A 144,179-nucleotide genomic window follows, 5' to 3' on the forward strand; every position below is an offset into this window, starting at 1 on the left:
AGCAAAACTGCAGAATAAATCCATCAGTTATTTATACACACAGACATACAACTTCATTTCAAGAACTCCACTTGTAAAAACAACATATGGGTCTCAGAGCCATATTTGTTTGGGTTCTAAGTACCAATTTTAAGACTGATAACATATTAGGGAGCAAGAAAATCCTTATTCGGAACAGCAAATGTTTTTACCTTAGCACTTGGCAAAAAAATGCAATAGTTGTGGTTGCTCAAAGTCCTTTGAATATTTACCTTTGATGTTACCATGTTTGAATACATTCAGTTAAATGGGATGTGAAAATGCATGTTATCTAATTCAGTACATAAACAATGATGAGCAACTGTGTACCAGGAACCTTGAACTCTTTCTTTCTCTCCCTCTTTCTGCTTGGAAACCTATTCATAATGGCAGAGGTGATGGCAGAGATCAGCCCTCAAGTTTTGTGGAAAAATATGCATCTTTGGTCTGACTGACCACACCAAGATTGTCCCAGACCTGCACAGCACAGCCAGTAATTAGGGTTCTCAGTACTACATCAATTAATTGAAATTACTGTGACTTCAGCGTTATTTAGAAGTAAAGACACATTTCAGTAAAGCATATCATTCACACTTGGCTTGTACTGAGTAGAGAACATGAGGCTGAAGGCTGGTGTACGCTATGATAAGCTTTTACCATAGGTTAAAGACTGGCAGTCATCAGATGTTACTCATATACTAGTAAGCTCTTGGTCTTTGACAGAGCCTTAGGAAACGTCAGTATTCACCCACCCCCATTTGGCTCAGAAAAGTCGCCTCTTCCATTTTCTACAAGTGGTACTCATTTTTATCTTGTCCTGTTAAAAAATATGCTGCTACTAATAAAAGCAGCAACAAACCTTGTACTTGTGAGTGCAGTGTTTAGTTCCAAATGACAATTGTCATGCAGTTCTGCTAATCTGATCGGCGAGCCTTCTCAGGTTTTAAGGCCACTTTCAATGAGCACTTCAGGTCAAAGACTTAATCCAGGGAGACCTTCTTTTTATGTCTCAGATAAAAGAATTCAAACCCATGCTTTTGGCATGAATGCATATTTTACCTTCTCGCTTGGCCACCACCAGGAACATAACACATGTTTGAAAAGTGCGGCATCTCCTCGCAGTGTTTTTGTCTGCTTCAGAAGTGCAAGCCCATTTCCCAGAGAAGTCAAACAAACTCACTCTGGGCGTAATGAACGTAATTAGCAAATGAAGAAACTATGCTGGGAAGGGTTACTTTACTGAAAGCAGTGCATACTGGCTTTTGGACCAGCAGACTACTCTCAAAGCAGTCTGTCTGACAATTTCCCCCAGTTTGTGTACCAACTTAATTAGTAGCTACCTGGTACAATTACTGTCAGTTGCGTCCCTGTCTTGTAACATGATGCTCTGTGTCCACACAGGGACCTGCTGTGGCTGGAAGTCAGTGTAGGGGCAGGGGTTCCCCAAAGCAGATCTCATTTCAGGATTTGGGCTTTAAACTATGAGTCCCTCTAGAGAGTACAAGGACCGTGTGAATTGACAGCATTTGGTAAATAATAGGTGTAGACTAATTCAGATTGTTTCTTTGGCTTAGACTATATTTGTCTATTTGGGAAAGAGAGGTTGTTTGGCTTCTTTTTCCACCAATAGTAATCTATATTCTTCTTAACCACAAGCTAATTGCTTACAGTGAAATAAAGTGGACAATTTAACTGCGTATTTCCACTCTCGTTCCCGTTTTCCAGTTTCACTGTGCAAGCATTCCTGCAGGTCCAAGCTAAAATGAACAGATAAAGTCTTGGCATATGCAAAGAAAATATTTGATAAGATTCTGGATGCCAAAGTATACATGAAGTTCTTGCCCTAGTGCGGAAAGTTAGGAAAGGCCGGAGTACTCCTGAGTTATTAACATTTTCTTTTATGTCCTCTTCCATTTCATAATGTTTGCTATTACTTAAAAGGTCTCCTGGCATTCCAGCGATGTTAGAAGAAGGCTAGAGGAACATGAATGTTTTTTTTCTTGCCTATTATACACTTCTTTCCCCCTGGTACTTCTTGATGCTGGTTTTCACTCAAACACATCTGCTTAGAAGGTGCAGCAGAGTAAGATGCACAGTTTTGCCCAGTAAACAAACTCAGAGCAATTTCACTTCCTCTTCTGGGAGGCAAGTAACAATGATCGTGTTAAAAACACATGGGGCTGTGGCATATCAGCAAAGCCACCTACTGAGGCCATAGAAACTGGAGGAAAATCCTGTGAAAACCCCTTTCTCTGCTGGCCTTCTGTCTTACATAGACTTTTTATGGCGACATGGGTACAAAATAAAACCACACCAAAGAAGATGGCTTTTTCCATCTGCTTTTACCTTGGTTTCACTGATTTCAGCGGCTACACAAAGTGCAAGCCAGTTCCACGGGGAAATGTCAGCCTGCTCTCCAGAGCGTGTGGCTACCCCGCAGAGCCTGGGAGGATGCAGCTGGGCTTCATTACCAGCCCCACCACTGGGGCCAAGTGACCCTGCTTCCTTTAACAAGCCTTTTAACATGAACTATAAAAGATGCCTGTCCTGCCTTAGGAGGAGGGAAGATAAGAGTAAGTTGTTAGGGGTAGATGAGTTAGTCTGGGTTTTTTGGGTTTTTGTTTTGTTTTGTTTTGTTTTGTTTTGTTTTGTGTTTTTTTTGTTTTTTTTTTAAAGTTTGTTTTTAGGTGAGAGGAGAATTTTCAGATCTGTAGGGCTTTGGGTTTGTTTTTTAGCTCTGCCAGGGAGCATTGTTTTTTCTTACAGTAATACTGGAATTTCAGCCAGTTGTTTGACTGATTTGTAAATGTGGCCCTATTAGAGAAAACATTTCCCTCTTCTTTCCTCCTTCTAAGATGTATATGTACTTCTTACTTGTATTAGGTCTCCTGAGCCAGCTAACCTCATGTATAAGAGGTTTAACATAAACTATGATGTCTTTTTACTTCAGAAAACAAACAAACAAAGGGATTCTAGAAGTCTTTGTCTGCTCTCTGAGTAGGTAATGAATAAGTACTTCATATCATAAATCTGTGTTCATAATATAATGGCAAAACTGTTAAAAGGCTGATACAGAGAAAATAATTAATTGCTGGTTTGGGGGAGGGGGTTTAATGCCATGTGCATACACATGCTGATTCTCACTACCTGTGGTGTCTGCCCCTGCTATGCCTGTATTTTGATGCTGGGTTCAGATGGTAGTTTAGACTTTTCTTAGGTGGTAGTAAGGGTAGGCCCTATGCTTAAGGCTACAGGTATTCAGAGGCTTAATTTGTTTTGATCTGAGTAGGAACTCAACATATCTGTGTACATGTATTTGTATTGCTCTGTTATTTAATTACAATGCCACCTATGTACTTAGTGCTTGAAACAAGATAGAAAAAAGTGAAGTAAATTTTCTTAAAAATAAAAAAATTTGTCTTGGCTTTTGCTGTATCAGGCACAGGTGTGAGCATTTTATCTGATGTTGTTACAGCCTGTAAGTATTACTGGGAACCAATCTCTTGCTCCAGACAGCTGAAGTGAAATCTTCAGCCTTTTGAAGTCAATGGATTTCTTTCTTGACTACATCAGTCTTGTACTTCTATAAATGGTTTCAGTGTAGGCAATCTAAAAAGGCCACATCCTAGATTCAGCAGATGCTAATGCATCTTTCTGCTACAGCAATCACATTTGGTATGTGTGGACTAGTTTTATGTGAGGCCTTTCCAGAAGGCATTAGTTCTTATCAAACTTACTCCCACTAATTTTGATGATAGGAGGGTCCAGCCATCACTGAACATTTTTGAAAAACCTGCCCTAGGTACTCTGGATGCCAAGTAAGTGATGGCAAATACAGAATTTGACAGAGTGGTTTTGACAGGAGAGGTTACACACTATTTGTGTCATGTTGTAAGTAAAACCTCTCAGTTACTAGTACTATGTAGTATAACACCTGCTAGAAGTAAGCAGGCATGTGCTTAGTTGTTTCACTCTATTAAAATAGAGAAATGTGCGTTTGTAGCAGCAGGCAGCTGAAATAACTGTAAATTTCTGCTCCAATGGCTTATCTTAAATAAATGTTGACAGGATTATTAACTATTAATCTTATAATGCATACCTTCCTAAAGGACCTGAATTCTCATTTTAACGGTGTCAAAATTCTTTCTCTAAGTCTAGCAAGTCTGGTAGCGAAGAGTCTGATTGTGTGAAATCTGGTTGTATGATGGGAGTAGGACTGCTTCTTCATTACATCCCAAATGGGAAACACTACTTTAGCTTGCTTTTCTTCTAGAGTGAGAGGTAAGAAATGATCCTGCTTATTCTTAAAGTATGGGTTTTTTGGATGGGGGGGGAAAAGATCAGAGAGTCTGGATTAGAAAATGATCTGATGTCTGGTACTCAGTGGTTTAACTTAATTCCTCATTCATACCTATTTTGTTACCGATGCTGTTCTACACCTGGGACTGCATACTATTTCAGATGAAACAGAGGAATATAGAACCAAAACCAAGGTTTAAATATTTTGTCAAGTAACAGATTTTAGTTTTCTTTTTTTTTTCTTCCCTGATTTCTTTAAGTGTTAATGTTTACAGCACATTCATTTCTACTTGACTTCCCCACCCCCCTGCCTTTCCAAGCTGCTGTTTTATGAATGTTGCATTTTCCTGTTGAGCTGCAGCAGCTGTTTCTAGCTGTGTAATTTAAACCTGTATGTAGAGGAGAAGCTGGGCTTTTCACATCATTTCCATGTTAAACCTTTTCCTCAGTAGCTCCGTATTACTGAGGAGAGCCTTTCATTTGTTGTCTTCAGGTAGTCTATAGATTTTAGAGTCTGTTTAGAGTTTCAGTGAATCTGTGAAAGGCCAAGATAGCAACTGATACAATTTAGCAACGGGTTTAGTCTTCTAAGTAAGTGCTTAGACTGGTTTATAAACTTGTGGTATCAATCCTATTGGAGATGCAAGTTCTTACTTAATTTCACCTGTTCAATGGTTCCAAAGCCTACTTTGGAAGAACACTTGTTGTTATTGCTTCTCTGAAGTCCACATAACTGGTTAAAATAATCAGAATACTCAGCTTGCCTGGACAACCACTGCTGATACCAAGGTTTGGGGGACATACTCCCCCCTCCCTTTTTTTAAGCCATTTTCTTTTAAATAGAAATGTTTATTAATGCAAGTTTAAGTGACCCAATAACACTGATAGGTTTTTGAATGCAGCTAGTTATTACTTTCCAGCACAACTTTCTCTTTAATGGTAGGTATCTGCCTGTTTAACAAAATAGGGCCTTATTTATCTCATAATAGGCATGAGAGAATAATGAATGGAGAGTTGGCATTCTGATCTTGCAGCCATTGTGTATTTTGGAAAGTCCACTGATTTACAGTTTGATTTCTGCCCATTGAAAAGCATAGTTGAGGTACCTTTTGATGAACGGTTAGACAGATGTTCATCATTTCCTTCAAAAAGATATCTTCTCCTCCTCTGAAGACTTGCCTTACTGATCCCATGTACTGTGAGGAAAACTGAAAAAGAACAGGTGGAAATGTTATTACTTGAATATTTGCTGTTTATAGACACAAAATAGCATGCCTATTAAAAAAGATGTTACATCTCAAAGCCAGATAACTTATCCTCAGGGAGGGATGATGATGGTGGGAGGGTGTTTTCTTTCAGGCAGTTAAGCATGGTTCTTATTTTGTTCCTTGGTGGAATCAGGACTTACTCATCCTCTGTGTCCTGGGAAATTAATTAATTCTTTGAGGACACAAGGATGAAGACCCTGCTGAGTGCAGGCTGGGCTTGCACATAGGCTGTGGGCACTCTTGGTATTTTTCCTCCCACACACCCACGCTTATGCCAGCTGCAATCTGGTCCCATTACTATTACTGTGTTTATTCTCCTCAATTTCCCATCACACAACTGGGAAGTTGAATGCAAAATAAAACCAAATACATTTACTTCTAGCTGTTTTGCATAGCGTTATAATTAGAAGCTGGAGACAACTCTCTCCCTTTGTCGTTCAATATCAAGGCATTGTTCCTCCTCTTGGTTTTTCTTTTCCCAAGTACTGTCTCTTCATAGCCATTCTTTCACAGATGAAAAGGTTTGGATTTGTTTTAATGTTTGACATGTTTAAAACTAGTGGGCAGGTACACTAAGCTAACGCATATATCGTGCTGTTCTAGAGAACTGGTTTAGTCTGTCTTGAGAGCAGGAGCAGCTGCAGGCCGCCTGCAGATGTTGACTGGACAGACAGTTGCTCATGAGTGATTCCATTATGTTTCCTCAGATCCCTTTTTGAGTCATGTTGGGCAACTGCTCCTAACCTCTAATGGCTTCCTTATGTTCTTTCACCCTCTCTTGTTCAAACTGTGCAGCTGGCTGCCAGGGAGGACAGCACAGTGACAACGGCTGGTGCAACATGGTTCGCAGGCAGATGACGCGTGACAGGGTATAGACAATACAGTGGTTCTGTTTCTTCTCTAATTGGTGACTGCTGAGTGCCAGGTAATTCGTCTCATGCCCTCTCCAGGGATGGTGGAGCAGACCTAAAGGACATGGCGAAAAGGCAGTGCCTGCTGCTTTGGTTTGAGCAGTAGGTTGAAGCAAGTTACAACTATTTCTGGATCCTGTTTAGTCATAGGTTCCCTGTTGGTATTGACCAAGCCCCTTTTCTCATTGTGTTCTGGAGATGTTTGATTGCTTTCCTCCAGCCTTGCTTAAGTGGCATTACAGCTGATTGTATAATAACTCAGTCTAGCATTCATAGCATGCTTTGCAGGAGGCTCTGCCCTGAGGTTTTGATCAACAGCTCCTAGTTTGGATGAAGTATGGGAGAAGTGGAGAAAGACTGGAAAGTTATGAAATCCTTTTTACCAGAGCCTCATGCTGACTTTATATCCAAGTGTGAAGGAATTGCTTCTGAGATCATTGCTGTTTCCGAGCTCAAATTGCGTCCTTGTGCTTAGCTTGTGATGCTGTCACTCACCCTTCTGTAAGACATATGGCTTGACAAAGCCACTACTTACATGCTGCACGTAGTAGCTAAGTATTTGTCATCATAATTATATGAAACACCAAAATACCTCTGTCACTAAAAAAAATAGAAACACATCTCTGACCAGAGCTTTGAGGTAGGTCTGTCCAGACCTCTTCCCTCAGAGCTTTTAAACTCAAACCTCAGGTTTTCTTTGAACAAAAGCCTACATCAGACAGACATCTTACAACAGAGATGAGAGAGAGAGAAAAGACAGACTAGACATAGGGAAGGGTTTATAAACAAATCTCCTGCTGCTCACTTTGTCCTTGCTTCCAGTCTTGGTTTCAGTCAGCTCTGTGGCTTTTGGGGCTGAAGCAGACTGTGAGTTCACTCTGGTCCCTAGAGAGTTTTCTCCCCATTGTCACTGGGGCTTGTTTCTAGCTTCCTGCTGCTCTTGGCTATCTCCTGAGCCTGAACTGCATGCTCATATCTCTTTGCTGTTTGCTTCTCCCCCCCTTAAGCGTACCCAGTAGCTCTCTAATGAAGATGCTGCATCCTTTCCCCTGCAGAGGGGCCCACTTGACTCCATCGCTCTCTTTAAAGGAAGATAATATACCAAGAGAAACAAATAAATTGGATACTGTCTGTCCTAGCCACTAACAGAGACATTTTTCTGGAATAAGAAGGGTATGTTTTGATAAATATGAAAAGTGCAATATAAATATTTAGCTACTGTTAACTCTGCTGTTAATGTTTTCTGGCTATCTTTTCAAAGTTGTTTGTGTGCTTCTTTGTATGATTTTTCTAATATTCTTTTCCATCTCAAAATACAAAAAGACAGGTTTTTACGAGTTCTCATATAATGGAGAAAATGTATAGTTATCCACACCTCCTCTTTGTGCAGAGGTTAACAGGGAGATCTCCTTAACTGCTTTCTACCTCAGCTGGAATTTGTGCTTTTGAGTCCTTAATTGCTGTTTGGTTTGGGGGTTTTTTTGTGTATGCTGCTTATTTCTGCTAGTTCAGCAGACATGCTCATAATGAAGAGTGGAGGTTCAGTATTCAGTGTATTTTCTGCATGGGGTGAATAATTTTGCTCACATCTGGTACTGTTGTAGTAGACCTCTGTGTGAATGCAAGTGTAGGTGTCTGCTCAGTGTAGGTGCTCAGATCAGATTAAGAGGAAAAATCTGATGGGTAGCAATCTGATGAGGAGTTCCTGAGAAGTATAACAAGTCTTCGTCTGCTAAAGTAATGCAGCTCCTACACTGCTCTGCACAATGAATATGGTTGCTTTTATCCTACTCCAGTCTAAAACTTCCTAATGACTTCAGAGGAGTTGTTACAGCAGAAACATACCCATCTGTAAATTAACCACTAGTGTAATGAAAAGTTATACAAATCTATAACATCTAACCAGTTCCATGACAACTAGAGGAACAGCAAGATACTTCACAATATGATGACAAACAATGATATTGAGGAGGAGGAATGTACATGAAAGAAACAATCAAACAACAATAACAAGAGTAGAGGCACATTTTCATTAAATGAAAACATCTTAAACAATGACCTTTCAGACAAACCACAGAAATAGCAAACATGCAGCCTTTTTAATAACAGTTTCATAATGGAGTTTTGCACACATACCCCCTGGAAGCTTAATGTAGTCCAAATGTCTATCCCTCGGACAAGGCCTGTGGGTATATGCTCTGACGGCTGAATGAACAAGTGAAAGCTTGCAGGTTACTCAAACCTGCAGGGAATCCATGTTCACAACTATCCTTCTCTCTATTTGAATGTGAATTTTTCTCATTTGATTTTTCTTTTCATCATTGTTGTTGTTTTTATGGGAGGGAAGTAAGGAGGAGAGGGAGAATGAAATTGTTAGTAAATGATCTGTCATAAAAGGTATGCTGAGAGTCTACTAAAAATGACTTGTCTTTGAATTTAGTCCAAGCCAGCTCTAGTTCCTAGTGATGTTGGGCTGCTGTAGCACTCATCAATGTCATATTGCATTTGAAATGGATAAATGTCTTGATTTATATGATGATGGGGTTTTTGGTTGCTTTGTCCTGTTAGGCAGATACTGTAAGCTGGAGGGGGGGCACACAAAATATCATGTGGGATGATACCAAAATCAGTAGCTGTTCCTTCCTAGACTTCTCAAAGCAGTAGATTTCTTATGAAGAAAGTATTTCAGATTTATTTTTTAGTGTATTGAAACCTTTTTAATTCTCACGTCTTGCTAATAGCTTTCATTGATGCTATCTATCAGGTCAAATAACCACCTGATTCTTAAATCAGGGGGTTATGTGACTTTAATCTGTCATAACAATATCTATTAATAACAAATTTTCAAAAGCCAACTCAAGACCATTAGAGATTAATTGCGTTTGACTAAGTATAGACTATTAAGAGTTAAAATCCCTGCAATGGACAAATGCTTCACCTATGTGTGTTTAATGTTTTGCTGCCAACCTTTTGGATTGTTCTATTTTTTCCATGTCTTTTATCATAGTTCAATGTTAGTTATTATAAACATTCTCCAACCTTCAAAATTTCATTAGAAACAATGGTTATGCCTACAGCCTGCAAGTCTGTAAAGATGCAGAACACATGAGATGAAAATAAACTACTGCCATTCTTATTGGATGGTGTTTGATCAGAATTAAAATGTATGGTATATAACCCAGTGACTCTTATTGCAGTTTGTAAACTAAATGGAAGTAATGCAGTGTCAAGAACTATTGCAGAAATGATAAAATTTAGCAACTCCAAATAGAAAAAAGATGGTTTCTTTCTAAGACAGCATGAGAAGGGAAATGGAGACTCTGCTTCTGTTGTCCTTTGCTGGAGACTCCATGTGTATAGATGTGTGCCTGTGCCAATGTGAGGAGCAGGTTGGTTGGGTTCAAAAATCCACTGGCTAGACAGGCAGGACTGTAGCAGCAGCTGCATATTGAGTGCTTTGCATCCACTGTGCTTCCTTCTCTCCCACTTCTCTCTTATTCTTACAGCATGAAGTGAGCCTAACCTCGCTTAGGCACAGATCAGGCAAAACCATGTTAGTTGTGTTGTATCCTGTGACTCTGTGCAGGTTAATGCTTTTCATCCATGTTAGCAGAACAATGAAGCATGTTCAGCATGCAGGTTGGCCACAGCCGTGTTGCTCAACAAGGGCTAACTACGGCTACTTCTCGAGTGTAGACAGGGCTTCATTCAGCCTTTCTGTGATGAATTATTATAGTTTGGGCAGACTTTCATATAGTTTCAGAAAGGGCATGTTAATGTCTTGTACCTCTTGAAAGACACACTTTTAAATAAGATGCAGCTGCATTGTATTTTCAGTCCACTCCCTTGCTGCTTTATGAGAAAAGATGACTAACTCATTTACGGCAATACTGAGCAGTAATAACTTTAAATTTATGGGGCACCCAGTGTCTAGATGCCTTAGGGCGCCTGACAGGCTATAACTTAAAATGTAACTTTAAAAAAAGCAGTGTGATTTAACACAATAGAACCGATGGAGAAACAGAAACCCTATTGTGTGATAAATAGAACAGCGTCCCACAAACAATATCAAACCCAAACTCTCTGCAGCCTGACCCAGAGGGGTGCCATTGTTTTCTCTGAAATGTCAGAGAGGAGTACACACTTGAGCTAAGAGAAAGCAATTATATAGGCAGGCTTTGCACATGGTAAAACAGAACCAGCTACAGCTTTAGACTGAGCGGTAGGATTTGTTGGTCTTGTTAACCAAGGATGAATACTTCAGAAAGGAAGCAACATAGTAGCAGACATCTTCCAAATGTCTCTCTAGAGCCATTACTTTTCTTTGAAAAGCATGCTTTTCAAAGTACACTTGTCCTCTTATTAATCATAAGATTAATCTGTCCATATATACACATGCATTTTTCCATTGGTCCTTCTTCTCTACTAATTTCAGATAGTTACAGAACTCCTTGCTGACGTTAATCTGCTCTCAAAATCAACTTCTGCCCCAAAGTGTACGTTTGACAGGCTTGTATCAAGCTTTTGTATCAGCTTCTGTTCTTTGTGAATAGTGAAAGTAGTTCCTGAGAGGGTGCCATGTGAGATCCTTTCCCCCAATTATTTCAGAGTCTCCAGACATCTCTGCTTTGTGAAGCTAAGCAGACTTGTAAAGTTTAAATAGAAGGCTTTGTCTGGAAGAGTGAACTTGTTTGAATCATTCTACCATTGCTTGTAAGGAAGAACATATTTCTTATTTCTGTCTCAATTTTGAAAACATAAAAATAATGAAGGGAATGAAAAGAAAAATTATATTCTTGTCTTTAATCCTTCTAGTGCTTTCAAAACTGAGTAACCTCATGAAGTGATGTTAAGCTGCACAAAATATTTTGAATTACACAACTTAATCTTTGAAATAGCTATTGGTTTTCTTCATTTTTCTTTTATTGTTTGCATGTTTTTCTAATGTACATAAGTCATTTTACAGTCGATCCTTATAGACCTTGGCAACAATACTGAAAACCATTTGAGCCAGAGTTGTATACTTGATGATTGCTGCTTCTTACATTTATTTTAGTCTAGTCTGGTATCTTGTATAATACAGACTTGGAAATAAGACTCCTACAGTTAAATGAATTATCCTACTAAGTAGTGTGAAAGACTATCATGTGTAACTTTTCTTTCTAGAAACAACAGAAGTACTATGTTTGTAGTTTTCTTATTTGATACTGTGACTGTATCCAGGGGGTGGGGGAGTGGAATTAGGAAGTCTCTAGAGTTTGGCATACAATTTCCAACACTATGCATTTCACAATCTTGTATCTACCTCATGGCACCCCGGTTAAATAATGTTAACAAGAAATACAGTGCCTCAAGAAGCACAGTAGCCAGAAACTTGCACATTATGGCCTCAAAAAATACTTCTATTTAGCTAGTAAAATTTTAGATAGTTGCAATCTAAAAAAAAGTGTTATTTACAAAGATTAATAGAGGATATGAGAGGGTACAACTTAATTTTACAGAAATTAATGCTATTAAGTGGGTGGTCATAAATCAGAACAATTGTTAGTGAAATCAGTTCTTCAGAATGTTATGAAATTTGCTTTTTAAAAATTGCTAATACACAATATCATGTCTTTAAGATGACTCTTCTTTCTTTATTTGAAGTTCTGCAAACTATAGGCTACATGGCTAGATGTGTTGCTTTAAAAACAAAGCAAACCCCAGAAGCATATACAGCATGTACCAACAGGTAATTTGCAGCTCTGTCTCTGATTCTACATTTTCAGCTGACTTTAAATTCTGAACATTTGGGACAGAGTTGCTGAGTACCCATGGTGTCAGATGGAATATAACAAGGATTAGAGTTTTCAAATGGAAGCATTCAACAGAAAAGCCATTTTCAAATAGTCATCCTGCATGGTTTAATGAAAACCTAATTCCTCACAAACGTTGGTGGTTTGTTTTTTTTGGTTGGTTTGTTTGGGTTTTGTTAGGCTGAGTTAATTCTAAACATAGATGCATATGGTACCCCTAATTATGCAGGTCCTTAAGTTATATAAAGCAGCTCATGACCATGTGTGTTGGTAAAGCTGGTTCTGCTGAGGCCTGTAAGTGAAAACTCTCAGATTCGTTTTAAATTTTTACATGCAGGACTGGCTTCTGGCTTCTCTTTCACAATAAAACATGTATTTGGATGGAGTGAAGCAAAGATCCACAGACGAATTCAAGCCTCTGTCCTCTAGGCCTGTGTTGAAGCAGTAAGAATTTCCCGTTTTTCCAGAGGAATTTGTTACACCACTGAAAAGTATTTCCTGGGTAAATATGTTGTCAATTGAGAAAGTGACTTTAGTGGAGGACAGGCAAGTAGGAGACTGAAAACCAAGGAAAGCACTAAGGTGCCTTTAGGATAGTTCTTGCCCATGCTTAAGTTAGTAGCTCTCATTTTGGTGCATGCTCTAAGGAAACGTTCTTTGAAGAGTTCACATAACACTTCCAAAAGGTTTAGAACAATATTTAATTTTTATATTTGGATTTAAAAAAAAAACCACATAGTTTGTTTGTCAAGAAAAAAAAAAAAATCTGTATTCTTAAAATTGACTGGAAGATAGATTCTTTGCCATGTTGATGCAACTTTCTGGAATCACTTATTGTAACCTTGCAAATTCTAGATGGCACAGAACTACCAGAAATCTAACATAATTTAAAATAAAACAAATATTACAGAATAACTAAGGAAAGGTATAGGAATGCATTTCAGCTTAGATTCAAAGCAGAGCTCAATACAAAATAATTCCACTTCACAGAAGTAGTCACAGGAAACAATCCTCCTTGCAACATTGTACTGCGCATAGGACTCAAAACCCCAAAGAAACAACATTCTGTTTATGGGGCTGAATGTTGTATTGCCTCTTCTGAGATAAACCTCAAATTACACGATGCACTGATTTCAGCTGTTTTAAAAATAACTAAAGCCCAGAAAAAAAAATCCAACACCCTTCTAAATAATACTCCCAGATACTGGACCCCTGAAGTCAATGAGAATTCTCCTTGCATTTCAAATCTAGTGCCTCCACCCCTAGTGGTTTGACCACCTGGGTTTTTGTCTAATATCTCAGGTCAAATACCATTGATAGCTGTGAATTCAACACCTGATAAAAGGGGGGTGGGGTGGGGAAACCAGGGTCTGTAAATACTGGAGGCATGTGCTGGTCCTTGAAACATGTGATCTCTTCTGAATTCAAAGTCTACAAGATAGACTGAAGTGGTGCTGATGGTGAGACCAGTGGTGCATTGAGGAGGATTCATGGAAAGAGTCTGAAAGTCCTTGAAGGGTGGTGGGGGAAGTATTTAGTGGCTAAAAATTGAGGGTGTTTTTCCAGCAAAAAGGAATACTTTAAGTGCCAAAATGAAGCAGTAATGAAGACAAGATGTGAGTAAAGAGGCTGGAAAGGGGTCAGAAGGGAAAGTAGTAGGTATGCAGGCTGCAATGGAAGAGGGTAATACATGAACATGGGATCTGGTCTAAGATGTTTAAAGCTATATAAGTATTGCCTCTTAGGTGGACCCAGGAATTAGGCTTAGTTCCCCAACTAAGTGATGTAGATCCATTTGTGTTCCCATTTCCTGGAGGCCTTAAAGCAAACTTTTCTCCTCTGTGGCCAGGTTTCCTGACCAGGGGAATTAAATAGCTCCAGCTCACAGTTCAGGAAGAAACTAACAAGTTTGTAGTGTGGATAATCAGGGGGTTTAAGCCCTCCACTGGTGGTTCAGACACAGCTAAACAGAATGCTGAAAGGTAGAAGGTAGTGGACATTCATGCGGTTGAAAAGAGGGTAAGTCAAGTGCTGTTTCTCTGAGAATGGGAGGAAGACAGTGAGGCTACAGAGCATAATAATTATGTGAAATATGACCTGAGACAAGTCTCTGAGCAAAGGACAGGACAGATTTTGAAAATGTTCTTGGAGTGCCAAAATGAATTTTCCATAGCTGGCAGTTCTGAGAAATATCTTCTGCATGTATGTAGCCATTCTCCAAGGATTTAAAAACATTCTGTGTAGCAGCTTTATGATGCCCTATGTAGTGGAGTGCTAAAGATTCATGGAGAAGTGAAAATATGAATACCCAACGCCATGTGGTAGACATGAAAGGTAGAGGCTGGTAATGAGTCGTCATCCATCTGCTATAATAATATTAACAAACCACTGTAAGTTCATAGTACAGTAGTTAGCTGTCTTCCTGCTACAGGAAAACCCAACACGGTGTTCCAGCTTCCATGTCCTGTTCAGGAATGGTGGAAAAATACTTCACAGCATTAAAGCTCTTTGAAGGTTTTATAAAGCATTTATTGTGTGCTTGGACTGTCAAATATGATGAGTTAAATGATAGGCACAGAGCAGGTACTGAAGAGGAGTCTAATTTCTATGTTTTTTCAACAAATAAAAAGAGTTGCCCAGAGTAGGAATCAGCTTGGTGACAAAGCTTGTGTTACGTGAAGATCCCTCTCAAGGTTAGGTTGCAAGTAGGAGAGGAAGTTGGTACGTTTAAGACTTACTGCTCCCAGAAGGAGCATATGATCAGCTCAATGCAAGGCCTAATGGGAAATGGGGCCTGAGAAGGTATGACCTTTATGCAATGGGGCATGTATGTGAACGGTTAGGATTGAAGGAAATAGCTCACCAGGGAGAAGCTGGATCTGGAAAGTCACTTTCCATTAATGAAGGAAAATAGGAGTTAGCTGATCCTGAAGAAAATAATGGAGATGGCTTACACTAGATGTTTTAAAATAAGTATTTTGGAGGTTTGTGCTCTAATTTCTGAACTTCCAATATTCCCTATGTTCATGTTTTTCTGGGTTCTTTTATACCAGAGCATAACATGTGAGTATACCAGAGGTCACTCCATGGCAGTGTCCAATAGCAGGTGTCTAGGAGAAATTATGCACAGTGTTGCCCCTGGGTACTTGTCTACCCTCTAAGTATCTCCGAGGCATGGACACTTTCTTAGCTAGACACAGCTTCTATGAGTGTAATAACCCTCAACAGGACTTTCTTACATCAGCCTGTTGAGAGTGGCCCTTTGAACCTAAGCAAACCGACAAAGTTATGAAGGCTGGAGAGTTTTGGGTTTTTTCTCCAGTTAAAGCTGACCGGCTGACACCAACAACAGGGGAGGGGTTAGAAAAAGCAACAATGTCAAATCGGAGAAGGTAGAAAGCTGGGGCCTGAGGTCCTCGTTGGATATCAGAAAGCTACCTAAATTTTTTTCTCTGTGCATGGATACTTTATGTATCAGTCTGCCATCACTTTTCATGCATCTCACTTCAAACTCAAACAATCACAGAAAAGGGACTAGAAAAGATCTCAGGAAATCATCTGGTGTAGGGCTATGCCAAGCATCAGCTGTGCCTCTGTCACTTCATATGCTTGCCTGGCCTATTCTCCAGCACCCCTGTTGATGAAAGCCCGGTGACCTCACTAGGCAGTCTGTGCAAGTACTTTACTCATTTAGAAAGTATTTTCAATGTCCAAATTCTGACTTGCTTCAATTTGTTTATTCATTCTTCTCATGTCCATAGTGGTCACGAAAAGAAAAAAAGTTTTTTCTAGTTTTCTTTAAAGTAGTTTTAATGTATTTGAAGGCTATTATTACGTATCCAGAAGTTTTCTGTTCTCTGGACTAAACACCTGAATGTCTTCAATTTTTCTTCTGAGGCCATATCTACTATACTTTTGATCAATATCTATGGTTATCATCTGGATTTTACTTCTCCTTAGTCTATAAAGCCTGTAACTGCTATAGAAAGATATACTTGACATGATTTTTCTTAACAAAAACATGCTAGAACTTTGTCTGCTGTTCTACTTTTTTCTAGAAATGTGGTGCCTCAGAATGAATCCAGTTCTCCAGCTGAGGCTGAACCAATACTGAAGATAAAATTATCTTGCAGTTTTTCATGCTGGGGTGTATAACTACGAGAATATATTATATTTTCACACCAGTGTAATAACTTTGACTCAAGTTCAGCTTAAGACCCACTATTGCTTCCAGTACTACTTCTGAAGAGTTGCTACCTATGCAATTGTATTCTCTATCCCTTTTGCTTATGTTTTGTAGCTATGAGATCTTTTCATTATTGAACTGCAACCTGTTTTATCAGATCACTCCTTCAATTTGTCAAGATAAAAGTGTAAATATTACAGGGCTCAGGGCAGAGCCTGCTATTCTAAAAGTGAGTTACTGCTACTCAGTATTTTTAACCATTTTCTACTAGCTCTTTAGACTTCTTTCCTGTATTGCTTACGTGAAGTTGTCATGTGAGATAGCAGTAAAAATCTACTACAGCCAAATTATGTTGTGCTTCTTTCAGATCTGTATGCTGTGGATTAATTAAGTGGTCATTATTTATAAATTGCTATGAAACCTGAATTACTAGCTTAATCTGGTACTTGTTCTTAAAATTTAGTCTTAAGAATTTTTTTTAAACCCTAGTTTAGAAACTTCTGAAACAATAGGAGTGAACACTTAATATGCAATTATCTTGGAATGGAAATGCAAACGTGTATGTATTGTAATATTTTCAAAGGGGGAGGAGAAAATTCTTAATTCTGTAATCCTGTAGCTAATTTCCAGGACTTCAAATATCTGACAAAAGAATCTTTGACAGTAACTACTCTGTATGTGTAAGCAAAGAAAGAGACATATGTTAAAAACTAATCTTACCATTGACTGTTTTGCATGACCTTGAGTATTGAATCACAAGAAGTCTGTATTGGTTTACAGAAAAACCAAAAAAGCCATCTGTGCATTGATTAGAAGAGATTTGGTGGGGAAATAATTTTTTAGGTTGGAATGTTTACTGAATTCAAAAAGATCTGAAAGAATCAGTGTAGAAAAAACAAGCAGCCACAAAAAAAGAAAGCAGTCCTTAAAAATAGCTCTGAAAGGAATTTTCTTCAGCAAATCAAAGTGGGAAAGAATAACTTAAGTTTTTCAGATCACCAGAAAATACAGACAAAACAAACACTGTTAGAACTGGAAAAAACCCCTGAGACACTGAGTAGATGGGGCTTATTGTCATATTTACAAAAGGCATGTTTAATTGTTTAGGAAAGTAGATTGTCTTAGATATAAGAGATTGAGGTTTTTAGTTGGTAGTATAACATACGGTTTAAGCTGACTCCATGTCAACACAATTTGTTCCACGTACTTACAGCCACTGTGCCTGGTGATTACTAGTAGCAAGGGTGCCGTTGTCCCCAAAGCAGAGCAGACTTTAAAGGCATACACAGCTCTTACTAATCTCTGCTAGTTAATTTGCTGCTTCTGTTTCTAAATCTCTCATTTGAGAGTATTACACTTCTTGGATTTGTTTTCAGAAACAATAGGAGAGTCATTGTGTCTGCATGTGCTGGCATGTTGCGTGGACTAAAGTAATATGGTTTCATATTCAGCTTGTCAGCATTGTATACCATAGTTGCCACTATTGGCTTTAAAGAAGGGGAGGATTGTCCCCATATATATTAGTTGGTTTCTTTGGGGAATGAGTAGGCAAGAAAAAAAAATTTTTTTTAGGCTGAACTCTGTACAACTGAGAAAAGAACAAAAAACTCCTAAGAGGTCTGTATGCTATTCCTCTTCCATCTTCCCTCTCAGATTCTGTCATTAGACAAATGGAAACCTTTGCTTTCTGAAAACTTCCATGCAAAATGAGAAAGTGCAAAGCCCCTTTTCCATCCTGGTCCAGTTACTGCAGTGTAGAAGGTCTGGGAAGTCATTTACAATGAAAAAAGAACAATGATCCCATACAAAGTTAATGACCTTGTACCTAGTCAGAGAAATGGGCTTGGCAAATTCCAGGGAAATATCTGACTGAAAGCTTTGCATACCTGGTCAAAGCTAAATGTTATTTGCACACTGGAAATGTGCAGATGTACATGAACAAAAAGGAAATAATCTGACAATATTGTAAGTGTCCTGCAAATGTGGTACAATCCAGGTAAGCCAAAGATTGTTTTTAAAGTGCTGCTCCTGATCTTACCAAGTTAAGAGGAAGTGGATGGGGTTGGAAAGGAGATACGTAGATCCAGGAAGGAAGTTTTCAAAACAGTAGCTGCAAACTTGATTAATCTGCAGTGCAGAAATGTTTGTACATCCACTGGTCCACAAAACTGGGAAAGAGGAGCCATTATCACGAACAACACCCTTTCTCGGATCTGTCAGCTGCCATAATCAAATTCTGGTATTGCTATGGATGCTGCAAAAGCTAATATCCTAATGCTTAAGGATGCAAGGAACTCTTAAAAGGATAAAAATACATTTGCCTCTCTGATTTCAGTCTAACTGCCTGAGGAGCGGGAGGAGGGAGGAAAGAAATGTGAAGTCCCTGACAACCTTTAGGGATGATACTACACCATCTGAACAAGGGATTAGCTATGAAAAGCCATACTTTCTTCTGGAGAACAGATTTTCCTTCTAAGCTGCTGGATACTTCAGTGGCTGGCATGTTTACTTCTAGAATCTTGAAGACCATTTTTGTCTTAAATCTTTCTGTTTCTTACAATGCGACATGTTAACTTATTAAGTATGACCCTTAATTAACTGTTCCTTGGGTGGAGGGAGTATCATACCATGCTTCTCGTATGATGTTGCAACAAGTATTGTAACTCCAGACACAAGCAATTCTTGTAATTATTCTGTTTGTCACCGCACGTGGATTCCTGCCATGGAATTTCATTTGGGGCACAGCAGCTTCCATGACTACATAAGAGCTTCCTTCTGAAAATACCTTTTTCTCTTTCCAAGGAAATTATGTAAATGGTTCCCGACACCATTAGGCTTCAAATTTGAAGGCTGCTAGATGCCCTTGTGTTTCTTATTGTTCCATGTAGTTCTAAACAAGCAACTATGGAGCAACATAGAAACAGTGGGTCAACATGTTCACTTTCTCTGTGCCAGACTGCAAATGAGTTATAGCTCAATGTTTGCTCTTCGAGGAGGGGTGAGATTTCTCAACTGCTTTAATTGTGCAGACTGTGGATATGCCCTAGGATAGGCCATAGAAAGCTTTATGTCTCCATATTAACCTGAGTATAACTAACTCAATGTATGACCAAGCAATTAAGAAAGTAAAAAGCAGAACTACAGGAAAGCAAGATGTATGAAGGGCATCCTCAGTTAACTCAGTTGGAAGTAGTTTGCAAGATAACATGTATATGACCTACCATAGAAATATTAAAGGTACCTTTATTCAAGAAGAAAGATAATGAAAGAAGGAATTAAGAATATCAAACTTAGAAGAATTAGCATTTCTCTGTTAGGTTTACAACAGTTCAAATTGTACGTTATGCCTCATTATTTTCTTTGTTACTTGTGCTTCACTATTATTTAGCTACTGTGTTATCTGGTTAAGGTTACCACCAAAATGTGGGTTTTATTTAATGCGTTACTTTAGAATAAATTATTTTACTTGAGGCATATTCCTCACATTTTTTTGATCCCCAACAATTCATCTGACTGGTTCAGTGTAAATGAATGCTAAAACTATCAAAGCATTTTTCTTAAAAGAATTAGAACAATAAAAAAGGAACCGAGCTGTCCCTATGTATTTCTTTCCATATTTTTTGCTATTTTGTAACTAGCAACTGAATTATGTGCAGCAAGTTAAGAATGCAAAACGGAAGTGAAGAGGCTACCTTAGTAACACTAGGAAACAAAACATTACAATTGTGTACATGAAATAATTAAAACTGTAGTGAAGTAGATAAAAGCAGAAACCCTGCAAATTAGAGTAGCAACTGGGAAAGAAAGATGAAACTTACCTCTAAGACTTTTCCAAAAGCCTCATGCTAGCATGGTACAACAACTTTTAGCTTAAAGGGGGAATCAAAAACCCAAACCAAACAGCCCTACCCCCTGAAAAAAAAAAAGAAAAAAGAAAACAACCTCTATGTTTAAGGCTTGTTCAGTGTCTGGTGTCAAGTGAGAAAAGCCCTTTATTCTACCTTTAAACCTCATAGCTGTGTTAATTGAAATGTGTTTTATGTATCTCAAATGATGAATATGCTCAGGTACGTGCTAGTGTGCTTTTATGATTAGAATCAAGTGCATTATATGCAGTAGAACTGAAAACATGAATATTGTCCACTTTCACATTTCTTTACAAAGTCAGTGTTCCCTCAGGAAGAGGACAGGACTCTCTGAGATTTCACACATCTGGGTTGGTTTAAGATTTCACAATGAAACACTAATATTTTTCACTCTTGCGATATAATTTTGTACTGTCATTTCAAGTGGGTTTTTTTTAATACTCTGGATTCATTCCAGTTTGCAACACAAGGTAAAACTCGTGTGTGTTTTCATATTCAGAATCTGTTCCACACTGGATCCTCTTTGCAGTCCATTTTCCAGGACTCTGGCTAAAGAGAAAATGGATATTTGAAATCTTGCAGCACCCTACTGAGTATGTCTATTCTTAATTATAGGAACTGATAACTTTATCTTGGGTACATATCAAAGCTACTTTCCTCCTATTTTTTGGAACAACATCTACTGCTGTTTAGCCTGGCTGTGGTAGATCAACTCCATTGAATAATGACAGTGTTGTCATTAATCTGAGCTAAGGACTCTCAGACAAGTAATTTGTGTTTTCTCTGGGTGACTGTGGTTTCTGCATGTGATCTTCTTTCGTCAGAGTTGAGCACACAACCTAGTTTCTCAGACATAGTTTTAGAGCATGAGTGCCACCCATCAGTTCAGTTAAGCCACCTAGACAGCATTTTGGCAATGAAGTTGGTTGTTTCTGTGAGCACAAACATTCCTGGATTATCACCTTCCCCTCAATTGCACCTGTTTTAGTGCAAGTGCCAAGAAAAGAATACCTGAAAACAGAGCAAATAAAGTTACCTGGGCAGGTGTTTCTGTTGCTTAGGAGTGGGGAACTTGAAGAAAGCAAGCCAGTAAGTGTGGGGAAGGGTGGTGATTTAATTGTACAGGATAGATACTACCTGCTGCAATATTTAGTGCAAAGATACCTTTTGTTTTGCAGTGACCTTCTGAGAAGAAATCAATGGGTCAATGTGGATCACGATATAGATACTAAAAACCTGTTGATAAAAGTGCTTTTGGAAGGTGTGCACCAAGGCATACTTCTCAGTCTCTGGGAAAATGGGCCGATAAAATTTTTTCCTGTACTTTGTTGAACAGAGCCTCTGTTAAGATAGTAGAAAGCTATTCACCTGTTCTATGCTATCTGGTGGCTGTTTGTGTGTGTGGAGGGAGCCGTGGAAGTGCTGCTTTGTGCATGGGTACTAGGGGTTCCTGAGTCTGAGACCTGGTCAGCACTGAGAAGTTCTCTCAGTGTAGCTGTGTCACACAGTTGATTACTGCATGCTCCCAAGCTGATGCCAGCTGTGCTAGCAAACCCTGGTGTATCTGCAGTGATTGTGACAGAAGTGTGTATTCATTGGTTCAGTTGGTCACTTCAGAGATGACTTGGCTATGTTAGCAAGAAAATTCCTTTCACTGGTGTATGCTGCATCCTCAGTTGAAGGCGATGCTGGCATAGGTGCGTTCTATCAATTTTGTTCATGACAAACAGAGGACTACAGGAGGCTATATGAACCTATGCTATCTATGTACCAAATACAAAACAGAGTTATGTTGAAACTTACAGGGCTCCACTCTTGCCATTGACTAGTGATCGACATACATCAGCATGATGTGGTGTCTTTTTTATCTTTGTTTGGTCTGGTTTGATTCATTGGACCTGTCAGACCTCACTCTCCTTGCAGCTGCAGCTAGGGCAAAATAGAACAGAGCTGTAACATACATGTCTGCTTGAGTGGCAGTTGTCAGCTTTATGTTCAACAAGGCTGACTTTATTCCCCCCTGTGGCCCTTGTATGAACCAGAAAGGACAAATACCAACACCAACAGCACATGAAACCCATTTATAAGACCTTATGGTCAATGGCTGATTAATTTAAATTAAAAAAACTAATAATAAATGCTGGTACAGATGGTTATGCACTTGTGAATATCTGATTAATATCACAACAGCCATTACACTACAAAAGGAGGGACTGGCACCTGTTTTGTCCAACGCTATAGCTTCTTTCCTATTTTGCTTAAACTGAATGAGATGCAGGTAACTGCATTTCATGTTGGAATAATAATGGATGAAGTTTGTAAATGAAAATAATTTATCTTGTGTACTTCAAGAGCTTAAAAACAAAACATGTAAATGCATTGCAAATTATGCTGTAGTACTTCTTCTATGTGATGTTAAATGTAATCTTTTAAGGTTCAAAATGAAGCACCCCCAAGTTTATTTTCTTGTTTTAAGAGAAAAATACTGAGGTCTTCATAAGGGGGAAAATGATTTTAAAATATTCATAGCCCTTGGAAAAGGTCAGAGACAGGGAAAATGATGCCAACATTTTAATCTGATACATATTAAGACAGACTGGCCTCCATTCAAGAAAGTATTCTAGTCTACAAAAATATTAAGTATGTTCAATTATGTATATAGAAGCTTTGGAGCTGGATTTTCATTAAAAGAATAGTTAAATTTTGCTCTTAATCTTAAAACTGAAGCAGTTGCCCCAGGCAACTTAATTCCTCTCGGTTCAATGCATTTGGTTTTGAGGTGTTAAAATTCTTACTTACATAGATTTAGATACTCCATTTTAATTCTTTTTATTTTTTACTAAATTAACAGTCAGTGTCCAGATTAATATCTAGGTGTAAAATCTGTGTCTCTGTTCTCATCCCAAAAGTCATTCTTCCAACTATGTTGTTGGATTCTCTCTTCCTTTTGTTTTTCATGTCAAAGTGAGGGCCTCATCTAACCTACCTGAGCAGCTGCTTATATATCAAAGGATATCATGCAGCACTATATACCTATTTGTGTATACACCTGTGTGTTGGTGAGAATATACATTACCTTTGTTAGGATTTTTTTTTTTAAAGTTTTATGATATCTACCATATGACTCTGTAGAAAGTAAACACAAAATGGCATCATTGTGCGCAATATATAACGGCACTAGAAAGTAGTCAAATGGAGTCTTGTGTTCAGCTAGCCCTGTTTTGTTTTTTTTTTTAATTTTATTTTTCGCTAGATGTCTACCTATGGACTGGCAGAAATCCAACTGATCCAAAACAATACATGCAATTTTATGATGATTTGTTGGCTGCCATGTTGTAACTAAAATAAAGTTTTTCTAATAATTTGGTGGGAACTAGAAGCTTTTAATACTTACTTAACTTCTACTATTTATACATCTGTTAATGTCTCTGGAAGAATACTAAGAAAAAGAGGTTGTTGCAGTTCAGTGGTCTAATTATTAATATTAGCAGCACAATTTAAAAATATGTCTATAAATATAGCATTTTCTCAGTTTTTTTTCCTTTTGCCTCTGCTTGCCTCACATGCCTTTGTACTTGCTTTTAACTGCATAATCAGATGTAACCAAATCCCATTTCCAAATAAAATACTACTTCAATTTAGAGAGCAACAATATGTATGATGTGGGCTGAATTCCCAACTGAAATTAATCAGCTTTCTAGAAAGAGTTCAATGTTGGATATTGCGGTTTTATGAGAGAGAGTACTGGTCTGATGTTAGCAACCTGCTAAAGTGTAACCTCTTTCTCCCTGTTCAAACTAGATTGTGTACGGTATTAGAATACAATGCCCCTGCTGGGTACGTTGTAAGAATATATAGGATGTTACTCTTTAGACAAAAACAGTGTTATGTTTGGGTTCCTTTAGGGTTGCTAAATTTCTGGCATTCCATCTGAGTTCCCTTGAAAACAATCCCCAAAAGTGAAGGATTATGTGGTTTCAAAAGTGAATCTGGATTCACCCATTCCTGCAGTACAAAAATAATGAGGATGAGTGATGTTTGAGAAAACATAGTGCTCATGGAATTGTTACGTAGCACTGAAGTGTGTTTGGGTGTTCTTGCTGGTGAGAACACCCCTGTTCTTTTAAGCAGTCATACCTGTAAGTACCAGGAGATAACGTATTTCAGCACGTAGGTGGGAAGTCCCAGTTCTTAAAAAAACAACTCTGGATTTTTGTGACAAGGTGAAGCCCATCTGCCTCTGTTGGTCTCCACAGTCAACTCCATCTCTCAAACTTGAGTCCCAGTGCTGCCTGCTCACTGCTCTCCTCTAACACCTGCCTTTAGGTTACATGGCTGCAGAAACCCGAGTGAAAAGCCAACCCGCTGACGATGGCCGATTGCCAGAATGGTGCCGGACCACAAAGCCATGAACTGGGTGATGGAAGAGCCGTTTGCTCTGGAAACGAAACCCAGCCTACGGGTGAGGACCGTGCTCCTGTGCCTCTTCTCAGAGCTCGCCGCTCGTGCCGTTACCCCACGGCAGCACTTCAGGAGGCCACCAGCCCCGCAGCGTGTCGCCGGGGCCAGGCCTCAGCAGCTGGGACTGTTGGAAACCCAAAGGCCTCGTTTTTCCTGTCACGACATTCAACGAACGGGCGCGATTCAACGAACCCGCGCGCGCCCGGCGGGCGGGCGGGCGGGCTCCCCTCGACGGCGCGAGGCCCCCGCGCGCGAGCCTCTGCCCGGCTCCTGCCCCCGCCGGGCGCGCGCGCCCCCTGCAGCCGCCCCGCCCCGTCCCGCCGCGGCCCCGCCGGCGGGCTGGCTCCTCCCCTCTTCCTCAGGAGCCGGGAAAGCCCCGCAACCAGCCCCTCTTCCTGCCCCCTCCCCCGGTCTCTCTCCGTCTCTCTCTCTTTCTCCCGGTGGGATGGAAGTCCCCGGTAATCCTCCTCCCCGGTAGCAAGCGGCGGCCCGAGTCGGTACAAAATGCTGGGCATGTACGTGCCGGATAGGTTTGCCCTGAAGTCGTCAAAAGTGCAGGACGGGATGGGGCTCTACACGGCCCGCAGAGTCAAAAAGGTGGGTGATGGCCGGGCGAGCGGGGTAACGGCCTGTCCCGGCCCGGCGGGGAGCGGCTGCCACGTATCACAGGAGAGCGGGGCGGCTCCTCCGCCCCTGAGCCGCCGCCACCGCCGCCGGCCGGGCTGCCGCGCTCCGACTTCACCTCAGCCCCGCTTTGTCGGCGCTGCCGCCACTTCCGTCCGCCCGGGCTCCCTCTCCTCAGGGGAGGCACCGCCCGCCTCCCCCCTCACCCTCCCCCGCCCGATAAAAGGGAGCCTCCCGGTGCCCGGGGCGCTGCCGCTTGGGGCGGGGAAGGGACGCGGGAGGCCGGCCGGGCCGCCGATCACCCTGCGGGGTCTGCTGGAGGGTTTTCTCTGTGGGTTTTTTTGTTTCCCCCGTTTCTCTTAAGTTGGTTTGCGTTTCTGGCGCTGTTCTGAGGGCAGAGCTCCTCTGGACGGGACTGTCTCCGTGGTTATCGCCTGGCTTCAGAGCGCGGTGCGCCTCTGAGGTAGAGGTACCCGCCCGTCCGTCGCAGGCTCCCGTCGCCTCCCTGCTCTTAGAGCTCGGTGGGATGGGTGATTAAACTCATCGTTTCGGGATGATAAAGCCGGGCCTGTGAAAGATGTGTTTCAGCTGAACTGCGGGTCTCTCAGAGCTCAACCAGGTCGTGTCCCTTGACACCTCGTAATGGAATTGAAAGGCTCCCGGTTATCTGAAATCCCAATTATAACTATCCAGGTGGCTTGTTAGAACAGATAAAGGCATACCTAAAGTTATGAACCCTGCATTAGTACACACTTCTATGTATTTTGTATGTTTTGCTTTCCATCTTTGTTCTGATTTTGGCTCTGAGTGGGTTGGGAGGGCTGCCTAATATTTCAGTGGTTTCATAAAGAAGGCTTAGACACCATAGGGTAAAGGTCTCTCATTTTTAAGGTGTCCCTGAGTGTTAATGGGAGGTAGAAGGGGAACAATTTTATATTACTTGGCTTAAATTTTTTCCACTGAGGTTCTGAACTTCCATTTGAAAACCCTGGGAGTTCACACAGCAAGGAAGGTTGTACACTACTAGCATGTATTAATCCCTGGATTCTGAAATAGAGCGAGCTCTAGAGTGAAACTTGTGGAAATCATCATCCGCATGTCAATTCTGAATGTCAGTTCAGAGTTCAGGGTCTGAGCCCCCTTCCTTTACACTGTTGTCAACTGAACCATTAGAGCTGTGTGCTAGGAAAAATAGAGCATTTTCTTGCCTGAATTACTCCACGTTGCTTTTGAACTCTCTTTATACAGGCAAAGTATGTGCTGTCAGAGCTCGGCCAATGTGAGCGCATCATACGGGACATACTTGCAAAACTGAAACGTTGCAAGTGTGACATGTATTGCATGTGGAATGCAGAAAGTAAAGGCAGAGGCAGTTGTAGTAAGATTTGTTTGTATTAGGAGTATCTGGTGACAGTGTTTGTTACAGGCTTGTCCTTTGTTTGGCAGTGAATTTTCTGTGCTGGTAGCGCAGACAGTTGTGGTATGCAAAGCCTTGATCAGAAGTATGTGTCTGACAGGCAGGCTTTGGTCTTTGATAGGCCGAGGAACCAGCTCTTGAGTTGCTCTGTGGGCAGTGGTTGAAACAGGTATTCCTTAAAAATGGCTGGAGACCTAAGCACTGTGTGTTGCCACGGCTGTTCAGAGAAGGGTGGATGTGTACATAACACAGATGATGCGCTGGATATAGCCAGACTGTGTGTTACTCTTTTCCATGGAAAGAAAAATGACACCTGAAGTGCTCTCAACATACTCTCCTGTCCAGTAATGAGGCAGCAGTATTACACTTCATGGCTATGATACAGAGTAGCTAATAGGTGTTAAATTAATTCCTTGGAGCTTTGGGGTTGGGAGGAGGTATTGAATGTGACACTTAATTGTGAAGTAAGATCTTAGGTTGCTAAGTAGGAAATGCTGCACCATTTTCTCTCTATTGCTGTCACACAACTGCAGTTGTCTTAACTGAAAGTAAAACACGTTTCAGATGATCTTATAATCAGAAATTGCAGTACCAACTCTCCAAGTGCTAAGCAATCATGCAGTAGGCCTCTGAAAATTCTATTAGCAAAGTTTTGGTAATGATACATTTTGAACTGCTGTTGTCTGCCATCTGCTATTGCAGCTTCAGGCATTATGCGGTGCTTTTGAGCTTTCACCTGTAATCGTAAAAGGTGGAAACTTTTTATTTTGTTTTGTTACCTTACCAAAAGCTGTGATTCTCTTGTAATTTCTTTTCTGCAACAGCGGGCCTTTGGTTACAGCAGCAGTGTCATAAGACCCTTGGTATAATCATCAGAGAGCTGCTACGTTTCTCAGTGTTTAGCTGTGACTGGAACAAGATTAGTCATTGCTGCTTTCTTGAAAGCAGCTGTTGAAAATAGCTTTTTTTGACAATTGAATGATGTGCCTTTCATCTCTTGAATCATTTCTGGAGTTGACTTTAGACTGTATTGTATGCCTCACTTTTATTGATCAGAGAGGAATTTGAAGTCTTAGCATGTTTTTGATCAATATAAATTGGCATACGACAGTATGTTTGTTAACTAGGACTAATATATATATGAAGAAAATGCTCTGGAAGACTAAATGAATAATTACTTTTACCTCATGGACCTTTGTGTTCCAAGACATCAGGTTTTGCTGTCTCTAATTTCTGCTTTCTCTCCGAATTTGAGAAGCTATAAAAAGTGTTTAGAAGTCTTAATCACCTATTGTTCATGTTACATTTACTTTACATTTAGAGGTGTCCATCTTGCCTTTTGCTTTTGCGGTTGTTTTGAGCTTCTGGAAGGTCTTAAACATATTGTAGTAGAGGTTTATTTGTCTGGAGTAGCTGAGAGAGGAATGATGTATGGTGTTTCTTGGGTTGAGTCAGTATGCAGCATTAAGCTGTTGCTGTGCTTCATCCCAAAGGTGATGTGTGCTTCAGTGATGGGTAAAATGACCACTGTAGGTGCTTTATAAGGTATCTAGGGATCCTTTGGATTGCAAGGATGAAAGTATTACTGTGGTGAGGGTTGTGGAAACCTCCAGAATACTTAAGGAAGAAATTAATCTCTATGCCATCTTAAGTGTTACTCTGCCGCTGAAGTGAGTGTGGGAGACTGGCTTTTTAGGTTCCTTATTCCTTACGTCTTCAAATAATTTCCATATTAAATGTATGGAGGTTTTTTTCCTTTTCCTTTCTATAGAACTAATACAGGTTATAGTCCAATAAGCTTTTTTTCATCTTGATATTTGCTATGAGTAATGAGAGATTCTGCAGATACAACTATGCCCTCTCTTAGAGCTCAGCAATTGTAGTGAGCTGCTTTCCTTGCTACTTGTTGCTTTCTAAGTGAATGGGGAAAGCCAGTTCAGCCTGGCAGGAAGTATCTGCTCCAGAAAAGGCCTACTTTATCTTTACTGAGCTAGATAGGACCGTACATTTCCAGAGCAGATTTCCTCTGCCACCGTCTTGACTCTTCCTCCTCCTTCATCTAAACAAACAACACAATCTAGAGCAAATTGCCTCCCATGTAATACATGCATGGCCTCTATTAGACAGTGGTATGTTTGCTGGGGTGGCACTCAGTGTGAGCTGAGAATGTTGATGGCTGGACACATATAACTGTATTGACTTTCCTGTATTTTCACCTTCATTGCTGATGAGGTACAAGAAGGAGGAAGTTTCAGTTTGAGTATTAAATCCCAGGATTTGTAAAGCTGGCAAGGGAGGAATTCTAACCTTATTTGATTAGCAAAACTGTGAAAGGTGGTATGGAGACCAGTGAGCAGTGAAGATGAAGCCCCATAGTGCCAGTTTTTGCTATCATTGCCCATGTTTGTGTCTCGATTACTGCTGTGGGCTCCAGTTGTTTTCTGCTGTTCCTGTCTTTTTACTTTCTGCTTTGCTGTTCTTAGTAATGAAATCTTCATTGCGCACATTTTAAAACACTGCTCCTAAATTCTGTTGCCTTGTTTATGCAATGCCAATTTTCTTTTCCTTTGTTTATTACCTCTTCAGGTTTAATTTTAAATACCAGGATTTTTTTATTTGATTGGTTGTTTCAAAGTGGAATGATCCTGGAAGTCTTACATTCCACTTCTTCCTCTGCACTCTACCTGTAGACAGTCTGTAAAAACTAAGCAAGAGGGAAAACATGTAGCAGGCTGTTTCTGAGATGATGGAATGTGCCTGGGGGAAGGGACATGTGGACAAGATTGATACTTTTATTAGCCAAAATACTGTTATTTTTAAAGAAACACCAGAGTTGCTTTTCATTATATAGTTACAATCTCTAATGCTTAAAAGTATATGGAGCTTTTTGATCCGAATACTGCCTAAAGGAACATAGCAGTCTGCATTCTGGTTTGTAGGGCTTGTCACTGCAAATAAGGACAAAAGGGGGCGGGGAAAAACAACCCACCTGTGTAAGAAGAAAGTCCTATTTAAATAATTTACCCTGCTGCTAGTATGATGTCTGTGAAGGAAAAAACCACCAATACCCAAAACTTTTAGAACATATCAATGGATGCTTTCACAGCACGTGTTATGACTAGCAGGTGGCATAACATTTTAATATTGTTTATGAAGGCTTGAATTAATTCATAGACACGTGCATACTCCCTACATTTTTAAATGGATCTCTCTGTATGATCAAAACCTCAGTTATTCAGTGTTTTGATTTGTGGTACTTCAAAAAGTAGTGTTGCAAATAATCTTGCAAATAAATCTAATGTAAACTTTGTGCTTGCCAGATACTTTACGTTTTAGTTGGATATCTATTGCAAGGTGCTTCCTGAAAATCTTACAAGAAATGTAAGAAATTTGACTTGTAAATTTCAGCCTTATTTAAAATAAAGAAAAATGGTGTTTCCCAAAGGGGAAATAAGCATGTAGAGGAAAGGTATGGTTTTAAGAGATTTTCCAAGCTATGAAAAGAATGGGAATGAGACTGCAGTTGAACCCTCAGGGATGTCCACCTTCTTGGCATATAGTAAGATGACAAAGGAAAACTGTCCCTTTCCATTTGAAGCTAAAAATAATACCTCTGCTGTACTTCAGTAATTCACTTGCCTTTTTTTTTTTTCACTGATTCTTTTTGTTTTATAATTATTCCTTAGGGTGAAAAATTTGGCCCCTTTGCAGGGGAGAAGAGAATGCCCCAGGAACTGGATGAGAACACAGACTGCAGGCTCATGTGGGAAGTGAGTAGTCTAGAGTGACATCATCACATCTAGCAAAAAGTGGTCTCAGAATTAAGCTTTTACCGTAACAAATCCCCCCCCCCCCCCAGCTTAAAGGTACTTAAAGATACTGTAGTGAGATTTTGTACTTACTGATGCTTTTAAAATATGCTTTTTGGGTGGAGGGGCATTGACTTCTTTACAATGATAAAGAAATACCAAATGATAGTTTCTAATCAATGAAGTGTGAAAAATATCAAGTCAAGCAAAACATAAAAATATAAAAAAATTGTGAAAAATTATTGAGAAATGTGAAAATAAAAAAAAGATGAAAGTAATTTCAATATGGGAAGATCATTGTAAGTTCCTGAGATACTGATTTATTCTGATGAACAGGTGTCAGCTCATAGTTTCCTCCAACTATAATATAAAACATTTCCTGCTGTGACACTTGTGCTGGTGTTTGGCAATTGTATGATAAGTGAAGTTTTAAAATTTTAGCAACTTTGTAATGCAATGTGTAGTTGTGAGATCTTTAGCAAAATAAAAACTTGGTGTCGTGAGATCTTTAGCAAAATAAAAACTTGGTGCTGTGGGCAGATGAAGGCATAACGAGTTTCAGGGCTCTTCTAAACTTTTTAGTATTATTAGGGAGCAACAATAGTTTATACACTAGACCTCGTAATTAGGTCCTTAACCCATCCTAGTTCCTGTCATAGCTGTGTATGTTTGTAGCAAGAATCTGTCTGAGCTTACCAGTTGAGGATATTACACTAGCTGAAAAATACTTGCAATAACAACACTTCCAACTTGTTATAAACACCTTCCTTTCGGTGCTTCTGTCCTGTCTTTGTAATCTTTTCTGCTGTAGTTGTTTGAGCAGAATTCCTTTCCTTTATTTTTTCCTTTTTTTTTTTTTCCCCCAGCCAAGCAGTTTCTATCGAATGCATATTTAGTCCTGTTTTACACTGAGAAAGGGAGTCATTTCCTACTTTTTCACCTTTCTGTGGTTAGAGGTGGAAGGATGACTGTTATTTTTTTGTTGTGTGGCACTGTACAAAAAAAAGCTTATGTTTGACATCTGGCTTAAAGCACTTTCTGTGTATTTATTACAAAATAAATGTTTATTTGAAAAAAAACCTCTAGCATTAACATTGCTGAGCAGCTTATAAAGAGAGCATAGTATTGATACAGTCTTAGCAGAGCTATAAATAGATTCTACAAACTGGAACAATGAGTGAGAGAATGCTAAAAGCCCATCTCATTAAACCCAAACTCAATATAAATATAGCGAGTGGCAAAATATTCTTAGATGAGTGCTAACTCAAGTCTGTGAATCCCTGTGCCTTTGTTTTCCCCCTTCCTCCTCCCCCCCCCCTTTTTTTTTTAGTCTAGGGGTGTGCCCAAAATACCCTTTCTCGGAGAGGAGGTGCGGACAATTCATTCCCCTCTCTCCTTTAGTTATGTACTCAGAGTAACTGATTTCATCTTGTTTGTTCTCAGCTGATAAAACCCCAATACAATGTGCTTTTATTACAAATGTTTGCTGAATACAGTACATGTTAATGTGCCCTGGCTCACTTGCCTTTTCATGATGTTTCTGCAGGTTATTTTAAATCAGTAAAATACTTGAGCTAGGACAAAGTTTTCAGAAGGGATGGTGAGTGGATTATAGCAGCAAGAAGGTATTTAAGTTTGTTGGAAAGCCATATGATTTTCCAGATTCCTCATTGGTGATGATTAAATGAGATTTATCTGTTTCTGTAAGACAGAAAATAAAACCCAAATACATGTATTTACTGATGACACTAATATGACCCCATTGACAGCAAACCAGAAAATGAGTTTTTTATGAGCCGTCCTAAAACCATTTCATAATATCTTATTGTAACGTAGTTTTGAGAGCCTTGAAAAGATTCCTGCATACCAAATTTTATGACTTCCTGAAGGTTTGAACCCAAGTCGTTCATGTTTACTGAAGTTGATCTGAACGTGAGCTTTATAATATAATTTAAATCATGCTGAGAGTAGTCTTAAGTTGAAAATCGAGACCAGGAATGCAGAAAGTAAAAAGTTGAACAGTCCAAGTAGATGGTTATTCCAGATACTGTGGGAGGCAGTCACAGCAACTAGCCAAGTCTGTGCATAGTCAGCTGTACCAAAGATATTAAAAATAATTAATCTGAAGACTGTTGGATGAAGGCACACTAAAGCCTGACCTCACAGTCTGATGGCAGTCAAAAAAATGCGTTTTCAGAGAGGACACCTTTAGAAAGCAGGCTAAGTATAGAGGCTTTTTGTAAGTCAAGTAAAAATGAACATTAATGGAACATTTCTTTTCTTGGTATGTGATGCCTGGGATCTGAGCTTCAATTTTGTGGAATAGTTTTCTGTGAGGAAGTTTACCACATGCATTTCTAGTTGCGTAGAGTTGTGGTCTGTGATGTGGTCTGTTTTGATCAAGCTATTTCTTTTTCTCTGACACCAGGATTGTGAGCTGGCATCTTTAAGATGTCATGTTGAGACAGAATTGTACGCGTTATGTTTTCTTTTGGTCTTTGGGAAAACATGGAACCCCAAAAATTTATTGGGTCCAGTGATTTTGTTAAATAAAGTTCTGAGGATGTTAGAGTTTGTGTTTGAATTAAATACAGCAGAATGCTGTTAGTCTGCCTGTAACTTGCATAGTTTTGAAGAAATCAAAGGTTTATGCTTGCTCGTTCAACAGATTCCAGAGGATGTGGTGTGGGGGGAAGCATCCTTGATCTTGCTGTTATCTTTGTAAAGAGCTATATGCTGAAATGTTTTATTTACAAGTGATGTGAAAGTGAAAAAAAGCAAACCCGTGGTAACCATATAGTTAGCAGTAATAATAAAAAGCCAAGAAAGTGTCTAAATGGCTTTATGCTTTTTCTTTCTTTCTGTCAAAAAAACCCATCTCCTTGTTATCCCCCAGTGCCCATGTCATTATCTCTCACACTGAATTGCATGTTGTGCTAGTTTAAGTATGCAGCTAGTTGCTGGTGACAAATTGAGAGTTTTGTTCTTATTCTTAGCATCCCTCTAACACCTTGATAAAATACTGCTTCATTGGTCTGTATTGGTATACTTGGCATAGCAATTTCAAATTACGTGTATTTGCTGGAAGAGCAAGTGCTTTAAGGCAAGAACAAGATAATCCTTAGGTATTAAAGTTCACAAAAGTTTTTGCCTTTGGAGGCTCAGATGTCCCTCTGCAAAGGGAAGATATCTGTTCAGTTTATTTTTATTATTGTTCCTAACCAAGAAAGTGGCATTCATTTTGCTACTATTGGATTGTGGCAAGCACATACTTTTGGTGATGACTTTGGCAAATGTTAAAACAGGGAGGGCTGGAAAGACTTAGTCTTTCTTCAAATACTCTGACATACCGTGAAGAAATATTGGTCAGGATTGGATGGCACACAATACGCTGTGTAATGATGAATGTTACATATTTCAGGTTTGGTTTCTGACTATCTGCCAAGATTATGTTTTCTTCATTGTTATATTAAAACCGAGAAGAACAGAAACATGCTGGAAATCAGTCTTTCAATGGAAGATAATGTTCATATTTATTTATATGAGAAAATGAAATGAACTTATGTTTCTACTACTTAACTCTCATCACTTTTGCAGTGACAATTGTTTTCAATTAAATAAGCCTGCCTGAAAACTAGTGAAGGTAACAGAAAATCTGCTATTGGCTCCAACCAGCTTTAGATCAGAGCTTTAGATAGGTATGAGAAGTCAAGCACTTTAAGCTAATGGTGGTGTGGGGTTTTTTGTTGTTGTTTTTTTGGTGCCTTTTTTTTTTTTTTGATATCTTTCCTGTAAAATGTGGTTCTGGCATAGGAAGGCTTATACATACAAGGCATTAAGTTGAATTACGTTGTGAGTTTCATGATAAAATAAATCTTAATTTGAAGAATTCTGTGTTTGCTCTCAAGATGAATGTAATATTAGAAATCTAGTTCTTAGCAATATAGTCTTTATTTTTTTGTATGAAGACTACCTTCCAAATCATCACTCCTCAGACAGTATTTATGTTTAAAATTGTTTCCTTTTAATGTTTTTGTGTGAATCATTGTTTAATTTTCAGAAATGTTTTTTTCTCATTTCTTGGACAAATGCATCTGGATGCATTTTTATGCAAGTTGCATTTAAGATAACTTTTGCCACACATAACAGTCAGACATTGATGCCCTTTCTTAGTTGCAAGTTTGTGTCCTAAATTTCCAATTTTGTTAAATTAACCCCCACTGGGATAGATAGGTGTCCCAAGTAGTTATTAATATTCTTACCAGTTTGTTTATTTAGCTAAATTTCATTAATCAACTCTTTTAAAGCTTGATTTAGTCATCTTTATTCATGTTAAGTGTATGAATTTGTATTAATTTTAGTGACTTTTGGAACAGGCACCTTAATGATCTTCTGGTTTTGGTGATAAGAAGAATTTACTCCCAAAAGTGACTGAGAATGTTAGCCTCACATCTTCAGTTATGTGATTTATTTAAGATGTTAGAAAGTACATGTTGATATGTTGAGGTGCTAGTATTCTAATCTGAACTTGTTATGGAAGATCACACACAATTTGCTTAAGGAGATTTGGGTATCCATCCAGTGTACATGAAGTTCAACCTTTCTTGTGAAAGCTCCACAGAATGTTAGCAGAAGTCTAGGAACTTCTATAAGCTTTCTGAACCATGCTGTCTCTGATGAGGTCAAATAATGTCATGCACCAGAAGGAGCTTCGTTAACAAGAAGAACTGTTGCTGTATGTTTCGGCTGAAGAAAAAGGTCACGTATTGTCTATGTCCCAATACTTCTTAGTGAGTAAGCAAATCAACAGTTGCTGCCTCACGTTCCTTTTGCAAGCGTACTTTCTACAGCAGTGTTAAAATGTGAGTTTTTACTTTGCAGAGAGCTCTGTGATGGAGGTCTGAAACTGAGGATGCAGAAGTATTGCGTCTAGCTGTTTTATAATATTAACAATAAAAATCATGTTTTCAGCTAATCAAAAAAAATGCAATGCAGAAAACAATACTTTTCTTTACATTATTATTTGAATGAACATACATTTTTAGATTTATAAATGTTTAGAAAATGGTTTCCAGAAAGCAGGCAGTGTGTTTACTGCCTTCAGCAAAGATAACCATCTGCTTATTTTCAGTGAAGTTTTTTTTCTTCTTCTCTTGCCAGGTGCGCATGGTAGAGTGTTTGCAATTGCACTCATGAGCATTTTGAAGTAGCATGCATGACAACTTTGGATGTATTTTGAAAATCTGGAGATAATTTCATTGCAGCATTAAAGGCTAGCAGATGGAATAGTGCATGTTGTTGATGGGCATTACAAGCAGCTTAGACATTATTTAGGGCTGTGTAGGGTTTCATATGGTAGCTTATACAATGACTAGGGGCATATTTTTTTCTGAATACTTGTATAGTGACATGGTGTTTGTTAATGTGGCATAATTCAATGATGTCCTGATTGATCTTGAGGTAAAACCCCCGCATGTGGTAACAGTGAATGTCAGGTATTTCATCTTACTGTGAAGACATTTGACTAAATTAGTTCAGTGACGCCTTTTGTGTTCATTCTCAAGAAGATAATTCTTATGCACCTCAATTTGAGGTGCTCTCATGTCTGATGCATGCTTTGGATATGTGTATACATTTTAGGTGTTTGACTGTAGTGAGTGACCAAATATTGAGGGTGTTGTAGTAAAATAGAAAGCTATCTTGCCATGGGTTATCAGGCATGAATTTGAATCAGCCTTGTTCTAGGCTCGTGCCAAAGTCTGCCTGTACTTAAATACAAAACAAATTGCTACTTAATTATTTAGGCTAGGACATCAAAGGTGACTGCATGTCTGGTCACATCACTCACTGGTAATAGAAACTCCTAAGTCACCTCTATTGGTTACAGAAACTACAGGAACATCTTGGTCTCAGTGGTTGAAGGGGCCTCAGCAATAAATGGATCCTAGACCAAGATGGTCTACTGAACTACAGCAGGCAGCCTCAACTTTTGTGGATTTACCCCGTTATTTAGAGGAAACGGGGATAAGGTCCTGTTTCCTGTTTTTAAACAAAACATTATAGTATGATATCATCTACTGTTGACTATGCTTTTGATGTCTATTTCTAGCTCTTTCACCGATTCTCCGTGTTGTCCGTAGGCATAACATACAATCCTTCTAGGTCTCTGTTGATCCTATGAAGATGACTGAATCCTTTATTATTTAGCAGGGGTCTCATGACTTAAGAGCATTTTTAGTTTGGTGGCCTTAGAAAATCAATTAGAAATACTTTTGCACTTGAGTTCAGGTCCTGTTAAAATAGTTTTTAAAATCCTTTCTGGATTAACTACTGTAGCTTGGGGATCTTACGGAACACACCTCAAGCTAACTGGATGATTTTGCTTAGTTCAGGTAATACCAACTGTATAGAAACTGGGAAATAACATTCAAACATGGAATTATTCATGTAGACAGGTGACAGGTTCAAATGTCACAATTTTTAAATACAAATATGTTCACTAGCATTGTGAAATTGATACTACTTCATAAAATTATCAGGGAACCTCAGCCCTGTAAAAATCTTTTGCCTCTATTTTAAGTACCTTATAACTATGTAAGATTGTAACAGTTCACATGTGTATGGGAAATGCAGTAATTGGCTTGCAGATACGTTAAGAAAATCTTCCTTAAAGAATTTGCTACTTTGGTTTGTGACATAGAAGAGTACTTTTCATTTCCTCTCCCTGAAAGACATTCTCAGTTTTCCAACAATTTCCTGCCAGCATTAGTTGTGGTAGGCAGGCTGTCCTGAAGATTCTTGGAGTGGCTGCGTGATTGGAAGGGAGTCCCCTGGGGAGTGGACTGGAAGCTTTGTTGCAGAGAGAAGCCTGTTTAGGGTTCTTGGAGATAAAGCAAGGCAAGAAACCTTATTCAGTATGGGGAGGTTTTTTATTTTGTCGTGCTCCAGGAATATATCTGCTGAGTCCTAGTTCTGTGGTGTAGAGAGGTAAATTGCAGTATCTTTAAGTTTCGTGAGGAGCACATAAGCGGCTTGACACTGTCATCCCATTTTCTTCCCTTGCTGTTAGAGCTGGTGCAACTGTCAGGGTTGGGGGGAGATACTGAGGCTACACAGTACATTTCTCATGCCTTCCAGTGTCACTGATGGAGGGGTGCAGGAGGGAGAATTCCTTGTTGCTGTGGCTAGCAGAATTGCGTGGGCCTACGGTGTAATATCTGTGTTAGTGACAGCTATCTCTGATCCTGTCTCCTTGGATGTCAGAACAGATTTACAGGCAGACCCAGGTGTAAGCATTTTAGCTTGTATTTGTTGATATGTCTTCTAATTAAACTGATTTTCTTGTTTGGTGATCATGCCACAAAGCAAAAGGATGACTGAGGATTTTAGTGGAGGGAGCACCCTTTGGGACATATTCCAAACTTCATTTCAGTTCATTAATAATTCAACACAGATGATATTTAGGTGATTTTAAACTGAAAATGTAGAGTCTAGCTGTTTATTTAACTACCATGATTAGCTTGTACTGGCTTTGGGTTTGAGAAATATATTTGCAAAGCAAGAGCTGGTCTTTTTGTTTGTTTGTTTTAAATATTGATTAAGTTTGGGATTTACTGCCATGCTGCTCAAAGATTGGTTGTTCATTTAGGAAACTTGGCTATCCATGCAACCAGGGAGAAAAGGAGTGGTAAATGTCAGCAGTCTAGTCTGTGTTAAGTACACTGTTTTGACTGTTTTTCTTGACTTTTCTTCCTCACATCTGTGTATTTGATGCAGCATTATTTCTTTACGAGGTGAAAAAAGCAATAGACAATATAGCACGTCTTAAAGGGATTTATTGTATTCTTTTATCAATAGTTTCCTTATGTGTTAAGTCTTTCCTTTGTGTTTGATATCTCTTTATGGATTGGCAGAGACTGAGAAAGCACAACCAAGATGATCGTGTATCACTGAAGTGAATATAAATTATTCTTATATAATTCGAGGATCAAGCAAATGAAGAAGAATGGATGAAAAGGGAGATAGTGTAACATATGTTTTTTATAATAGGATCTTTATTGCTTCTCTTTCCAACTCAAGTCAAGACCTGATGGAAACCTTTATCGGACCTACATGGTGGGCTTCTATATGCCATACTTTGGTAGCTAAATCACAAAGCCATTATTTTGACTTCAATTACTCAAAGATGCTAATCTGCAGTGTTAACCATTTTCACTGAAAGTGAGGTTCTACTCTGTGGATTACATATTTAGAACTGGATGTTTATTACAGTATAATCACTGCAGTGCTGCTTCTTGGCAGGTGACTTTTCAGGAGGTGAATACACCATTAGCATGTATTTTTGTCTAAATTTGAAGCTTGCTTTTATGGTTTGATTGCACTCATTCTGCCCATGTTCCTAACAAAAACAGTGCTTCCAATAACAAGCAGGCATTACTTCCCAAGGTGATAGTCACATAATGACAAAATGGCTGAGGTTGGAAGGGACCTCTGGAGGTCATCTGGTCCAGCCCCCCCGCTCAGGTAGGGCCACCTAGTGCTAGCTGCCCAGGACAGCTTTTGAGTATCTATGTCTTTGAGGATGGAGACTACACAACGTCTCTGGGAAACCCATTGCAGTGCTTAGTGTTAGATAATGTTGTTTCCAGGTGCATTTGAATATGTAGGTTTGACACTTTTCACTGTGGTTAATCTGTGTGTTCGAAAGTAAAATAACTTTTAAAGTTTGAAATATTGGCACTTTTTCATGATGTGTCCTTCTTAAGATATGATGTCTTCCTTTGGAAGAACAGTAATAAATTTTGAAGACTTGTATTTGTTTGCAGAACTACAGTAGGTTTTTTTGACTTAATCTGAGAACAACGTGCTGTCACCAGCTATTATTGTAATGGAATACAGTTTTTTCTTTCTAATGATATCTTAAATGTTTAGGTAATTTAAGCAGTCATACTGAAGAAATGTGATATTGCATCTATTAGAAACAAATATAGCAAGAATGTGAGCAATTTAAATACAAAGCCATGAAGACAATCTAATTTTGATCTTACATAGCTGAAATGCCTAGCTCTTAGGAAATACCTGCGCTGGATACTTCTTGTTGACAGATTAGAAAGAAAATATGTTCGTTGTATAAATAAATCACATGGAATAATAGTATGGCTGTATGACCTTTTTGCATGGCTATCTTCTGTATCAGTGGAGATTCAAGTGATCTATTATTTAAAACAAAACAAGCCATTTTTTATATGGCAGTGGCAGCTGTATTTTTTTCAGCAGTACGTGTTTTGAGGGGGACGAATGACTTGGTTAATATTAGGTTTCTATTTCTATTATTGTCATTTTTTCAATGTAAGCTGGAATTTTGTCACAGTATAGAAACTTTATGGATCTGAATGTATTTGTTTCCTCTACTAAATAATTTACAGCCCTTCACCTATATAGCATACTAATTTGTTTACTGAAATAATTTCCTATTCTGATAAAATTTCAGCCAAGCATAGTTTAAGACTGACTGCTATTCATTGAGGCTACATAGTTAAATTTCCTTTAGAGAGGCATATATAAAAGATGTTCAAGTGAACTGTAAAATAGGATATATGGAATGAATAAATGCAATTATATTGGTCCTTGATCTGAAGATAGATCTCCATCCAAGAGCAAGATGGATTTTGCCCTTGCCAAAGGAAGAAAAAACCAAACCCCAAAACAAAACCAAAAAACCCAAACCCATAGAAAACTTGAAAGGGAAGTGAGGAATATGGTTTTCAATAAGTGTTCTATAAGTTTCTGGGATATTTAGGATTGGTCTGGGGCAGTAAGAGTTAACAGTAAGAGTTAGCCAAAAGCATATCTACTGGATTTGGAATTTATATGAAGAAGAGAAGTTATATTTGGTGATAAAGAAGGAAAAAGAGGATTTAGTGTTGGAGTAGTGGGATGGTAAAGGAGACAGAACTGATAATTCAGGTTGGAAGTTGGTTGAGCAACTGGTGAGATTACAGAAGAGGAAAGTGGCAAAGATAGTGGAAAAATTGAATTCAGATATGGACATACTCTGTTTGTAATGGTTGCCAGTGAAGGTTGACATGCTTCTAGAAATGTGAAAGGAGGCAGAAATAGATGGATTTAGGAACTGGCTGTAGAGGGTGAATAGGATCTGCTAGAACATAATGAGCACAGGACAACAAGTGAGTCTAGAAGAATATCAAGTATGAAAAAAGAAAGTGAAGGGTGAAGAACTATGAAGGCAAAGATCACTGAATGGACATGGGTAACTGCAGGAACACAGAAGCTTACGAACAAGAGACTGAACTCAGTGGTGTTGGAACCAAATCATGATTGGAATAGCACAAGATTAGCGAATGTCATATCCCTTTTGTCCAGAACAAAGTTAATGTTGGCCTTGTCTGTAGTGTCAGCAGAAAAGAAATGCTGCAAAATGAGTTGAGGAGTGAGTTAAAGGACATGTATGGGTTGCAGAAGAAAATGGTCCACTCTTGGACAGTATGTTGGAGAAGGAAGGTAGAACAATAATAATGACTTTTGAGGAAAGGAGAAGGAATTGGAGACAGGAAAGCTTACAACCTTAATTTGGAGAAAGTGATGAGAGACAGACCGAATGACAAAAGACAGGAAGGTATAAGAAGAATTAGGTAGACTGTAGGAGTTAAAATGCTGGCTTCAGAACACGTGAAGGAGGAGAACTCAAGAAAGGCAAACTGGAAAAGGGATGATAGGGTTGGAATGGGAAAGGACCTCTCAGGTTGTATCAGTTTCTGGCAAGATCATTAAAAAAAAAAAAAAAAAGAGGACTTGAAGGAACAGAGAGAGAGGCAAGAACATGAGCATCAGTGACCATGCTGTCAGATTAGGGAGACCCAGGAGTCAGTCATAATACTTGTTTACTAAAGGAAAGGCTAAGAAAAGAGAGGGGGAGCTCAATAAAGGAAACTGACACCAGTTGTGGGATTTGAGTTGCCCCCCTATTCTGAAGTGAATAAATATGCTTATAGAAGAAGGTGAATGTGCACCACAGCTGTGAGTATCTGTTGAATGCAAGATTCACTTGTTGAGCACAAGCATGCCTTAGTGTTTAACATGTTTGTGTGTGTTTGGTAAACAATTTTAATTTTGCTTTTTTTTTTTTTTTAATGTTTCAGGTTCGTGGGAGTAAAGGTGAGGTCCTTTATATCCTGGATGCAAGCAATCCACGCCATTCTAATTGGCTGCGTTTTGTCCATGAGGCTCCATCACAGGAACAGAAGAACCTGGCAGCCATCCAGGTAGATTTGGTGGATTCCTACCATTTGCTTCCTGTTATTGATTTACTAATTTATCCCCTCTTTGGTCTTTATGTCTTGCAGTAAAATTGCAAGATCTGAGAAAAGTAGCAAACTGCTTTCCTTTTCCTACCTGTCTTTCTAGAAGTGAACTATTGTGTTTAAATATAATACCATAAATAAGATTGATAGGATGAAAGACCAAAGAGGTCCTTAGAATCTGATATTCTTTGAAAGGTTTATATTAATCACTGTGATGGAATTGTGCTGAATCACTTACAGGAACTATTTCTCCTGGCTTAAAGGGAACAGTTTACATAAAAAAGAAAAAATTTCCAGAGTAGTTAACTCACTACTGTAACAACAGTTTAATTTTCTCACTACAGCCTTACTCAGTCAAGTTAAGCTTTTGCCTGAATATAGTTGTTTTCTTGTCAATGTGGAAATTAAAAAGATAACTAGGTAACTATGTACCTGGCTGAATCAGGACTAATGATTTAGAGGCCTAGTTGTGTTTCATGCCAAACTTAGGTATGGGCTTAGGTGCGTGGAAAGCAGGATCATGCATTTGCTTTATAGTTTAAAATTTAATATAAAAGTGTGACAGGTTTGAAAGCAAGCATGATGCTTAAAATATTCCAGTAGAAAAAAGAGAATTGAAGGATCTAATTATCTGATAGGATGATCAGGCAGTGCTTGAGGATAAGTTAATAAAAAAAGATAATTTTCTTTTTCTAGTCTTGGCCGTGGATCTGAATTTATCCAGCTTATTTTTACATTTTTATATTTGTCATTTGCAGCATTCTGTGGTAATGAGTTCCACTGTTTTAATTACATGTTATGTTGAAACATGCTTTTGTTTTTCTTCTAGAAACTTCTAAATTTCACTTGATTCCCTAGTCCTTGTATAACAGTGAATAGTTACTTTATGTTCATTTTTCTGTGCCATCCTTGGTTTTATAGAACCCTATTATCCTCTCCCTCTTACTTGACAGCTCTTTTCTCAAGCTGAAGAGTCTTAGTCTGTTTAATCTCTCATTTTTGGAAGCATTTGGTGACTTTGCAGAATGCAACAAAGACAGCGATGTTTTTCTAGTTACAGCTATTTTCCTTTTGGAGACTATGAAAGAATTGAACTATGTGCATATTTTTTTTCAACAGCTCAGTTTTACAGTAAAATAATTTCCAATCCCACATAAGTAAGAATTACATAGCTGTGTTAATTTTTTTTGCTTAAAATGTATACTTTCCAAAATGTTGTTCCAGGCTAACTCAAGCTATTTGCTGATGTAATCAAAATTTGCAAAAAGTTAGGAAAAGGAGGATTATTAGCATTTCTTAAGATTATTATTCTGCTTTTTCATCATGAGATGACTTTTTTCCTAGGATTTGCCTGTAGATCCTTGATGAAAGAATTTAATAACATAGTTTATTTTGAGGCCAAATGAAAAAAAATTATTTTTCCTTGCCAAGAAAACAAAGTTCATTTCTGATGAAATCAAACAGGAAAAAAAATTTATTTTAAAACTACTAAGTAGAAAAAGAATACTAGTAAAGCCCTAGCATGTAGTTCTGTAAAAGATGCATTACCGCTGTTCTCCCCCCTGCCCCTTCCCCTCTATTGGTACTCAGTGGCACTCAACACTAGTAATTTCAACTTCTGTGTTGATGACCTGTCCAGCTCCTTAAATCTCCTACTTGCCAGTGGGACTGTTAGCTTATCTGGATCTTAAGCAAGGACTGCATTGTGAGATTGCTGCTGCCAGTTCCCCTGCAGACCTGGTATCGGCCTCCCCCTTCCTGTCCCAGTGGTAAGGTTTTCTGTGATTTCCATTCCGTTGCATCTCTTACCACGCCTTTTCTGCATGGCTTTTCTTCCATGATCACAGTAGTTAAATGCTACTATTAGCAGTGTACTGCGCTGGGAAACCTAACCGGTTATCTGCCAGCCTTCACTTGATTTGCCTCTCCTACTTTGCAAAGCTCTAGTTTTACTGAATGTCAGTCTGTGACATTGCATCTCATACTGCTGGCTGAACATGACTGCGGTTTTGCTGCTGATGCTGTTTCCTTCGACCTTGTCGCTGTTCCTGTTTTACGTCACTGTGGTCAACTTCATCATCTGCTTTTTCTCTGGGACTGTACTCTAGGTTGTCATCTTTGGTTCAGACCTCTTTAGGTCTTAACATCCAGGCTACAGTTGAATTTTGAGTAACGGATAAGAAAGAGCGTTCACTATTCATCCATTCAGCAAAAACTCATGTCAGCACTGACTGAATGACTGCTTTGTTATGCTATTCCTGATGTCTATGACAAGTCAGTGGTTAACTTAGTATGACCACTGCCTATGCAATTATTTCTGTATGTTTTCCTTCTGTCTTGTCTCAGTCATACCGAATCTATCAAAAGATTTCTTGTCCTGCTTATAGTACCAAATATGAAAGGTCCTCATCCATGAGGAGTCCTAGGCATTAGTCAGTGATTAGCATGTCATCAGTGCATCGGCAGTGTGGTAGCAAATGACAGTCAATGTTAGCAAATGCAAAGTAAGGTTCACAAGAGGGAGCAGTGTGAACAATTAATGTTCATTATTATACTTTAAATAAAACAGTAAAATGACCTGAACTTCTGAATAGAAGTTTTAATGGAATATCCAGTGCGTATCAGTGGGGTTTTTGATAATGAAAATAATTATTTAAATAAAGAAACGGAAAGAAACTGTTAGGCTGTATTGTATAATGTTATACCTTGCTTAGAGTGTGCTTAGAGCTTTTTGCATGCCTTTTTAAAGGATCATACTGGAGTTAAAGGATTTTTTAAAGGTTTAAAAAGGTTTAAAAAGAAAAAAAGAGTAGCAAGAATGTTAGTCCTATAAAAGGTTCCACAGAAAAACATTTGGAAAAATTACAGGGAAAAATAGAATAAACACTATCAGCATGTACAAAATTATGAAAAGTATAGGGAAGGCAAACTTATGAAAACAAACAAAAATTTACTAAATGATCTCATAGGTTTTTTGAGTACCATCAATAATCAGCTGCCAAAGTAAGTTGTGTGTTCTATGTGAGTGACCTTGAAGCTGTGTAGATATGTATATATGTAGAAGTATTTAATAGCATATAACATGAGTAGGTGCTACTTGTGTTGAAAAAAGCTGAATATGCACATATTTGCAGGGTTTGATCTCACTTTAGTAGACGGACATGCAAATCCCAAAGCTCTGCTATTCCTTTAAGGAAAAAAAAAGAACCAAAAACCCAACCAACACAGCCCACAAATCCTTCAGTATTTTAATTCCACAATCTTTGCCTTTAATGATAAGCAGATTTAAGGCCGCTTAGTGCAGTAGCACTTCGTTTTATGGAGTCAGTGGGCAAAACATTGGTGGAATGTTTCCACTAGTGTTTCCCTTTAATTTGAATTGAGAGTTGCCTGCTTCCCACCAAGATGATAAAATGATGTTTTACAAAGAGGAAGAAGTTATGAATTACATCAGTAAAGTTGTTCTAGCTTCATTATCATTACTCAAGTTAACGTGGCTGTGGGAAAAAAAAACAGTTGCATTGCTGAACAAGTACCTAAAATAATTAAAAAAAAAAAAAAAAAAAAGAAGAATTCATGATACAGATTATGACATCAAACAAAAAAAATTCCTAATCTTAAACCAACTGAATGATTACATATTATATAATAAAGTAGAATACGTCTGCATAGTTATAGAAAGGGCTGATTTGCTAAGAGGAGAAAATAGAATAGAGATGGTTAGAGACTTTGTGTTCTAACTAGCACATTATAATTACCCTTGTGAAATGTAAATTTTCTCCAGACATATGTATGTTATGAAGATTTTTGTGGGGTTGGCTGAATTTTTAAACAAGTATTTGATTTTTCTCTCTCAGTTCTACTGCTTACTCTTTAAAGTGAATGTTTCCAGTGAATCTCACAAGCTAAAATTGATTCACTGAGAATATTTGACCAAGATAAATGATACTAGCCTATAAAATGTGAAAAGAAAGTAAACCACAGTGGTAGAACACTTACTTGTCCTAAGTCTGTTCTATGAACGCTTAAGAACTTAACACTGTTTGTGTGCTTCACAGCTGCCCAGCTGCAATTTTCTAGGAGACTTTGTATGAACTAGCAAAAATGTGAATGGAAAATAATGATTTCCTTGTTTATACCCACTAATGCTAATTTCTACTAATTATCTTTCCCACTAGTTTTCTTTCTAGTCTCCAAATACTCCAACAGGAGCTTTTTGGTCTACTCTGAGAACATTTCCAATGCTGATGGCATCATTTTAGTAGCAATAAATGTTATAATCTTATATCTGAAATAAAGGGATTGATAATCAGTTTACTGTTTGCTACCTGGTGCTCAGTATTCAGTTTAAAAGAAGATGAAGTGAATACATATTTCCCTGTATATGAATAAAGTAAACCACATCCTGGGTTGACTGCAACATATGATTAGTTCATCATAGCTTAATTGTACCCGATGATCATGTTTAGACTGTGCAAAATGCTTCCTGTGGTGAAAAAGCAACTTAGAGGGCATGGGATTTTTTTTTTTTTTTAAGTAAGATGGTGGTGGTTTTTGATTTTGTTGTTGTTGTTGGGGGTTTTTTTGGTTTTTTTTTTTTTTTTTTTTTTTTTTTTTTTTTTTTTTTTGTTTTTGTTTTGTGGGTTTTTTTTTTTTTTTTCTTCTTCCTGTAATGCTATGTATTTTGTAAAAGCCTGGTTCTGCTGGGAGCTCTTGGTGGTGTTGTGGGGAGTGTTCTGGGCACCGAGTTCTGCCTCCGCTCCCCAGGGGAGCTGTGGTGTTTGGGCCATCTTTGACTGGGAAGGCACAGAAAGTATGTTTAACAGCTCTGCCGTAATACCACTGTGTGGCTGCTAGAGAAGGATGGAAAGGTTAGAGGGTACCTGTGTATGTACCAATTGCTTTTCTGAGTGTTTTGCACAGCTGAATTGCTGGAGGCTTCTCCAACTTATTTCAAGTAGTAATGAAATGAGTTAATCCTCTACTATATTTAAAGTAGCTTTAGAATTACAACTTTTGCATTAACAGAAACTGTATGAATTGTAATCTCTCTTGCCCTGGGCTATTCCTAGCTATTTAGTTATAAATATGAGTTCTGATACGTAGCAAAAATGCATTGTAATTATCATAATCAAAAGGAAATGGCCCCCATCAAAAATACCAGTTTGCGTTTTTTTTTCAGCTTTTAGACTGGTAGAGTATTACATTTTCAATATTCCTTCATCCAGAATGGATAAGTTCATCTGTTTGTCAGCTGTAATTTTATTAAACACTCTCTGCTGGAGATTACTATGCAAAAGAGATCATGTTGTTAACATCGGAACTGTTTTATAAACAGAATTGCAGCCAGCTAGAGCTTTAAATTCAAGTGTATTTTCATTAGCAAGCAGACACTGAGACAGTCTGCTGTAGCTTAGAAAACAGTGAGTTAGAATAATGAATAGCAAAAACTAATGTGAAGGAGGATATTTACTGTGAGGTGGTAGAGTGGTTTAAAGTCATATTTCACAAATGTGTGTTTGTTAGCGTGGCATAATTCAGTGATGTCCTGGTTAATCTTGAGGTAAAAAACCCCTGTGCAGCAACAGTAAATGTCTTCAGAGGAGGGTTAGTATGTGAGAGAGAGCTCTATAAGAAGTATAGTAAAACTGGACTGTCTAAAAAGCAAGAGTGAGAGGAGAAGACACAAAGAAAGCAAGCACAAACTGTTAGGCTGCCTAATAAATTTACATATTTACAGGACAGTTTTCAGGACTGCCTGAAACTTACTGGTCGCTTGAGTGCTACAAAGGAAAGATTAATTTGTTATGCGATATAAGAAGGAACATGAACATAGTTGTTGGCTTCCTGCATGCTCAGAGGGGAGAACTAGAAATGTGCTCGATTCTTGCATTTTTTGTAGGAAAAAGGAGAATTTTTTTAATTCCAGGGTCATATGCATTTAGATGTTGTTGAATACATACTACTGCTGTTCAGGTATTCTGTTATTGAAGAATTCAAAATGAGCAGTTTCTGAAGAGTGAAATAAGTGGTTTTTTTCCATGAGATTCCTTAACCTATACCTGTTATGGTTTTGATTTTTGCAATAGGAACCTCAGTAATACTGAGCAACTATGAGTACGAGAATCATTTAGACCCTTTTCAGCACTGAGATTACAGAACCTTTTTTTTTAATTTAAATGTAACTCATTTCTGATTTTAGGCTCTCTTAATACTAAGTTGGTGCATAGAGTGGTGATATTAAGGTTCAAAAAGATCTACCATTTTTATCTCTCCGTGGATTTCTAAGGGCCTCTCTTCCCAAGTTTTGCGATCACTAAGTGCTTTTTCTTGCTGAGATACTGTGTTATGAAGTAAAAATTTGGAATATGACATTTGTTATTAGCACTACAATAAAAAATAAAGTGTTTTAGCATTATATGATAAATAGTGACTTTTAAAGTAAATGTTGTTGTCATCTAATTGTATTATTTTTAGATGGGGAGCAGGGTGGGAGAGAAGCACGTAAAGGGAGGAAGGAAATCCCTACAGGAATCAAATTCTTGTTACTTCAGAGCATTGAACTGCAGGTGTATCTGGGAATGTAGGCAATTGTAAGAAAGACAGAAGTAAGGAAGATGAACATGCTTGAGTATGTGCAGGAAGATGTGTGTGCTCATGTCATCTGCCAAGTCAAAAGGGTCTTTACTTTTTTTCCAAAGAAGCCAGGGCCTTTAAGAGGCTGAGTTATTGGTCATCCAAAGCATCCTGGTGATTAGATCCTCCTCATGCTTGCTAATTACTCTAGCCCTGCTACTTCCCCTTGTAGCTTCAAATATTCCTGTTCACTGTGGGGGGTGATCTCATTACATTTGATATCAATGGAAGTCTTTTCATTGCAGTTGGAAGGGTTTAAATCTAAGTTGCTCAGTCAAAAACATGCTAAAGAGCTCCTGGAGGTGTTGAGCAGCATGACGTGTGTGGACTTTGCAAGTTAACAGGGAGTGCTTGGCATCACTTACAGTGTATGGTGCCACACAGAATGGTTCATTGCTGTTGAAAGCTTGTTCAGTTGCTGAGTTCAGTGGTTACTTGTGGCAGTGGAAGTCACATATGTGAACTTCTGTATGTTTTACATGGTTCTAAGTTTTACTAAGCCAACATTTCATAAAACAGTGATATGCCACTTTAGTTAAAGTTAGATTTGGAGTGGACCACTAATCTGAACATCTGTAAACTTTGGGGAAAATTGGGATTTAGATCAAAAGTGGAAGCTAATGCCTATGGCTTTGGCTTCCTCCTCTTTTTGAGTTGAAAAAGGGAAAGAAATTAAAAATTGAACTTTCTCAAAAAGTGTAAAAAAATCAGGGTCACTCCTGTGATGCTTTGGAAATAAACAATGGAATGAGAATTGGTATTACTGCTAGAGTGGTTAACATCTTTTGCAACAAATTCATGCTGAAAGGAGTATTCTTTAACTAGATTTATACAAGGATGTCATGGAATAGTTGAAGAGAGCATATATCAAAAGAGAAATGTTCTGGATGATGGGGCAGGGTATATCCTCAGCAAATTTGCTGATAACACAAAACTGGGAGGAGTGGCTGATAAATCTGGCTGTGCTGCCATCCAGAGGGACCTCAACAAGAAATGGGGAGAAATGGTCTGACAGGAACCTCATGCAGCTCATCAAAGGGAAGTGCAAAGTCCTGCACCTGGGGAGGAGTAACCCCAAGCACCCTTACATGCTGTGGCCCAAGCAGCTGGAAAGCAGCTTTGCAGAAAGGCATCTGGGGTTTTTGGTGCCCAGTGCCAGTACAAGAGGCAATGGACACAAACTGAAACTCAGGAGTTTTCCTCTGAACATCAAGAAATACTGGATTTTTTTTACTGTGAGGGTGACTGAGAATAGGCACACATTCCTCATTGAAGCTGTGGAGTCTCCCTCCTTAGAAATATTCGAAAGCCATTTGGACATGGTCTTGGGCAGTCTTCTCTAGGTGAACCTGCTTGAGCAGGGGGCTTGGATGAGACAACCTCCAGAGGTGCCTTCATTCTGTGATTCTGAGAGAAGGTATAACTAAAGTTGGGAAACCTGTAGATTTCCTCTGTAAAAAGAAGGATGTAAACACATTGCTCAAATCTAAGCAAGAGTTATTTGTTTTTGTAATTGATGGTTTGTATTTTCCACAGAGCCTCTAAAGGAGACTTCCAAGAGTAAGATGCAGTGTCTCAGTTCAGGATCCTATAGGTTCATTAATATCTGCCAATATTGGAAGGGGTGCCATACTGGGCATGTACAGAGCACATGCCATTAAAATGCTGCTGACATCAACCTTCCTGGGGCAGGGGAAAAACACCAAAGTGTTATACTTTTCACAACAAAAGCTTTCCGTGAAGAGAATAATCAAAAGTTTCAGTGGTTCTCTATAGAGCCACCAGAATTGTGGTGTTGCTGTAATTAGTTTTTTGAACTCCTACTTTAGTTTTTTCTTGTCCCCACAGAGAAACAAGAATATTTTATTTTTAAGCTGGAGGATTGGAAAGTGTGTACTGAATTGAAATGTACAGTGAAGGGTGGGAGGAGTACCTTTGGGCAGGGGAAAAAAAAAAAATTCTTCCAGCTCTTATTTGTATTGCTATTGTACACATCATTCAAATTCCTGAGGAGTTTAACTGCAAGTTTTGGGTGTGTAGTATCATTACTGCAGTAAACCACATTCTTCTGCAGATGGGAAACTAAAAGCAATGGCTTCTAATTTAGTGCAAGATAATAACTGCAACCAAAGAATAAAGAAGAAAAAAAGTCTGTCATAATACAGAATATTCAGCTGGAAAAATATTCAAACCTTCACCAGGAGCTATCACTAAAAACTGCAGTATGGCGTAAGAACACAAGAGAAATGTGGGAATTGCCGTACTAGTTTAACCTCGTGCTCTGTTTAATCTCACGTTCACATCTCAAAGGCTGTCCTACCATAACACAAAGGTTGTCTACCTTACCATGCAATGCAGCACAATAGGAATAGATCAACAGATAGAGTCAAGGCTTCTGTATCTCCTTTGTGTGTGGTTCAGGTGCTATACTTCAGATTAGATATAGTCTGAGTTCCTGGGCAGAACATCTCCATTACACATGTGTGTTAAAGGTGTTTTGTTTTGGGTTTTTTTGAGGAGAGGTCTCTCTGGGATCCATCTGCTTCCTGGCTGATGAGAGCCACAAACATGCTGCATGCCCAGGAGCAGACTGAGTGGGACAGAGATAAGTGCCTTAAACAGGCAAGCATTTTCCTATTTATGAACTAGTGTGAAAATGAGAAAAGCTTCCCTCAGTCTCTTTGTGCCATCCATTTCCCCTTCCTTCCTTGAGAGGGGCAAGAGTCTCTTGGTCCCCAGCAGCACCTCTGGAAGGCTGTCTTGCTTCACCCCCTCTCCCCCAGGGGCACCTGATCTGCTCTCCCTCTTGGGAAGGCATCATTATTCTGATTATGTCTTTCCTGGCACTGCATGCTGTTTTTGACCTTTCCTGTGCCTGAGCTTGTGGCTTTGTCTTCTCCTGCCACATGTTTCCTGGATTAGGGTTTCTGCCCTCACAGACATTGCCAAGATTGGTTTTACTCTGGCAAACATGACACCCTGGAGCTGCAGGCAAAGATAGGAAAGGGAATGTGCTTGTTTGGAGGGGTAGTAAAGGAGAACTGGCAGAACAGGTAGGCTGAAGAGCTGGCTTGCTGTCAGGAAATTGGGTGTAGAGGGAAGCCAGGTAGCACTTTCAAGAAGAGTGTTGTGGGCACAGGGGGAAACTTGGTAAGGATTAGGAAGGCTGGGTTGGAGCCAGCTGATCAAGCTCTGGAGGATGGAGAATCCCTACTTTCCCTTAGGTAACACAAGACTATCTGCTTTCTGCTCCTCCTGTGTTTTCAGCTTTCAGGAGTGATGACGTATCTATCTTAAACTTTTGGATGAAAGCGTGATGGGCTGTCAATGCTTCTTGGCCCACGTTCCCTCTCAGCCTCCCCTCTTACAAAGTGCACGTGAAGGTGTGTAACTGTATGGAAAAGCCAAGAATCTGAATGGGAGAGGTGCCTGTAGTGGGGCAAAAATGGGATAGCAAGAGCTGTTGGAACAAGAAGACTGTATTTGCTGGGCAGGTCAGTGTGGCTTATAGCTTAAAAGATGACAGTCAAGGCAGGGGGATAAGAGAAGCAAAGTGGAATAATAAACCAGGAATAGTGTGAAAGGAGATTGTGATGCCACCATGACCAGCACTTGGAGTTTTGTCTCAAGGACCATTGTGGCTCGTTGCAAATGAATGTTTTTAGCAAAACAAGAAGCATGGCCTAAGCAGATGGCAGGTGGAACAACTGCAGGTGTGTTCTTAGTAAGAAATCTTTCAAATAATTTTAATAATCCTCCCATTTCTATGTTTACTGTGTCTGTGTCTGCACGCATGTAGATAAATGTGCTTCATGCAGGTGCTGCTGCTGGAGGGAGAGATTTAAATTCCTTTGTGGTTTCTGGAGAACTTCTACTGGTTTCACTGAAAATGCTGCCTTGAGGAGCTACTACAGTGTGGGTATATTTGGATTAATTACTGCTCCGAATACCTGAATATTAGCATGTTTGGCTGGAAAAGCCAAACAAATTAGCTTTGGAGGAGAAATGAGTTTGAGCTGCGTTTTAGTTTGGGCTGGCACCAAAGCTGATTTCTTTTCAATGCAAATGCAACCAAGGACACTCAAGCATTGAGAGTCCTTAGTACTTCTTCCATTAATCTTTTTACTAACCAAAAGTACACAAATGGGAAAGAACCAGGATGTTTTTAGACACAGAGCTGTAAAATAAGCCCCAGATGCACATAAGGGAAGTGCAGAGATGGTGAGGATGTAACAGTATTTCTAAGAGCTTGGTTGTTGGGATACATGCACTTGGTCTAGGTTAACCCGAATAATTAGTTCAGGTTGCTGTTCTTCCAGATTTACTGTGTGGTGTAAGATGTGTCATGTATGATCTAATTGAAAGGTGTGCTATTTGGTTCTTTAATGAGTAAGTCTGGGACTTGATTTTTGCCTGGGATACATGGCTTGTTCATTTTTTTTTTTTCTTTTTTTTTTTTTAATTTAAAATATTTTTTTTGGCAAGTCAGTAATAGGTAAGTGCTTCCATTTATAAGGTTGTCTTGCTTTTAGAATAAGGTTGTCCAAAACAGTGATGTATTAGAGGTTTACCCCAGTGGTTTTATCCTGTCTGAGTAGAGACTGAGCATAGAAAGACCTTTTACTTTTCCTCATGTCAGGAGTTTCAGTACATGATTTGAGTTTAGACTGTAGTAAATTAAAGGTCTCTGCAACTTGACAGAAGCATATGAAAAACAGCAACTTCCAGATGTATGCAAAAGTTAGGGTGGCATGCTGACAGATATCTGGACTGCAGAATATATCTTGAAAAAAATGCATAATTTGTTTTGTTTTCAAATGCTGCTGTTGAGATAAGGACAGAAAAGTGGTGTGTCCTTGAAAGCAGCAGCCGTATCAAGTCTATTGAGTTAAATAGGTTTCACTCTTATGTGACAATATCTTGTGTAATATATAACAGACCTTCTAAAACTTGAGGAATACTACATCTCTGTTGATAGTTTAAATTAATCTTAGTATATTACAAAAATTAAAAATCATTATCTTGTCCTTGTGCTAGGAAGCTTGTTACAAAATACATGGCTAGATGTAGTGTAAAGAAGCTTCAGTTAACTTTTCTGGATGTTAATCAGATAAGCTTTAAGATTTATGATAGCACCCGAAAGTCTTCATTGCATAAAAATGAGTCTCCTTTGCCGGTTTGGGTAGTATGTAAAGCAGTTGGTTCACATATGGCAAAAAAAAAAAAAAAAAGTGGCTCTGTATATCAGTTTAGGAGACAGGTGGTTTTGCTATAAATCCTCCCCTCACCCTGCCTGCTCCCCTTGCTCCAGTGCTAGCCTTGGTAACTTTAATTAAATATTGTCAAAGACCAAAGTTGTTAGCTTATGTATCTATTCAGAAGCTTGTTCATTCATTGTGGAGAAGGTTTTGGAGCTTATTGTTATGTAGTTTGTCCTCTCATGCAGAATCTCGGCTGGATCTTTGGCCTTCTCTGGATCTGTGGATCTACACTGATTTAAACCAGCAGAAGGTTTTGATCTAGTGGTTTAAAGTGCCTTTTACAGATGTGCCTGCTAACTTGATAGTGAAGGTAACTGGCCAGGGTTGAAAGCCTCTTCATGAAGAAGGCTGGGAATCTTGAGAGAGAAAATAATATTATGTAAACATGCTACTGAAAGCTGGGTTATAATTCATGCAGCAAACAGGAGACAGAGCTAAAGCTGTATTGGTTATTTAAATTTTGTTATTTTTCTAATACTCAAATGTTTCATTTTCAAACTCTGAAGTTCTTGTCAGGCAGAGTGTGGCAGGAGAGGAGGACTTCAACACAACCTTCACCTTGGTCTAGGCTACAGTGCATACTGGAAAAGCCTTACGGGTGAGGCAGGGGAATATTTCCAGAATGCAAGGGCACTTTATCCATGCAGCCACACTGGGAAAAAAGTCTTAGAAAGGCTGTTCTAGCATTGTGCTCCCTGAGGAATGGAGCCAGCCCTTCCATAATTGAGAGCCAATATTAGTTCAGGGTCCCATACTTGTCTCTAGATTTTACTTTTTCTGACAATTATTCATTGCTTCTGCTTACTGTTTGCAACAGGAAGGGGAAAATATTTTCTATCTGGCTGTGGAAGATATTGAAACAGACACAGAACTTCTGATTGGGTACTTGGACAGTGACATGGAAGAGGAGGAGGAGGAGGAGGAAGAAGTAGCTGTTATCCAAGAAGATGAAGACAGTGGCAACAATAAAGAAGTGCAACCAGCTGGTGAAAAAATTGCAGGTGAGCAATATGTAAAAAATAGGATAACTTGAGAGCTTAAAAGTAGTAACAAAGAAGAAAGAGAACACTAACTGTATAGGATGGGGGAACTGGAAGGCTCCCCAGGTTTAGTCTGAGCTCCTGTATGAGTTTTATCTCTTTATTTTGGTTTGAGTTGACGTTCTTTTCTTTGCCTAATAAGAAGCAGCCAGTCCTGTCAATTAGTGAGTGAATGAGTGAGCCTAGATTTCATGATAAGTTACAATTAATTTTTGAACTAAAAATGGAGTTCATTTCACCTGGCATATAGTCTTATGAAAGCTAAGTTTTTGCTCTAAGAGGGGTAGTTCCCCTCTTACTTAGATAGGAGAGAAATAAGCCTTTTCATAAAACTGTTCACCTGATCCTAAGGTAAGATGTCTAAGAAAAGGTAGGTGACCTGAGCTGTCTGGTGAATTCTCAGCATCTTTATCAGAGTAGAGACAACTTGGATGACTAATTTAGGCTAACAGCCTAAGTCATACCCAACTTAATACTTTGCATCCATTTTCAATCATGCTGATGGTAACCCACTCAAGATAGGCTGTCTATAATCCATTCAGAGACAATGTCTTTTGTGAATTTTGTGATGCCATGTTGCATAATCTGTTTCTGGCAGAGGGTCTCTCTTAACAAGTAACTAAAATATTCCCTGAAAACTATTCCTTTACTTTTTTGCCTCCAATCATGCAGATCCCCTCACCTGTAAAGAGGACCATGCATGCCCAAACTGTGAATCCAGTTTTGCCAGCCAGGAGATTCTAGCTGAACATCTTCAGACTTTGCATCAAAAACCCAGTGAGGAAAAGGAATTTAAGTGCCGAAACTGTGGAAAGAAATTCCCTGTTAAACAAGCTCTACAAAGACAGTGAGTAGAAACAAGAGTGTTTTTTCAGGGATCATTTAAATCAATTTCATTCAACCATTTATTTCTCTTGGCTTAATCACAATTTAAGGTTTAATTTTTATGCGTATGTATCTGTACCCTTACCCTTTACGTTAGTCTTTTAATACGTTAATTTCTTGTATTTGTGGGAGACTTCAATCTGAATTGCAAAAATATTGCTAATGTTTTATGTTTTAGTCATACACTGTAGACCAGATCAGAGCTGCTGTTTGGTGCAAAAATGTTGGTCTCCATCAGTGGCCTATTTAGTAGTTTAGGAGATGTAGTTTTTAAGCTGTGGATGTCATTACAGAACGAAAGTAAGATTTAGAAGAAAGTAAATGGTGATCTAGAAGAACAAAAAAAAAAGAAAAAAATGATGCTTTACGTTTGATTAATTAAATATTTGGATGATGGAAAAAAAACCCAGATAGAAACATGAAAGATGTGAGATTTAAGAGCACATCGTTACTGTCCTTGATAGTGTAAATATGCAGTTTTGTCACTAAAGTCATATACCTTGCAATTATACTTTTGTACAAAAACATAACTGGTTTTGTCTTTTGTCGTTTATGTATTTTTTGCTTGCAGTTAAACAGTTATATTAATTTTTATTATACATTTAATTACAGATAGTACATTAGATGCTTAAGTGATTATAGATAGTACATTTAATCTAATTGTCTTGTATTGGAAAGAAACAGGCTAATGTTGCATGGAATGCACTTAAGGCTACCCTTGTAATAAATTGATCTTTCTTACATCTGAATAATGTGAACATTCCTAGAACTGGCAGCTCTGTATGGGCTCTGTGTTCTTTCATGGAAATAAATAAAATTACATAGCAGAGGAGTATTTGGTGGAGGCAATTAAATACCTTCTCTTGAACTTAGACTTGTTCCTTCTAGTCTATAGTGGAAGTTGGATTTGTGCTGTATAGCTAGTTAAGTAAATTTTTACATCGTGCAAAGTAAAATTAATCTGTGTGAGGATACAGCAGTATGATCCTGACTCTTGCTGTTTATGTATTTGATTAATCCCACTAAATTCCAGGACACTTCACATATGAAATAGATTACTTGCCTACTTAAATATTTGTAGAGCTGTGTATATGCTTTTAGCTACTGCAAGTCTGTGTAAGCTGTAGAATGTTCCCCTTATTTTTTTTTTCTTTTTTTTATTATTTTATTTTTCTTTAGTGTACTTCAGTGCACAGAGAATATCAGCCCAGGAGACTCTTCAAGAAGTTTTCAGTGCTCTGTTTGCAATACTTCCTTCAGCTCAGAATCGAGGTTTTGTGTCTGAGTTACTGGACTGCTGTCATATCATTGCTGGCCTCCCTTTGCATGTTAGCTTTCAAGCTTGTTAGTTTATGTGAATCCTAACAGTGAAAGAAGTCAAATGCTTTCATTCCTATTTGCTGTAAGTAATGCATGATGTGGCCTTGGAACTCTGCAGAGCAGCATGCGTTAAGCTCAGAGTACTTGCTGTGTGTCTGGTTTCTGTAGATACTGCTTTATGTGTTGGTTTTTGTTTTTTTTTACTGGTTATCCCATATAGTTATGAGCAGCACAAGGAGGCATGCAGAGGGGATGCCAGATTCATATGCAAGGCAGATAGCTGCGGGAAGAGGTTCAAGAGTAAGGATGCCCTGAAAAAACATAAAGAAAATGTTCACAGTGGTAAGAAAGAGTTTAATATTTCTTTGGAAAAAAAAACGCTATAACATGTTCATGGCTTTAAATTTGCAACTCAGAGTAAACATTGCCTTTGGTTTCTTTTTTAATAGATTCATTTGTATCAAAAAGAAAATTGAGAGGTAACTAATTGCAAGAGTAACTATTCCTCCTCCCCCAGGGAGAAATTACTGTATACCAGATGAATCATTAGTCTACTGCAGAAAATGTAATAGGAATCTGGGGAAGTTTAAACTAGGCAAATAATAGATAAAGCAAAACATTTCAATAGTGAGGAAAATCAACCATTGGCGCAAACTGCTACAGGAAGTGGTGAGTTCTTGATGTTTTGGTATTTTCAGGACACAATGGGATGTCTTTCTGGAAGACATGCTTCACAAATGATTAGGCTTGATGAGGGTATTGCATAAAATTCTATAGCCTCTGTTGTGCAGGAAGCCAGACCAGACAATCCACTAGTCCCGTTAGGCCCTAGCGTTTTTATATCTGTGCACTGTGAATCAATAGTTTTCAATCAAACTTCACTCTGTTTTCATGAAAGGGCAAAATACTGCTCTCAGGTCCACAATGCAGATCTCAGTTCTGGCATTCTGCTCTCTCTGCATGTCCCCTCTCAATGTCAATGGAAGATCAGTATGTGTGGGGACAGCAGAATACCAAAGGGCAAAGAATAGAGTCTTTAGTTGATGATGACAGCACTGAGATGCTTTGTAAGATTTTCATTACATGAAACCTCTTTCTTCTGCCAAACTCTTGCAGCATACAGAAACCCTTCCGTAACTGTTCTTATAAAAGATTATCTCCTTTTTTTGAGTATTAGTAAGAATTTTTTTCATCCATGAGCATTGTTATGCTTTGGTCAGTTGTGTAGTGGTATACAAATTCCACAATTCTCTTGAATGATCACTTTAGATATGACTGAGAACAGATGCCTGGAAGATATTTTTGCTCTGCCTGCACAATGAGCAGAGCCTTTATTTTACCACTTGGGAGTCATAGAAATCACAACTGGTGTCAGTGCAGGAAGGAAAATAACCTACTACTGTTGAGGGACACTTCCAGAATTCCTTCCTGCCTGGTGTTACCTGGAAGCAAGGGAAAGTAGAAAGAATTATGTGTGTTGCTCGTTATGCAAAGCTATGAACAGATACTCACTATCACCTTTCTGTCCTCTGAGCAGGTGTCATTAATATTCTTGTAAGTTGAAGTACTAAGTGTATTCCTGTATTTATGTGTATATCAGTATATATAAATACTTACGCGTTTTATAACAGCAAATGCATATGTGAGATTAAGTACTACTTTATGCTACAAATTTAAGTATTGAACCAATCGATTGGCAGGGTGCATTGTATTAAGAAGTATCAATATAATATGAATTTTTTAGGACAGCAAGAGCAGGAAAGATACAGGATGCTAAGAGTCTGAAAAATTGAGCTGGAAGTCATCTAATGAGTTTGCTTATGGTCCATACTTCCTCTGTGCTTGACTAAGCAGTACTCCTCAACTCTTTTGTTCTGTGTCTGTTCTTTTTAGTGTTCAATGTAGTATGAACATTTTTTTTACATAAGCTAGGGAATACCTTGCATTGGCATGTAATTATAAACAAAGAATTAGGTTTGTGGTGGCTTTGTCTTGTAATAAAATAGCTTTGTGGGTTACTAAAATGAATTTCAGAAGGTAAATAAAAGATTAAATGCTCTGTCACTTTTTAAAGCAACTGAAAAGGGAAGGAAAATGCATCTGGTAGCTGACCTGTTGTTTGTTTTGTAATTTACATTTTAGATGAGATTTGAATTCATGATCTGGTGCTAATACAATTTCCCTGTCTTGTTCAGTTAAAGACCATTAATGAGATATTATTTTACATATTTAGAATGGTTAATGCTTTCTGAATAAAGAAAAATGGGAAACAGTGGTTTTGACTTCAGTTTGGGATCTTTTTTGTCATTGCTGCAGTAACTCCTGTATTGATTTCTGACAAAAATCAACCGTTCAGCTATAAAATGAGTTGTTCTTAGATGTGAATTGTGCTCTTCATATTGGATTGGTGATGTGTGATAACATCTATTTGAAGGGTTTTTTTCTTTATTGTTCTAGTCATCTTGATTTACATTCCATGAGTAACTGGTTTGTTGGACACCCACAGAGAACTCCTGATATGGAACACTTTGAAGATGGGATACAAATGTAAAAATCTTATGTCAGTCAAATGACCTGTGAAAAGCCACAGGCTCAGTGGAAATATTTAGGTTCTTTCTTAGCACTTCCTTTTTAAGATGTTGGTGGTATTTTGTTTCTGTTTCAGGAAATTCTAGGAAGAAGCTGATGTGTTCAGTGTGCAATAAGAAATGTTCCTCAGCAACAAATCTCCAAGAGCATCGAAAGGTCAGTAAGATGAAGGCTAACCCACAGCAGGCTTTGACTTCACTAAGATGTGAGACTGTGGTGCTTAAGTCACTTGAAAGCTGCTGTAGTGCAAACCCTTGGGTAATCTCTTTCATGGTTACAAACCCAATGTATTTTATTGTGGGTATTTATTTTTGTAATCACAATTGGTTAAACCAAAAACCTTCCTAAAGCTTTAATGTACCTTTTACCAAATACAAAGATGTTTGTGCTTGTATCATTTATGCATTCCAACATTAAGTCAAAGTTGCCTGCTGTTCTTCAGCATTCTTAAACACTGAGCTAAATGTAAAACTATGTTGTGTAATGATAGCATATATACTGCCCATAAAACAGGTTCATAAGCCTTCAATTTTTGTACAAAATCCAGTCAATCTTTCTTATTACTTTGTGACATACCAGTAAAGGTGTTACTTGTAATTTAGTTATGCAGTGGTAAAAAAAAAAATTCTTCCTCAAAACCAAATTTTCAATGTCTTCTTGTTTATGCATGTAGGCTTTTATAACCAGAACAGGAGGGGTTAACAGTTTGAAAAGCATCTATTGGAAATAAGGGGGTTCATATAGAAATACAGATGGACTATGAATATGAGATTCTGAATCCATTATACCCAAAGGAAGTCCCTGCAAGATTAATTTGATAAATCACTAAAACCCAGGAGATTTTGTCTTTACAAAAAGCTACATTGTACTGTTTATCAGATTAACTGTAAGTCTTTAATAATGCCCTGGTTATAACCTGAATCCATTGAGGATATAGATGATATCAATTAAAATATGTTGTTGCAAAGGAAATGGTGGGGCCCCTCCTTTTTAATTTGTTTTTCTCCTTGCTTGTATTAATATGCCCTGTATTTCTTGTCTAACAGGGCTATACTTTATTACTTCTCAGACCAAATTGTGGTATGCCTTGCCACATATAATTACAATTTTTACACATCAGTGCACCTTATATTGGCCCTGAAAATGCAAAATATCATGGTTAGCGTGTCCATTTCATTAAAATGTTTGTTTTGTTTCAGTAGTTGTAATTTTGTGCAGACACTGTGATATACACTAACAAGCTTTTCAAGTAGCATTGATGGTAGGTCAGTTGAGCACTGATTCAACTTAAGAATCAGCATGAAGATTTTGTGCATAAAACTTTATTTCGTCGTCTTGATTGGCTCCTCTTAAGATATCCAGAAAATAGATATTCTGGATTCACATGCCTACATCAGACAGTGAAGGAGATTGCATGTAGTATTCATGCCTTTTGTTTGCTTGAATTACTTTGCTTTTGTAGGAAGTGGGGTGGGATCCATCACCCACATTGCCAAAAATATTTGGACGGGCAATAAAACCAGTAAGAAAATAATAGGTGAAACAGGGAGGAAAAGAGATTTTTTTTTTTTTTTTTTTTTTTTTTTTACCCATTTCCTGTCAATGTAAAGAAATAAAAGTAGAGAACAGAAAGGTAAAGTATAGGAGATAACAGAAAATAAGCCGAAACAACAGAAAGAGAGGAATCTGACAAAAACAGAGAAAGAAGGTAAAGAGGGTGGCTATAGGGGAGATTGAGATCTGTTTACTCTCTGTAGACATTGTCATTCAGATCTGTAGCTTTCATGTCACCTTTGATTTAAACCCAATTTTAGCTTTGTGTGTCTTGCTTGTGCCTTAAATGTCTAAAGATAAGCCCTTTCTTAGCCATGCACAATTAAACTTTGCTGTCATTATCTTCTGCCCTTTAGTCTTACCTTCTTGTTTTCCAGACTGTTGCTTATACCATGCTAATTTCTGGTGGCATGGCTTTTTTTTTCTTTTTTTAGTTTATCTCAATAAATTCAAGGAATTGTAGGGCTGGAAGAGACCTCAGGAGGTTTTCTAGCCTATTCTATTTTGCAGAGGGAGTAAGCGTGTACCTAAATCATCCTAGACACATGCTGTCTCATCTCTTGAAAAGTTCCTCTAAAGAAAATTCTACCACCTCCATAGATGTCTCTGTATTCTGACTTTCAGCTTTAGTGCTATCAACATTTTGAATGTGTTCATTAGTCCGGTGTTTGTTTTTTCTGATGTCCTACTTATATCTTTTTCTTTCCTGCAAATCAGTTAATTCTCTTATCTGAGAGAATGCTGAGAAAAATTCACCACTTTTTTTATAACAATTAGCATATTGCAAAGTTGTTATGAACTCCATTTGCAATTCCTAGGCTGTACCAACACAGTTATCTCAACCTTTCTTCATGCATCTGTTTTTCCAAACTACTTTTTCTTTTAGTAAACTTTTGCCTCCTGTGGATTCTCTCTTTTTCACCTATACGCTTCTTGAAGTCAGCTGCCCAAACAGGAACAGCAGCGATGCTTAGTTGAGCCCTTGGTAGTGCTTGTCCTGAGTTTATTAATACAGACAATATGCCTATTAATACATCTCAGAAGGACAGTGCTTTCTAACAGCAGCATCAATCTCATTATTCATATTTTGTTTGGAATTCATTAATGCTTTCTGTAGTGGTGCTATGTAAACTGTTGGTCATCATGTAACATTTGTGCATTTGTTTTCTCCTTGCTAAAATATTGAGTGTTTTGGAGCTTCATTCAGAGTGTGGAAAACATTTTGGATTCTGATCTTGTCTTCCTTAGTTCTACCCAGAATAGTCTCATCTACATTTTTTATTTTATATTTGATTTCCAAAACTACTTACCATAATACAACTCTCCTCCTGCATGATGCCTACAAAACTTTAACAACAGTTATTATGTTGATCTAGTGATATTATTGCTTTTTGTGGTGATCTGTATCTTTCTGTTTTTCATTCTGTCTATATCTACCTGTTCTCTTTTGTCTTATCCTCCAGTTGTAAAGTGACATCCTTCTATCTGATATTTGTAATAGTCCATGATTTGGGCTCTTAAGTGATATGGTAGTATAAAAAAAATAAATTCCCAGCAAACACAACTTGGGAAATGCTGTACAGGAGCTTACAGAAGACTGGGTAATAGAATGAAAAAGTTTGTTGTAAAATCTCCTTTCTGCAGGTTTGTGATGTCTATTGCCAGAACAAATGAAACGCCGTCTGAATTGTATTCTGATACTAAGTTCTGAAGTTTAAATAAAATGCAAAATTCAGTCATTCAGTGATGATAATAGTGAGCAAGCGAGGAGAGTGTTGTCTTCATTGACACAGATTCTTGCTAAAGGGTTGCTTTAGTACCTTTGAATATAGGTGTCTCATGTTTTGGATTTGAATTGCTCACAGGAACTTAAACTCGAAAGTGAGCATATACATGTGAATAGCACATTCCCAGGATGATGCAGTCAGACTTGATAGTGCTACACTTCCAGTACTTGTAGGTAGGCTGGGGGTCTATGTCTCTTTCTGGCTGTACAGCTGTGGGGTCGGTTTCTGACTTTTGTTGTAGGCAGGTGTTTTCAATGGTAAAGTAGCTAATTGTCCTGTTAAGAAGATTAAGGACACCTAGGAGTGCAAGGCAGTAAAGCTTTTTTGACTTTGGAAAAGGTCATAAAACAAATGCCTGTATGAAATGCAGGATTGTGCTTCACTGGTAAGCCCAGTTTGTGCTGTTGCCGTTCTGGATATCTTAGCAGATTTCTTATATGAATCTGTAAGAGGCATGCTGTAGCACAGTCTGCTGGAGAGAAAATGACAGAACCAAGAAGGATCCTACTCATTGTTTGTTCTAAGAGATTGAGAATGTTTTATTGTTTATGAAAAATCCTTGATTCTTTCTTAACTTTCTCTGTTGTAGAGCTACTTCTTGCAAAGTTATGTTGAGGAGAATCGCTCTCAAACATTATGTGTGATCCCCCCTGCTTTTTTTCACCTGGCAGTTCCAAGCATCTGTGTTGTGGTTTTTCTGCCCTTTTTGTTCAACATTGGGTAGTGTTTTGTTCTACTGTGCAATCTTTATTTTTCACAATCACTATGAAAGCCATATCAAGGTACAGGAAATGAAATTTTGAACACCACTTTAAAATTGTCAATAACATTTAATAATTTCAATTGGATGCAATATTCTCATATCCTTGCTCTCTCAAAGCACTGCCTTCCAACAGACAGAGTCTCATCCAGTTCTTGGAGTGGTAGATTGAAATTCAAATAAGTTTTTGAGAAAGCTGATCGTGGATTACTTGTATCTTCTAAGTTTTAGCTCAGTTTCACCCCCAAAAGTCATTTGAATGACCTTTTACTCTTCAATGGACCTAATGAAAATTTTAAGATCGTCAGTCCTGTAAGTGAAGGAGTATATTTATCTGAGCATATATTGACCTTGTTTAGATGCTTGCTGTTTTGTGTGGCACTTAACAAGTTGTTACATAGAGGTGTAGCTCTTCAAATGCCTATGAAACAATTTTAAGTATGTTCTGACTTTAATGTAACAGAGGTTTATGTTGATAGCTGTTACAGCCCCCTAATGAGACTAATTTCGTTATGTGCATAAATCATTGCAGGAGTACTTGTCTGTGGTATTACAGCCTGTATACTCATAAAGCATGTTACTTGACAAATTTTCTTAACATGAAAATCTGTTTGAATATCATTATTCATAAAAATATTTGCTATATTTTATTACTGTTGTTATACCATGTAATTGTGCACTTTTCTAAAGAACTGATTAAAGAATGCCAGCTATAGAATATATGCTTGATAGCTACAGCTATTTAATGCATATGCACACAAGTCTGTGTCTGATTCTTTTCTAAAGAATTGATTAAAGAGTATCAGCTACAGAATATATATTTGATAGCTGTAGCTTTTTAATGCTCATGCATGGAAGTCTCTGTTTTGACACAAATATATTCAATGAGACTGTTTATTAAACAATGCTTGTAAGTTGAAATCAGACATTTGTATAGTGTTAAAGCACAGTCTGGGTTGTGATGTATTAAATATTATGTTTAAGAATACCTTAAGTTATTTCAAGTAATTGTGTGTGTGTGGGGGGATTCTGATAGCACTTGGTTGCAGAATTATGTAAACTTCAGTCAACAATCTAATTAAAAATTTAGATCTTTTTGGAAAGGGTAGAATAGTAGATTGTGTGTGCATATAAGAGAAATCATTCTGAAATGCAGCTGGGTAAACAAAATATTTAGAATGAATGATCTTTATTTGAGCTTACCACCTGATTCTGTCTGAGCATTTTTTTAGGCATGACTGTCCCAAGTGTGCAAGTTTGCAGAGATTGTAGGAAATGGCTTACCCACTTTTTAGGTTATTAAAACATTTAACTTGCTCTAAAGTTAGTTTGCGAGTAGCGGCATAAAAACATGGTAAGGCAGAATACTTATGGAGAATCTCTTTTTGGGTTTTTTTGTTTGTTTGTTTGAAGTGGAAGTCTTAGTTGAGCTTTTTTACTGTGCTGTCTGCAAATGTTTTTCATTAGAGTATTGTGTTGAGCCTTTGATATTTGTTATTTTTAGCTGATAGATTCCCCTACAGAAAGTCTATAGAGTTCTCCAAAAAAGCTTTATGAAATGTGATCCCTGCCCAGAAGTTTTGCTGTCTAAGGCTGCAGTTCCAAAAAGCTGAAATGTATGTTCAGTTGCACTCTAACTAGGTTGAGGGGAGGCTGCTGATGGCAAATGTAATACAGAGTGGAAGGTGAATGGTAATCCTGACAGGTGGAGAACTATGTATGTGTTCATACACAGTATGAACAATAAGTAACACAGGATTTTTTTTTTTTTATTGAGTATCAGAAGTTGCAGCTCTCAGCTGCCTCTTCTATTTTTCCAACATTTAGTCCTTGATGATGTTATGTGCTGTGATGTTGAAAATCTTGCTAATGCTTACTGCATTTACAGTTTAAGAGGTGCTGCTGCCCCTCTACTGCCTTGCCTCTAAAAGCTTTTAAGAGAAACAATCCTGAAAGAGTTTGATAGTACTTGTTTTTAAAATTCTTACGGCACTTAAGAAGTAGTTACTGTGTTATTTTTACTTATGTCTTACTGACTAGCAGGAAATGTTCTGAAAAAGGTGTTCTGCATCTGGGTTTTTTTAATGCTTTCATAATAATGATATTTTAAATGGTTCTGATATTGCAAATTTGCATAATCTGCATTTCTAAATATAGTTTGAGTGATAATTTTTTGTTTGCTGTTATGAATATTTATTTTTTGAGAGATACTGTTGTTCACTAAGGGACTAGCAAGGGGGAAATCACAGAATATTCATGAGTATTAGTATAGCTACTGGCTAAGAAATAATTATGGTCTGTTAGAGAATTTCTCTATATGTAAGATGTGTGATCTTGTTTGAAACACATATTTAATTGTCATTAAACACTCATTTTGCAGGTCCATGAGATCTTTGAGTGTCAGGAATGCGACAAGAAATTTATTTCAGCTAACCAGCTAAAACGCCATATGATAACTCATTCAGGTAACCTACAAAAAACCCCACAAACCTATACATATATGTGTATATGTATTTAATGTATGTTGAATTTTACCTGAATTAGTTTCTTACAGAAGGCTTGATGAATTCTGTGTTGTCCTGAGCTGTTCAAGCAAATCTCGTGTTCCAAGAAAGCCATCTAAACTATCCTATCCTTTCTAAGCCTTTCAAAAACCCAAGTGTAATGCTATAGTCTCCTTCCTATTGCTGCTTTGTCAAGCTATTTTTTCATGCTAGCTGGGGTAGATGATGTCAGTTAGCTGGGATGGGGCAAAGATTGCTACTTGGCTTATGGAGGCGGTGAAGAACCAGTGGTTGAAATTCCATGTTGAAGAGAAGAGGATGGGAGCTGGGGTATGCTGTCAGACAGAGATCTGTGATAAAAAGGGGAACATTCATTCATATATTCATATATATTAGTGGACTTATGTGCACATAGTTTCCAGTCAGAGGAAAGCAGCTCATACTCCACACTGTTTCACAGACCACACACAAATGTTTCATTGTGCCTGTCCTCTGCCAGAACAGGTCACTGTGAGCAGGGAGTGGCCTGTCCATAGGTTTGGCAGTATGACTCAAATTGGCTCTGCCAGGATTTCTGATCACTGCAGTCTAGTGTTTCTATGTCTTTCACCAGTGATTAGAAACATCAAGCAACACAATGGAAACACAAACATTGTTCTGTCAAATACATTAGCATTTAAAAAATGCAGGTTTTTACAGCTGCACAGGCTTATAATTGAACTATTTTCTTGGTATCAGTCCGCACCAAAAGCTCATTTCTTGTAACATAATCTATATCTCAGAGGCTCCTAGCTTTCTTTTGACACTTTTGGATGAGCATTAATATAGTTAAGTTGCAGTCACCAGTTGAAGCATAAAGGCGTTTTGCATAGGCACTTTTGGTTTTGGAAGCTAATATGTATATTGTTAATTAAGTTTTAAAACATTTAAACTGTCATGCCCTCTTTCACATTTTTAATCTGGAAACAGAGTTTTCCTCTTTGAAGTCATTCTCTTTTGATTTAAGCTAATTAATCAGAATTTAGTTTTAGCAATGAATATTGCAAAGAATGTGCCAATTTCTTGAGATACACCGTGGCTCATCTTTTGTGAAGTGACTTAACTGTCTAACATAAAGGGCATTAGATGTCTTTCTAATTGGTTTAATCTTAATTGGGTTGACTTAATTGCAAAAATCTCTCTGAGGAGATGACTGTCTCTGTCTTTCATCTTCTCCCCCTGTATAAACAGGAGATTAAATGTCCCCCACTCATTTTCTGCAGAAAAACGCCCCTACACCTGCGAGGTTTGCAATAAGTCCTTCAAACGACTTGATCAAGTGACTGCACACAAAATAATACACAGTGAAGATAAACCTTATAAATGCAAGCTTTGTGGAAAGGGATTTGCCCACAGAAATGTTTACAAGAATCACAAGAAGGTAAAGCACTCTGCTGTTGTTGTTTACAGGTCTGCCAGCCTCAGATTTGCAGATTTTTTTTTTCTTCTAAGTGGTTCATCATTAAGCTCTGGCATGCTTATAAACATGGGATTAAAGTATTGGAGAATGTATTTTTTAGTGTTCTTTGTTATATCAAAAATCTTAAAATACTAAGTGAGTTCTAGTAAAAAAAAAAAAGTGAAATAAGCAGAAGGAAATCACAGTTGCTTGGTTAAAAGCATCAAATAAATGCCCATTTTGAATTTTCTGGTTTTCTTTGTTTTTTTTTTTTTTTTTTTTTTTAGTATTAGGTTATCAAGTTAAAAATGTAACTGATCTAGAATGTCTTCAAATTTTTTGTTTTTTTTTAAAAAATACCATATTTGAATAAAACTAAGTGTAGTCCTGTTGCAGTCATTGTTGGACTTAGCAGCAGATGCTTTCAAACTATACTGGATTTGAACTGGGTAGTGTTCACACGTTAAAACAACATCAGAAGAAACATCACCTGAAAAATAGGCTCATGAAGGGATGCTCCACTTCTGTTGATTTAAGCTCAAATCTGCTTGGCCTAATTTCTGTAATGCCTGTCATTATTTTTAACCAGGGGTTACATTTTTAATGGCAAGGCTATATCCATGACTGCTGTTTCAGAATTACAAGACTGTAAAAAGGACAGAGAACCGCCCCCCCCCCCCCCCCCCCCCCCAAACCAAACAAAAACCTGTCTGGTTTTGTGCCCAGTATTTGGAACCCTTTGCTCTTTTTTTTTTTTTTTTTCCTTTACATTTTTTAAATACTACCCCTTTCTTTCCCCCTTTTGATGAAACTGATATACCCATACTTACAAGTCTTTTGCAGTTTGGCTCATGTTATATGCCATCTGGGAATTTGGCACAGGATCTTTGCACCATCTCTTGCACTTTCAGCCATAAATCATGTAAGAGTAATAATAATGCCTCTTGCAGGATGAAATGGTGATAACTGTCTAAAACAGAAAGCATGCAGAAGCCTGCTGAAGGACAAGATTAGCTCCCATATATGCTGTGAATTGTATCTTATGTTTTAGGCTTTATTAAGAAAATGGGGCAGAATCTCACAAATTGGGTATATTTTAAGGCAAATGTATAAAATACTATCTGGAAAGATACTTCTATATCTTAAATGAATACTTTTTACATGTTTCCTTATGTTAATTTGCAGTTAATGAGTGGTAGGGACTTTGGGCTGAAAACGGACTTCAGGATTAAGTATGAATGTGTAAACACTTTGACCCAATTCTGTGTTTAAACCAGCAGCAGCAGCACCACTAGCATAAGCAAGGATTAGAGGCTCCACTTAATGGGAAAAATATTAAAATTTAGACAGATTTAGCGAGTACCTAATTTTGACAGAATTCCTTAAAGCATGTTGGGATACTCATTTCCTGAACCTGTTTGCACATAGTACTGGCTGTAAATCAACCCTGTCCTATAATGAAAGAAGCTTATTCCTGTGTTTACATAAAGTTTACCCAAACAGCTGTGAATATTTACCCATCCACATTTAGGTCTCTAATTTCACTTACTACGTGAAGAGGTGAGCACGAGAGACTGGAGACTGACATAGATGTCCTGAATTGCTTTTGTAGACATGCCTCTCTCCATTGAATAAACAATGTAAACAGGGAGAGGTAGTAGGTAACGGAGGGGTGTATGGATGTATATACACAAAACTAGTTGTAAGGTGTAAGTCAAGGATGTGGTAGTTTGGGATGCCAAAATAGTTTTAAGTGCTATGATTTTGGGAGGGCTGCACTACTACTAGGGAAAGAGGACAATAGTTCTTTTGCTTGTTCACAGGAATGTCGATCTAGTAACAGTGGAAATTTAAACCTTTATTGTGTATCATACTTCTATGTATTTCTTCAGCTCAGGTTTGTAATGATTCTTTAGGTGTGTATTCCTTTAAGACATCCTCCTAGGTTTCGTTTTCTTTTGGAGGAAGAAAAATTGGACTCTGAGTAATTTCACAGTGCTTTTTTTGAGTTCCAGGATGCAGCTACTGTGCTAGTAGTGGGGAGCTTAGAAACCTGTGGTAGAAATGATGGGTATAACAGTTAAAAACACTTAAATCAACATTTAATGGAAAACATGCTTTCAAGTTTGGTAGGAACACGCTTGAAAAAACTCTTCGGGTTTTACACAAGAGCTACATACTTCGTATTTATAACAAAAAACAGGATTCATATACATTTTGTGCCTTTGAATTCTTGTTTTGTGTGTTAGATGGAAACTTGTTGCTGTGGTTTCTGTGATTCCTCTATGGGGTTATTTAATGTGATTTTGTGTTGGAAGTATCAGAATAAAAATGGCTCCCACAACATGTGCTTTTAAACGTCTTTCAGATGTGGGTGAATGTTGGGTCATTTCAAAGGTGCAGAAGGAGATTAGTTCTTCAGTTTTCACAGGATTTCACTGGAAGATAGATAGTGGAGTTGCTAAGCGTATATTTGCTCTGTTCAGTGGAGCATTGTAACCCTAACTTAGCACTCATTACGCCCTTACAGCTACAGGTCTGAGAGGCAGGAACTATTAGTCTTCCTGTGGTACCTCTCTGATGTACTGCTTCTGTACAAGTACTATGCTGCTCTGTGTAGGTGCATGTGCAAGCCTGCTTTGTCACGTGCTTGGAGATGTTGGCACTGAGAAGTGTTATGCAATGTGGAGTTAGCTTAGATCTGTCTTTTGAAAAAGCTCAGACTATATGACTAAGTGATCATACGAAGAACATGGTTCCATTTTTCTTACAAGGGAACAGAAGAGTATCTGAGATTGAGGCAAATGTAGTATTGGATTGTGCTACAGATAAAAATAGTCACCTTTCATCCAGGTTAGATTGGATGAAGGTGCATGTTCTGTGCCATGTAATGTAGATTACTTCCATACAGGAGAAAGAAAAGTTTTTGTTCCATCTGCTCCTTTATTGCTGTGCATAGAGGATGAGATCAGAGAATAAAATATGAAGATATGACACTGAGCAGAAATAGGTCAGCAGACACAGGATTTTAAAGGTTTTATGGTTAATCCAGGTTTATTTGGTCTTGGCAAGCATAATGAATTGAAACAACTGTATTTCCTCAGTTTCTCTATTGGGAATAAGTAGTCTTGGGCTGGGTTTAAGCCTCCACAAATGCTATGGTAGGAAAGGCTGCCATGAAATATTCCATAAGAGCCCATCCTCAGTTGCTTTGATCATAGGGCTGTCCCCTGCTTTGACTGAATGGAAGCCATCTCTGATCTGGAACCTATTAGTAGGACAAAAAGGGACAGTATTAGAACTAATATGCTTGTTTGAAGGGATATCTCTCCTCACTAAGATTTGCATGGCTTTTAGTAATAGACCTAGCTTGTTTCAGGACCATTCACAAAAGAGGCAGATGATCTGTGTACCCTTGCATGTAGGTATGCCTAGTTAGGTGTTTTTCTTTGTAGTGAAGTTAAGATGTGCAGATGAATACTTGTATTTTGATCAAAAGACTAGGAGAACTGTCAAGGAGATGCTAAGAAGGAATTCTGTACAAATCACTGTGCTCTTCAGAACTATCACTCAAGTGGTGAGTGTTCTAAAACAGGGCATTTTTTAAAATAAACAACATGAATTTTGCGCTCGTGAAAGGTGCCAGATTGACAGCCCTAGAGACTGAACCCTTCTATTTATCCACAGAACAGGTACAGCACAGACAGCAGCACTGCGAGCTTCCCCACAGTGTCTCGTCAATATGTCTCAACCCTGTTCTGGAGGAACCACCTATTGAGGTGAGAAGGTAGTTCAGTCTCTTCATGTCCTGTCAATCCTTGGCCTGACTGCTGAGACTACCAAGCAGGGTGTCAACTAATGGAAACTGTAATGTAAACCTGTAGAAGCTGGACTGAAATGTTCAGCGGATTTTATGTAACATGCGGTATATTCCACACATTTGGTGGTGCTCCAGTTGCCTTTTTGCTTTAAGTGACATAGGCTGAGGTCAAGGAATTGACTTTGAATTCAAAGCCACTGTATACCGTTGCAAGTACTCTATCTAATGTTTTCGTACTGTTGTGTATGTAAGAGGACATTGTATTAAAATCAGTCTAGGTTCAAGGCCCTCAGTGTACATCTAAATAATTATGCTGAGCCCCCACAGTCCCTTTTTTCTCCGTAGTTTAAGGGATAGCTATAAATGTCATATGGTATTATGAATGGCAGAAATAGATTATATAAATATGTACTATACTAATATTTACCCCTAGTCTACAAAATTAACTCATTTACTTAATTTTGTGCATATTATAAAACACTGTCCATTCCCTTTTCCTCTTGGCACTGCAGCTTCTACTTAAGGTCCTTGTGAGCTAATACAATGTTTAGACACTGATGCTTTAAAAACTTGCTTTTCTTTGTGAAAATAGTAAGAAAGCGGGTAGATAATAAATTGTACGGATCAATTTACTATCTACAGTGGGACAGCACTTAATAACACTAGGCAACAGGGAAAGTGCTTTGAAATTTACAAAAGCAGAGTGAAGCTGGATGTTTCCCAAGCTCCAGAAAACAAATCTGCTTCAGCAACTCTGCAGTTTGAGAGAATCATTTAAGCTTAGCCTTTTCTTTATGGCTTTGAGGCTCTTTCTCAGCTATGACAAATTTTTCTACAGCAAACAAAAATCTTGGTACTGATGCTTCTATGGTTTTTTTCTGTTTTTTTTTTTTTTTCTCTTTTAATACAAGAAGCTGAAACAACGATATGTAAGACTAGTCTCATGATTTGAGAAATTCTCTTTGCCAAATTTTAGATACTATCTTGAGACAATCAGATCAGTTTTACCTTCAAACTTAACTGAGAAAAAGGGTTTTCTGTATATGTGTTTAATTTTAAAGCATTTATTCATATTAATAAGTACTTAAGGCCAGTGTTAGTACTGATGAAGAAGTGCAACTGAGCTTGTAGTGTTTTTTCCTGGTTATTCTGTATTTTTGTTTCTGTTTACATGCACTCCTCATGTAATGCTTCTGAGGACTGGGAAGGTACATTTATTTGGTAGATGCTGTGCTGACTTTCAGGATTCTAGATAATGGCAGAATGATTGTTTTAATTCTTCATCCCCTGATGTTTCAAATTGCTGTGATATCCCCTCCTGAATCCAGTCTAGAAAATTAGCTATAATTATTGTAATGACAACTAATTGATTTCCCTGAGCCTTTCCTCTGACATGTTGTCTTTCATCTGCAGACCCATTCTGAAGAGAGACCATTCCAGTGTGAGGAATGCAAAGCTTTGTTCCGAACCCCATTCTCTCTACAAAGACATCTGTTAATCCATAACAGTAAGTGCTAAGTCAGAGAGGAAAAAACTTCCTCAGTTCTCACATTTGACTGAGAAAAACAGACATATGGCACCTTGCTCCAATATGCAACTTGCTATATTAAATTAGTATTAAGATTCAACTCTAACCCCAGGGAGTTAGAAAATTCAGAGCTAAATTCAAACCTTGTCTTTAAATGCACTTAAATGCAAATCCAAATATGCTGTAGAAAATCTAGCAATGATTTGAGGTCTGATGACAAGAGATTTATTTCTGCATCAAGTGTGATACTGTTACCTCCGTTTTAAGAAAGGAGAAATGGAAGCAGAGATAACTTGGTGGCTTACTCAGGTTTTGTAGGTAATCCGGTTTAGAGCTTGAAACTGAGATTCTCTCTCATGTGCCAGCCTGGGCTAATGTTTCCTGCCGCTGGCATAGAACTAGCAGCCCAGAGAAGTGCTGTGGCCATTTCCCTCTCGAGTAACTTGTTCTTGGCATTATGTACTATTTTTTTAACTGACTGTGTAAAGATTTATTTTTGCTGGAATTTTCTCCGTCTTTAATATTTACAGAGTCCTAGACTACCATTCAACCCCGTGAATGTAAGCAATTTAGATTTTAGAAAATATTCATGATCTAAAATCCTTGTAGCTTAGAAGACAGTACTTTGATTTGGGGAATATTTACGTTGCTATAAGTAAGAAAACCACAAACCTTTCGTTTTTTTAATCCCGTATAACTGTGTTTCTGTTAGATGAATTATTAGACTGGCCTGCTTAGTTTGTTCTTTTACAATTATCGTTCAAAGCTTCTGCATTGAATTTTGTAAAATCTTTGTCCAATGTTAAAAATGACAGGGGGAAAAAGTTCACTAATGTGTATTCTAATGAACCAAGCATTTGCAGAATATCCAAAAGCAGTAATTAACAGTACACAGAATTGTAGGCCTTGGTAAAGGTCTCTCTAAAAACATATATTTTGACTTTTTTTTTAAGATGATGGGAACTCAAGAAATCTGAGATGTTTGAGTTAGGGTTGTGATTTGTGGCAGGTTTAGCTGTTCCTGAACCACCACTATTTAAGCAAATATTAAATATATCAGACTGTGAACTGCAGTGGCACAGATGTTGTCTAGTAGTCTTCCTTGGTGCAAAAGGAGACATGTCTTGCTGAAGGACAGAGTAGGTGTTTGAAAGTGGTAACTTCTGCCATCTTAGCTAAAACCTTCTCCAAAATGAGTCAAAACCTTAAACTGATAATATTTTGTGTTTTTATTAATCACAGGGAAGATTTTTAAACCATTTTTTGCTTACTTGGGGAAAAAAACCCCCCAAACTAACCAACTTAACAAGGAGGCCTTAATACAGCAGAATAGAAGTACAGCTTTTATAGTCATACTGTATCTCTCTTGTCTGTAGGGTCCCATAAAAGAAGTGTTGACAGACCAATAGCAAAGTGAAACTCATTGCTAGGATGAACTGAAGAATAAACAGTTTTCAGTTCAAGGCTGTGATTAAAACAAGGGGCTCTGCTGTTGTCTGCGAAGAGCTTGTGTTCCCAGTGAAGAAATGTAGAACTCTTCCCCTCATGACCTAACTCTGAGACTGACAAGTTGTGCTGCCATGATAATGAGTTTCTCATATTTGAAATAACTCAGAATTATAGACATTGTCCTGCTGCAGCTGGATGATAGTCCCTCCCATAGCACTGAAATATACCTGTTCTATAGAGAAAGGAGAGAAACAAACCAGAATTTCTAGATGTATCTAGCTGGCTTTACTGTTCTGTGCTGTAGGAAAGAAAAAATTTTTGTGAAGCTTGAAACTTCTAGGAAAAATTGAAGTTCAGCCTACATCATATATTTTTTTAAATTTAGTATCCCCTTGTTGTTTTAGAAGCAGGCACTCTGCAGAATGATGTAGAATGACCTAAATTTTATTTGACAAACTTAATTTACTGGAAAAAACCGTATTTCATAAACTGACTTTTCGGGTGTTCCTGTCTTGAAATTAGAAAAGCATCATGGATATAACTTTCAAAATTCAAGATCAAATAAGTCTAACAAATACTTCAAAAAAATTTCCAAACTCTTTTTTTTTTTTTCTCCTAGTTTCTAGCTGTGTAAATGTAACTTGTCTTCTGAGTCAGACAAGCTTTTCCCCTTAGGCGTGTTGCTGATAATACTTTTAGTAACTGTGTTCTCATTATGTCATTGGCAATGCTGGGGCTAACCCTTTATTCTCAGCTGTAGTGTTTAGGAAGGATATATGGTACATGATAAGTATATGGTAGCTCATACTTGGCTAATACTAGCTCATGAGGCCATAAGAGACCTGGCTAACGAGAATGAGTAACCCTGAGCATTTTTGCTTGGCTCATTCAGTTGTCTAGGGTTGTGCATGAACAGGATTGCATTTGTTGAGAAGGACATCATCCTTTTAATGTATTTGCTTTCCAGGGTAAAATCTACACACAGAATGTTTGTTAGTAAGAGAAATACTAATTAGCTCCTTCTACAGGGGTCAGCAGAAGTGGGCACTGAAGCTTGCTCAACAGAAGTAGCCCTGATTTTCATTATCTTGTTTTGTCATAAGGAGAGTGCATCAGTGGAGTAGATCGAGCCAGTCCCAGGAAATACACAGTATGTTGTGTATTTCTGTGGGAAAGCACCTTAGGATATATTATTTCAGTGCTCTGTTTCCATCTTTGGAGGCATTTACAGATAGTGATATCATAGTTCCATGTTAAGTACTTTGAAAAAGTTTCCCTCCTTTGGTAGTTTCAAGAGCTGAATGAAGTCAATGATATACTTTCTTGTTTACTTCATTCTGCCTAGGCCAGAAAAGAATCTATGTATATCTTTTGCTATTTTATTTTGTAACAAACCTCTTGATTTAGCACAATGCAAACCTGTTGACTGAAAATACATAATGGAAATTCTTTATTTCTTATACATTAATATTAGAAGTTTATTTGGTAACTTTCATCTTACTCTTATCTGCCAAAGGCAGCGGAAAGAGTTTGTGTTTTGACAGTGATAGTTCAAGCAACAGACGTGCTCTTACATTTACCATGTGAAATCTGTTTGTTCTTTATCACAACAATGAGGTATCATGAAATAGGTTGCGTAGCTCTATTTTTTCCTGCAGTCTTCTACAAGAGGATTTCCAGAGCAGCTCAGGGAGTTTTAGCACTCACAACTTGTTTCAAGTGACTTAAACTTCTGCTTTATGCCATTTAGGAACCTTCTGAAACTCCTTCCATAGTTGCGTATGAATGGTACTTTTTTATTAAGTTTTCATGTATCTTTGTCTATGGCTTAAAAAAAAAAGACAAGACATAAAGACTGTTCAGTGAGCCAACTGTGAGTGGAGAGAGTGTTCCAATGGCCCTCCTATAATGAGATATAGGGTTTCTGCTAAATAAGGAAGCTGAGGAGAAACACTGATTATTTGCCTTCATCCAGGATAACATTTGAAAAAATACCCAATTCCAGGCTTCCCATTACTTTGCATGTTGAAAATTTTGCTAATCTGATGCCAGGAATGCCAGGACTCGGCCAAATACATACTTGGCATTGCAACTATATATAGTTGAAGAGTATTATAATATGTACACACAGAGGAGATACAGTTGAACAGTATGTTAGTTCTGAAATTCCCTGACTTTGGAGGTTTTTTATTTGAAAACTGGTCGATCTTTTACTACCTTATTATTTTTTTATTGCTGTTTGAAAGTAATTTATCTTCTCGAATCATAGTAGAAGTGCAGTACTGAAAATGATAGGTGTGACTGCAAACAGAACTTTAGGATAAAAAGGACAAATCCTTCTGAAACTCAACAAATGTTGGATCATGTCTTAAACCATAATGATATCATGTAAATTTATGGAAATCAAACAAATATTTCTTGCTTCAGAAGACATGGCAATTTGTTCAAATTATGTCTGGTATTGCTGCTTTTTTTTTCAATATATTATCAGACTTGGAGCTAAGTCATTAAAAGCTGGGAAGAAATAAATGACTACCTAAAAAAAAAAAAAAAAAGAAAATCCATGAAGCCTAGAATTTCTTATAAGAAGTAACTTTTAAAAGAAATTACTTGAGTATTTTTCCTTTATTGAAGCAGTAGAAAATTTTGTTACTTTACTGAAAATAGTAATGACTTTTTTTTGTTAGCATGGTAGTCTCATGTGCCCAAGACAACAACTGAAGTGATTCACTGAACAGTTAGAAGCAGTATCAGTGTTAAACCTCCACATAGCAGCATATTAAATTGCATCCCTGTTGACCTTGACAATTTTTCTGAATAGGTACACTGAAACTATTTTAGGATAAGTCAACTTACACTATTAATACTTTTTAGCATATTCTTGTGTCATCCAAGACAAAACCAGTTTTGTTTCCAAACCAACTGAGAATGAGTGGTTGGGGGGGGGGGGGGCAGTTATGCTTGATTTATGGGGGAGAGAAACAGGTTATCTAGGCTTTGGAATGTCTGTGGGTACTTGAGGCACCACTGTATTGATAAGCCTCACTTACATGTATTATACATATAATATATAATAAAAATGTTTTTCGGTGCTTCAACATGTAGCATCAAATGGGCTTTAATATGCAGCACACTGAAACCAATTTCCATTCATATTGGCCTTTGCACTGGGACCAAGGCTGGGATGATTTTATCCTTTAATGAGCTATAGCAAGGAAATAAGTGTACCTCTACGTGTGCATCATTGCTACTGGAAAAATTAGCTTGTGTTTATACAAGTCTGCATCTTATATGGATCAGGAGGCTGCAGATCAGACCTTTGTCCTGAAAAATAAGAAGTGGAGAATAGTCCTTAGATTATGGTGATCTTTCTTTGTAATGTAACTGCTTGGCAAGTTTTCTGGGATACAGGCACCTGATTTCCAGTTTAGGCTGTGTATTTTTGAATGAATGCCATATTGCAGATGTTTAACTTGTAATTTTAATCAAGAAGTTAACAAATAGAAGATAATATTCTCTTCTGCATTCACAGTAGTGATAAAGAGAAGGTTCATTATAATGATTTCTCTGAAGAATCACATGTGTGTCCCCCCGCCCACCCCCGCCCCCCCCCCCCCCCCCCCCCCCCCCCCGATGTATGCATATTTTCAGAATACAATGTCTCTTCCCCTCTCTTGGGTAATTCATTGAATTTTAAAACTATTAGCAATATTAACCTGGCCTCTGCCATAACCTTCAACGACATCACCACAGTTTGAATACTGCTATAACATCTAAAAGTTATTTCATCTTTGTCATATGACATTGCCTCTATTGATGTGAATGAGATGGGTTACTCAAAGCAAGTATTTCTTGGTTTGAGAATTCTTTTAAATTCAGGAAGATGTCTCTTACCATTTAAGTTACAAAAGTTGAAGCCTATTTCATCTTTTTACTTGTTAGCATAAAGAGAGTCTGTTACCGGAGGTGCTGATAAAACCTGTGCTCCGTTTCACTGGAAGCCATTTCCACCGGTTGCCATTTCGCCATTGGCTATAGAGTTTAAACTCTCATTTTTGGCTATGTTGTTGTCATTACTACTTAATTTCCCAATGGCATTTTTACCTGATGTGATGCTCCTTTTCTTTCTGTTCTCAAGACCTAGCTTTTCATTTCTCTTTGCCTCTTTTATTCATTTTTCTAAAACAATAAGCATTAGTGTATTTCCACAAAAATCTGGTATCTTTAAACCTTGTTTTTATAAGGTGAGAGGACTTTCAAGTGTGATCACTGTGATGCTACTTTCAAAAGAAAGGACACATTAAATGTTCATATTCAAGTTGTACACGATGGACATAAGAAATACAAGTGTGATCTCTGTGACAAAGCTTTTGTGACACCCTCGGTCCTGAAGAGTCACAAAAAAGTAAGTAGAATCAGTTCTATCATACTTCTGTGTCCTTAAGGTTGTGACTAAATATAAAATCCCTATATGCTTCTGCATTTCTGGCTTTTCAGTAGAAAGCTGTGATGGTTCTTAACATCCTAAAACGCTTATTGCAATAGTGGGATTATTGGTCGCATGCAGAATCTGCAGCGGGTGCATGTGTATAAATCCAGTGTAGGTACTCCAGCATTAGGTGTGTGGCACGATGGGACTTGCTGCATTGCTCTTACCAAACTCCTTTCCACCAATCTCTGTAATGGAATTGGGGTAAACTTTAAAAGAAAGCTTGCTCACTAGTTTGGCCTGAGGTAAGATTTTTGTTACAGGGAAGAAATGTGAAGAAAATAATTGAATCAAGAACAAATTAGCACAGGTGTTGCCACCAAATGCAGATACCTGGAATCATGGATGAGCTGTGCATAAATTTTAAACTTTTCCTTAGATTTCTTTCTAAGAAGTTCAGTATGACTTACTATTTCATGTTAAAAATGGCCATATACATATATGTATTTGTATTTTAATGGAAAGCAGCTAGCGTTTATCATTTTTCTTTTTTTTGACATTCCTTCTTAATTGTAATTGCTATTGCTTTGTGCTGCTGTCAGACTAGGACTAGCTGTATGTTTGTGAGCCTTGTAGCTGTGATGTATTGCTCCTGGAAATCCTTTTTTTTTTTTTTTCCCACTTGTTTGGAATGAATAAATAGCTGTCTGTCTGTCTGTTGTTGTGAGAGATATAAGTGATCTCTAAAGAACTCTATCCTAATCAACAGGGATTTAACATTCATATCCCTAATGTCAGGGAATGAAAACTATGCAAGTCTGTCCAGTATTGGAATGATATCTCATTTACGCTTCCTTCAACTGCAGCATAATATGTGCTATGTGAGATAAGGTTTTTATGTTGTAATGAAGAATTTTGTCACCTCAATATCTTTCATAAAAGTAAGACTTAATTTCTGTATCTCAAGAGTCATGTGCAAAGCTCGAAACCCAAATAGTCAGCTATACACATAATTTAATGTGTTATCTTTCCTATCCCATTTAAATCTATACTTACAAATAAGTAATCCAAAATTCACCAGTAAAAGAGCAGTCACAGTTGTAAGGAAAAATTATTCAATAGGCTGATAAATCTTCAGTTCAGAATTGCACATTGAAAAATTATGAGAACCCATGTATGTATGTAACTTCAAGGTGGTCTTGCTGTTGACCACACAGGTTGGATGGGAGATTTTGTGATTTTTTTTTATTTTTTTTTTTTTCATTTTTAAATAATTCTTCTTATATCAGCAAGGCACTCCAGCCTTAAAAGCTTGATTTCAACAGACAAGCTCAGGGTATGATTTAGTTTTAGTGACAATTACAATATACTTCTTGTGATCAATTCTCTAAATGCAGTCTGTTTCTAGCATTTATTACAAACTAGATAGGATCCAGTATGCAATTTGTGTTGCCTGAAATCACTGAGAACTTGCACTCTGAAGGATTGTTGTCTGTCACACCTCAGATGAACTGATGGCTGTGTTTCATTCGTATGAGACAGTCAGTCAGAAATCATATGCACAGATCTCCACAGAGACCTTCTAAAGCTCCAGTTCAAGTTTTCAACAGGAAAAGTTATATTAGGCTAGGTAAACTATTTTCACTACCTTTCATAATGTAATAAAATTCTGTGAAATTATAAGCTTTTAAAAAAGGACCGATTTATGAAGATTAACTTTATTAGGTAACCAAATTATTGTTTGCTGGTTTGGAAACCCCTATTACAGATATCAAACTGAAAAATAGGTGTCTTACTCTTGCAATCATGAAAATACACAAAGGTGAATCGGGCATTTTTAATAGTAACTATTTAGGAAATAGTAAATTTAAGAACTGAAAAGCTACTTTATTTTGCCATTAGTAATGAGATTTGTTTAGAAATTTTAGAAGAAAATTGAAAGAACACCTACAGCTAATACCTTAGAATCTCTGCCTGATGTGATGGTATAAAATATATAATGCAGATAATAGTGGTCAGTGTCAACACAGTTGAAATATTCCATATTTCACTTCTTTTAAAGCTATGCTGAATTTTTCATTCTTGTCTATCCTCACCCCATGTAGACTCACACAGGAGAAAAAGAGAAGATTTGCCCATATTGTGGACAGAAGTTTGCAAGCAATGGAACACTGAGAGTTCATATTCGAAGCCATACAGGTACAGTATTGTTTATTGTAATGAACAGAGAAGACTTTCTAAATATATAACAAGGTATCTGTAAGTATGTCCACAACTTGTCTATCTACAAACAGAAATGCAAATTTACAGGTAGGCCTAACATAGCATCTTCTTCAGACATTTTACCTGCTTAATGTGTAAAACCAGGTTCTGTTCTCAACTGTAATTATGTATGAATGTGTGTGTGTGTATATATATCATTATTTATATGTATATACAATATGAGTTCATTAGTCTCTGTGGCTGCTGAGGTGTTTTGAAACTCTGATTTCATACTAATGTAACTTCTCAACTTATCACAACCTGCATGTTACCCAAGTTAGAATGTTATACCTTGAGTATGCTTTAACTCAAAATTTATTTTCTATTGCAACATCTGACTCTGTTGGGCTCCGAATATGCCTGGGTCTGAGTTATGCAACTTATTTTATATTGCCATTCAGACTGCATTACTGTTTCCCTATCGTGTTATATATGTGCTTCTGTAAACACACTGAAAATAAATTAGTCGTTGTCATGTTGATAGGTTTCATTTTGTGAGCTTACGCTTTCATTCAAGTAAGTGGCAGGCAGCAGAAAGGGGTTTCTTTGTGATAATTTGTTTCCAACATAAAATGGTCAAAGCATCAGTTAACAAATAGCCTTCCTATGACACTCCATTCACTTCGCATAAGCAAATTTGGTTTGCAGGGAGACGACAGAATTGGTGTTTTTAATCATTTGGCTTTCTATTATGTTTGGAAAAGTCTTAATCACTTCAGTCTATCAAGACCACCTCTTAAGATTACAGGTTTTACTAGTTTTTGATATATTGTGATTTTTGGATTTGACTGCTATAGACACTAGCAAATTTTTATCCTGGGCCTGCAGTCAGGATAAAAGGCTAAAACTGACTTCTTTCTTTAGCTCTTATTCTTTACTAAATTCCACATTTGGAACATTTATCCCTCATAGCAGCTGTATAAAAACATATACATATAAGCCTCTGTGTATGCATTCTGCTTGGGTGATTTCGTATATACTGTGTAATCATAGACACAAAAGACACTGAAGGTCAAAGCTGGCAAGACCCAGAATTGCAATGCAGCAGTTCTGTCCATTCCTCCTCTTTATTTTGTTCTTTATTCTACAACTCCACCTTATTAACTCCTTTCAAAGTCTGTCCTGCACAATCTCACCTGTTCTGTCTTTCTTTTCAGTCTTCTGTCCTGTACGCTGTGGGTTTCTCTTCTTTTTTTGACTTCTTGAAGATGCAGAGAAGAGAAAGAAAAAAAACAAAAAACCCAACACTCATGGATCATGTGATATGAGGATTTAGAGAACCCTGGTAAACTGTGCCTTTTGGAAGGACCAACCACTTACCCACCTGGCCTGTACTTTAATCAGGTAGATGGAAATAAAAGGAGGCAATTCAATAGCATTGTTAGTTAGTCACTCAGCACATCAGTCTAGGCCTCTAGGAATATGACTGGCTTGATTTCTAATCTGTGTTAACTGTTTTTATGAAGTTATTTTGCTGTTTTTATTATGGATATTTCTTTACCTTCACTTTGCCATCCCATGAGGAGCTACATTACCCTTCAATTTTCTGATATTTTGGCATACTAGACTTTCATGAAACTTACAACTTTTATAGATTTTTTTTTTTTTTTCCGATGCTTAAAGGAATATTAAAATGTTACTCTAATTCTTCATTAAAATCTCTGGATTCACACTTCAGTGTTTTTTGTGGGCAAGTCTGCTTTATTGACTTTACTAGTGTGGTGCTTTTGTTTTTTCTTATTTCACAGGCCCTTTCCTTAAACTTTAGGTATGTTTTCTGTGTACTATTGATGTTATACATCAGATTGCACAGAGTAGAAACACCCTAGTTTTTCAAGTTGATAGTGCAGATGGCTCTTGGGAAAATGCTTTATAGCTGTCTGAGTGAAAATGCTTTTCACACATGTGCTGCTACCAGTTACATTTAATGTTTCAGCTTTCTCAAGCAGGCTTTCCTAAATTTAGGAGTTAGGCTAAGGTGAGTTTCATGAAACCACACACCAGAGACCTCTAACCTTGACTATAGAGCCTTGCAAAATTTGTAGCCACTATTATACGAGAAACAGTAGACTTTGACATTTTGAACTTACTTGAAGTAGAAGGGTACTGAAGATTTCCAGTACATTTGTAAATTAAATATGGTGGGAGAAACTACCTTGCCAGGAGATGATACAGGTTGGAATTATGGGAATACACAGTGTGAAAACAACTTAGGAAGGAATAACACTGCAGAAGGAGGGAAACTTTCAAGGCCTTCCAAGGCCTCTTTCTTTACCTAAAAAGCTAGAAGCACTCATTTTAAAGAGAGTTACTCATTTGGGAAAAATGCCTTGCTAAATTCATTTATAATGACCTGTGATAAGTAAACTCTGATCCTCTCCTCTTCCAGTCTAGCTGCTATTGTGATGTCAATCACATTTTTGGTGGAAAATTTTGTGATTCACATCCTTCACTCTGAGAATCAACTGAAATACATTTTCATGGTTATTTTTGATGTCATTCTATTATGATTCCTCACCATTTCTTGATTATCCCAATGAAATGTGAAGAAAAAAAAAAGGGGGGGGGGGAAGTTGCCACTAAGTTGTGACTTGTGGTTTAAAAAAAAAATCATCTGTAAGTTGTACAGCAAAATGCCTGACATGAGGTTTAGTAAGAAAATGCCGTAGTTAGATTCACGTTGTACTTCTGGAGAGGTGGTTTTGACTTGTGCTGCACCTGAAGACTTCAGCCAAGTTGTTGGCGATCATAATACGTGCAGACTAATCACAGGAGGAGATTGTTGTCCAATGTTCAGTGGGCCTGAGGAAGCATAGCTTTCTGAGGAATAGCTTGCATCATTTGCAAAGAAAGTAAGGGTAGTGGGTGAAGGGAAGCTATGTCATCTGCAAACAGTACAAAAAAAGTTGAGTACTCATTTGATGGCTTTTAGTAATAAAGTTTACTGCATTGTGAAAATCCTTGATAACGTTTCAAGGATTTTCTGAGCAGTAAGAAATTTTCGGTTCATCAAACAGTGGAGCTACAAACTTATTTTATTCAGTGATGGATGTTTGGTTTCTAAATGTTGCAGTGTTGAATACTTCATGCTCTTGGTATCTATTAAATTCTGTGGTTTTGAATTAATCAATTCAAAACTGTCCCCTCCTTTTTTTTTCTGTCAGACTTCAAAGTATCCCTTTTCATTTTGAGCTAGAAGTGAAACAACCCGCCACTGTCTGTTTTCAAGAGATGATTCATCTTTGTGAAAAAGCCTTCAGCTAGGGCTGAGCTTTTGGTGCAACTAAGCAGTACACCGTAAGTGTAAATATTGCAAAGACCTTCATGTCTTAGTGATTACAACTGATTAGGTTTGAGGTCTGGGTGCAGACGTTTGTGTTATCCCATTTTCTGTGCACGTGGTCAGCTAGACTTTGTTTTATTAGCTGCTTTGTGTAAGAGGCTTTGTTCTGTATTTACAAAATAAAGCCAGGCAGAGTTCTTTTAAAGAGAGTTGTGTATCAATTTTCATCCTTTTTTTATTTATAAAGCTGTTATTTATAAAAGTCGAGGTTCTTGGGTACACTTCTGGTTCTGCTTTGGAATTGTATTTTTAATATGCTTAATAATCCATATACAAAAACAGAAGCTCAATGGGTTTTAGGCTTTTATTTAATACGCAGCACGTGTTCTTAAATATTGTTACTCACAGATGCATGCATGTTTCCTTGATAAGCAATTTTCTTTCCTCTTTTATCTTAGAATAAGACTCTGTAAATGAGCCCTAACAGTACTTGGCCTTTTGCAGAAACTGAGCTGGTTTGGGGTGAGTGAACATGTCTGCATGTGCATGTATAGAGGGAAGGGGTTGATGTTTGCATCTGAACCTAGCATATTGCTCTGTAATTCATCATCTGGGTTTCCAGCCTTGGCATGACAGAGACAGCGCTCTGTAGGTCAGCTGAAACACTATAGCACATTCTCCCTCTGCTGTATCCTGTTGGTTTATGACTTCTTAGGGTCAGAGGGAACTGGGGTTAATTCAGCAAAAGAATCCTCCGACTGTGATATAAATTCCTTGGCTTGTTCATAAATTGTAAAAGAAATTCTATGGTCTGCTCCTTGGGCTTGAAAACTGGGGGCCAGGAGGTTAATTACTTCCTTAAAGTTTCAAGCAGCTTTCGGTGCTAACAGTTAGTGGCTGTGGTTTGTGCAGCTTTGCAGTTGCCTTATACATAGGTATTTAAATATGTTAATTGCTGTCTCGTGTGTGTGTGTGTGTATGTATTTGTGTGTGCCTATGTAATATATATATATACACACACACATGCATTTTATCTGTCTGATACTTATACTGTTGCTTTCCTAATTACTTGTATCCTGATCCCTTCCATCTTTGGGATGTAGCACATCAAGTTGTGGAAGAATGAAAGTTGTGGGGTAGTTTATATTTGCAGGTTAATTTATATTTGAGTTAAGAGAATTGAGTGTTTTAACTGTAATTCTGTCCTTTCCATACTGTCTTTTACCTACTCTGTTACATAGGGACTGGTGAGGGACAACTGATGACCATACATGTCTTCCAGAAAATGCTTACGCATGCAAATATAGGTTAAACGTAACCTTTTTGCTTTTTCCATCACATTTAGTCAAAGTCCTGATAAAAAGCCAGTAAAATATCTATGAATTTACACCTGTCCTAAATGTTTTCTGAAAAGATTAAAGTTTCTATTCTATACCATTTAAAAGCCATGACTTAACGTGGCATTCTTACATGTTATGTTCTCTGGTATGTGGAAAAAGCAGCTTTACTTTGTAAGAACGAGTTGAGAAGGTTTTTTGTAAATTTGCTTCCATATACGTGAATAAAAGATAATACCAAGAGATGACATTAAAACAGCAAAAAGCATTCAGACTGTGGACTTCCATATCCTTTGTGTCAACACAGTGAAGCTTACCTTTTCAATTTCCATTTCCATAATTAAAGGCTATTTTATAAGCTCATGAAAACGTTTCATCATGATTGTCCCCTATAACTTTAGGTGCTGATTGCCTTCTTGAGATATCTCTCATCCTCTGCATTGAGAGCCTGATGTTATGGTCCTAACTTTGCCATCGTAGTCACATTTCTACAATTTGATTAACTAGGCATTTAAGCATATTTAAAATCATATTTACGGTCCAACTGTATAAAAATGCAGGTCCCAATTTTGCACTTTCATGTAAAAATTCCTGAGTAACCAAATAAAATATTAGTTGTGGAGTTACAATAAAAATCTTCAGTTATTAATAGTAGTTCAGTCATCTGTGAACATAAAAGACTTCCAAGTAGTTGAAGGAAGTAATGAGTTGAAGTACAGTATAACTCTTGTTTATTGCTGTATAAAATATGTCTCCAAAGTTTTAATAGCTAAACAGGCAACTGTTTGTTCATGTACATAAGAAATAATGTAGAGCCAGGATCCTCATTCTAGCAAATCTGGCAAATTACCTTATAAGTAATTTATATTTTCTTACATTAAAAAAAAAAAGATAAAAGGGAAGCTTCCTCTCATATCACCATGAAGTATGTGAAAAAATGTATCTGTATCTAGTCAGTGAACAGCTTGCAAATGTCTACAGATAGGTTGTTTCTATTCAATAACTTATAAATGATCTCTCTTTTATCTACTGAATTTAAAAAGGAGCTTGCAGAAGGCCTCAAAGGTAAAGGATTCTGCATTTCTAAACCTTTCAGTTTATACATCATTGTCCTATTTATCTCCAGGCAACAGTTAAATCTTTAAAAGTACCTGTAAAGTTTCATGCAGCTGTCAGCTTCTTGTCTGCTTCCATGAATGAATAAATGTTCTTATAAGGGATAGATTATTCGAATGCTAGTGACATCTTTAGATCAAATGAATTACTGATAGATTAATGCATATACTTTAAAAGATTTGGTTGACCGTTGGGTTCGCTGAAGTCATTGGTGTTAATGCTCCGATCATAGGGAAACCAAATTGCCTAATTCCACTGATAGATGCAAAGAATGCAACTGTTTTATTCTTTAAAGTAAGTGTGTTGGGGTTTTTTTGGTGACTAAAATCTTAATACCACTGTAGAACTGATGAGAGTCTGTAAGTAAGTAATAATGGTGGTTATCTCATGCTTTACTGTACAGATTCCGATAGCCTTCTTATTTTGTATGGTCCTTTACTAATCTTTATAATTTGTTTAGTTACAAATAGCTAAACCCTCAAATATATCATGATAATTTTTATGGACCAGATAGGACAAACGTTTTGACTATTGGTCTTAACTACAGGTACTCCGAATTCTCTGAATAAACCCAAAACTTTGCAGAAAACAAGCCTTCTCAGCTGTGAAAATAGTGCTTCTGTGCCTCAAAGAATAAGACATGGCTAAGTACTTACAAGAAAGATTATTAATAGAAAAAAATGGTTTAAGCAATCTGTTTTTCCCTTATTTTGAAAAGAATAGCATTTGAGGTTTTTTTCTTATTAAATATGTGACCATTTTTAGTGGATGGGAAATGCATTTGGTTGACTTAGATAAAAACAATTCTGGTTCTCCCTTGTGCCTGGAAAATACACAAGTATTGGAGCTTGGTTAGAAAGCATTCACAAATACACAGGCTTAGTGTTGTTAATCATTGATGAAGAAAAAAAAAGCAGAAATATTTAATCTCTTGTCTTCAGAGTCTGCTAAGTTTGAATGTTGATTAAAATTAAGAATGTGTAAGAAATGTCTCTAATTGACCCATACCTGAGTACTGTTTTTCTATTTCTCTCAGGCAGCAAGACTGTTCTCCTCAGAGCAGTCAAAGAGCTATCACTTTCTTTTATCTGGCTGACCGTGAGTGTAGAATTGCATGTATATTTGGTGTTTCTGGGTCTTGTCTCAGCTGACATCCAGAAATATTTTATCTTTCCAATCATGAAGCTGTTTGGTTCTTGGCATGAGATAGCTACTCCTGTGTGGGTACTTCTGTACCTTCTGAAGTGCACCTTAGACTACTGTTTTTATTGTCTAGTCCAGATGAAGACTAGTCCAGGTGTCATAAAGAGAGCAGCTAGCTGCTGCAGTTGGCCAAGCTTCTTGATTACTCACCCGTTATTTTCCCTTCCTAGAATACCTGGTCAAAATTATAAAAATGTTTAAGAGACCTAGGGTATTAAATGCTTGTGAAAATGTGACTTGGTATCTAGAAAACTGCCACCTCTACACAAGAGGAAATTTATTATTTTAATGAAGTGTTTGTCTTCTCAAGGGTCATTTGACATGCTGTACAACATCAAGGCAGTGAAATTTACTGAATAGTTTCCTGAAGTATGAATATTTAGTCTTCATTCAATAATTGGTTTTCTAGCATCTTCTAATTTAAGTTCTGTTGAAATCACTTGGTTCCTTGAGTTCCTGTTTAACTTAATTTTAATTCCTAATGAAGTTCCTTTCTTGTGGGAGAAATTAAGTTCTGTGTATCTTGGGTTTCTTTGTCTATGTGTACATATTTGTGTAATATATTAACTGAATTCTGTACAGTTAAGGACACAAACTTCCTTTTTAATTTGATGGGAACACCATATACAGAGCAACAGCAGCTGAAGATAAATGTGTAAAGCTGTCAAGTGCTCTATATGGACAGATAATGTTCTAAAGCATATGTCACAGATTATAATTTTGTTATATCCGTTAACCTTTTGCCCATCCTTACTTGCTGTTGAATGCTGTCATCACCCCAGATTATCTCTGACTAAAAAAGCCCTCTTGCAATTCCCATTCTGGGCTGCCCTGTTGATCATCTGGTATGGAGTGTTGCATGTGTGATCCAGATGGCCCCCTTGTCTCCGAATTCCTCCCCAGGTAAACTGCCTTCTTTCCACCATAGTTGAGCGACGGTGGAGTCTCCCTTCTTCCCCTCTCCCCTACCCCAGTCTTAAGTTAGGTCTTTAAAAAGGATTATACTTTACCATGAGTGTTCTGAATATTGACATTTTGAAGTAATACACTCATATATACATATATATATATATGTTTTTTTTTTTTTTTTTAAGAAATAATCTTCTAATCCTTATAATAAGTAGTTCAACATCTGAAAAGGAGTTATATTTAGAAGATGGTAGATGGTCTGTGGAAGATTGAGGGACCACATTGCCATAATTATTTGTTAATTTTTTTAAAGAAAAATGAAGAAAACAATTCCTTTTAAGTTACATACACTGCACATGATCGGATGTTCAGTGCAGTCTGTCATAAGTCTTTTTCTGATGTTTGTGAGTGTTGACCTAGACCAGTGGTGCTGAATACCCCAACTGACCAAGCATAGACGTATTAAAAAATATTAAATCCCCACCTTGATAATTTCTCTGCATAATTCAAATTCTTCATTCCTTAATACAGCAGTTTAGTTCCAATAGAGACAGAAAGCCAGGGAATTCATACATGAAGGCTAACATACATACCTGAGAATTGTATACAAGTGACCAAGCGAGCTGCATGGGAATGGGGAGAGTAAATACGACTCCAAATTTAACAGAATGAAATAGAAGTAATGCCCATATATGGTTTGAAAGAGCTCTGTGAGACTGCTTCCAAAACTGACTGTAGTAGTTCATCAAATGCATACTTTAGCATGCTGTTGACATCTTCTCTGTGCCTCTGTTTCTTTTTTGGTTTGCTGGTCTCTTCAGACACTTTTGTTACAGTCTCTTCAGGTTAGGACTATTTCTCTGTTGCATGTTTCATTTGTCTGATTTGATGGGAATATGTTTGTCACCTGTAAAGTACGTATTTGGTTGATATTACTTGAGGTCATTGTTTCAAAGTAATCACTAACATTGGTGTTTATATCAGGTTTCCATCTGATTTTGCAATTAGCTTTTTTCGTGGCTAAATTGACTACAGGGAATGCAAAATACAGCATGAAAATAGCAACACATATGACTCATTTGAATTATTGTGTCTCAAAGTCTTTATGAAATGTCTAGCTGTAGCCACTGAAATCTTGAAGAACTAATGTGTATTTGGTCTTGTTTCTTAATTGTTTTGCTCCCAGGGGTATTTGAGTTTGGGAAATCTGGGTGCTGAACTCAATGTAAATACTGCCTCCCAGCACCTTTGGTTGCAAATGGCTCATAGGAAACTGTCTATCCTGAGTTGAACTGGAATGGAAGAGTCTGGTGTTTAACCTCTTATGCTAATTAAGGTCCAGTAGGTATTGTGATCTCAAGCTAGAGATGTACACATTTGAGGGGAAAAAAAAGGTACCAATTCTATCATGACATGTTTTCAGATCAAAATCCCATATGGTTTTCAATCATGGAATTGTTTTTTGTAATCCTTGTATTAGGGTTAAATTTATTTTTATTATGTTAAAAGCTTTGTTTTTATTCATACAAAATCTGGAAGTAGAATGTCTAGACTTTGAATTATATTAAATCCACTGCAATTTATCCAAGGATTATTTATTTTAGGGTTATTTGTACAGAAGTGCCATTAATGTGTTGAGCGGTTTGTTCTTGGACAGCAGGGACATGACAGTCAGCTGTAACTTGAGGGTAAACATAGCATTTATTATGTCTGTCTTGAATGTTTTGCTATTTTAATGATAGTAATTGTTCTTTAGTTATTGTTGCATTCACAACATTACTTCTGGGCATGTTGACTGGACAAGCTGTCAAATTAAGATGTATTTAATATGCCTACTGGATTTTGATACTGTACGAAAGTAGAAAGCCTGATGAAGCACTCTAGTGGAAAGCGCAGATCGTAGTCTCAGTTGTGGTTTAATGGCAGAGTTGCAAACAATAACATAGAAGGTTGGGTCTTTCTTCAGGTATTTTCCAAATGGGAAGTGTTAGGATTAAGGCTTGGTTGTGTATCTGGAAGTTAAAAGATTTTTTTCTCCCACAATACCCATATTTTTTTAATATAAATAAAATTTAAAAAAAACCCCAACCAACCACCCTCACTTTGTGAAATAATACCTTTGAAAACTTACTCTACTATTGACTGCAATGAAAAGGCATTATAGTAAAAAAATGGTGCACTGATTTACTTCAGTATGATACTTCTGGTAAGATTTATCATTGCCTCCAATATATATATAAAAATATATTTGTATAAAAATACAGAATGCAAGTGGCATAACTGTTAATCGGCATCAACTTTACCTAAGATATACCCCCTCTTAGTATGATGTTATGACACACTGACACTATATCTCATAGGCATGCTTCTAGTGATAAATCCAAGAAGAAATTATAGTTTGTCATAGGGGAAATAGCTTTCTTTCATTTTGATGCTTAGTAACTCCTTTTTGTGAGGACAAGAGAAATAGATACATGACTTGCAACACAATTTCCTTTGCTCATCTTAGTCATTCTTACTTTTAATCTCCTCATAACAGATCCATTCCATTTCTGATAAGAGAAGTTTTACATCTGAAAATCTCCACGTACTTACTGTGCGTGAGTTGATCTGAAGTTTAATATTCCACTGATTATAATTGATTTTTGGTGGTCTTTGCTTGATTGCAGACAAATGTGAAAGCACTGATGGATAATGTCACCTTCCCAGGAGCTTTTATCACATCGTACTTGCTCACCCGTTTTTCTTAGTGACAATTCTAAACTTTGTTGAAGCATAAAACTCTCCAATTGGTGTACACTTGCAATGGTTCTGTATGAAACATTGCACTTCAGCAAATCTTCATGTGTGGGAGGAATATCTTTAGCATTCATTATTTCAAATCTGTTTTTTCTCTGTTGTCATGCCATTTGCATCTCACAGTATTAGAGAAAGGATCCACTGCTCCTGTTTATCTTAGAGTGGGATAGACTGTGTAAGACTTCTCTTGGGGAACACCTGTTTCCCCAGTAGTCTCATTGATGAATCTGTTATTGGGATCATTCTTACAAGCAACTGACTGGTAGCATGAGTAATGTTTTCCTAGTCTAGTTCTGAAGCAGGGAAGGAAGTTAATTTTTACCAGGGATAGAGAAGTTAATAAGTTTGATTGTGACAATCTTGCCAAAATCTGCTGTCTGTAAGTTCAGGTATCTAATGTCAAAAGAGTTACTCTTGTTCACAGATCAATTAATTTTAAAATACAAGTTATTTTTTATTAAAAACAATTATAAATATGCATATATTCTTACACAGTGGCACAAACTTGTCTTTGGACTGGTTACAGAGACAATAAGAAATTTATTCTAATAAACTTGGCTGTTGCAAGCACAGATTTGTTTTAAGTGGCCCACAGTTAATTTTGTAAAATCCTAAAACTCTTTGAGGTAGAAGATAAGTTACACATTTAAAAGATGTGTATGCATGGGGGAAGCAGTTGCTTATGTTAGTGCAAAGGCACTTGTATATATTTTGGGCATACAGGCTACAAAGATTAGGAGAAAGAAAATAGCATAAAAAAATAAGAGCAAAAGTAAAATTACTTGGGGTCATCTTCTAAGTTGTTTTACTGACAATTTAGTGACACAGGTGCATGAGAAGTTGTTTATATAATTTAGAAAAATAGGATGTCACCAAGCATCAATGTCAATTCAGAGCTTGCAGTCTGTTTTACATAGTAATCTCGGTTTTTGGAACAGTGGAGTTTTTTGAAAATTTACAGTACATAACAGCTGCTTGAAGCCAGTCTTTTTCAGGTGTAACATGTTGATATGAAGTCATACTGTTGCCCTCTACTGGCATCTGCTGAAAGCTCTTAAGGCCTTACTCCTCAAGTACTGTTGTCTCCAGGGTTAATTTCTGAAGGACGCTGTTAATACATTTCAGACAAACTCAAAACCATCCTTTGGAAGCAAATGTCTTTCTCTGTAAAGAGACCCAGGGATAGGGGGAGAGAGGGAGGAGGGGTACAACTCCTACCTGTCAATGCTCATCTGCTTACAAACTGCTGAAAGCTTTAACTTCTGCATTCAAAAGCCCTAAAACATAAAAATGTCAGCTGAATTAATTAAATATTTGAGTACTGACAACTGTTGGAGTGTTTGAATTTCGAAGGCTTGGATTAAAGACATCGAGGGTCATGAGAGAGAGTATCATATTTCAAACTGCTCAATGAAAACACAGGTATAACACAATGAGTGTTGTCATCATCCTAAAAAAAAAAAAAAAGCCAAATTCACACAATTTTTCTTTCCGAGAGATGACAGAATACAAGACAGAAAAATATTTGTATTTCACAAGTAGTTAGCTACACAGATTTTTGCTGCAGTCATTAACAGTTATCTAAACAGTAATAAAAGACAAGAGAAGAACAGAATAGTCTTACCTGCTAAATAGTTGGGGTTTTTTAATACCCTTCTATAATAATCTAATCTCAGCTGCCCTCATATCTCTATACAACCTGTTACTATATGGAGATTTTATGTAGAACAGTGTCTATCAGTTGATGAGCTGTACTGTATTCACAATCGGTCCTTCAGAAGCGCTGTTTCTGTAAGCTGTCTCCATTACATACTTTTTGTGATCCTTTGACATCTTGTTCCCAAGAAAGAAAACATTCAGTATATTCCCTCTGAGCAATCATGGAGGAACACTTCATGCTGAGAAAAGATGAGAAGGGGGTGAGGCTTCCTTTCTCCAAGTCAAGATGAATATCCCTGTTATTAGGGACCGTGGAGCTTTAAATGCTTTCTGTTACTGGCACTCTCTTACACTCTGATCTTTGGCGTATCAGTGAAATACGTCTGTGTTTGTTTTTGTTTTTTTTTTAACTGTGAAAGTAGTTAATCTTACTTACCTATTTTCTAGGATTGAGTATGAGTGTTAATAAGTGTTTGACATTTGGACTATGTTAAATCCATCTCTAGATGCAAAGATTTTTTCATGAGCGGAAAGCTGTGCATTGACTTAGAATAGGCTTTGCTTGACTTGTATTTTCAAATAAGGGTTTGTTATACCTTCAGCATTGTGATTGTGTAGAAACAATTCCATTTTGTTAATAGAAAAATAGTTATTGTATCTTAATTTGTTGAACTGTGTTGTTGTACTAGAAACAACCTGTTATTTGCTCTTAAAGTGTTGTGTACAGAAAAAGGAGGCAATTGAGTCAGATTCCAGTGAATTGCCTAAAGAGTTAAAAATTAAAATGCCGTTGGGGAATTATAAAGCTTTATCACTTCTTCCAAATTATTGAGCTAGCTTAGAAACTCTTCACTCTGATTCTGAATGGCTCAGTATCCACATTACACTAATGTGAGTTTGGGAAAATCGATGCTAAATGACACCAGTTTAATGGAGCATTAAACTAAATACCTTTAAGATAGGGGATGCTGCAAGGGAGATGCTAAGATCCTTCTGCTTCCATTTCAATCATAAATTGTGACACAAAAATTGCACAAACTTTTGATTAACTAGCTTCTAGCAGTTCAGATACAGCATTAAAAAAAGAGTAGATTTTATATTTCATTGGGATTCTGACACCCAGAGGGCTCTAAAAGTGACCAGATGTGAAATAGAAGAAATATTGGGGAGCAGTTAATGCCTAACCATAAAAGTGACCATGTGTAAGTCACTGTAGAATGTGGTTTGGGCAAGGGCAGTAGGTGTCATGTTTTTTTTTTTTCCTTTCTTTTTTTTTTTTTTTTTCCAAGGCTCTCTGTGTGATACATTGCTAGAACAGAACCGAGCAGCAAAGAGTAATATTTTAATCTAGCCCTGCATCCTGCTAAGGTGGACTTTTATTTGTAATTTTTCTAATGCTTAGATCTCTTCTTGTTTGAACTGAGTGTGAAGAGAAGACCAGGAAAAAGAAAGTACTTCTGTTTGACAAAAAAATGTGCTGTGAGGCCTTCATATACTGAGGCCATATTTATGGATTCTAATGCTTCTCTTGTTTTCAGGTGAGCGTCCTTACCAGTGTCCTTACTGTGACAAAGCTTTCAGCAAGAATGATGGACTGAAGATGCATATTCGCACCCACACAAGGGTAAGTGTAGCTTAGTTTTTATGGTTACTTGAGGATTGTCTATGAATCATGTGTGACAAAAAGTAAATAATTACTGTTTGTGTAGAGATCAGGCTATACCAACCAAGATAGTTTATACTTATCAAAATAAGAGGCAAAGATTTAAGTCATTAACTGTTAAATTCTAATTATGACTCCCTTACTGACCTTCTGGTTTTTTCTGTGTTTGATTTCTTGTATGTTGAAATAATAGCAGTACTAACTTCTTCCTTTAACTTGTGGTAATTTCTAGATATAAATTAACATTTGTGATTGTTTACTGAGTAAACAACTCTGTAAAGTCTTCACTGGTCTTGAATCTTCAATATCCAGTGCTTTGATTCTTACTGTCACCTTAAAATCCAGTCACTGTGAGCTTACGTAGAGACTGTACTTCACTAGCTGATGACAAATACGAAGCTCCTAAATGACTTCAACTTTAGAAGTTATCAGTAGTTTGTGCAACGCTTCCTGGTGGTTCACTGGGAGCAGGCTAGTCCCATGTTGTTGGTTGTTTCTCCTTCTTTCTAGCTGTTAAATCACTTCAAGAAGCACTATAAAATCCTTTCTGTTCTTACTGTCCTATATTACTTTTTTTGCACCAGGAGAAATTTCATTACCATGTATGTTCTACGTGGCTGTGAGTGGGAGGAGCAGTAAACAAGACTGTCTCTGAAATAGTGCCAAGTTTAATTTTTTCCTGATTTGTCATACAGTCTGAGTAAAACCAACAAACCCCCCAGCCTCTGTAGAAAAAAAAAAAAATTAAAGAAAAAAAGAATAAGAATAGGCTTTTAGAGCCTGTAATGTTGTATTTCTGTTGACTCCAGTGATTTACACCAAGTGATGACTTCTTCCTAAATGCATGCTCAAGAACTTTACAAACATTATCTTCATTGCTTAAAAGCTTTAATTTAACTGATAGCAGTTATTTACAGCAGGATTGCATATCCTACAGCCTTAGAAAAGGCAGTACTTCAGTGGAGGAAAGCTGTGCATTATTTCTTGATAATTGCATATTTTTTTGATAGTTGTATGCATCAGTCCTGATTACCTGCACAGTGCAGATAATAAAGCACTCGGATACATTATGTTAACAATTAAAAAAAAAAAAGTAATTTCTAATTGCACTGAATGGGAAACTTATAGTTGCTTTTCAACTGAGTGTACTTTCTTGGGATGTTTCTTGTTCTTAGCTGTGCTCTGAAACATAATTATGCACCTTACTAGAGAATTTGCTATTTTATTGTTGTTTGGCTGTTTGCTACTACTTCTTCTGTGTAACTTCTTGCTTACATATATTCCCATACGTCATCATATTTTGCCTCTGTTACATGTAAGCAAAAAAACCCCAAACCAACACGCTTTGAAATTTGCAGGCTGCCTCCAAAATGCTTCCATGAAATTGGACTGAAAGACAAACTGAGGACTTTACATTAATGTTGAAACAGGAGGAAAAAGAAAATAATTTTAACACTGATTATGAATGACAGAAGAACAATTCAACCAGTGTTTGTTATTTAGCTAACAGGAAAGGGAAGAGTTAGGAAAATAGATTTTACAGAGTGGAGATTTCTTTTTAATATATGTAGACGTTGTAAGTAGACAGACTTTGTATTGCATTAAGAACATAATTGGACTAAGAACATAATAAAATTTGACTTAAAATGTCTCAGAAAATGTTCTGCTGTATCACATAGTCAAAATACCATCGTTACAGAAAGAAAGGACTCAGTTCACACCAAATGTGATATGACTGTTTCCATATACTTGAGATGTCATGATCATCTAGACCTGAACAGGTCGTGTATCAGTTTTTCTTTTTTGTGTGTGAGTGTGCTAAGCAGACTACTGCAAATCTTTATAGTTATACTAGAGGATTAAAATACGCAGGCACAACACGATTTTTTTTAGACCTTGGTTTGGTGTGTTGATTATTTTTGCTGTCATGCTGTTTATATGATACTCCTATTCCGAAGCTTCACAGTGAAACTCATTTGTGTATGAATAACATTATATATTAATTTATCCCAAATAATTTTTTTTTATCTTGAGGTAATGAGAATCAATATTGATAACATTAACATTAGTAGCTCATTTTGAAAACTGAAGTCTGTTACTATAACCTTGCTTCTCCCAAGTTTCCCTTGTCCTCACACTTCAACACCTTATCCAATATCTAAATAGAACGGGATAGCTAAAAATATTAAAGTCTTAGAAGCAAACAAAAAAGTTAACTAGTAGTATTAATAAAAATAATAGAACAGAAAGCAAAGCTTATTATGAACTTTCACAGATTTTAAAGTCAGAAGGAGTGGTTATGCTGAGTCTTGTTCTGCAGAACATTATCCATGCAGTACTGTAGGATAAGAAGCTGTAGTTTAATTGTTCAGATGAGTAAATATTAGTACAGGTATAGGGGAATAAATATGTATTTTAGGTGGTGCAATTCAGACATAAGTGAAAGAGAACAGAGTGGTGAAGGGAGTTTGGGTATTTGGAAACAATAAGAAGGAAGAGGGAGAGAGAAAATACTGAGAGGTAAGTTGAAAAGAGGCCATTATTTACAAGAGCACTTGTGTGCTTGGCAAGAATATGAAGATTTATTTAATGTTTGTAGTAGGTTGATGCTTGTCAGGAATGTAGTGGTTGACATTCAGGATCTCATTAAGAGATATTGAAAAACTTAACTAATCGATCCTTGTGTGTTTGGTGTTGTTTATGCATGACTTAACTTAGTAGTGTGTTGAGAGGAAAAAAAAGACCTAGAAAAATACTATCCAGGAAACAAACAAAAAAACCCCTTTTAGTAGAGAAAACAGCTGTTTAGTATGTAGGTTATATAATAGTTTCGTAACATCAAGATCACCAGCCTGGAAGTTTCTCTGAACACAAGGATGCTAGCAAAGCTGAAATCTGTTCACTCTCTGAGATGCAGAACCCTTGACAGTTTCCGCCATGTGCTTTAAGACCAGGCAGGTCTGTCATTACTGCCTGAGATGTTCTCTCTTTTCCTCTTTCCTACCATTTCGTTCTCAAGAAGGCACATGCTAGCTGCTGGAGAAAAAGGTGGGAATTCTCCAGTACTCTTGCTCATTTAGTCAGATACTCTCTTTACTCTGCGTTGTAGAGGTGATTAAGAGTTACGGATATTAAGATGGTTTACTTTACAAGGTTGATAGCATAACGTATTTATGTGTAGTACTGATAGTTGAATTTCCAACTTCGAGCATTTCAGATCTTTAACCAAAAGCAATATAAGCTGAACTGAAAATTCCCAGCTGTTCACGTGTGTGTTTTTTGAAGTGAATGCATGCAGTCACATTGTAGCACCTCTCTGGTGCTCAGGGTAGTTGTGGTCTAATTCTTCATTCTGGAAATCAGAGGCTATGGGTATGTTAACAAATAGTACAATGCAGTAGTAGGTATGTAAAGTGAAACAGTTGGTGCTGAGGACCTGATGTTTATCTTGTATGTGTTTCAAGGATTTTTCTGCAGGTTATGCATAGTCTGGTCCTATGGACTGAATGCACAATAGCACTCCCTGGAATGCATTAAAGCTGCTGGTTTCATTTTTTTCCAAAAGGAATCCAGGTCATGCAGTCCAAAACGTTTTGGAAGTGTGCACCGAAGCACAGTAACAAGGGACACTTGGGAAGTGTGCTTCAAAAGCACACACCTGATCTGAATATAAACACTAAAGGAGATGTATTCTAAGTGTACTGTGTAAGAACTTTTCTAGTGAAGAAAGATTATACCTGTGCAGAAATAGCTTGAAACTCCTCAGCATGATACTAATTCACTATAACTTGTTCTGTGATCCTGGGCCATTTAAAAAAAGACAAAACTAAAGATTAGGAAATAAAAAATATAGTGTGTTTGCCATTGTTTATTTTTGTCAGTTCTAAGAAAAAGAAAAGCAAGGAAGTCACACTTGAAATTTCTCCCTTCAGGCATCCAATGTGTTGACTTTTCAAAAGATGATGGCTATTCCTTTTCTTACCCTTTCCTACACATACCTTTTATATTGAAATTTATTCTTGCATGCAAAAGAATTATTCAAAGAATAAATAACAAGATGTATAAATCCAGAAAGTATTTTTGTATCAGCTAAGCCTAGTAATGTGAAAGTGAACATAATCATAGCACCCTTCCTCAAGGGCTGTTCTTGTATATATATTGCCTTTTGGCCAGAAAAATTGTGAAGTAGCTTAAAAGTAATAATATGACATTCAACAAGGAAAATGTCATTGTAGAGATTAAATCTAGATATATTTTACCAGTGGGATTAAATGCCAAACCTGATCCTGTGGATCAGAGAAGGCTGCTGGAAAAATCATTGTAGAAAGTTGATTAAGGTCTGGCAGCTGCTAAACTGAGTACAACCTGGGTGGCCACAGGTGTCAGCTCAAACTCTGGAGTAAACAGAGAAGGTAAGCCAAAACCCCTACTGACAATGTAAGGAGAAGAAAATACCAACCACCTAATATTAAAATGTCACCTGAGTACTGATTTGTTTCTATAAAAGTAGATGCATTTTGTTTATGGTTTGGGTTTTTGTTCTGTTTTGGGTTTTTTCGTTTGGTTTTGTTTTTTTTTTTTTTCTTAAGAAGAAGAAATATAGCAGCCTAAGAAAACATAAATGAGGAGCTCACTGAAGTTCTTGATGGAATTAATCAGCTTTGAGGAAATATATGCATACTTCCAGCCTTCACAGTGCAGTAAACTTCAGCTCTTTTCTAAGGCTTTATTCAGTGCCTGACATAACATTACATAGTTTGAACTTAAGCATGTAGAGAAATTATTGTATGTTACTGCAATATAGTTGTTAATGTTTGGAAAGACTATCATTGATAGATGCCCAGAGTTATTGTCATGTCAAATTAATGTTTTCATTACTTCTGAAAATGGTAGTTTTGTTACAGTTTGTTTCAGTTAAATACATGTCAGCAATGGAAAAAAGGAGTAGAAACCATTTGCAAATTTTTTTCATCACTTGGTTTGAATATTTCATATCTATACTTTGAAGGTATAACAGATACATGTAGTTTTTATAGCTTGTTAAAAAATCTGATTTCTGGTGATTGGAAGGCTGCTGGCTGTAATGCTCAAGTTGTACGTTTCTGAGGTAATATTTAAAGATTGGAGAAATTACAGTGTTTTGGTAGCTACATTTCTTTGTTTCAAGCATAAGTGCCTACTATTTAAAAATGCCTTAATCTTCAAGTATGTTTATAAAAGCACCTAATGTTCAGAGATTATACTGTAAGAAATAGAGCAAATTAAGTGATAAGCATATTTTTGTAACTCTGCAACTAACCTTACTTGTCCACACTTGAAATGCTTGGCCAGTGTGTATATTTTTATAGATATATGTACACACACATATATATATGTTGCATTGAACTGGTCAATAGATTGCAGTTGATGTTATGTAGCTTCTGGACACTTAAGCTATCTGTACTCAAAAAACTGTTTAGGAAGCTTTGTCTCCTGTTCTTTGTTATTCATTTGAAGCTGGGCAGCTTGGATACTGTTAGCAGTGTAGCCTCAAAATTGCAAGGATTGGTGTGATCTAGTGGCCCGAGTATCGGATATGTTTTGAAGTCAACTCTTGAACTCCTTAGTCTCACAGTTAATTTGTTAGTGGTGGCTGAGAGTATTAGTCTGAAGCTTTTATGAATATGTCTGCATGGGCTGCAGTCACGTAAGTGACTTCAGTGTAAAGATATCCTTAGAAGCTAAGGAGTCAAGGCCTGCCATAGTATGTGCAAGAGTTAGCCAACTTGAGTTAATTTTGAGTTTTATTTATGAATTCCATTGAAATAGGTGTAAGTCATGATAAGTATGGAAGCTAGGCAGTCTCCTGTCAAGGTTTTTCTCTTCAAGTCAGTGTTTCAGCTTGCTTCTGGGACAGTACAAGAAGAAAACTGTCCTCTTCCAGGTCCTAAGTTAAACAGTCTTTCCAAGGCACTAATTTGGAACTTTACACAGCCCCCTCTATGCTTTTTTTTTTAACCCAGGGGAATATAAAAATAAAATAATAATAATAAAAAATAAAATACCAGAACAATATTGGCAGTTGTGCACAATTTCATTTGTTCTTTATTTCCCAGGAAATATTTGGGCTTAAAGTTTTAAAAAAGGTCATGTGTTCTAGAAACAGCATACATGCTATTGCCAAAAAAAAAAAAAAAAAAAAAAAAATTACATTGGGTACTAAATATAGTATTCTATGCACATGACAGTGTGTAATGAAATAATATGAGGTGTTGATTGAATTTTGATTTTTGTTCAATGTTAGATTTTCTCTATATTTCCCTATTGGTGAGACATGAGTGAGTTCCCAAACATCTGTCTGAGGATGATGACTTTGCCAGTGTTGTGATTTCCTTGCCTGTCGAATCTATGTTTGTATACAGAATATAGAAGGTTTGAATCCCACTGCATCTATATTTTCACACTCTTTTTTTCTATGTAATGTTGACTGATGATCATCTTTTCCTTGTAGAGTGAAAACATATTTTTTTTATCTTGATACTGTTCTTTTTCCAAGAGCAGATTAACATTTATTGAATTTTCATCATGGCTGATTAAATAAACCCTCCTTCACTAAATCTTAGGGGCAGAAATTACTTCAGCAGTTTAAAACAAACAAACAAACAATCAAAAACTTTGCAGATTGTAGGTAGCAAATAGGCAGAAAGACTGTGGAAAATGGGAAGTTAATGGTATAATAGAGTTGAACTAACTGCATATACTAGAGCTTTTGAAGAAACACACCTTTTTTCTTCTGGCAGGCATTTCAGTGAAGTTGCATGTTTTTATTTTCATTACAAATTTTATTGCAAGAATTTCAGATTATTTTTAAAAAAATGAAACAAACCCCAAACGGAATTAATTGAGAACTTTTCTAACAAAAACATCAGTCACTTCTAATAAAAGTGACTTTTTTGTTTAAATTTTCCAAAATCCTTTCACATTTGTTTCAACAAGAAAGTTTCTGTGGCTGCTCTAGTCACTGGAAATACTTTTTTAAAGAATTTTACTTCTCAACAGAGGAAATGTGTACTTGTAAACTGATTGTTTATTGAGTTTTACTCATTATAAGATTCAAATCCCTACTACTTCTGTAGAGTTGTAAATTCTCATCAGCCTTTGTCTTCCTGTGTCAACATTACTTTAGTAATTTAATGCAAGTCTGATAGTTTAAGTAGGCCTCTGTCTGTGGGTGAGACACTTGCTCTAACTTCCAAAAACCTTCCAGTTACTGAGAGAGCATCTTGTTAGTTCTTGCACATTTTTCACACTTAAGATACAAAACTGGACTCCATTAAACTCGCACCATCTGTGATCTTAAGTGACTTAGCCTCTCTTCTCAACAGGGGATGTGTTGCTAGTGGTGATGACCTAGCAGAAAGTATCACTGATGTTTTTTTCCTGACATTAATCAGCTTAGTCTTTTTTTAGGGCTGAAAGGTAACTAAACATCAGCTACATAAGGCACTCTTGTTTCAGTAGGCACTTTACTGTCTGTCTTACTGCACTATACCTCAATTCCCAGCCCTTCTATTAAGATGAAAGCTGGTCTTTTTAAAAGAATTGAGCAATACACTGCATGTCACCACTTCATTGATAGTGAAACTACCCATCACTCTTCTTCAATGTAGAAAAAACCTGTGCATTGACACTGGAATTTACTGAGGCTCAAAGGTCTATTACCACAGCTGCTGTCTAACAGGTTTTCTTGTAAAGAACAACTCGCTTGGCCTGGCCCTCAGCATGGTCTGACAATATCTGTGGGGAGTTACTAGACCAAGCAGAAAGATCCGTCCGATTCTCTAGGACTTCTGTTACTCATTCATCGCTGTTCTGCTTAACCTCTGGTAGAAGTTTGCTGTTAATGAGGCTGCAAGGTAGGTTGCGGGTTGCTTATGGGTATGCATCATGAACCCTCTGTTAGGCTGCCTCTGGTTGGACTCTTTTCCAGGCCCCTGAGATCATGCTTTTCAGGCTGTTGTAGCCCTGAACCTTCACTTCACATTCAGGTGGGTTTTTTTGACAGGATGATGCCTGTTCTGGTCACCATCTTTTGGTACGTACTATGTACAACTGGCTGAAGAGCTCCTGAGCGTGGTTCGGGGGACACATCAACATTAATAATTAGTAATAACTGAAACAAAGTGTTACTCGTATTAGGAAAAGGTTTAAAACACACAAAGCAAAGGGCTTATGTGAAATATGTAGGTGTCTTAAACTTCACCTCATTCCCTCAATGCCTAAGGTACCCTTTAGATAATGCTTCCAGACATCTGTATTTGTCACTGTTGTCCTGGTTTGTAAGCAGGTCACGTCACTGTCTTTTCTGCATTGTCAGGTTGGCAAAGCTATAGGATTTCCAGCATTCTGTTTGAGAGGTCAGCTCTTGGTAGCTGCAAGCCTGACTAGTATATTTTAATGTTCTCTGGCTGGTCACATTTCTCCATACTTGCTGAGTTTTTCAAAACAATTTTTTTACTAACCGTGTGTTCAAGTGATAATGCAAATACATGTAGCAGCAAATAATATTTATTAAGAGTTCAAATTCTCTGCATAAGTTTTGAAAGCAGATAGTGTTACTGTATGTACATCTCGTGTAGGCATTGTAAGACTTTCCCTTTAGGAGCAAAGGAAAACTCTTTGTTTTAGAATGAAAGCAATTAAAACCAAGAAGAAAAAAATAGGTTAACTAAAGGGTGATCTACGTATTTTAAAATATTTTGCTGTCAAAAATACAAGCTGATATTTTTCTTTAGCTCTGTCTTTCCTGTTGTAAGAATAAATCTCACCCCAAAAAGTTCCATACCCACTGTTTCCCAGGGAATTTAGGTTAAGACCTTTTCAGGCTCATTCAGGTTTTACCAGGAATCATGTATGTACTGGGCCTTACTGTTCATTTTTCCAAAATAAGTAATGTTTGTCTCCAGATTTCTCTGTTATACAGAACTCACTTGTATGTCTCCAGAGAAGAAAAAATTTGTGTGGTTTTTTTTTTTTTGGTTTTGTTGTTGTTGTCTGGTATCATTGCCATTGTTCATGTCTGGCAATTTTCACACTCATGTCACAAGTGTAAATGCTTACATGTAATATATCATTACATTTAAATGTTTACAAGTAATATAAGATCTGGTATGAATGTTCAGTTTTCAGCATAAAGAAAATGCAGATACAGCAAGCTGATAGCCATGTGAAACTTAACATGGTCAGTACGTCTTACCCCGAGATGCTAGTAATTCTAATATGTGCTTAGATGTATGAACATGGTCTACAAGAAGAAATGTGCAATATGTGAAATTCTGAAGTAAATCAGAAGTAAATCTGCTGAATTCAGGATATTAAAAAAAATGAGCATAAGAGAGATTAGATCCTAGATAACTCTGGGATTTTAAGTATACTCTGTATGTCAGTTAAAGCTTAAGTGTTAAAAAGGATTATTGAGTAATATTTCTGTATTCAACAAGTCCACTTTCTAAGTAGTATAAATCTGCAATCTCTCTAGTAAATTTAACCAAAAAAGTAAAGAATAAGGTCCCCTGCGTGTGGGTTCAGCCCAGTTTTAACTGGCTCCTGCCACCTTGGAAAGAGTTACTAAACTGTTCTGAACTCTCATTTATTTGAATCTTGAGCTATGATTTATTTGGATATAGTAGTGTTTAGATTATGTTTTTCTTGCTGTTGGTGTTGAGCTCATGTAATAGTTCTAAATTCAGATTTAAAAAGTTATTTGGAGATACTCCTACCGAAGTAATTCATGTTTTACCTGTGTAATCAATTTTACCAGGTTTAGAGAAACAACCACATGCACTAGTGCTAAGCTAATATACATAATGTATTTATATTACTGAAGGGACATACAGTCAACTACAGCAGCAGTTAGCAGTTCAGATATTCTGCATTTAAGTATTTCCATCTGCTGTGGTTGCAGGATACTCTGTACACATGTTCTATCAATCAGTTAAAGGTGGCATCAAATGGCCTTGAGAATTTGTCGTGTTCTGATGTCTTACTAATGCAAAGTACAATTTGCATAGAATCCAAGGTAGTAATTTATGATTCAGCTATCCACAGAGAGATGAAGTGTGTATTGCGGGCGCTGTTTTATTTGTCATAGTTATTAAAATGTTCGATTCCTCTCAGTTTTAATGTAGTGAAATGAAAATCATCAGAGACAGGAGCTTCTAAGTTAGCATACCAGTCTTACAGCAAAGCACCTTCCAGAATACCAAGTCCCATTTGGGCTCTCCTTGGCCTTTCTTTGTTTAGAGGCAGGAAGGTTATAAATCCTCATCTACTTATTTCTATTTATGCCTGGTATACTTAAAAATGTAATATTAAATCACTGCAGTATCAGCTACATCCTGTCTCTCTCACTCTCCCTGCTCCCTTCCTCATTTATATCATCAATAAAAGAAAACACATGTAATCCTTTGGCTTTGCTGCCACCGTAGTCATGGCCTGGCAGATGCTTTTTGAACAGAGGGTAGATTTATAGTACTAACAGTTGCTAACTCCTCTGAAGTTGGACTTACATGATCTTCACAATGACCTCCTGTTTTGTTGACGGTTAGCAGGTCTTCCCCTTTGCTTGATGTTTAAATTTGTCCAACTTTCTTCTAATCCCATCATTGGTCCCTATTGTCCTTTTGTGGTGGCATTAACTTTTTTCCACACTTATTGTTGTGGTTTTTATCTGTTTTTTTCCTGTTCACGTTTAGAGCAGTGGTGGTTATGCCGAGCCAACGTCATCTTTTCCATGTTACAAAAGTTGCCTTCTCCAAGTATTGTGCAATGGAAATTTGATATGAGGGGAAGAAGGGGGAGAGAGAAAAGAAAAAGCACAGAATGTTTTGTTTTGAAGAAAATAGTCTCTGAGAATGATGTCTTCTTTGAAACTGACAAAAAAAGTCTTTTTCTCTGGAGAGAAACTTAGGGCCAAGTTTTGTTCTGGACAGCACTACTGATTTTACTGAAATGGACACAGATGTGAACAAAGGGCAGCTTAGCTTAGGGGAGAGGGGGCTGGTGTGAATCAGAATTGTGTCTGCTGAAGTCACTGGAATATACAGATGTAAGGAATCTAAGATTAGATCAAAGACAGCTTTGGATGTGTTTCATGTACTACATATGTGAATTTGAATACAAATGCCAAGGGGATGGTTAGATACACCCTTTTTTGCCATAGAGAATAATACAAATAACCAAACATAACCTTGGGGAAGATACTACAGCCCAGGCTTGTGACTTCAGCTTCCCAGAGTTTATCATGGCTCTTTCTCCAAAATGGAATCCTGAAGTCCCTTTAACTCTGAAATTAATAAGATAATCGTGATCAACAGTTAACTCTTCAGATACCTGAAGGACAAGATGATAAAAAGGGAGCAAGTACACCTGGTACGGTTTGCAGTAATGAATGTTTTCATAGGTGCTTAAGATGTACATATCATATACTTTACTTTGCACTTTCTGTGGAACAACCTACACAGAGAAAGGCTGTTTTCAGAGAACTCACAGAAAATGTGGTTTATGTTAACCACAATGTAAAACCAATTAAGGGGGTGTTGCAGAAACCTGCTTTTCATATGGCTTATTCATACATTTCCTTAAAAATTACAGACCTGCTTCATGAAGTCTTTAGTCAGTCTAGCAAAATTCCCCATGACATGAAGTTTTTGGTCTAGATGATGATTTTTTTTTTTAAGATAAGCTCAGATCTTTTTTAGGTAATTTGTTATGTTTTACTCTATATTGAAGAATCATGGAAATTACAAAATTAAGATAATGATGAAAAAACACAATGATGATAAACATGTGTAAGGAGGATCTTGCACAGAAAAGCTCATTAGTGGCTTCCCTTTAGGCCAGTTTGATTATATGCAGCTGGGCACTGTGTACTCAGCCTGTGTCAGTAGAAAGATTTGTCTTGCATCATAATGAAATATACTTTATTTATCTCATGATTTATTCATATCTGAAGTTGAAATTGCTGGAGAAATGCTTTTCCCTAGGTACACAGCTTACGACCTGTTTTTGGTGAGCTAGAGGATTCCTGCCACTACAAGTTGAGACGTTTCTGTCTATGACACTGCGTTTTCTAGGAAATCTCATGGGAGGGTACTCCAAAATCAAGAATCCGGTCTTCACCCCTGCTGATATATCTGGACCTGCAAAGAGCTGCCCTAAAGAGAGAGCTTGGGATGTACCCAGAACAACACTGATTTATAGTCCATTGTATTATATGTACAGTTTATGCTGAGTACCTGGCAGGATTCAGCAGTATATGGAGACCTGATTGTCACCTACATACTGAGAATAGGAATTCAATAACTAGAGAATTTCTTCACTTTGTAGCTTCAACACCTAAGCTGAGTTGTTCCTTCTCACTTATCCTTGGACGCCACATTATCTCCCAAAAGACCGTTACGATTACTGCCTGTTATTTGTTAATTCATAGACTTAGCTTTTTTATTGCATATTGATTTTCAGTCTTTGTTTTCAATTTAATTTAGTAAAAAATGCTTGCTTTTTTGCCTAAAATACCCATCTTTAGAACTTAAGCAATACAGAATTAGGAACCACATAAAAAAGTAGAATGAGAGTGAAAGAAGTATAATTGGTTGATTCAGAAATAAAGGTGTGCCGCTAGAGCATTGAAAGTTTAATGAGGCAATGTGCTGTGCCATAATATTAACTTTTACATGTAATTGATTTATTTAAATGTTGTTTTCCATACAATTGTTATGTAACTTTGGTGGAATAAAGGGGGAATTACACCTTATATAAGTTTCTATATTGAGGAAGAACTTCAGAGAAGAAAATCTTTATATAAGTGGCTTTCCATACATATCTCTAATTATTTATTTGAAGTCAGTAAGCTTGCAACTTTTATAACATTGTGTGTTACAGTAGCTGCTAACCAATAGTTCTAATAAAAATACAGATGGCTTGGTTGCCATCTGCACTTCTTTTGAGATTCTGCAATGAATATGTGATTAACCTTCTGTCACCACTTTTGAAAATAAGGGTTTTTTTCTCTACGACAAGCTTTCCTTGTACCCCCTCTTCGTCTCCTCACTTCTTCCCCTGCTTGGAAACCTGCTAACAAACCTGAGGTTTTTATAGACATCTTACTTGTCTTTATGCTTTAAGCTTTTGTGGAGGATAAAGGAAAGTACATTGGAATTTTATGTTTCTGTACCTTTCACATTATGAAAAACAGACTCCCAAAATGGCTGGGTTTGAAAGACTGGAACAGATAATTAATTCATAAGTGGGTGTTGAAGTGGAAACTGTCAGGCCACAGCTTTCCCAGCTTTCACTTAATCATTTGAAAGTCGTTTTCTGTTGTTTTCACTGACTGTAATCCCTTAGAGAGAATATAAAACTTACACCATCCAGCATGGAATTCCACTCCTTTAATGACTTGGGCTCTGTGTTGACTCACTTTCACTCACTTTCACTCACTGTTGTCATTTCATACAGGAAAAGCCGTACCAATGTTCAGAGTGTAACAAGGCTTTCAGTCAAAAGCGAGGCCTAGATGAGCACATGAGAACCCACACCGGAGAGAAGCCGTTTCAGTGTGATGTGAGTTGATCTATCCCTTTGTCATCTTGACTTCAGTGCAGCAGCAGGACTTAACTGCAGCGAGACTACAGCCTTGGACCTATTGGCTGTGGCATAAAGTTACACTTCATATGGTCTTTGATTGCCTAACTAATGAAAGACCATTCAGGGAATTTTATGTACCCTCTTCAGTTGCCAAGAGCGTTGCACACCCTTTTATTTTATGGTTTTGGATCCCTTAAGAGTTATTTTCACCATTATTAATGCAATTTGGATGTTGCAAGTTACAAATTCATGCTGGTTGGGTTCCCATATAAATTGTATGACAGGTTAATAGTTGGAGATTAGCTTATACAGGAAAAGGTATTTAATTCATTACATGGAATCCGAATGCTTCTGGTGTTGAATGACACAAATGTGGATTCAGAATTTCCAATTTCTGTTCAGTGAAATCTGGTCTGATACTTCCAACATCTACTCATAGGGGTTTTTGGGGGTTGTGGGTTTTTTTTGTTGTTCAATGAAGAAATCACAGATGCTATGTATGCTTGCAGCACTGAAATGCAGCATGTCATATTACAGTTCATAGATCACTTTCAAGTACCTTTCATTCAGCAAACCCCATCCTGTATACAACTTTTCTCACAGCTTTTGGAAGATAGCTGGGGAGGCTGAATGTGCAGAAACTATCAGAAAAGAGCGTATTTCAGAATTATCAAATACCAGAATTTAAGTTGTTGCTTGAGTATTTAGAGAAGGGCATCAGAATAGGGTATAGAATTAGTATAGTTCTTTGTTTTGTGATACTAGCTCTTTCTTAATTAACTAGCCATAAGGGAACCGCTAGCTTTCAGTTATATCCTAGATGGCTCAGTCTGAACAGTTGTAATTTTGTTCACAAATTTCTAAAATTAGATGCAAAATTAAAATAACCACTTGGCATGAAAGTCACAAGGGTCTATTAATTGATCTGGCTTTTAATAAATAACCTGGTGACATTTCATTGAGAATAAAATTTATTGATTTAATGAAAAATTTCAGCTATATTATTTTGCTGATGTCTACAGGTCAGGAGATTTGCTGTATTCTTTTGGAATAATCTCAGCCTGGCTCTAGATAGTACCTTGAGGATTTCTCTAATTCCAAATCATTTGCAATAACTTTTTCAGCTTTCAGATTGCTGTACTGTTTATCAGCTGTTGGCTAGCTTGCAGTGTAAATGCGATTTTTCCCACACTGTGGATCCAAGATTCACTGGTCTTGGATTCACAGTGTGCTTTTTCAGACCGGGTGGTGGTGGTTATACTTTATTCTTTTTTCTTTCTTTTAATTGAAAATAGGAGCTTTCCTGCTTTAACTATTCCTTTAGTTTTCCTCATTAATTAGATAGAACTGTATTTTCCCAAATCATAGTATTTCTAGAAACAGCTGTAATCTGTGTCTAGTCCTAGTCTTTCTCTGAGAATTTTTATGTGCCTTCATTTGTGGGAGATTTTTGTAATAGTTCAAATCACTGCCGTGTTCCACCAGAATTATTCTTCAGCACTAGTCTTTTGCCAGCTGCACATTGTAGAGATTGCTGACTTTTCAGAGTTTGGAAGTAAGCAGCAGTTGCCTCTACTATTCTATCATACACTCTTCAGTTGCCCAGGTGCCTGCCATGGACTGCTGCTTAATGCACATTTGGAGAGTGTTGAAAGTTTTGTTTTCAGTAGTTACTCCTTATTTCATCTGGATTCCACTTTTGCAGATGCTGGGGACATAGTAAATGTCACCCAGAGAAAGACCATTCCTCCAGAGCTGTCTCACACATTGCATGTTACCAGATGTTTCAGCAGAAGTTACAGGAAGACTACTAGTGGACAGTTACAGAACAATGTACCTATGGGAGGCTTTTATTGTTGGCTCCCCAATACTAAAGATTGCTTTTTACACTCAGATATTCTCACCTACATTTTTTTTATCCTGCTCAAGATAGCTGTAGATGTTCTCATTATTTTTCTTATAATGACTTCAGCCTTGAAGGTAATTTATGGCAACAACATCCACAAATTCTTAACTGCAGAAAGAGATTCTGGGGAGGGGTGAATGTCTTGGGTTACTGTAATGGAATTTCAATAACCATCTTTTAGTTCTTTCATTAACAGAAAGGGTTAATAGCTATTCCATTTATTGCTTTCTGTACATGTGCCATGTTCCTTCTTAGTCAACTTCTCTGCAGTTGTTTCCAACACTTTGCATGACGACTTCCCATGTTCATAATCTTTTTTTTTACTATTTTCTGGATTTTTTTTCCCCGTTTCCGTTGCATTTTTTAAGGGGTAAAGGCATACTGTTGGCATACCCTTACTCACTAAAGTAATTGGAAAAGTCCATAAGTCCAATGCCCAGACCTACTAAGAATCCTTTAAAGGTGAAAAACAGGCTGTGTTTTCAATCATTAGCATATTCATAAATGTAATCATACATGAAGCCACACTGAAAGACAAAAGTCCTAAGAGGATTGAGGGGTTTGGTTTTGTTTCGTACCTGGTGTTAGAAGCAGTTGTAGAAACTATTCAGCTCTTTCTTCTAAATAACATATTAACAGTTGCTGTCAGAATGTTCTTTGTTTCTTAGTACCATTAGTGTTTACAAACAGGAATTGCTTTTGGTGCTGAAGAACTGAAGAAAGAAAACTCTTGGCTACTGAAAAAAAATGTGTATTTTATGGGCTCAAGAAGAGGCTTTACTTGACAACACACCTCTCCCCACCCAATATAAACTATTACGTATGAATTTTTTTAGACTGCATTTTTGCTTTAAATAAAATTTTCTTCCAGAATCAGAAATAAAAGCCATGTCTTCTCTTCCTTTCTCCCTCTCCTCTCTCTCAGGCATATGGAACAGACATTACAGTACAGGATTGTGCTACATGTAAAAGTAATCCTTGTACCCTGTTTGATGAAGATGCTACAGTTTCTTTATGTGGCTATTTCCATATCTTATCAGTCAACAAAAGCATTTTCAGGACTTAATGACTCAAAGCTCTCACATCCCACTGATAGTAATGGAAATTGAATATTCCCATTTTAAGGTGAAAATTCTAATATATATCACATAGGAAAGTGAAAATAACTGAAATATAGAAATACAAAATGTGTTCTTTCCTAGTATATTAGGTTTCTGTCCTCTGGAGGATCAGCTGGTTTTTTTACGGGAAGGCCAATTGAACTTCAGTTGCCTCAGAGACAACAGATTATTCTTTGGGGGCAGAAGGGTCAGGTACTGCCTGTCCTGGTTTCTTTCCAGTACAGTATTTCCCTCCACTCTGCCTTTAGTTGACCCTACACTTACTTTCAAAGGTCAGTCTTTTCCATCTTCCCTACTCGATCAAAACTTTGATCATTTTGAAGAGATTGATTAGAGTTCAAGTGCACATTAGCAATCATGGTTTTAAGTCTATAAAATGTCGGTCTTACTTATAAAATTGAAATATGAAGCAAACTCTTAAAAAAAACCCCCAAAACTTATATGCATAAGCACAGCACAACATGTATCATATCTTTAATGATCCTGTGCATTCCATCTTCTTTTTGAAGAAGTTAGGTAGCAGAACATGCTAGAGCCTTGAAGGAACAGCAGGACACATTATACTAGTTACATGAGCATTATAAATGAAAAAATGTACTTTAAGACTGTGTTATAAGCTGTATGCTTTTAAGAATGAAGAGGCGTGTGTAAGATACGCAGAACACATACATATCTTGTATGTGTGTATATCCTTCATTGGCTTCCTGGCTTCCAAGAAACATGTTGTGTTTACAAGTATATGATAACTTTAAACATGTTGAGACTTGTGAGCAAGCATGATGGTTATGATTAGATAAATGTTATGAGTTCACTTTGTGTGTTCTATGGAAGAGGAATAGAAAATTATATTTGGCAAAAGCAATAGTAAGACCTGACCAGTTGATGCTGTAAGTGACATTCACTGTCATGTAACAAAAGGGTGACTGTTGCTTGGATATGAAATAGGTAATTATACATTGAGGGGAAAAAAGGTGGAGAGTTACAGTTGCTGTATAAAAGTCCTTGGTATTACGTCATGTCATAAATTCAAAAATGTTCCATTACAACAGCACATACAGTGTTCTTGTCTGGGGAAACATTATTTTGGGTACAAAACTTGCCTCTGGCAATTGCCCTTTTTATGGTCATTGTATGGTTTTGCCTTAATTGGCATAAAACACATATACTGCAGATCAAGATTGTCTACTTGGATAGTCAGCTCTATTTGTGTATCTTGGTTTCAAAAGGAGTCAGTAATCATTCAGCATTTTCATTACTAGTTTGATACCAATATGAATTTAAAACTTCATTTTCCTGAAGAGGGATGCTGCTGGGTTCCCTGAGTTTCCTCTTCATGGAAGACGTTTTTGTCTGGAACGAACCTGGAATTCTAAGATAGCAAGCCTGTGGATGTTCATTGTTATTTAATTATATGACTTCTGCCTATTTAATTTGTCAAATCAGGACCATGCTTTCTAAATTTTTTTTTTTCTGGGAAATTCGTGCATACAATATGTACCTGGATGGAAGGTGAATGTGACAATGTAACTGCATGATTTCAGTTGACTTGATGTCTTGCATGCAGATTCTTAACTATTCATTCTAACTTCTCTTGGCTGAACTTGTTCTTAACTTTTCATTTTGACTTCAGTACAGGAATTTTTATAAGAAGTGATGGTTTTTGCATGGCAGAGTCCGTCATCGCTCTATCCATTTATTCAAATGGCAGAATGAACTGGACTTCTTGGAGTACAGTGGAGGAAGGGAAGCAGTGTGCCAGATAATATAGCAAAGGAATTGTGCCTTCATTTGCAAGAAATCTTCTGTTTTCTTGGCCAGGCAGAGGAAGACTGGAACAATGAGGTTTCCTCTATAATGATTATTAACCTTTCTTGCAGTTTTCAGAGCCTCTTTTTTCTCGCTCCTCCTTCCTTGTAACTGAGCAATTTGAACTGATTTTTTAGGAACCCACAGGTGTCATTCTGGAGGTCAGGAAGGAAATACTTCATTTGAGATCAAATTAACAGGTGCTTGTGATGTGTTGTCATAATTTTTGCTGCATCCCAGGTAGAATAATAGGTTTTAAAAAGAAACCACAGTGTAACTGGGACACCTCATTGTGTTGATATTTTGAAGATTGCGTCTTTTTTCCCTTTTTTTCTCCCCCCCCCCCCCCCCCCCCCCCCGCCTTGTGTTACCACTGTTAATGTACAACATTGAAAGATACCAGACAGAGTAATGATCTTTAAGGTGCTCTGTGAAGGAGTTATTCTTCCAAAGACCAGCTCATTTATTAAGTATTGCAGGTACGTGTGGCTGTGGCCTTAGTGATGTAACATAAGGAGCTTTATACATGCTTGAAGTTTTAAGACTTCTTTTGTCTTTTTCTTGTCGTCACTGCCTTAGGTTTGTGATCTGTCCTTCAGCCTGAAGAAAATGCTGATCCGCCACAAGCTGACTCACAATCCCAATCGACCGATGGCAGAATGCCAGCTTTGCCACAAGAAGTTTACAAGAAATGACTACCTCAAAGTGCACATGGAAAATGTCCATGGTGAAACTGACAGCTAATTACGACGCGTGTGAGAAGAATGGTTCTCATGTTCCAAAGTGCTCCATTTGTACGTGTACAAACTCCAGACATCTCACCTGACTAGTAAGCATAGTCAGGAGAAACAACTGTAAGGTGTTCACATGTTATTTTTCCCACTTTTTTTAAAAAAATATGCTAGTAGGATAAAACCCAAAGAAAGACATTCACCTGAAGTAAAACATAGCTGGAAAATAAAAAGTTGAAGATAAAAGAACTTGGGGAAAATTTTATCCTCATTTAAAAAAAAAAAAAAGGCAAAGCAAAAAAAAAAGCTTTAAGTAAACTTCGCTGTCTCAATTACAGCCTTAGAAACTTAGATATTGGTGGCGTTACCTGGAAATCCTGGACATTTGGAACTGAACCCTTGGCTGTCTGCAACTCTTTCTGTATCTAATCTTTAAGACGCCATTAAAATTCTTTACTTTGAAACCATGCAGAATTTGTCATTCTGATTGACTGCTGATTGCATCCAGGCATATTTTATTCAGATCCTAATTCTGCATTTTGTTATAGCATGATTTTGTCTCATTTTATTTACAGCTTTGTCATTACTAGATGAAACTCATTAACTTGTATTGGTTCTTGAGATGCCAAAATGTATGGGTACAGAAACTGGAAATCTGTCACATTAAGTATTTCTGTATGAGTGTTGAGAAGGATGTATTTCTTCTGGTTACATGAAACAAGACTGAAGTGAAAACTTTGAGCAATTTAGTTAAGTACTATATTCATTCTCATTGTGACTGGCAAGGCAAGTGGAAGGACATCTTAACAGAGTGGCTTGAACAGCTACAGTTGCCTAGTTAACATGTATTTGATTTTCTGGTGAACAGCTGGTTCCCAGAGTGTTTCTTCTTGCTGAATCAGATGCCCTGGATTTCTTCATCCCACTTAACTACGTTTGTTTTCTTAATTCTGTTAAGGAGCACTGGGAAAAATACTGCTTTACGACTGACAATCAAATTCTTCATGTTATCAGATTGAGTTGTTTACTGCAGTAAAACTCTTGAAAAGAGTTCCCGCAGGCCCTCTTGTACCACAGCTAGATAACCAAGAAATTTTTCTCTACAAGGACAGTAAAACTGTAACTTCAGAGGGTAATTTCATGTGAAATTCCTGAGTTACCAGCGGTTAATACTAAGGCTCTGTCATTAGTAAACTGTTCATAGTAATCTTGGACCTGTCAATGTTTTGTAAAATGAACTTGCATTGGGACCTCTTGCTTCTAGTTTTCATGGGAAAAGACTTCAGCTTCTTTCTGAACTGCAGCGGGGACAATTACGCTGAAATGAGCAGTATAATTATCTCAGAGTAGACTCTCTACTCAAATCTGTTTATCACATGGTAGATTTTCTACTCAGAAGAGCAAAAAAGAAATAGCATTAGTAGTATTGCTAGCAATGGAAAGAGCTAGCAATAGAAGATGTTGATATATTTAGTGATTAATCCTTCCTTCTCTACTAATAGTTTGGATCCCATTCTTCTGCCTGGGCATCTGTATGTTACATGTTTGGTTTTAAGACGCAGCACTGGATCCCAATAGTAATCTTTTCCAAAGCCATTAGTTTTCTCCAGAAAATAAGCAGAAGACATTTGGTGTTTTTCTCAGAAGCTGAAGAAGGCATGCCACTAACAGGGGTAATTATAATTACAGGGTCTATATCAGAGGTTCTTAGTTTTTTCTAGGAAGCCTCCTGTTTTGTTATGAGACTGTCTTCAACCTTCTTTCCTTTCTTTTGGAAGCCTGTAACACTTCATGACAACAAACTAACAAGTTTACAGGTGTCCTTCACATTTACAAGGAAGTTGTACACTCAGATTTACAGGTTCCCTTTCCTAATGAAACCAGGTCACTTACTGCTAGCAATTCTAACAAATTCAGGAACAAGGAGGAACTGTCATTGTTTTCAGCATTATAGAAAACTTCAAAGTGATGTCTTCCCATTTATTTCAAAGGTCCTTGGCTCCAGTTACATATGACTGGTTAGGCTTGAATGAGCCACCTGCAAGGTATCTCCAGGAAAAGCAGTAACCTTCAGCCATATCTGCAGATTTGAAATTGGAATCCAGTGTCCCCTAGGCTGATCTGAATTGAGAAGAGAATAAAGCATAGTAAAAGCAACAGTCATATGGTCCCGACCATAATGTAATTGTATAAAATAGGCCACAGCAGTTATAGTGATGTAAATTCATATGAAGAGGATCCCGGAAAAGACCTGCATATGGAAAACCCAATTTCATATAGTGTTGTTCTGTAATGTATCGGTTCAGCGTGGAACAAGTGACTTAGGAGTTACACTGATGTGTGACAGAAAAGTATATCACTACATGTATATGTTATGTAATTTTGTGTTATGATGTAACCTCTATGGTGTTATGTAATAACCTTTCTGCTCTCTTTAAATTTAATTAAATATAGGCCTTATTTTCCTATAATTTTAGTAGTGTTTTACAGTATTAGTTTTGAAGGCAAATGGCACGGCTGATGTTTCATGAATTATTCAGTAACACTTGAATATTTTATTGCATTCGGTTTGCCCATTGAAATGCATATACTTAATTGTTTCTAAATTGTTTAGGATTCCCGCAGATTTTGAAGAAGTGTTATTACGAATATTTCACTTGTTTGTGACAACCACCTATGTGTAAAAGCATAATAAGTCTTCATGCCCTTTTTGTTTCCTGAGAGGTATGTGAAACTTGGAGTCTTTGCCAGATCGTACAAATCATTTCTTCATAGAAATCAAATATATTATGTGTAAGACAAATGTAGTAGAAATAGGCATTATAAAGTTGAGTAAAGAATACTTTCCTTATTTCGAGCGCTTTTGTTAGAGAGTTTATCAGACTAGTATGTTTCTAGGTCCAGAGAACTTTAACTTATTGCTACATTTATTCTAAAAATTAATATAATTTAAGTGTTCAGGTAGAAAAATCAATCAGTACCATATACTGAGCTGTCTGATGGTGTTTTTTAACTATAAGTTCTTAATTATCTGCAAGGAGAATTGGTGACTTTTTTTGACATGTCTGAGGTGGGACAACATTGCAAAGATGACTATTTTTTGGTTGTCTTTTTGACATCAATAAAATCAAGAATTTAGTCATAGAAAAATTGAGATTACAGTTTTTTATATTTTTCTTCCTTTATATTTTTCCTTCTTCCATTTGGTCAATGCAAACTAAGGCACACAGAGTAGCAGAATTAAAAGACCCCCCAAAACCTCCCAAAATAAAGAAGTTCAAAAGTGAAGATTTTCTAAGCAGTTTTTGGGGGACAATGCTATTAAAACACAAAGAAGAAAATCTTTTTTGGAAAAAAAAAAAAAGATAATTTAGTATATTTTACATAGGGTTTTTGCCAGAGGTCTTTGCTGCAAAGTTGTGTTACATGTTTAGGATTAATAACTGTATTTGAGAAAAATAGCTAGTCACAGAAAGTCAGTCATTAAGAGGAGAATGTACTTTTTTGGGTTTTAATTATTGCTGGATAAATTACAATATACATATTGAGATAATTATCCTGTATGTAATCAATAGCAGCAATTAACTAACTGAAGGTTTGATCTTGTTAATGGCTTCAACAGAACATGGGATAGAGAGGATCAACGTGTGAGTGAAAGATCTTCATAGGAAACACAAGATGTAGGTGCAGGAGGTTGAAGCATAGCTCCAGGAGATGACTCTCTGATCACGTCCACCAGGAACTTACCATGTGGGCTAAAGCAGCTGCAGATCTGCCTGAGCTCCTCCAGAGCTAGCACCTGGCTCAGCAGCTGCAGGTGTTTCCATGGCAAGCGATGCCCTGTTCTTTCCATGAGGTGCTTGAATTTCTTGCAGTCGGAGGTAATAATGATTCACATTACTGAATTCATGGTGCTGAATGGTGTAATTGAGTTTATATGCAATGCAGACTTACCATTATGCAATATATTTCTATTTGGTCATAGTTTTCTTAAAAAGAACCCAAACCAAAACCAAACACAAAACCGAAGAAAAAACCTAAACCAACAAACCCTTCTCCTTTGAGTAAAGATTTCCATCGGCATTCTCCCACTTGGTATTACCTTTGGAAAAGGTAGAGAACATTCCCTTCAGCTGATTTTGAGGAATGAGAAGTTGAAACCTGTTGGTTTAAAGGTAATTGTTAATTTTTTGGTGTGTGTTTGTATGTTTGTTTTGCTTTACTGTCTACTAAGGCAAACTGACAAAATTCATCATTAGTTAAAATACTGATTTTTCCATGGTAATTTGTGCTGTGCAGAATAACATGAAAAGCTAGAGATATTCCTGAAATAGTGTATAGTCACTGAAATTTTAGAAGGCTGTGATTTTTTCTTTTCCCCCTACGTTGTATAATTTTCTGCAGATCATAACATTCAATTTGTTCTCTTTATTTTTCCACTACAGTTAACCCTTCTTGGAGAGAACTCCATCTCCCATGTTGGGAACAGCAGCAAACTTGGTTGTTCCTTTTGCCTTCCGTTCTGATCAGATGCACAGCCAAAAGCTGATACAAATCATTAATATGATAACATTAGCAAGTGCAAAGGGTATTTATAATTCTGTTTTGTCTCATATGATTGTGAAGGATTTGATGCATCCTTTAGTTTACACTAGGAAGTTCCAATTAGAAATTAGAAAAAGGAGGAAATAGTGTAAGTTAACACGTGTGCCGGGCATTTTATGTCCTTATATTTGAATGTACATAGTGTAGTCAAAGCAATTTGTATTTTCTTTGGGGTAATTTGTGATGTTGTTATAAGAATATGTTTCTGGTCTGTGTTTTAAATTGCAACCTTTAATGCTCTGCATTTGTGTCAATATAAACCAATACCATTATTCTTCAAAGACCTCTGACTATAGTTTATTTTAATTTTTCTGTTTAAAAGACATAGCATAATAATCCCTCCAAAGCATCACTATTAGAGGTGTAGGAGCTCAGTGTGCTGTTGTCAGTGTATGATCAGGTTATAATAAAATATTTTAAGTTCAGTTACATAAATACTCATTGCACAAAAGTATAGGGATTCCCTTCACGGGGAGATTTGAAATCTGCCTGTTTGGTTTTTTAGGCTAGTGCTAGCTCAGAATATGATAGCAATTACAGCTGTAAAGCTGTATTCTTGAAGGCGTTTGAATTCTGACAGCTTAATTTTCGTCTCTTGTACATACTGTGGCACATCAAGAAGATGGAGTAATTTAAGGATGCACAGTAACAGCTGAAAAGTTGTCACTGATAAACAGTTTCCTTGGCCTGGAAAATTATTCATTGAAGATTTCAAGCTGGGACTGCCAGTCTTAATTTTATTTAATAGTTATTGTCTGTTTTTTTTAGTCTATTTTATCTGCCATCCCTGTTCCCTTGTAAGGTGGTACTGAATCTGTAATATCCTGTGAACAAGGGCAGACAGTATACTGGCAAACTCAGTGTTTGCAAAGCATTTGCTGCTATGCTGTGTCACTTTCAGCGAGCCCTATTTGTTATGTTCAAGTAGCATGCATTTTTGAGTTTGCTAACCTCAGCTACCTCTCATGTTACAACAGGAGTGTGATCAGAGGCTGTGCATGACATATAAACTGTCGTCACCCTCCAGTGACGAGAGAAACCAGAGGGAAACAACTGCCCATGTCACAAGTGGAGGAGAGACTTGATGGTCCATTTGTCTCCATGGACTCCAGCTGAGGTAGGCAAGAAAATATTCTTGGATCTCCATCACTGCATGTGTCTCAGGCCTGATCACCTCAGAAAAATCTAGGTAGTAAGATGAAGGAACACAACCAAAGCTACTTAGTGTTTTACTTATCGGTAGAAATGAAGGTGGTAATATGTTTTGATGCCTACCTTGAAAGTGGTGGTAAGTGCTTTGTAGCTTAAACAAAACCAAAACCCCTTTGATTTAAGTGTGCAGCAGGAGTGGGCAAGAAATGTGTAACTGAGAAGTATGTTCATTTTAAAGTGGAACTTTCACCACTTTTATTGGAATTTTGGTTAACGCAGTCATTCACTACTGACTATGCAATGATTGGTTGTAACTGGAGTCAGCTGAGTCCTGAGAGGGTTCTCATTGCTCTCAGTCTTTGTGTGACCTGGCTGGAATAGGATTTTGAGAATTACTTAAGCAGTGTGTCTTAGAAATGTACATGAGATGCATTGTACATACAAACTGAAACTGTTTAATTCAGGTAAATAATTTAGATGCCTACCACCTTTCTACCGTATAGAACTGAAATCTCAGGTGGGATGCTTTTGAAGGAAGAAAACAAAACCTCCTGGTGTTAGTGTTAGTCTGTAAGACCATGAGATCCTTCCATCAACTAACCCAAAGAAAACCTGGAGTTAGGCATTATTCTTCAATTTAATAAAGAGAAAAGTAGTAAGACTTGCCACCTGGGGTTTTGAAACAGTGTCATCTCACAGGTGTTTCACAGACATATGCATAAACTGTTACATAGGTCAGATATATAAAAGACAGTCTAGCCTGAAAAGGTGAGATCACAGTTTTGTACAGCTCTGAAGCCTGATTCTGCGTGCGCTCCTGGAATTCAGTGTAAATTTAAGTAAATTTTGGAGTTAGATTGCATTCTTAAGGATTTTCTTGATAGGATGTCCTTCCTGGGAGGCAGGAACTCAGTTCTGTACAAATACAAGCATAGATGGAAAACAGTTGCTTTTTGAGTCAACAGAGTCATTTGAGTGCAAGTAGAAAGAGAATTGAAATCTTTATCTTTAAAAATAAAACAAATTACACCTAGCTGAGAAGACATTTTAATAGACCCATGGCTTCTGAGACCTATTTGCTTTCTGGAGCAAGCATGAGGCCCATGATAGAAGGTGTCTGAGGAACTCGAATCATGCGGGTCAGGATCTGCTTGTTGACTGTCTGCCATTTGGATGAACTGTTTTATCTCTCTGTTTTCTTCTTTCTCTCTCATCACTGCTTTCTTCTTGATTAGCCTCTGAACTCTTAAAGACAAAATCTCTCTTCTGCTTATACAGCCACTTGCACTTGCCTTTGTTTAGTTACTGCACTGAATGTAGTAGAAATAGCGGGAGCACTGCTTGATAATTACTGACAGGGTAGCAGGACCTGATGGCGAAACCAGTATTTGAGGACTATGAATTTAATGTGGCTACAAATAACCAGAAAATATCCCAGTTTTAATTTCATATTTCTTTTGTTTAAAAAAAAAAAAAAAAGAACAATCAGATGAAACTGTAGCCTTTTATTAATAAGTCCTGTTGGTTCTATGTAAGATTAATTGCCCATGAGACATACGTATCTTGCATCACAAGCAAATACATGGTTAGCTATGGTGTTTCAGCTGGAGCAATACAGTTAACTTAAACAGCTATACTTCATATATCATTGATCACGTGTTCATACCCTTTAGCTACAAAATCCCTGAAAGTGTGTCTCAGCATGTTTGTACAGCAGCGAGCATCAGGTAGATCTAACAAGTAGTAAACTGTGAATAACTGGTTCACAATTTTCTCGTTCCATTTGTTGCATGGCAGAGCAGCCATGTTGTTTGCTGAGCAGTAATTGAAGAGAGGTTGTTTTCATTTCTGTTTTTCTTTGAGAAGGGCATTCAGCAAAAAGGAACCATTAATAAAAGTTGTTTGGGGTTTGTGGGGTATTTTTTTTTTTGGTTATCCTTCTACAAGGAAAAGACTGTAAGCCCTTAAGTCCACAAGTTCATTTCCAGTTTAACAGCTGTTCAAACAAAACTGGGAGGAAGTGCTACAACAGGTAATGTTGCTGCTGGATTAGAGACCTTAACTGCAGCATTATCCAGGTTAACTCTTTGGTACTAACATTGTGGTCATTTTCTGTATCATGCCTCAGACTTTAAAATATTCTTTAATGAACTTTATCTGCCAAATTCAAGGTAGATCATAAGTCCACTTCACAAGTCAAGAAGCACTGAAGTTATTTCATGAAATGTAATCTGTTTTCTAAATGTTTTAAAACGTGGAAGTCCACTCATCTGGTATGTGCTGACTTCTTTTAACATAGGTTAGTTATACTGTGATAAAACTCAGAAGGATTCTTCTCTACAGTATCTTCTACATCTGTATGCAATTTGTTCAGTTTCATCGTAGGTAGACTGGGGATTGAATCTGCTGAGATGAACTAGTAAAAGCCCTTTGGGCACAGAAGAAAAAATTTGTGGTTACAGATGTCACTTTTGCTTTGCTTTCTTCCTTTATCACTTAGAACTAAATTATTAAAAACTTTGAATGATAAAACTAAGTTTGAAAATATCTGTTTAGTCAAATTCAATCTAGAAAATGCAAGAGGAGGATGAATTATTACATTAAAACTGCACTACTCTTTACAAGATGCACTCTCTTGTGTTTGTTTATTGGAGCTTGCTGTTTCTAACCAGGGCTACTTGCTGCCTTTCCTTCTGATTTTGAGCACAGAGTTTAGTTTATGATAACTAAATCTTGTCACATAACACTGACAGCTTATGTAGAGGACATTTTCTACCGTTTTGCTTTTACAGAAAGAAAAGGTTGTTGAATTACTCAATTATTCTGGGCAAAGGGTGCCAGGGCCTGAACTTTCAGATCCTTTCTTGTGATTTGAGCAGCCTTGAGTCACGTAAGAACACTTTCTGTTAAATCTCTTCTTATACTTTTGTTTTCTAAACTCACTCTGTGTGTCTGAGAGAAAATCCTGCAGTTGTTTTTAGCAACCTGGCCTAAGAGTGTTGCTCAAATGAGAGCAATGGAAAGTTTCTTCTGCCTTGAGGGTAGTTGTTGGTAAGCCAAGCAGGTGAGGTTATCCCTTTCTAAACTATCTCCTCAGCCAGGTCCAAAATATTTGTGTGGGAATACAGGGCTAGGCTTAGCTCTTCAATACAGAAAAAGACCGCAAGATCAACAAGCCCTCTGTTAGAGCTATGGATGAGGCCAGCTGTACTGACCTGCAAAACAAAGCTTCTGTAAATTCTTCTGTCTACTCACTTACCATGCAGCAAGGATGGCTGGAAGCAGTGATTTCTTCTCTTTGCTTTGATAATATTCATCAGATTAGCAATTATAGTAAGATAAGTAAGGTTTGAATGTAGCCTCAGAATTCAGATGAGGATTGGAGTGGAAAAAAGCTCTGAAATTAATGATTGGGAATTTGTTTTTGTTTTCCTGATTCTAAAAATTAGTCTGTAGAAAGCAGGCCTTCCGTGCCACCATAAAACTTAACGTCACTCAGCTAATCACTGGAGAGATGGCAAAGGGGCTGCCTGTTGGTTAAAAGTTAGCTGTTCTCAGTCAGATGGAAAAACTACTATGACTGGTGTGCAAGTTTAATGGTTTCTTTTTAAACTTAAAGAATTAATGGCCCATCAGAAGGAAAATTAAAAAATGTTGTTTTCCCTGGTATAAATTAGTGCATTTGGTACCTTTCTGTTGTATATTTTAGTGACAATGTGAATTATCTACCCTTTCAGCTGAGGTTGTCTACTTTTTTTTTTTAAATTGACAAGTCTTTTTTTTTTTTTTTTTTTTTTAAATCAACAAGTCTTACAAAGAATCATCCTACTTAGATTTCAGTCTACTAGCTACCAGCCATGTGATTGCTCACTAAGGAAAGTGAACAGGGTTCTCTTTTCTGAGTCATATTAGTATAAGGACTTTATTGTATGTATTAGTATATCTCTATCTTTTAGGATTAGCTCATGATTTAATTTCTTTTTAAAAGACTAACAGTAGAAGATGGTATTTCCCATTCAATCACGTCCCATTCATCAATATTAAAATGCCATCAGTAAGCAGAAATACAGCTCTTAGCCAGTAAAACAACCAGTTTCCAGTTAAATGTTACAAGGCAAAATTTTTCCAGAAATTATTAGTCAGATTGTGGAGTCCTTAGTCATGATTGTAAATTGTTACTTCTGAGCATAGTACTGATCATTGTATCAAGTTATTAGTAAGGTAAATAGATTTATTAAACCTAAGAAAGCTTAACGTGTGTGTTTCCTAGAAGACTTCTTTCATAATTGCTGGTAACTTCCCTTGTGAATATAAAAGCCCAATCTGTAGTCAGTCCTGTAACTGCAAGTTTCCTGTGAATAATTGTGCTGTTTCCTAAATTAGAGTCCAGCAAGTTCTGCTCAGGATATGGACTACTGTCATGTCCACAAGGATGTTGCTCATTTTAGCCATAGTTCACCTCTCTATCAATAGAGGATAAATACTTAAATGTTTTGCTTCAAAAGATATTTTCAGAAAGATAAAAACAACTTACAAAGGCACTTACTCTAAAAGCGTTTAGAGCTACATATTTGCTGTGCACTTCAAATGGCTGTGGCATTTGCCTCTGCTTTTTCTAAAAGCAGATCCTGGCTATATAAAGTGACTGTTTTTGCCATCTCTTTTTCCGCTCAATATCCCTTATGCCATATTTTGAGAAGACCCAGACATAAAGAACATTTTCTAGAAACCAAGCAGAATAGATCACAGATGAATCTTTGAGCCTGTGTTCCATTTGAGACTTACCTTAGGTGAATCCACAGCTGCTGTAGATTTTGGCAATATATAGTCTGAGAAAACTGAAAATGTTTTCTTGTTCTCATCTCATACTTCCTTAATTTTGCTTTGGGAAGTTGATTTATACTGGTGTAAGAAAAAGAAATTACTATAGTCAATACATATGCATGTGTATGGTTATGGAGTTCACTGTTTACAATAGGCACAAGCAATGTATTTAAGTTAAAAAGTTTACATGTGTGTGCATGCATACACATACACAGGTCAAAACGCGTACACAGTAGGAAAGAGATGTTATGACTTCAGTTTTACATAATGAGCGAACAAGACAAATCAGGTCCACCTTTATATTGGAAAGGATGAAAATCTGCCCTGCATATTAGACTGAGAACAGTCTGTCTCTGCCTTGCATCTGTGAGGAAAAACTGCTGGTAGTAAGGCCTTTCATTGAGGAGTTTCATTGAACAACCTGTTACTGAAACACAGGATATGGCTTCCATGTCCGCAGACTAACAGAAGCATCCCTGCGTATGAATGGACTTCTCCAAAATGTGAGTTACACATCGAATTTATATTGACCCTGTGGCTTGGATTCCCAAAATAGCTACAATGGAGTCCTTACTCTAAGTGAGAAGAGTGAAAACCAAAAACAAATTTTTGATCTTCTAGATAGTGATAACATTAGTGGAGAGGCTGCAGTGGGCAGGTTTCTCTCATGTCTAATTGTGTCCTTACTTGGGCACCACAGAGAACAGGGTTTAGAGTAAAGAATCCCTAATCAGGTGCTTACCTGCTTTGAAATGAAGTGCCTAATCATTCTTCTGACTTGATACTGATTACATGAGCCAACTTCCCTCTTGCACATTGTATAACACATTTTCCGTGTGTTTTACAAGGCGGATCTTGGGATCTAATTTGGGACTGTAGGTTCTGCCGGGTGAAAGAATGTCTGGGAGTAAGTCTATTAATGGCTGTAGCCCTGAGTAGTTGAACATCTTTTGAAGATTAGTTTTAGGCTTCCAAGTCAGTTAGGACAATTTTTTCCTGTCCTGTCAGCAAACAGCATGAGATACTGTGTGTGAGAAACAAAACTCTCCAGTTGCAGCTCTATTTGAGTTGGGCTAGCTGTTGTACAAACTGATCATATCACGGCCAAGCTGAGGATGCAGGCTTCCTCTGTGTGTTTTTAAAACCCATTATATCATTGGCAGCGATTAATGACTTTCCAGCTGAAATCAGTGAACAAACATGAATGACTAAATTGTGGTCATTTTGATTATCTGTGGAACCAAAGCAGGCCAGTTTCAGAACAAATGAAGAATTGCCTGAACCTGGTTAATAGGGTTCATATTTTCACAATATGGTAAGGTTATATGTTTAAGTAAATGCAATCAGGAATCTAAATGCAATTAAGAATCTAATTTCCCCTACCAAATGATCAAATTCTCCTTAAAAATACCAAAAAAACAAAAAAACCAAACCACATGAATTTTGGAACACCAGGGTCTTGAGCTTCTTTTTCTCTGCTGTCTATGTGTGTGTCTTTTTTACATTCTTCAGTTTACCTATGCTTCTGCCCTCTTGTGGATTTTTAAATGTATTAAATACTGTAGATTTATATTATCGAGGTTTTAGGACTACAAGTCTTTGTAATAATCTTATGACTAATTTGCATGATCTAGAAAAAAAACAGGAGTGTGTGTTCTAGGATTCTGCTGCATTTCTTCTAAGTGCATTTTTTGACTAAAAGAATTGTTTTACCTACCTTCTGGTTTGGGAAGTTCTTTTGTTCTGTTTTTAAACCATATTTGTCAAATTGGCATAGCTACCAGATCTTTTACATGTTGTTCTCATTTCTCATCCCCCTACTGTCACACAATTGCTCTTTAAATTTGACTGTCTCAGGAAACCATGAATTGAAAGATAATGACAAGGCATATGAAATACCGCTGATTTATTCAAAGCTTTGGGAACTTTTTCTAAGGTCATGAGGTGAACAGATCAGAGCCTTCTACAGCATAACACTTTGCCAATACTACTTGTAATTTCTATCTAAAATATTGCTGTGTGTGCAGAACTAGTGAATTGCTTCAAACCTGGAGGCCAGGGTTCACTCCCTGTGCTGAATACACCCAGGATGATTAGTGTATGTAAGCCTGCAAGGTAGAACATAGTAAATAATGCATAAAAATGGAAATCCAGGCCCCGATATTCAAAACGTGATGTATACATTCTGTGGTTTTCCAAGTAATTCAAATTATCTGTCACTTTCATTGTGTTTCTGGTTTTTAAGCCAATGCAGTTTTGAATTTTGCTAGAGAACTAAGAGAAATGTATGTTGTGTTCATAGCGTGCAGCTGGGAAAAGAAAAACTCAGCTAATGTAAAATGACCTATCAGACAGTATTGTTGTGGCAATATAATGGTCAACACAAAATAGTTTAGATAGCCTCTTGGCCTATATCTTGTAAAATGTAACAGTCAAAGGACAAGAAAGGAGAAATAAATAGCATGGGGTCAAAGTCGGGAACTAAAAAATAAGTGTGAAAAGTGAGTTCTTGAATAGAAATTTGAAATAGGTTGCTGATTTCCTAGAAGGAGAAGGTATTCTGGCACTAGGGAGCATTCTGGAGGAGCAGTCTTGAAGGGCTTTATAACAAAATGGAGGTAAAGACAAAAGCCCAGTCTAATCCTGCTTTTTTCCTCTTCGGTTTTCTACCACTGCTGCTGTCAGCAGCTCAATGAGCACAGCAGCCAATGACACTAGAAAACTGTCTCTGGCAAGAGCTTGAATCAATCGCACTATTTTATTGGAATCCTGTTCTCTTCTGGATGCACACAAACTGGCCTGCTGGAAAAATTCAACATATTTCTGGTACACGCCATGAAAACTCAGGCAAAAAGCCATAACAGAGATGTCCCTTAAGCCATCATGGGGTGTGAGTAGGTGACCACGGAGGCTGTTTTGTTTGCATTTTGTGTGTGGGTAGTGGCATGTCCGCTTGTTAGGCCCAGGCTCACACTGTCCAAGGTGCTGATGGCACCTGAGAGACGTGGACAACCTCTGCACCACAAAAGTGGGGACCCGCCTTCTGGGACCAGTAAACCCCCAGATAAAGGATAGATCTCTCAGAGCCAGGCTTTGTTCCGTTCTGCACAACAGGACGGGATGAGTAACTGTCAGAGCCTATCTTACTGACAGTGTTGATATTGTGATAACCTCTATACAGGCATAGTATGTAGCCATTACAAAAGCATGGCTATCTGCACTTTGGCCTGAATGTCCCACTATCTTAACCTTTTTCCTCTGTGCTTACATTTGCATCATTTGCATGACGTTGCAGAATAATTTTTCTGTTTGTTTTTGAGAAAGTAGCAAAAATATTCAAAGTCTATGAAAACTCATTTCTTATTGGTAACTAAGCTTTTATCATGCAGTATTGCTGCCTCATGTTGACCTGGTTCCTAATCTCTGTAATTTCTCAGGTCAAAAGCTGCTTTTGTTGTTTTTTCTTTGCCCTTTTTTTTTTTTTTTTTTTTTTTTTTTTTTTTTTTTTTTATGGTGTCTGTAGTCATTTTCATGCCTGCAGTATTACAGCAGAGGCTTTAGAGGTCACTTTGGTGAAGGTGGAGGTAGTAGCTTGCTGTTATGAGTAGTGAAGCGACGGATAGAAACTGAGAGAGACAAAGGCATTAAAGTAAACTTACGCTACTTCTTTGGCAGAGATCATATAGACCACAACTCCTGGACCCAGGAAGATGCTGTTATTGTGCTGGAAATGGAAGTAAAATTTCATTAGTTGTATTTGATATTATTTGTATTTGACATTACAGACCATTTACATCTATTGAAACTGTAAACTCAGTTTTGACTGGTAAGGCTGGTTGTCCTCTTTTCTGTGCTTTTGTTTCTTCTCTTTTTAGCACCAGAATTCTGAGGTGAAGGAGCACAAAGCTTAGCAGAAGTCTCTGTTTGTATAAAAGCACTTGCAGATTGAGGGTGGACTTGTTATCAGGAGGAATTTATTTATCCCAGCTAATAATGGCTCTCGAAGCAGGAAACTTTAAATACCTAACAATGTTGTTAGGGGGAATGCGTTATGTCGGATATTCAGTTTCCTGAAAGGTCATCTCATTTTCCCTTCTCCCCTGCATTATTTCATTGACACAGGAATAGAAAGTAAGACTTTTCAGGAGAAGAAGAGTTATCGATCATCTAGCTCACTCAAAAAGACTCGGATTCAAGCTTGGAGAGCATGTTCCAGAGCTGTGGGGAAACCAAAGGAGGATATACAGGTGTTTTAATGTTTGGCCTGGACTGTCAATCACTTCTGCTAACTGAAGGGTAAGCAACAGAATTGTATTCAAATGTAGTTCCTTTGAAAGAAAAATAATGCTTTTGAATTGAGGTTGTATATATTGAGAGTAAAAATATGCAACTTTATGGGCACTTGGCAGCTGCTTGTTCCTGTTGTACTATGGATAAGAGCCATCCTTGCAGAATTACTAATGGGTGGTCCAATAATTATGAAACTTCTAATCACCCGCCGTACTATTTTCATGATTCTGAACTTGGAAGACAGGGCAACCAAAAGCCAGAAGATGATCCTAGTGTAAACATTTGCCAAGTGCTTCAGATGATCGGAAAGGCAGGAAGTGTGGAAGGGCAAGCATAATTCCCATTTAAGTGCAATAGTGTCCCTCACAGCATCTTCTGAAATGCACCTTGTGGCTCTAATGAGATGGATTCTAAAAATGGATGGATTCTGGAGGCTGAACATGAAGATTTCAGATTACCTTTTCTCCAACTAGGAGAGAGAGAAGTGTATTTTAGAAGAATAAAAGTTGGAATCTCAAAATGGCTCTGAGTAGAACCTCTCAGAAAGATGACAGGTTATCACAAGACGTATAAAAACTCCTGATGGCTGTCAAGGGTAAAATGGAAATAACATTTGTTTAATTACTTCTTTTTTTAAAGCACATTCATCTCTACACGTGGAAACAACCACATAAATGTTGAATGGTTTTTTGATGATTAAGCCTTTATTATAGCTATAACCATAAGTTTGTGTGTTACCATATGCTTTCCTGCTGTGCTGCTCTTTAGTGTATGTATGGGGTTTTTTTACTCACTACCTAGTACATACATGGGTGTGTGTTCATTAAGACTCCAAGGAAACATTTAAATGCATGTTGGACTTCTGTGAAAGTCCATAGGACATGATGTTTTTTAGAAAATAAGGGAGAGGCATTCGAACACCATCCTAAATAGGAAAGTAAGGATGTGAGGAACTGAAACTTAAGGCTGTGTTTGACATACTTGTTCTTGCTAAGTAACAATTTACTTTGTGAATGTCTTGGGGGTTTTTGTAAAGTGCTACTTATTCTGAATTAGTGATAAAAACTTTTCCACATATTTTAGTACTGACAACAAATTCCCTTATTCTGCCAACATAACATTATCATTTTGCTTAAAGTCTGTTGCTCTTTTTTGCATCTCAACTTTCAATTCTACTAAATCTTTCAGTCACTTCTCTTTACATCTTTATTTTCAGCACATTTAGGTAATCTGTAGGGTTTTAAGCTGTTTTAGCTTGGGTCCATTGTGAGACATTAATATAGCTTTGACAAGGTACATGGTGTGGAACGTTTTGGTCTATAACACCAATAAAAACAGATGGGGGAGCAGAGCCGTGTATGACGTAAGGCACACAAAAATGTGGATCTCGCCAATTAATCATGGCATACTGCTGACAAATAAGTGACAGTAATTGATGCAGCCCTTTGAGAGACAATCTGGAACTACTGCAACCTGGGAAAGCTCATTCATTTCTTTTCCTTTGCTAAGTTAGTGGTGAATAACAGCTCTACTTAATTGCTGCCCAGTGTTGCTTTATAAGGTAACAGTGTCAGTGACAAGCCAGGAAGTAAAAGAGTCTAGCAGTTAGAGCGCTATCTGGCTGAGTCTTATTTGCGTTCTGTTTTGCAAACTATTGGTGTTTTCTTTTCAGTATATTGGCCACCAAAGGGCTGATGCACATGCATCTAAAGTGCATTTGAATATCTAAATGTGTTCTGTTATGTTTTCTGCTTGATAGTCTAGTTATCAAAATGTTTTCATTATTTATATTCATCTTATACTCTTAGGCTGTAGTGTCAGGATTTCTAAGATGCCCAGTAGATTCCAGCAATAAAATGCATGCACTCTGACTAGATTTAACTTGCACTCTGTGCTTTGTTTTAGATGAACTTGTCTGACTCGGGAGTAAAGCCAGGTCTTAACGGCTGTAAGAAAATGTCTAACTGTTTTAACAGGCAGTATGCCAGACCAAGGCAACAGATATTCAAACGACTGACTGCTGCTAAGGTCCCGTTTGCAGAGTATTCCTTTTCTTGACAGCAGGGAGAGAAATCAAGGCTCAGTTCAGAATACTAGAACAAAGAGATATTTCTGCTGAATTTTCTCTCTAGTAGGCAGTGGCTGCTTCCATCACATTGAGGAAAATTTCCTTCCAGAGCAACAATAGCCTGCCTTGGTTATTACTGGAGTGAGGCCAAAATATTTCACTTCAGTGCAATAATATTTTTACAGCAAAAGAGCTGCTGAACGGAGCCTGCTAGGACTATCATATTTGCTGGCAGGGCCACCTCCTACCCAATCATGATTTAGATGTGCTGCCATTTCCTTGTAATTATCAGGCTGGGTAAGATAGTATTCAAATCCCTGTTACTCCCGAATAAGTTCTCTGATGGTTTCCTTTTTTGCTTTCTTACCTCTTTGCTGGTGCTGCAGAACAGGTGTCCCCAGCTCTGAGAAAAGGAGGGGGTAGGCAGATAGGGGTGGCATAAATAGCTGTGTGGGAAGCTGGATGAGTAGGAAGAAAGAGTGTTGAGGACTTCCAGCTCATTGCTCTGGTGGTTTCATTAAACAGAAGGGCAGCTAGTCAGGCAGTAACACTGGATAAAGGTACTGGCATACTGACAGACCACTGTAGTCTATAGGAAAGAGGAAGTTTTCAGCAGTTTTTGTGTAAGATTCTGCTGGCACTTTAGAAAGAAGAAATAATTGCTCCCATTTGATGGATGAGTGAACTGAAGCACAAAGCAGTTAATTGCCCTGTTTGCTGATAATCCAAACGCTTGCATCTTCCATTGACTGGAAGAAGAGTTGCAGAAACTTATGACCTCTGTGAACCAAGTTGGTTACATCTGATTTGCCCAGCCTCTGTAGTGATTCAGCAATAGAACAGAATGGAGGTCTAGGAATAGATGTAAGGAGGGGAAAAGAGGAAAGCTGCTAATGAATCATGTTTCCTTACATGAAAATCCCTTGCAGTGGCACTGGCAATTTAGATCTTCCTGCACTGCAGTTCCACTGTGGCCACAAATGACTTATGTGAAGGGCCAGAGAGAACTGGAAATGCTGCACAGAGCTGAGAAATGCAGATATAGTCACCTACATGTGAAGTGGCCTGGGAAGAAAGGCAGCTCCCACGTTGTCAGAGGGGGCTGCACCTGCCTCCAGTCTAATTCTCCAGAGCCCCACAACACATCAGAGGGTAATGTCTATTTCACACAGGTATAATTGAGCATGCGCTGAAAGGTTGCTTATACCAACGTTACCATTTGCATCCTTGTCACCAGGTTTGTGGCCATACCTCAGAGCTACTGAAATCACAGCACAGCAGTATTTCTGGACACTTGATAAGTTGGCAACATCAGTGAAAATATCCTTATAGATTCAACCCCTCCCGCAGGTTCTTTCCAGGTGATGTACCAATCTCCTTTTGTGAACAAGGACTTCAGTAATAAATGTCCATTACTTAAAATACATCATGATTTTGTGCTGACACTGCCATCAATCCATAAGCACCATCATCTGTGTCCAGTCTGAAGGGTTTTGAAGCATGGGTATGCCAAGAAAGGAGCAGTTGCAGGGGCCTTTTTCAGCCTTGAAAATCTTAAATCAGTCTGCTGAATAGTGGGCTTATAGTATTGGCATACCCACAAATAAACCTGTAGTTAAAGCAGAATTGCATGTCTGGGAGTGCCTGTGGAGATGGTTTGTTTAATGCAGTGTCGTGTGGGTTGGTCAGTGGTAATTCCTGTCTTGCTGATGGTCTAGGAAAGGTAGATGACCTCTTTTGGACACACTACAAACTTTTCTGGATTTAGCTTCAGGTTGGCAGAGAGCATTGTAAAGACATCAGGTCTTTTAGCGTGCATCATATCATCTAAGCACAAAACTGAATGAACCATGTTTTATTTTTCCATGCAACTCATCATCCAGCCTTTTCTTCTGGAAACACTCTAAATGATGCTTTACTTCCTTTTGTGAAATCTCCAACTCCTGTTTTTTGTCTCCCCCCCCCCCCCCCCCCCCCCCCAGCTTGTGAGGTTTTTTCCTTTTTCTTTTTTTAAGCTTCTCTACTGAGTTTTGAAGTGCTGTAGGCATTAGTGACTGAGCAACATATTTTTTTTTCTTAGTTCCATTTGGCCATATTTGCTTTTTGAACACAAATTTACCTCTTTTAAGCCTGAATTTTTTCCTCACGTCATCATTCTTACTGCTCTGATATTGCAGTGCTGTTGCTAGAATAACTAGTGAGAATGTGCTAGCAATAGACTGTAAGAATGTTATTCTTCTCTAGCAGAAATAGTCAAAATGTGGGGCTTTGCAGGGAATTTCCAGTAAGAGAGGAAACTGATGGCAAGGTAAAGAAAATTTTCAATGAAATCTTACTTGTTTAAAAGGAAGGTACAAAACTCTGTTTTTCTGAATACAGAAAATTTTTTTTAAAATTCTAAAAACTCTTTTGAGTGCAATTCCAAGAATTTCTTGGTAGTGGTCAGTATAAAACGCTCTCCTTCCATCAAAGCTTTTTTTTTTTTCTTTTTTTTTTTTGGTATATGCATGCGATTCTTGCTCTGGCTTCCCGATTGGCTTTGGTTTTCTTTTCTCTTGTCTGTACTGTTTTACCTTCTCATTTCAGAAGCACAGATATGCAGTTCTGCCAAAAAAATATCCAGTGAAACACCTCCACCTACATAGCTCAGGTTTTGAGGTGGCCTTGTGTGTGGTTTTGCTTTGCGTGAAAGCATATGTAATGTTTAATCTATGTGACTCTAAAGCAGCTTTAATGGCTTTATAAAACTATCTTAAGTGAAAGGACAGTGTTATGCCAACCCATCTTAAAGAATTTTAATCCAGTCTGCCACCTAATGACAAGGTCCTTTTGACCTGACATTTTGCACTGGAGTTAGTAAGAGTAAAGAAGTACAATAACAGAATGGCTTTTCTTCTCCTTGTAGCTCAGGTTATTTGCACCATCTGCTATTGTTACTGCATTACCTGCTGAAAATTGCCGATTTTATTGAAACAGCTTTTGCTGTCTGGTACCAAAGAGACCTCAAGTGTTTATGTGGTTATGCTGGGAGGGAGAACAGCAGCACTTCACAATTTCTATGGGACATTTTGGATTTGGTGTGCTTACTCTTAGTAAGAGTACATCCTTGTGTGTAAATGGTGAAGGACTCTGAGGTAAGTGTAGGCTGCAAGCAGAAAGGCTACAGAAAAGAGACATTGTGGAACCTTGGGTGGATTTCCATAGCTTTGTATGTAAACTTACGAGAGAATATCTCAGAGACTAGGAATACGGTAAATGTGATGCAGAAGGAACTCATCATTTCATCTAAGTTGAGGTGGTTTTGCATGTGAAATAGAGGGAACTGGAATTTTAGCTGTTGCAAAAGTCCTGGCAAATGCCAGGAGTGTTTCCGTAGAAGATTTTGCTGTTGTGTTCTCAATTCCATTGAACCGTTTCTCTTATTTTCTAGAATTCTTGGAGTACGTTAGGTATGATACAAAATCTGTTTCCTTCTAAGTTTTTTTTCCCCTCTTTGCCTTTTCCCTTCAGGTTATTGTTGCTGTTACACATGTCAACTTCTCAACCCTTTCTTTCCTGGCTGTCTTTCCCTGTGTTTAGATCTTTCTCCAAGAAATCTGGAAAGATGCACTCATCTATTTTCCTTCCAAGTAGAAGAACAAAAGTGCAAAATGAGTGATGTATTCCCTGCTGATTTCACAACTTGAACCAATATTTTTCACAGTGTTTTCACAGCCTTCCTCCAGAGGCACCTGCCAGATCTTGATCCTTCCTCAAACTCTCACTGCTGTGGCTATGCACTGCTGTGGATTACTAGGATAAGATGTGACCTAGGAAAATGTGACTGCAAGTGGTAAAAGCAGGAATGTTTTTCTGTAGAGAAAAGTTAGCACTTCCTTTGCATCTGAGTTTGTTATAAGCAATTATGCAGAGTTCAAAGTCCCTAGAAAACTATGTTCTGGTATCTTTGACGCACCTTATAATGTATTTTTAGCTTTGACGCAATGTAGCTGTCACTATTTCCTGCATGCTATAGCTGTTTTACTGAACTGCTGAAGTATTGTTCTTTTTAAACCATGTTTTTCTAACATTTTCAGAGCTGCATGAATAGAGGCAGTCAGCATTGTTAGGTTCATTCAGAAGAGCACTTGAGACTGGCTGCTTGTGATTACGTGTCCAAGCAGCGACAGGGAATACAGATATTGAGATACTTAGTTACTTATTACATTTGTAGTTATCTAACATTTCAGCATTTCCAAAAGAAGCAGTTGAATGAGACCCACAAGTATTCATGAGAGGGAGAGGTGTTGTGTCAGATGATTAGGTGTCATGTCCCTCTGGGAGGGCTTCTCTGACGCCTGCCTTACACAACAATGAGGAAGCCATTGCGTGGCAGTCCCTGTGTAGGCTGCAGCTAGTGGCAGCATTTTCTTAACGTGACTTGTTGTGGCAGGAAACTAGCAAAGGCAATTACAAGATTAAATGTGGCATAGTTATTGAAAGCATTTGTTAGTAGTGTCGTGGTTTATTTTTAGCTTTTTTTTTTTTTTGGAAAAAAAAATCCTATTTTTTTTTATTGCAGGTATTTTATTCATTATATCTTGTGGTGGTTTTTTCCTAAAGCAGTCCTGAGTTTGCATAAATGCTGCTTTTCTAAGTGTCGGTCAGAGTCTGCATGTGGGGAGGGCACTGGGTGGATTTTTGTGCATGTTTTTCTGTTCAGTAAAGTTAGTAATAACACTGTAAAAGAACATTTGTTCTGACAACCTTGTTTTCAGCTTGGAACAGTGTTTGAGTGTTAGATGAATGGTCAGGATTTCCCTGCCAGTTTGTACCTGAAACTAAGTGTGACTCTATGTAGAGTGTGATTCTTTTCTTAACGTGATAATAGTTCATTACTACGGTAGAAGATTTTGATTTGGGAAAAGGCAATTGCTGAGTGATTTGTGAACTGCAACCTCACTGACTGTCAACTGAAAATGTTACTCTAACAATTACAGTTTTATTTGATGTGTGCACTGTGGTCTTTTGCTTGTTCACAGTTACTGCCTGGGATGCTATTTTACTTTGTACTGTTTTGTACTTACCTAGTTAGTTATTCCTAACTAGTGAGCTTACAGTTTAGATCAATAGTTAAGAAAAAGGAAGAAAAATACTGTTTCTAGTTTGTGGTTGATGGATGAGGAATGAAATAATGAATTGGCCTGGCCATGCTCTGTAGTCTGTGGCAAAGCTAGAATTTGAAACTGTATTCTGAGTCAGCTATTAGATCGGACTCATTGAATAGGAAGAGTTTCAGCTGTACAAAACCTTTTTTTATACAGAGTAGTTTGAATGTCACCTAACAAACCAAGTTCTCTTCTTGTTTTGACATCAATAACCAAGATTTCCTCTTTTGCTGGCAGACTTCATTAACTGTGGCTTTTTTAATCACCAGGCACTCACCCAAAATAGCCTACACATTGTTGGAGTGTCCTTACTGGTAGGAAGCATGACCTTCTCTCTGATACTGGGCCACCAAAAAGAATGTAGTAAATTTTAATGTGATTGTAACTTAGCCAGCATTTACATAAAAGAAAACAATGATCTTCTTGTTATGGAGATCATTAATGAAACATCAGCACTGGTCTGCAAATGCTACCATGTTGTGATCCAGCTGAAAAAACAGCCTTGTGTAACTTGAGTACATTGCATAACACAGGAAGTGGAAAAACAAACTAAATTTTCAGGGGTTGTTTACATTTTAACTAGATCCGAATGAAAAGTCTACAGTGAATAGCTTTTTGAGTAATTTAACTTAACGTATCCTCTGAAGGAATATCTATGAGGCTGAATATATTCTTTCTCGCCTGTTCAATGCTGGTATTTGTGGTTGCGTTTTTCAGCGTGTTAATCTAATGTTTGAAATTCAAATAGCATTGAATTTCAGATAAGTCATGTGGCACTGTTTCTGTTTCCTATTGGAGAAGGGTATGAGTGCTCTGCGGTCGGGATATGTAGGTGATTCAAAATTCATCTTCTTTATACAGTCAGGCATGTAACTTTTGAAATTTGCTTACCAGTTAGTGTCTTGAAAGATAAAAGCAGTAAGTCACGTGTTGTGATAGGCAAACTCATGTTCCAGTAAACTCATGGAAGCATAATTTGCAGAACTTGCTTGGTATTTTTTATCTAGCTATAGTTCAGTGTGTTTCAATGCAAGACAAACTTGTTTCCCTTAAATAATATTCTTCAGTTAAATCTCACTGTAGAAAGGGAAAGCTGCAAAACTCAGCAAGATTTCAGGAGGACACAGTCAATCAAGAAGCTCTACAACTATTTCTTGTAAGGTCTGCCATTTTCAAAAGTGTTAATTCCCATAAGGATCAAGTGTGTAAACAGTGATCTGAACCTAGGTTTTGGCATTCAAGTCTGAAATGTTTGTTAACAGCTTTAAAAGTCCTCCCCTGATATTTTTAAACTTCACAGATCAGAGATTTCTTTAGGATGAGTTACAGCCTGTGGAAGTTTATCTTGTTATAAAGTTTTTGAAGGAAATTGCATCCAGGCAAAAAAGGGTAAAAATTGAATTTGAAGACTGAAAAATCAGAAAACTGAACTGCAAAATGAAACCGTCAGCTCTTGTTATAAGTGGTGTGTAAACTAACATGGGCACAGAGTTCAGGAGACTTATGTTGACTTTTCATTAGCTGAAGATCTGTTTCTGTGACCCAGCTGAAGGGACACAGACATTGCTGACCAAAAAAAGATTGCTCAGCATTGACCAGCAGATTAATACTGGCCCAGATGTGAATTATTAATGCATAGGACAGCCACATTGTGAATTGTATTTTGTCTTTTATTAGTGGGAGAGGAGGGGAGGGTGCTCTGCTGCCTTATTTTAGTAAATAGCGTGGAGTTGTAAACTTTAAATTTCTCGTGTACTGAACTGGACAGAATTGCAAGGCGCACACTCATAGTTTCTTTGTTATCATTAAAATTAATAGCCATCTGGTGAATATCAGCTTCAGTAGAGATGTTCTTTAGTTTGGTCAGCCTTCAGTGGATCAGTGAGAGGTGCAGAGGATCTGTGTCTTCTCAGACGTTGCTTGGCATTGGGTATTTTCTGCCAGCAGGATCTAATGGCAGATGGTGAGAAAGCACTTGACAATGGATATAATTGCTGTATACCATGGGACTGAAGTAACATTCTCAGCCTCTATTATCTGTTCAAATAAACTATGTAATACTAAGTATGCATTAAGTATTGTGGTTTATTTGATCAACAGAACTCTCCCATCTCTCCCGTCCCCGCCCCCCCAAGCCACAGATGCAGCAGTGGCTTTTGAATTGAGTGAGGACACCACATAATTTATGGTTGCCTGGGGATTATTCTTTGGATTTGGGTTAACTTAAAATTTGGCTATGTTTTGATAATTATTTTTTCCTTTATTTTATTTCCCCATGTGAAAGAAAATCTGCTTTTGATATATATTATTACCCATGTATTTAAAATATGTGACAATATGCAAACTATATTTCAAATGGCGCAGCACTGGCCAATTTCCAACCTGGGATAGATTTATAGGATAACAGTATATGGTATTGTTTTGTGTTAAATTCTTGGACTGACATGACAGTTAATTTTAACACCTCACCCCCCCATCTTTTACATATAAAACAAATTTTATGAAACACAGCAAATAGGTGAAAGATGCATGCTTCTTAAAAGGGCTGACTGTTTCAGGGAAAATATTCTATCTAGAGATTTGTTGAGATTAAACTATGTGTGTTCCATTATCTTATTTGTCCTCTGTATTTCAGTAAAGTCCAGAGGTCCTTGACAGTTGGGCTAAGTGCTGTACGTACATAAGAAGAAAAGCAGTCTTCCCTGCAGTTGAAGAAGGGAGAAACAAGAGCTGGATGTGAAGAACAATTGTAGAAAGCATAGCTTGTGCTTTGTGAATGTAAGTTTTCAGGTTTTTTACCTTTATAACATACATATGAAAACAAACTGTTTCCTGTTCTTGTTGCTTCATTTCTTATTTCTCTCTTCCTGACATTAGTGATTCTGTCTATATCAAGTAAACATGATGTAATGAATTAAAGATTTCAGAAACTCAAGTGGGAAACCAGACACGATAACTGAGATATGTGATTTCACCTGTGTGAAAATCTGACCCTGTTCAGGCCAAAGGCTTTTTTTTTTTTTTTTTTTTTTTTGTCTGCCATTGCTTTTGCAGTGATGTGGCTAATGTATATCCTACATACTTATGGGTGGATCAAAAAATTATTAAAAACGTGGGTCCAGCTCCATGAAATGAGTTGTAAATAGAAGGGAAAGTAAAAAAAGGTGAATAAAGACAGAAATGCAAATATGTTTTAATTCCATGTATTTTTTTTTAAAAAAACTGCATTAGATTTACTGCCATTTTCTAGAAATTACGTACAAATGAAAGGGTCTTTGTAATGCTTAAATGTAGGCCCGAAACATGTTGTTTATTGAAGCCCTGTTTAATTGCTTCCTAAACCTGGAAGGATGTTAGTTGTTAGTAATACCATTCCAGAGATGAGTAAAGTCTTCCAACTCTTTTGTTGCTGAAGGCGCCTTACTCTTGGCAAGGTCAATCTTTTCTCTCGTGCTTGCAGCATGTAGGGTGCATGTATTGGGTACGTAACTTCCTATATCTCTTGAAGGCTCATACCAGGAGCAGTCCTGGAAATATAACTAATAGAAAAATGCTCTACATTCAGCACAACAGTGGTTGCCACTTTCACTTAGAACAGGTAATGAGTTGACATGCAGTATTTCAGTGACTGGAGCACATACACTGACTTTGGGAAACTTGGATTGAGTTTTGTCCTCTGTTATTTTTTATTTTGCTGAGCAATGGCCTGGAATAGAAAAGTTTGTTACAGTTTGGGATGTGCCACTCTGAGGAGAGAGGGAGAGAGGCAGGCGCATCACTGTCCTTAAAAGATGTTTTTTTGTGGCTGTCTTTATCCCTGGAAAAGCTGGTTTTATAACCCAAGGCTCTGAATCCCAAAATGGGAAAAGAATGACCCCTGAGTTTCTTTATGAACCTTTGCTTCTTACACTACAGCAAAGAAGGTGTCTTAACAGCCAGATGGGACAGAGACAATTTTCAGTTAAAAAACGTACATTGTTTTTGCACTGCACTCTGTTTTATTTATTTTTTGTCTACTCTTCAGTCTCCTCATGTTTCTCCATTTACCAGTCTGAACAAGAAAACAAAACCCTAAATGTTTGCTACACTGGGAATTACCAAACACATTAGAAATCTAAACTGGAAAATGGCTGCATGGTTTGTTTATCCTTTTAAGTAAAGGTGGATTTTTCTCTAAAGTACAAAAAATGCTGCTGCTTTTTTTTTTTTAAGAAAGAAAAAAAAGGTATTTTCAGTGCAAAATGTTGTTTGAGAACTGTAAACTGCTGAATAGCTTATATTCTTAAATTCAGTGGGAATACCTTGGAAACAGCTATAATCCAGACCTCTGAATAATTTACTGTGGCTACTTTATTCTGTGATCTATCAGAGCCAGGCTGCAGTAATTGAAGCTGAAGTAGCTTAGCCACTGGAACTGCATAAGACAATAGGGGTGAATGTATTTCAACAGAGTATAAGGGTTTGATCAAAGTTCTGTGCGTTATCAAAAGTAATTCCCTGTTGTAACAGGAGATTGCCTGCTGATACACATGTTTTTAACAGATACCAAAGCCTATCTTCTATTATTTTTGCAGGAGGATGAACTTCTGTTCAACAGCCCATCCTTTAGTAGAAGTAAGTTCAAAGAAATGTCGAGCAAATGTCGCTAATCCTTTTGAATTAGTGGTGCAAGTTCATGAGGTCACTTGTAAAAGTGATGTAATATGCAGAAAACCTCTAATAACTGAACATATGTTGTATGTAAAGCAAGAAGCAAAGTAAACTGAAACACTGACATGAAATTGAGCGGCATGTATTCTGTATCCACATCAAAGGTCTGGACGGAAAGCATTTGAGACAAAGACATGGAGCTGGTAATGTCTCTATTTTTCTGGCTGTAGCATCAAACATGAATACATTGTATTCCAACAGTCTGAACTTGAACCTCTTAAAACGGGTTCAGACTTGAGGAGATTTAGCGTTAATGGCACAGTTGTGAATAATTGGGGGCATCTTGCTTGTTTGTTTGTTTACCTCTGTGATCAAATTTATTATGTTTGTGGATCTGGTGATATGCATTTAATGAAATCCCAGGTGTTAAATACCATTTGACATTTTTCTTTTTTTTTTTTCTCCTGAATGGGCTAAGAGGTTGCACGCAAGAATTCCTACACTTGTTGCAGTTGTATTAAAACGCACAAATTCATTCTATGTTAGTTAACACTACTACAAATTAGCATGCTAAGAATTTGTCATCTTTTTTTCTTGAACTAAGCAGAATGCATACCCATTTAGCCTGGTGCTTCATGACATTCAACCCTTTACATTTGCTGCTTAGGTTTTTCTATAAACCTGCACTCGTAATTAGGACAAAAGTAACTGGAAAAGGAGTGCAAAGCCCTCTAAGTTAGCTCTGATTTGGAGAGGCCATAAGGTACAACTCAATACCGTGTAGATAAACTAGCATTGATACTTGAAGTAGCAGAGCCTAGCTCTTGGCTGGAGTAAGCAAACCCACTTTTCAGGTCTTCTTAATTTGGGAAAGGGCTGTGCAGTCTCAACTATATGGTTTCCAGGTTTGAAGGTAGCTCAATGCGTCATAGCTTTGGGTGTTTGCTTTGCAGTCCATTCTGCAAAGTAAAATCCTCTGTGATTTCCTTGGTGGAGGGACAAAACGTTGTCCGCTCCTAGAAGAGAAATGAGATTACATTGACTGTAAGATAGGTCCTGTTCTTTGAGTGCATATGCAGCACGGAACGACTGATTAATTGCTTGCCTGTGCAGGATGCAGTCATTTTATACCACTGCAAAATGAGTGTAAAACCCATGGCTTACACTGGGAGGTTTTTAAGTGTGCTTTGCTTTTGTATTTATGACTCCATCTACGTTTCTGAGTTTAGTGGAGCTTCCAATGCAAAGCAGCTCTGGCAGGCAGCCTAGAGAGGCTGCCCAGTCTGGGTAATGGGTGGACTGGGATTCTTACTGCCTTGCACTGTACCCCAGTATCTAGTCATGATGCACACTGTACATGTATGGCCAGAAATGGTGAATGAAGACTGTAATTTTCTGCCCTTGCTTAAAATTGAATACTTTTGGGAACTTATGGCATATATACATGTAATACGTGTCTTCTCAGATGTAATTGGCAGTTTAACTGAGGACCTTTGTACAATATAGTTTGTAATTTGATTTATTTTGACTATCAGCTACGGTGATCTCTTAGAAAATCAGTCTGAAGTAACTCGGAAAATATTTCTCAGGAAATAAGTTTTTTGATATCTTCAAGGCATCAGTGTTACTCTCCGTGCTCAGGATGAACAAAGAAATAAATTCTTTATGTTCACTGGGGTCACTTTCTTTTTTTCAAGTGCAGGAAGAGCTCAGTGCCTCCCAAACGGCTAACCATTACTGTGTGCGTAATAGTAATAAGTGTTTGGAGAGCAGAGCTTTTCACCCATCAGCTGTCCCTAAATACATCAGCTGGAATTAGGTGGCTACGGAGTTAGTAACATCAAAATTCGGAGGGAGATGCCGATGTTGGCATAGGATGATTTCTGGTCCTGGAGCCTTCGTGCAAAGTGTACAATATTCCTCTCCTCTAATCAGAAGCAGATCCTCCCCTCCCAGCTGTCCCCTGTACTCTTGCTCACATTCTTACATTAGTAGCGTGGGCCAGGCAGTGAAAACTTCATTTCCCATAATATCTTCAAGGAAATCCCTGGGATTATCACCACCTGTTACCACTGTGCAGCACTCATATACTGTTCCACTCTGCAAGGTGAGATAGAAAGTAAATTCAAACGTGAATGACAATTGCAGGAGCAGATGGCTGCAAAAGAGAGCCTTGCAGGTAGGATTTCCTGCCTCAGGATCCCTGTCTGGATATCTCAGGACTCTACACTTCAGTCCGTGTTCTTCCTTTGTTTATTTTCCCCGTTCATCTTTGTATACCTTTTCTGGTTTCTCCGTGTCTCACTAATGCTTTTTGCTCTCTTGTTTTCAAATTGTTTTCATAACAAAAACCAACCGACAAACAAAAAGTTGAATTTATTGTGACAGATCTGAACGTGCAGACTGATACTGGCGAGCCATACTCTGTGGGTGGGATTCAGTTGCCTAAGCATTAAGCCCTATTTTGCTCTGGAAGATGCCCTAGGGCAACTCACTTGGGCCTGCATTTGCCCAGAAGGGCACGAGGTCCTGTCTCATTTGTCAGCCTCATGGAGACATTTTCACTTGCCCTGAGGCAGCTGAAATGCTGGTGGACACCTATGTTTACACAACTGAATCTCACCCACAGTGAGGCATTGCACTCTGTGCAAAGGTTGAGAGAAAGTTTCCTGATGAGGTTTTTTTGACAGAAAATTGGGGTTTTATTTATTCTTTTGTGTGGTATGTGCCTTTCCAGTGGGCAGAATTCCCAAGGAAAGCTCGGTGGTTCAGCTCACGGCACGCACGCACCCTGCCAGAGGGGAGAAAAACATTTTCCAACCAGTTTCATAGCAGCAGTTTACACCAGTGACTCCCGTGCTCTGTTCTATATTATCGCCACTTACGAAGCCTTGCATTTATAATGAAATAATGTGCTGTTTGGAGGATGGTTTCCACTGTTTGTGAATCCTACTTTTTGCCAGAAAAAACCAATATAGGAACAATTAGCAGAATAACAGGCAATAGCAGGAATGTTTGTCTTCCTATTGTAACCCTGAATTGTTATA

General features: G+C 37.5%; 1 protein-coding gene across 5 annotated transcripts; it reads left to right on the forward strand.

Moving 5' to 3' along the window:
* Nucleotides 1-25,173: 25,173 nt before the first annotated feature.
* On the forward strand, nucleotides 25,174-114,768 carry PRDM5 (PR/SET domain 5). 5 transcript variants are annotated; one of them, XM_030027590.1, is made up of 16 exons: nucleotides 25,174-25,401; nucleotides 30,532-30,615; nucleotides 41,814-41,936; nucleotides 54,690-54,873; nucleotides 55,585-55,759; nucleotides 56,977-57,069; nucleotides 57,338-57,459; nucleotides 59,783-59,862; nucleotides 66,188-66,272; nucleotides 67,574-67,731; nucleotides 72,983-73,076; nucleotides 78,791-78,951; nucleotides 81,081-81,174; nucleotides 95,082-95,167; nucleotides 108,704-108,808; nucleotides 114,245-114,768. In XM_030027590.1, exons 1-16 carry the CDS (start codon nucleotides 25,309-25,311, stop codon nucleotides 114,407-114,409), a joined length of 1,902 nt encoding a protein of 633 aa, XP_029883450.1. In that variant the 5' UTR covers nucleotides 25,174-25,308; the 3' UTR covers nucleotides 114,410-114,768. The 5 variants fall into 5 exon arrangements, with proteins under 5 accessions (XP_029883450.1, XP_029883460.1, XP_029883480.1 ...); XM_030027600.1 differs by lacking the exon at nucleotides 67,574-67,731 and adding an exon at nucleotides 71,437-71,528; XM_030027632.1 differs by lacking the exon at nucleotides 25,174-25,401 and adding an exon at nucleotides 25,771-26,027.
* Nucleotides 114,769-144,179: the final 29,411 nt, after the last annotated feature.

Source organism: Aquila chrysaetos, chromosome 1 (assembly GCF_900496995.4).
Source record: "Aquila chrysaetos chrysaetos chromosome 1, bAquChr1.4, whole genome shotgun sequence".
Lineage (NCBI taxonomy): Eukaryota > Metazoa > Chordata > Aves > Accipitriformes > Accipitridae > Aquila > Aquila chrysaetos.

What these genes read in the sequence shown, in the direction of transcription:
- PRDM5 (XM_030027590.1), top strand. Translation starts at nt 25,309, where the DNA reads ATGCTGGGCATGTACGTGCCGGATAGGTTTGCCCTGAAGTCGTCAAAA. An exon ending in AGAACCTGGCAGCCATCCAG is followed by an intron (nt 41,937 to 54,689) that starts GTAGATTTGGTG and finishes TGTTTGCAACAG; the next exon opens with GAAGGGGAAAATATTTTCTA. An exon ending in TTTACAAGAATCACAAGAAG is followed by an intron (nt 67,732 to 72,982) that starts GTAAAGCACTCT and finishes TTTCATCTGCAG; the next exon opens with ACCCATTCTGAAGAGAGACC.